At 38.3% G+C, this 144,179-nt stretch overlaps 3 protein-coding genes across 8 annotated transcripts; all 3 read left to right on the top strand.

Annotated features, from left to right (window-relative positions):
• Positions 1 to 50,660: 50,660 nt before the first annotated feature.
• On the top strand, positions 50,661 to 54,650 carry COMMD3 (COMM domain containing 3). Its single transcript, XM_004425305.3, has 8 exons — positions 50,661 to 50,871; positions 52,202 to 52,313; positions 52,419 to 52,482; positions 52,581 to 52,615; positions 52,979 to 53,039; positions 53,132 to 53,188; positions 53,282 to 53,341; positions 54,282 to 54,650. The coding sequence occupies exons 1-8, from the start codon at positions 50,733 to 50,735 to the stop codon at positions 54,339 to 54,341; spliced, it is 588 nt and encodes a 195-aa protein (XP_004425362.1). The 5' UTR covers positions 50,661 to 50,732; the 3' UTR covers positions 54,342 to 54,650.
• A 980-nt stretch (positions 54,651 to 55,630) lies between these two features.
• On the top strand, positions 55,631 to 65,590 carry BMI1 (BMI1 proto-oncogene, polycomb ring finger). Of its 6 annotated transcripts, none has more exons than XM_004425304.3 (10): positions 55,632 to 56,123; positions 60,908 to 61,038; positions 61,398 to 61,494; positions 62,089 to 62,144; positions 62,236 to 62,286; positions 62,455 to 62,563; positions 62,644 to 62,689; positions 63,124 to 63,222; positions 63,590 to 63,670; positions 63,762 to 65,590. In XM_004425304.3, the coding sequence occupies exons 2-10, from the start codon at positions 60,927 to 60,929 to the stop codon at positions 64,089 to 64,091; spliced, it is 981 nt and encodes a 326-aa protein (XP_004425361.1). In that variant the 5' UTR covers positions 55,632 to 56,123; positions 60,908 to 60,926; the 3' UTR covers positions 64,092 to 65,590. The 6 variants fall into 6 exon arrangements, with proteins under 6 accessions (XP_087276879.1, XP_004425361.1, XP_014639112.1 ...); XM_014783626.2 differs by lacking the exon at positions 55,632 to 56,123 and adding an exon at positions 56,520 to 56,585; XM_014783627.2 differs by lacking the exon at positions 55,632 to 56,123 and adding an exon at positions 60,139 to 60,183.
• A 14,635-nt stretch (positions 65,591 to 80,225) lies between these two features.
• On the top strand, positions 80,226 to 143,162 carry SPAG6 (sperm associated antigen 6). The gene is made up of 11 exons (XM_004425301.2): positions 80,226 to 80,285; positions 80,363 to 80,458; positions 97,009 to 97,175; positions 100,679 to 100,862; positions 117,551 to 117,756; positions 118,658 to 118,831; positions 120,029 to 120,181; positions 122,710 to 122,901; positions 132,247 to 132,363; positions 136,074 to 136,219; positions 141,310 to 143,162. The coding sequence occupies exons 1-11, from the start codon at positions 80,261 to 80,263 to the stop codon at positions 141,377 to 141,379; spliced, it is 1,530 nt and encodes a 509-aa protein (XP_004425358.2). The 5' UTR covers positions 80,226 to 80,260; the 3' UTR covers positions 141,380 to 143,162.
• Positions 143,163 to 144,179: the final 1,017 nt, after the last annotated feature.

Here is a 144,179-nt window from a genome sequence, read left to right as displayed (position 1 = left end):
CCGGGAGGCGGCATGGGACACTGGTCTTCGGGGGGCGCTTTCCGGGGATTTTAGGCGCGTCGGGGTCTCGAATGTCCTTTGGGGTTAAGTTCTGGGGCAACAGGAGGCGGTTCAGGAAAGAGAAAGTCAGGTCTTCTCATCCCCGACCCCCAGTTGCTGATTTCCGTCGAATTACATGTCAGTCCCTTGTAAGAGTGTCAAACGTGCCCAAGTACACTTTCCTCGGCTCCCTCCCCTGTTTTCTTCACTTGCACTGTCCTTCGCTCAAAGCTGCGTCCTCGCCGGCGCTAGAGAAGCCCCTGGCCCCCGGGCGTCCGCGCCCCCGCCGCCCCCGAGCCTCTGGGGACCAGCAGGGCGGGGAGACGCCGGGACGGGGAGGCAGTGGTCGGGCTGCGGCGGGTCTCAGCTGGCTCCTGGCGCGGACTCGTGCAGGGCGGCCGCGGCGAGGAGGCACCGGGGCCGGACCCTCGCGCCGTCGGGTTCCGCACGCGCTGCGCCGAGGGCCGGGACCGCCGCCGCCTCCTCTCCCCGGGCCTTCCCTTCCTCCCCCTGTAGAGGTGGGGCGGCTGGAGGCTGGAAGCGACGGAGTCTTCAGGCCGGTGGAGTGGAGCCCGTGAAGGTGGAGACCCGGGATCACCGCAATGGGAACCGAACCCCACAAGGTCCTGGGGCGTCTCGGTCAGCGCTTCGCTGGTTTTGCTCCTGGAAGGGCCTGTCTTCACTCCTGTGCTCCTCCGGCTCACTGCGTCCTGCTTTCGTGGCCACCTCTAATAGCACAGCACTGTATGTGTCACCGGCCCCCGGTGGACTCGGATAACCTCACACCCGCCATCCATCGGAAGCGCCACCCAAACTTGGCGCCCTCGAGGCTCCCCGGACGCAGGCGGCCGGGCCCTCGAACCCCATCCCTCCGCGAGCCGCGGACGGCGCATGCCCACCTGCGGCTCTGCTTTGGACAATTGTAAACGGCTATTTTATTACTACTACTGTATTAACCGGCCTTTAAATTTTGAAATAACGTTTAGGTTATTTCAACAGTTGATCCTTTATATATCCAGTTTTTCAGACTACAGATTTCCACAAGGAAAACATATCTTTCCCAAACGGCAAAATAACCAGATTTCTTTTTTTCTTCTATTAGAAAAGTTGCAAAAAAATGCAGGTTTCAAGTAACTTTAGGATCAAACTATTTTCCTTAAGAGAAAGCTCAATGACTAAGCTCAAACATGAGTCGTGACATCTTTAATGAAGGTGACCTTTTCCCTGTGTTTTTTGTGAAATGCTAAAATCAAAATTTCAAATTCAGATAGCTATGTGATGGTTATAGAATATTGCACAAAATTAAGAAGTACAAATAATGAGAAGCTACAAGGCCTAGTTCACAAATAACATTCCAGCTTCTGTTTCTGAGACAGATAAGAAGGGCTAGGAGATTTTTTTTAAATAAAGTATTCATAGTCTGAAATAGACTTATCATTTGACAATATATGAAATTTAAAACTGAGCAGTGTCCATAGTCTCATGTTTATGTTAGGTTTCTTGGATATACTCAACAGTCTTTTGTGCTTCTCTCTTTTAAGTGAAAGCTTACATTTAACTCACTAGGTTTCTTTTAATTTAATCGTGATTTTTATTCTTTTAAGTACAAACCCTAAAGCCATTTAGAAAAGGATATTTTGTGGCAGCCAAATACAAGGACAAATAAAGCTTAACATAACTTACTTTCTCATCTCTCAAGAATCGCTTCCTTTAGAAGTAAAAGTTGGAAGTTCTCCACTCTTAAATCTAGCCATTGAATGCAACTGATTAGGTATTAAGGCCTACTGTTTTTTTTTTAATCATTGCAAAGCATTTATTAAACGCTTAAGAGAAACTTGGGTTTCTTTTCGTAAGTCCATGTACTGATTAATTTTCAATGTAGAACAAAGATCACCACGTTGATGTACCCCACTTCCAGCATTTCACATGTTAAATAGTGTTAAGTAATGTGCAATTCAACAAGCAAAATCACCTCTATCTGATAGATTTACCATGTAAAAGAAGGCATACAATCACTGTCCTAGAATTGAAAGAGGCTGAATTTTAAGTAGAGCTTTTATGTTTTATTCAAAATCTATTTAGAAAGATAGGTAATATAAATTACCTTCGGGTCAAATTCTTGGCAAGATAGTTCTTAGAAATGCAAAAAACGAATTTAGAAATGTCCAAGATATGATGGTCAATTTATAACACATACAGTCTTTACAAAACTATATTGATTATTGTGGTTAGCATTACCTATTGATCTCTCTGTCTTTCAAAATCTTAATATTGGTAATTTCTTGAACACTTTTAAGGCACTTTTTTATATATAGAATTATCTGCTTTGTTACATCATAAGTCATAATTGCTTCAACCCACTGAAATATGTTATACTAAGTGTATTTTAAATGGTCCTTATTTGTATTATGAATACCTCAAATTTCAAATGTCTGAACTTTTTACATTTTGAAGTATATTTTTTTAGTGCCAGATATTGCTATATGTTAGCACATGGAATATATTCAGGTATTTCATTCTAATAGGATCCAAAGGTAAATGCCTAAAATATGTACAATGACAGGAAGCAGCAAAGAAAATAACTTAATTTTGCTATAATTCTATTGACATTTTAAGAACATTCAATTAAAAACATAAAGTAAGTTTCCAATTTGCTAAGACTTTATCTTTATACTAAAATAGTAAAAAGTAATACAATTTACATTCTCTAGCAATCCCTTCCCAATCCACTGCTTTATTAAATACTCTTCTGATTATGTCTACCAGATACCAAGCATGGTCAAACACTTAGATAATGAAATGAAATGAAATTTTTTAATTTCCCTTTTTAATGTTTGATGTTGTTTCTTAACTGTTTTATGAGAAATCGATACAGTTAAGAGATTTTAACAATTTTAAACCTAAAATTAAGATGAACTCCTGCCTTCATTTATCAAATATGTAGAATTTATTGAGGTCCAAGGTCACCTGAGCAATGAATGTGTTGAAAATAAATATTGAAATACAGGAAGTTCAAGGGTTATAACTCTTGGTATTACTGGGAATTTAGGAATAGTGTTCTTTTTTATTCTAATATTATCTTTTGCTTTAGGAGGGCTGTATATAGTACCAAATAGCCTAAGAAAAGTGTGTGTAGGGCTGTGGTGGTTGGAGGGGTGGTGGGGGAAGTTATTCAGATAATCTTATAGCTTTTTAATGTACGTGTTTGTTTGAAAACACTTTTTGTTTGTTTTCAGCTAAATATTTGGCAATATGTTCGATGCCTCAGACAATTTCTTAGATAATTGTAAAGACCTAAAAATACAGTGAAAGAATGTTGATCAGCTAAAACTTTATAGTTTTCATGTCACAAAAATTGTATATAAGCCATTCATCTTAAGTGGTATTAATGAAAATTTTGCAAAGTAGTATGGAAAAATTGCATAGTTGTATTACTAAATAAAAAATTATTACTACAATAAATGCAATATTTTATAAAAGTCAATAATCTTTTACAGTGGTTTTCACACATTTTAATATATTGTTTTAAATTCTTCACTTTATTATAGTACAAGTGCTCTGAATTGAATTGTTTTTAAACATATAGAATCCCTAACTGATTTTGTATATTAGGAATAATAAGAAGCTACTAGAATTCTTGGTTACAACAAGGGTCTTAACACAATGATAACAGAATTTCATAAATCAATTATATGCTCCATTTGAAGATTATAAAGCACAATTAACTTACGTGACACCAACACAAACAATGTTTTGTTTCTTCACAGAGCAGGCTATGAGCTGTTTTCAATTATTGCACTGAAATTCTGTCCTCTAAAATTAACAAATGAAGGAACATTTGCATACTGTACATTGTACTGAAGACAACCTACAGTGGCGCTCTCCAGTTGTTTTTCTGATTGTATTTTGCCTACTTACATAATTTATTTTCCACTGAGGAACTAGTGATTACCTAATTATTTTTTTAAGAAAGTTTGTGGAAAAAACTCCTAAAGTAATGCATTATCCTTATGAATGATGTGAAATAAAATTAATCATTTGAAATGACATCCAGAGATTGTGATTTTAATTCTTAATTTGAAATATTGAGCATACAATAGTTATGTTGTATCTTTTGCCATGCCCTTCCTTACAAGGCACAGGAAAAATAGAAACAAATATATCGATAATTAAAATAAACATTTTCTGGTTATGTAAAACAGAGGAGAGTTTTACGGGAAGGGGGAGTTGGTGCAGAATTCTTGTCTGCCTTCGTCACAGGTGGAGTAGGCAAATTGCTACTTGGTACAATTTCAAGGCAACTGTAAAGCATGCATCCTCCCCAATACTTCTCTTACCCATTTCTTGATGCCTTCAACATCTTTATAGTTTAAAAGTTAGAAGCTAGGTAAAATCCAAACACTACTGAGAAAACTCACATTCTCAGCTGTTGTCAATTGTTTATACCTTTGAGTGTCAGAGCTAATGTTGGTGGAAGGAAAAGAAAGTTTCAGGACACTGAGTAATTAATATGAATGGGGAGACAACTTGACGAGGTGGGAGGGGACAGAGGAAGGGCTAAGGATTGGAAATTGTTGAGGAACAGAGACAAACTTGTTCACAGTCTTTGCCTGGTCAAAAGTAATTGACTAAATAACGCCCCATTTAACATTAGCCTTTAATGATCTATAATCCACTTCATTTTATACCATTCCTTACATCTGGGCAATTAAGCTATCAGCGTAAGGTATAATGGAAAAAAGTGAATTAATTCAAGATTTCGGGTACAAACTTGAATGTAAAATGTCACGTCTATAAAATAGAAAGTGAAATGTTAGTAGTGTTATGTATTTGACAACGAGATAATTTATCTGTCCACATAAATTAACTAGATGATTGCTAAATTTCAGCTTTACTATGAGCTGTATTAATATAAATCATAACTAAAGACAGTCTCAAATCATTTTTGTAGTAGATTTTAGAGGGTTTTATAACATTGGTTATATTAATGATGATTTCCACATTGTGTGGAAATTAAAACATTTGTTAATTCAAAATCAATTGTAAGATAGCCAATCATGTAATGGTTCAGTTACTTGAAACATAAACGAAACATATTTTTTTCCTAACAAACTGGTTTCAACTCATTCAAGATTCTATCCTAAAAGCAATATTTAGCAGTTTTCAGGCAATTTCCAAAGAAATGAATACTAATAAATCATCAGTAATTAGATTTAGCTTCATATTTAAGGTAAAAAATGAATTTTTGGTCAAATGCTAATGACATAAAAGTAAAATTTATGTATGTCCCTTGTTGTTAAATATTGAACAAATATCAACTAATCACTGAATTAGCCAAAACCAAAAAATATTGAAATATAATTTCTAGTTAATTTATCATCCATAATTGATTATCCTGCTTTGCAATTCAATAACTTATCAGTGATCAAAGATGTTTCAACAAATTAACTCTTCTTTAAGTTTAAACAACTGGAAACCATTTCTGGATGGTGCAGCATTTCTTAATATTAATTCAAGAGACTTAGAGACATATTGCTCATTTTGGAAGCTGATTTGTGCTGATTTGTGAATCGTTTAACTTGTACCTTGGGCTCTGATGAAGGGAGACACACTTTCAGGCATATGTAGGCATTTAAGCACTCCAGACTATTTCCTAGCTGGTTATCTGCTTCCTGAATCCAATTTTAATAGCCTGTGAGTATCTCATCCCCGATCTGATTTGATTCTGGTTTCTTATTTTGTGATTGCCAGCTGAGTTTTTTTTCTCCTATATTCCTCTTTTTTTTTTTTTTTTTGGTGAGGAAGATTGGCCCTGGGCTAACATCTGTTGCCAATCTTCCTCTTTTTTGCTTGAGGAATATTGTTGCTAGGCTAACATCTGTGCCAGTCTTCCTCTATTTTGTGTGTGGGACACGGCCACAGCATGGCTTGATGAGGCTTGACGAGGCTTGACGAGCAGTGTGTAGGTCCGCACCCAGGATCCAAACCTTCGAACCCCAGGCCACCGAAGCAGAGCGTGCGAACTTAGCGACTATGCCACCAGGCTGGCCCCTCCTATATTCCTAACTTTGTCCTGAGAAGTAAACTGATCTGTGTTTTGAGCATACTTTCTTAGTGTTTGTATCTTTTCGAAAAGATCCTGATCTGTTTCTCTGATCACAGCCTACAGATGCCAGTAAATGGTGACATGGTGGCCCAGCAAGCAGTCAATGCTATTGTTCCTGGTAGCATGAGCACCCAGCCACCTGCCCTTCAGGAAGAATAGGGACCTGTCTTCCCTCTTGGCTGTGGCTGATGTCAGATCGTCTAAGAATGAGAAGCTGTGTGCTTCCATCAGAAAAGACCAGGAAAAATCTCACCTTTGCAATACTTCACAGTTGTGCTACGGTTTCCCTCAATTTCCTATACGAATGAAATTGGTGGGTAATATTTTTTCAGTTTGTTGATTGCCAAAGATCACCTTTCATCAGGTGTATCTGAGAACCTGGCCAATTAGTCCATCTTCAGTTAAAAGGAGTAGAGGAACTATCCCCAGTGCCCCCACTGTCTTGATGCTGGGTCAGCCCCAGCAATGCCTGGATACTTGTCTTCTTAGAACTAGACCTCCAGCTATGAAACATGAAGGATGTGAAGGCCTTGAGCAAGGCCAGAGTCCCTGGCCTTGTCTTGGCCTTCATGCTTAAAAACTGTGGAGAACACTATGATTCCGTCTTTACTGGTATCAGGTCCCCTAATCCTGGGCCTCTGCCTTTGGTCCTGTGACAACTTTTGCTAAATCCCAGTACATCTGAGAAGCATCCACACCAGTAATGCAACTGTAGGGAGCCAAAGCCAGTTGGTGTTCTGCATAGAAGGTGAAACAAATGTCAGTGTTTCAATTTATCATACTGTTTTCTGCAACACAGTTTTCTCAGTTTTTACTGATACCCAACCACTTCTCTAGGATTCTGACCTAAATAACAAACGGAAGGGCATAACCCTACTACTGAGTCTTCCACTTCCTCGAAGATTTGGTCTGGTCCCCTCATTCCCAGACGTACGCAGCTATAAATTAACTCAAGTATGGGTATGGCAAAGACTGACCTACAGTTTTTTTAAAATCTGCTTTTCTAACATGTAATGTTATTTCATTATTCCTCTTAACAAGTTTATGAGGAGGGTATTATCAAGCCTATTTTACAGAAATGCTAGCATTTGTTCTCAGCTAATATAACAACTCACATTTAGCCAAACATTGTACAAAGCGTGTGAAGTCCTTTACACATAAAGGCTCTGTGAAGTGGGTGCAACTACTATGACATTTTGCTGAGCAAAGAAGGCTTAGGATAGTTAATAAAGTGACTGAGATTCTCACCAGTGTTACTAATGTCCTTCCACGTTGTCAAGTCCAGTGGATCCTTTTCTATCCTTATCTTACTCAACCTCACAGCACCAGTCAACTCTCTTAGATTGATGCCACGATTGCTGTCTCTTTTTCCCTAACCTATTGGTATTCTTTGCTGCCTCTTCCTTCTTTACCTTAACTCTCAGTGATGCAGTTTCTTAAGACGGGGTCCTGTCCCTCTTCTTCACTCTCTCTACTCTCTGTCCCTAAGATGTTCCCAAACATTCTCATATCTTCTACAGTAATCTATATGTCTACAGGGACAACACTTACACCCCTATCAAAGACCTCTTCTCTGAGCACCAACTTACCTGATATCCAACAGTCTACCTGATATTACCATTTGGATGCTTCCTGGGTATCTAAAATCACATAATACATCCAAAGCTGAATCCTTGATCTTCTGCCTACAAACCTGCTCCTCCCCATTCTCAGCGAATGGCATCACCCTTTACCTAATTGCTCAAGTCAGAAACCTGCATGTCATTCTTTTCTTAAAATGCTCATATCCATTCCATCACCAAGTTCTATCAATTTCACTACAAAATGTCTGCTATCTTTATATTTCTCTCTGTCTTGATGTCCACCATATCAGCTCAAGCCACCATCGACTTCTCTCTGCACTACTACAATAACTTCCTAAGGGGTCCCCCCTTCTGCCTTGCCGCTGAAATCTGTTCTCCATCCAGACATTGTAATCCTTTACATATATATTTTTTTTTGGTAAAATGTTTACAGAAATGTTACTACAGAAAAATCTTACGGAGAAGTGCACAAATCATAAATGTACAGCTCAATGCATTTTCACAGCCTGCACACACCTGTATAACCAACACTCAGATCAAGAAATAAAATGCTATCACTGACTCCAGAAACCCCCCACAATCCCTCCCAGTCGTTAACCCCCAAAGGTAACCACCATCCTGACATCTATTGCCATAGATTAGTTTTGCCCAGTTCTGAACATTATATAACTGGTATCAACAGGTTTGAAATATAAAACAAATTATGACACTACCGCCTAAATTCCTCAAGTCTTCCTTTATACTTAGACTAAAATACACACATTTCCGTGGCCTACAGGTCCCAATACAATCTGGCCTCCACGTCCTTCTCCAAGCTCAGGTCTTGCCATTTCCCCTTATACTCAATATGCTCCAGCTCCCTTAGTCCTTTCTTAATTCCTTAAATATGTCAAGGTCTTTCTTGACTCAGGACTTTTGCATATGCTGTTCCTCTGCTGGAAAGCTAGTTCCAGCGTGGCTGGTTTCTCCTCACCCCTAAGTTCTCACTTAAGCATCACCTCCCCAGGGAAACTTCCCAGGGCCTCTGTATCTCATATTCTCCTCCCATCCTCCTGCCACAGGACGAGGCTTCTGAAGGCTGGGGTATGTCAAGAATGGCTCGGGGTCTCTTGTTCTTGGCAAACAAAAAAGGCATAAGAAGACTTCATCTTTGTTTTAGCAGCTGTGCACACGTACAATTTATAGAGGCATTTGAATTGGTTAAATTTTGGTTTAAAGGGAGGCAGAGGCATTAGAAAAGAAGTGTCAAACAGAGACGCCAGAATCTGAAAGACCTGCTCTGCTGTCTTCCAGAAAGCTAGATAAAGCAGCTCCCTTATCACCTGTTTTAGGTTATTTGGCGGGGAGAGGAAGGACTACAGCCTTTTCTTTTAAAATGCAAATATTAAGTCCATCAGTCCATGAATAGCTGGGTACCTGGCAGACAGAGAAGTGTGTGGGAGAGAAGCAAAGAATCCTTCTGCATATTTGGCCATTTTCCCCAGGACCCAGGCGGCAGATTCCTGGCGGAAACCATGTTCTGTATAAGTTGAAACACTCACCACCTTATATTAAGTGTGTATATCTCAATTTGTGTGACTTGAACGTGGATTTCTTGGAATTTCACTTTAGCATATTCCCCTCCAGTTTCCTCCTACTGTGATCAAATGGTTTCACTGTGAATGGCCACCTATGTGTTGGTGAAACAGACAATTGGGAGGAAGGAAAGTGGAGAGAAGAAGGGGGATGGGTGGTGGGCCCAAGGACACTGTCCAGTGAAGACCAACACCTATCTTTGAGGAAACAGATGCAAAGTTGTCCATGAGAGGCCACAACCCCATTCTGTCCTGAGTGCTGTTAGGCAAGTCCGCTTGCCCCAGTCTGCAGCCTCCCATCACACACAGCACCTTGCCCAGGCCTACCGAGTAAGGCTGCACAAATATTTTCCCTGGAACTCGTTCCTCAGTTTCACAGAATGCTCCAGTTTGAAAAGGATCTTTGAATGAAGTAGCTCATGTAGGGTTTGGGTTCACCTTGGAGAAAATGTCTGGGGTTATTCATATGAAAATATTTCGTGCTCCTGAAATCCTTGCTCTCTTGTAGCATAGGCTTGGAGAAAACACAAAAGTGTAATTATTTGTTTAAAACAATAATTATATTATTATAATTATTATTAATAACAATTATGAACAGTATAAAAGATAGACTTTTGTTACTGTTTTGGGTTTTAGTTGGGCTGTTTTCATTGCAAAAGACAGAGACTGTCTCAAGTTACCTCAACTCCTTGAAGTATGAGTCAGGTGGGACGGAGGCCATGAGGAAAACAACTCTGCCCCTGTGTCAACTGGATGGATTTGCTCTTCCTGGGTATCTCTGGCGTTGGCTATTGAGCCTTGTCTTGCCATTGCTGCAACTCAGGCTTTCTCCTCCTGCCTCCAAATGGTGGGCAGGCGAAGGAGAAGGGAGGAAGGAATGTTCCACCATCAGGGACTGTGGCGGGGCTCTCTGTGCTCAAGCCAGAAACTTGCTTCTTAATTTCCCTGTCAGGACCCGCTGGTTGTTCTCACAGCATCGCTCTACCTCATAATTTTTAAGTTTCACTTTCTGAGGCAGATTGCTTCATTCACTTAAAGTTTTTCATTTCAAATTCCTGACAGAGAGAGACAGAAAGGAGAGGGAGAGAGAGAGTGGGAGAGAATCTGAATGGCCCGTCCACCCTTTCAAGCCTAGTCATGCCGTGGGGCTCTGGCCAGCCTATGAATTTACAGTCCCTCCAGCTGGGGCTGGGACATGAGTGGAAGGGGTCATGTGATTCGTGTCCCTAAAGTCCATCCTTTCAGGAGGGGCAGGGGGTGATCCATCTTCTTTAGAAGCAACTGTCGTTGCAGCAGGCCGTGTATTTGGCATTCCCAGTATACTCTCATCAACAAAAGCCTGAGCAATGCAAGTAATAGATATAAAACATACAAAGTCATCTTTCTTTTTTAGTCGGTGTTAAAATATATGTATACGATGGTAGATATTTGGAAAGAATACATTCTTCAAAAAAAAAAAAGCTCTGGTTTGGAATTTTTATTTGACCCAGCTGTGGAGCATTATCCTACTGATTCAAGAAATTAATATATTCTTTAGAAGTATTAGTATTATAATAGTCTACTCCTGCAAGCAATAAAAACCAGAAACATAATGGTTGATGTAAGGGGTTAGTTTTGTACACCTGGACTTCGATGGAAACAGAAGGCTTTGACGATGAGAAGACTTTGGAGAGGTTGCTAATATGTTCCAACTACAGTATTCATAATAGATGTTAGGTATTTCCAACCCTTTTCTGCATTATTTAACATGAGTTTAACCCATTTTTTTCCTTAGGCTCAATGGAAAACAGGTGTCGAGGGAACAACATGAAGATGTTTTTATCTTCCTTAGCTATTTCTGCAGCTGTGGGAGAAAGAATTTTCCCACATTCTGAATAAAAACAAGATTATACATTTCTATCAGTCATATCTAGACAAAAACCTAAAAGTCATCCTTGATTTCTTCCACCTCTTACTCTCTGTTTCCAGCCAACCCTTCATCAAGTCCTGATGGTTCTATTTCCAAAATATATCCTGAGTCTGATCAGTTCTCTCCATCTTTGTACAGATCCAGAGCCCCCACTCCTGTCCCAGCCTGGACTGATGCAAAAGGCTCTGTGTTAGAAATGCATTCAGCAGCAAACAACAGAAAACTCAACTACGACAGCATTGACAAAGAGAGCTTTATTTGTCCCTCATAAAAATAGTCCAGGGGTAAGCACTCAAGGTTTGACACAACAGCTCAACAATGTCATCAGAGACCCAGGCTCTGTCTTTCTTTTCTATCATCCTTGATGTACTGACTTTCATTCTCAAGCTTGTTACCTCATGGTCTCCAGATGGCTGCTGCATTGCTAGGCATTGCATATGTGTTCCAGACAGGAAGAAGTGTAGAGGCAGAGAATGATTTCCTTCAGAAGTTTTGTCTTTTTATTCAGGAAGGAAAGCCCTTGGTGGAAGACTACCCCTCACATTTCATCAGCTAGAACTGGATTCCATACCTCTTCTTAGACCAATCAATATCCAAAGGACTAAAATTGCTGAGGTAGATATTGTAGACTTGTTTACACAGCATCTCTTCTAACCCTCTTCTACTGTGCCTTCCTATACAGCTGAGACTGGAAAGCTAAAAACTACATTTCCCAGACTCCCTTGCAGCTAGCAAAGGAAGTAGAGTGAGGAAAGGCGTTTTGCTGGTGTCCATTAGCAGAGGTAGGGCGGTTCTGGAGTGATTAAATAGGCACTTCCTTGATTGCTCCTTCTTTATAAAATGATTTAAATCATTATTAACTTCATCTGGTGTTGGGTTTGTCCCTTTTTGGTTTTGTCTCCAGCTGGTTCAATATGGAATATTGTAGAGTTAGGTAACCCACAGTAAAGCACTATATAGTATATTTGGTTTCCTCACAGTTGATGAGCTGTACTTAGAGCAAGATAAGCTTCTTTGGTCTCAGAACCACAAATTGCTGGGCTTCCCCAAAGGCACTAGGGGCTGCTGCTGATGGTGATTTTGATGGTGGTGTGATTCTTCTAAATCATCTGGACGCTGGGAATGGTGACTTTGGTGGTGTCTTTTTCCTCTTGACTACTAAAAAGCTTTAAGGCAAACGAGTGGCTTTCTTTCTGAAAGTATGGTCTTCATTCTATATATTTTGTGTGCTAACCTCACCTCTGATCCTATCTTTTCTACTCATTTTTCTTTTTTTCTTGATTCCCTTACTTATTTTCGTTATTTCATTCTGTTAAATCTTCTTCCCACATGGTAGAAACCCTTTTTGAAAATAGGATTTGGGGAATATGTCTGCTAAAGAAATAAAACTATTAAGTAAAGACATCTGATCTCTCAAACTAGAAAAATTATCAATATACTAGGTATCAAAAATAGAAATTGGGATTAAACATTTCATAGGTATAAAATGACTTTAGTAGAATATTTTAAATTGGTCCTAAACATGAATGTCTGCTTTGTTCCTTGGAAATATACTGACATTCCTCCACATGCTCGCCATAAACTTGTGAGTAGAATGGACGTTAAAGATGAATGCTCGTACTGGCCTTAAATCATCTCACTATAGTGATGAGGACAGCACACGTCGTAGAATTGAACTGGACGTGTGTGTCACCAACACTTTAGAGAAGATAGATAAATGCATATAAAAATGTTTTAAACACTAACAGGCAGTACAGTAAGAAACCCAAACACTAGTGGTACTGTCTGAGATGATTTAAAATGGGATCACAACCCAGATGGTGGAGTGAAATGCGGATGGTGGGGACAGTGTGCTCCACAGCCCTGCTCTGACTGCAGAGCCCTGCCCCAGACAAGAAGCTTCACAGGGCACCATTTTCAAGGCTGGGAGATAATATTCCTTCAGAGCATCTGGGTAATTCTGCTGCTGCCAAGTCAGTTAAAAACATGAGTGGCCATCCAATTAACAAATTCTAAAGTGTATAATTGTGTGTTTCATGAAATACAATGAGAAGCAAAGATTCAGCCTCATGACTTTATGATCAGAGCAAATTTTTGAGTCTAAATAATATTAACCTCCTTTGTCATCAACTTTGTTTACTGAACACAATTCCTCTAAACGGTTTCTGTTTCCCACCCTGCCCCACATCCCACCCCCAAATCAAATCCACTCTCAAAAGCATTATCAGCATTGAGCATATTCAAAAGAGTGACCTGAAGGCCATTTAAGAGGAGTTCTACAAAGTTTTGAGTAAAGGAGCACAACTGAACAAGTGTGTAGCCTGTGGGAGCACGCCCTCCTTCAAGTCATTCCTTGGCTCACCAATGCATTCACGGTAAAGTCCAAAATCCTTGGAATGGCATCATGACTCTTCATGATGGAACCCTGCTTCCCTCCCCAGTGTCATCTCTGGTCACTCCCCATCTTGTGACCTGACAAGATCCAGCCACATTGAATTACATGTTGCCTCCTAAATATGCCACATCCTCTTCTGCCTCTGGTCCCCCGCACAGTCTGGAACACAGACCCACCTTCCCTGTCCATTCTTCCTGCCTAATGACTCTGGTTAACATTTCAGGACCTGCCTCTATCTTCACCTCAGCCAGGGAACCTTCTTCCACACCCATTTTTTAATGGCATCCAGTGCTTACCCCACTGTACTCCTTAAACTGTCCTGAAGCTGCCTGTGTATTCTTCTGTGTCCAAGTGTCAAACTCCTTGAAGGCACAGACTGTTACCTTTATCCTTGCATCCCCAGCACCTGGAATGGTGCCTGGAACATACGAGGTGCTGGATACCCATTTGCTGAATGAATGAGTTATTATTCTGAAGGAAACAATTCATTTGGTTGGATAGCTTTACTGTGTTTGAAAAAAAAAAAATCACTCATTATCTTATGGACATAATTCATGCTGTATCAACGTTCACGTTTCCTAATAAGTACTCCAAAAAAGTGTTGTCATCCAATTCGATAATCCTGCTACTTGCCTTTTAATGTCATCTTAAACTTATGAAAACCGCATTATAGCTTAAACAAGAAATTTATGAATCAAAATATTCACTTCAAGAGTGGAAATACTCTCTAAACAGAGCTGGCAATTAAATTATAACATAGACCAAATATTAGCAATAGTTCCCTGTAGAATAGGAACCTAGTCATGATCTTAATTTTATGAAGAGTAAATGGCTTTTTTTCAAGCTGTGAAGAAAAATATCGAGAGTAGACGCTGACACTGACTTCTCTCTGACCTGGTGACGGTAACAGCAGTAATTGACATTGTTAAATGTGTACCAGGACCTTTAAATGAATTCTCTCAGTTCTCGTAATAGTACTATCATTGCCTTTATTTAAAAATGAAGAAATGAGTTTAAGGTAAGTTAAATGACTTGTCCGAATTTGCACACTAACAACCAACTGGTAGAGTCAAGATTGAAGCCCAGTCAGTCTGACACCAGAGTTTAGGCTCTCTCCTAACTTCTGGAAAATGAAATCTCACATTAAGGAATATAAGATGCTATATCTGAGTTTTGGTGAACTCCTCCTCTCTATATAATATACCATTACTAGTTACGGAGTAGAATATGGTCTAAAACTGGCCCTTCTGGGCCTCCATCCAATGGGTGTTAGTTATTAAAATGTCAGAAATTACATTCTGTATTACCTTTCTATTGCTGCATAACAAATTACCCCCAAACCCGGCAACCTAAAACAACAAACATTTATTATCTCACAGTTTCTGAGAGTCAGGAGTGTGGGGGCTGCTTAGCGGGGTGGTTTTGGCTCAGGGTCCTTCGTGAGGCTGCAGTCCAGGGCTGCTGCGGTGTCGAGGTTCCACTGGGACTGAAGGACCCACTTCCAAGTTACCTGGTGTGCGTGTTGGTAGGCTTCCATTCCTTGCAAGATGTTGGGCTGAGGGCCCCAGTTTCTCCGTAGCTGTTGACCAAAGGCCTCCCCCAGTTCTTCACCACACGGGTCCCGCGATAGGGCTGCTCACAACATGGAGGCTGGCTTTCCTCAGAGCAAGGAATCTGAGAGAGAGCAAGAAACAGATGACCAAAGAGGAAAGCAGCAGTCTCTTTTAACCTAATCTCAGAAGTGACACACCATCACTTCTGCTGTATTCTGTTCATTAGAAATGAGTCACGAAGTTCTGCCAAACTCAGGGGGTTACACAAGTGCATGATGACCAGAAGACAGGGGTCATTGGGAGCCACCCTGGGGGCTGTCTACCACATCTGCTTTAGTATGCTCCGAAGATATGGGTGTCTTGGTTTCATTCTTGAGTTACAGGTTTCCAGGTGGTAGTGTTGGCTTTTTCTCTTCATTCAAATGAAAAGAAATTATTAGACTCAAATGACACATCTCAGCTTACCAAAAAAACCGTTTCACTAGAAGACAAGATTGGAAAGATGAAGTAAAACTTAAAATGCCTTTAATTCACAATCACATCAAGTTGCTAATAAGTTTCTTAGCATATATCATATTCTCTCCTAATACAGTTCAAATGTTGGTCCAAGCTATAATGGGTCCCAAATAAAAGACCACACAAATAAGCAAAGAGCACTTAAAAATACTGTTGAGTACCAATTCCTGAAAACAATTGCATGTCTCCAGTGCCTCCTATTTATGGCTGACTAATTTCTGAAATCAGTGTGACAAGTATCATTCCAGAGACTCCTTGAGGACAAGCTGAGGAACACATATTTAAGATCAATTTGAGAAAAGGTGTGTTACTGCTTTAATACAATACAATTAATCATTTTTAGAGTCTTTTAAATCAGTTGTTTTAAAGATAGGAGAAATATACACTTCAGACCTAGTAGTTAAAATGAAATGGTGATATTTCCAAATTTTAAATCAATTTGGAATGGTACGTATTTTCATGCTTGGAAGCTTAGTAGGCCTCTACGTTGTTTTAAATTAATACCTTACAATGCCATTATCAGGGTGAGTAATCATTTGTTCTGCAAGTTAGTTCATGACCATGACCAAAAACCTTAAAATTCTGATCTGAAATGACATGAATCTTATTCATAAATGTGGCAGTATGGTGTTACGGAGGGCTATAAGATGTTTGCCCTTGACTTATTATAAAGTGGAAATTATACATGCTTCTGAATTTTTTCCACTTAATCAGGAACTTATCATCGCTAACGGATGTATAAGTTTGACCCATGAATGCTAACATCAAAGAATAATTCCTGGGCCGGCTCCGTGGCTTAGCGGTTAAGTGTGAGCGCTCTGATGCTGGCGGCCCGGGTTCGGATCCCGGGAGCGCCCCGAGACACCACTTCTCCGTCCAACGTGAGGCCGAGTCCCACGTACAGCAACTAGAAGGATGTGAACCTATGACATACAACTATCTACTGGGGCTTTGGGGGGAAAAACTGAATAAATAAAGTCTTTAAAAAAAAAAAAAAAAAGAATAATTCCTTTCTTCTTCCTATTGCTAAAAATTTGTGTCATATGTTAGTATAATTTTTTTCTAAAAGTAAAATTCTTAACAGCATTATAAATATTATATACACTTTTCAACTCCAGAACAGTAGCTAGAACCCAGTAAGCTATGTTGATTGCTTTTCAGACTTGATCTATGACCTCCAAGAGGTCAAACTTGAACTACGACTTTCCCAGGCTAATAGCAGAAATATTTTTTATAATGATAATACGAATTTAGACTTAGTCTACTCTATCAGGAAAAGAAAATATTCTCTGCTTTTTGCCACTTAATTAGATATTCATCTTGTACAGAAGCTATGAAGTTTTACAATCATATTTTGAGAAATGAAAGGAATTATTTGTTGAACACTTTGACTGTTTTTAATAGCCACTAGAGTGAAGCCTCATAATTTATATCTTGTGAATTCTGAGTTTGTTACTCTTACTGTGATTATAAATATATTTTCACCTTTGTATGCTCTATTAAAAGGGCTAATAAATATATCTGAAATGTAAATTAGACCCCACAAGAGAATGTTTTCATATATAAGATAATAAACTTTCTAGGACTTTAGAAGTATTTTATTCAAGAGCAGTTATTAATCAGTATTATTGCATCATTACAGCAGTCTCTAAAGAATGGCTATCCAACAATACTTAGCAGCATAGCACTGAGAGAAACTTATGTTAATGAATATGCATTTCTTCACATCATTGTAATTTGGTTTTCTCACTAATTCACATAGGCTTTCTCACAATCAATACCACTTATTTGGTTTTATTTTTTCAAAACTTTGAGGGTGCATTATTATTCAATATAATATACTGACAATAAAATCAAGAATTTGAAAAAGGTTCCATTTCAGACAAAAGTGGATTGCTAAGTTTTTCTAAATAGTATAAAAATAAAAATTTTTCAAATTGTCCCCAACTTCTACTCCAAGTTAATTTTGTATGTTAACTGAATTTTCAAGAGAACATTATCAATATGTGTTTTTATTTTCATTGCAGAGAAAGCATTCCCCCAGAACTCACTTTAAAATGTGATATAAGTAGATAAACATTCAGTTCATTTCATAGTGATACGAAAAATAAAATCAGATGGATAGCTGGATACATTATGTAAATACATTTTCAAAAAAAGAATAAAAAAGAAATTAGTTTATATTCAACTCAAAGTTATAGAATGTAATTCTGTATCCAGTCAACCCATCCGTCAATAAGTACTTATTGAATATCTGAAATGTACCCAGCCTTGGGCTGGGTTGCTATTTGGTGATTGTCTAATTATAACTAACCGTAATTAAATATAAATATATGTATCTCTGCATTCAAAGAGCTTATAATTTAACTGAGGATATAAGATTTAAACAGCAGAGATCATTTAAAATGGAATTAAATTAAAAGAAAAGTTGTACATGATAAATGTGATAGAAGTCGAGAAAAGAAGGAATTAATAGGTTCTGGTGTGTTCGAGTAAAATTAAAAGAGGAGGGTGAACTTTAAGCAGGCGGTTAAGAGATGAATAGGATTTCCGCAAGAGACAGAGCGAGTGGTCTTGGCTGGAGGAAGAAGATAAACAAAATCAAAATAACACAGGTGGAGTTCACAGGGTTTGTTTCACGGGCAGTAAGAGTTTAACCTGATAGGAATGAAGGTTCATTTGGGGAGTGGTGGAAATTGCATTTGGATAACCTATAGTGGTTATCCAAAGGAAGGAACCTACTGAAAAACGTCAGAGGAATTCAGATTTGATGCAGAATGGAATAGGGGCTCACTACATGTTCCTGAACAAGAGTAGCAATGAGAGGATTTTTTTAGGAAGCTTTTCACCAATGACTTAAATCAAAATATAATTATTTAAATAATTATGAGCAAAGATGATGTTAAAAGATGACTGAAAGAAAGCAGAACCTCTTAAGTTCCATTTGCTCAAGTTCAGTTATATTTTCTTTATTCCACCAGAAAGAACAAAGGTTAGAGGAAAACACATTAGGAGAGTGAGGTCCAAAGCAGGTGGGAAGAGAGTAAGAAAGGAGCTACTTCCATAACTTAATACCAAAAAATATATTGAGTGCCTCCCTGCAAAATACTTGATATGAAGCAATCAAGCATAAATAAAATCCAATTCGTGTGTCTAAGGAGTTTACAAGATAGTAGAAGTGTTAAGGAATGTACATCAGACATTTTTATAAATTCATTACAGAGGTGCAGATAAAATCCTATGAGCATTCACAGGAGGGTGAAGTCACCTTTCAACTACATGAATCAGAGTGGGTTTCATGGAAGAGGCTGCCTTTTTTGTAAATCTCAAAATGAGTATGTTGTCAGGAGTGGCCAGGGAGCGTCAGAAAAGTAATGTTTATTTTGAGGGGTCTTGTGTCTGCTAAAAATCAGGTGTTACAATAGAAAAAGAGGGAGAATGGATTGGGGGCTGAAAGCAGCATCTGGCACACCTGGTTTGTATAGAGATGGGAAGATTGGCTAATGTGCAGAATATATGTGTCCTGCTGCACAAACTGTTTTGGAATAGTTCCCTAGCAGGAATGTTCTGGCTAATGAAATAAAGGAGTTGCTCAAGTGGGACGGTATGATGAAAGAGTTATGAGGTTACCAAGATGGGGAGACAGAAGAGCAATTTATCTAGCAGAGGGTAAAACCTGAAGGGAAGACTATATCTTGTGAGCTTCCCCCGACCTTTCCCATTCTTGGCTTTGCCCTTTTCTCTACCAATTCTCTTTACATTCAGTCCTGAATGCCCAACTCCTCATTTCCTCATTCCCTTTGCTGTCTTTATATTTTGTTCCCTAGAAATTAAAATTCAAACTTCAGCATTGGCCATATTTTTGCTCCAAACCTTCTATTATCCACCTACAGTGTTGACATACTTAATCTCCTTTATGTGACAATTAATGAACTCAAGTAACTGGAAAACTTCAACCGGAAGAGAACAGACACTCTTATGATATAATTCACAGACAATTCCCTTGACTTAGATTATTCCTGCATAAAAGGACTTCCATGTCCCCAAATATTAGTTGGTTCCTCAGTAAAACTGACCATACAGCAATCTCGCCTTATGCATATTTACTTAACAAAACGTTAATAACTAATTAATTGGGCTGGGAATTTAATTTGCATACTCTCAAGCAACAATTTTTTGTTATTAAAAAGCACAATGCTTGACCTTCTAGAGTGGGCTACCAAGACTTCTCTAAAGGTCGATTAGTTCTGCAACTGATTTTCTAAATATTTAATAGCACTCAAGCTTGGTACTAATTGGGCTATTTGTTCGTGAAAAGAAAGAATGCCACTTTACACACTGCTGTCAAGTTTTTGATAAATAGTTATAATATGGTCTTGGGAAACTGATGAATCTAATTTAAAACAAAACAAGATCTTCTTGCAGGTATTCCAAACAATGGCGGTGATTTTCCACTGTTTTTCCTCCTCATGCTCTTCTCAGTCTCCTTTCTTGCTTCCTCCTTATCTCCTCCAACTCCAAATGTTGATGGACCCCAGGGCTCAGTCTTTGCATCTGTCTCTTTCCTGGGTTGACCTCAAGCAATTTCTGCGCTTAAGAACTACCTCTATGTTGACAATTCCCGATTTTATATCTCCAGCTCAGACTTCTCCTCTGAACTCCAGTCTTCCATATCTCCTTGCCTGTACAGCATCACATGGATGCCTAAGAGGCATCTCAAACTTAATGTGTCCCATACAGAGCTTCTGATTTTTCCCCCTAAATAAAAACTGTTAATCCCACTATCTTCCCCGTATCAATAAATGGCAACTCCAGCCTTCCAAATTGCGGAGGTGAAAACTGTGGTGTCATTCTTGACTCCTCTCTTTTCTCTTGCACCTCCACATCCAATCCATGAGGAAATCCCACTGGTTCCACCTTCATCATCTATCCAGACTCTGACCGCCCCTCACTGTCCCCACCACAGTGCACGCTGCCATCAGCCCTCCCCTACATTCTTGCAATTGTCTCCTGACTGGTTTCCCTGCTTCAGCCTTTTCCTCCAACCCTCATACTTAAGGTCTTTTTCAAGATCCTTTTAAACTCTCCTCCTCTGCTCAAAGCGCTCTGAGGTATTCCCATCTCAGAGTCAAAGTCAAAGTCCTTACAATGGCTTCAAATGCCCTTTGTCATCTGTTCCCTACCTCTTCTCCAGCACACTGGCTTCCTTGCTATTCCTCCAACACTCCAGGCATACTCTCTCCTTAAGATCTTTGCAATTGTTGGTCCTCTACCGAGAATGGTCTTTCTCCAGATATCCTCGTAGATGTCTTCTGGTCTTGGATTAAAAGTCATCTCAGTGAGTCTTTAGCTGACTAGCCTATTCAAAATTGCAACTCCCACCTTCCCCCCAACGCTCTCTCTCTCCTGTCTCATCTTTACTTTTCTCCATAGAACTTATTACCTTGTGATGTATATTTTGTTTGTTTGTTGTCTGCCTCCCCTCACTAGAAGGTAAGTTCCTTGAAGGCAGGGGATTTTGTGGTTTTGTTCACCTAGAACAATGCGGAGCACATATTAAGAGCTCAATAGATATATGCTAAATGAATAAATAAGGAAATAGTGAGTATTCATGACTAACTAGGCAAAAGCGTGATAAATAAGGATGCTTTCACGAAAGTAGACTCCTTAAGAGAAGCCACCGTGCCTTTTCCCTTTTTGTGACCCCAGCATCTAAAAGAGTGTCTGTCATATTGTAGACATTCAATAAATACTTGTTGAATATTTTTTGGAGAGCACAGACTGAAGCTAGATTACCTGTGTTCAAATTCCAGCTCCTCTCTTATCAGCTGTGTAACCTAAGGAAAAGTACTTAACATCTCTGTGCCTAGTATCATCATAAAATAGAAATAGCAATAATGGTAATTATACGTGTTGTTGTTGTAAGGATTAAATGAGTAAATACATCTAAAGCACAGAGCAATGCTTGGCACATGGCAACTGTTAGATGATGATGATGATAGTCCTATGAAACTCATAATGAAATAAGAATAGTCTGAATAAGCTAAACCACTCAAGTTCTTTAAATGTGACAGGTTACATAAATGTAATCAAACAAGCAAGTTACAGCATGCCACTCCCTGACTGAAAATCCGTGACTAACTACTGCTTCCTCCAGGACAAAATCTCAACGTCTAATCTAGCATTTGATGACTTCTACAATTTGTACCCAACATTTAACTTGAAAGTTAACAAGATTTTTTTTTGATAACAAGGTAAGGAATTTTCCAGAAATATAGGATGATGATTTTTGTAGGGATACATAGTGCCTCCTATTTTTAGAGCACTATGTGATTTCAAAGAGCTTTCACATAGTCAACTTGTTTACAACAGTGACCACATTATAAAGAAACCAGGACAGGCATTATTATCTTCATTTTACAGAGAAGGAAAGTAAGATTCAAAGAGAATAAGTAACTTGTTTGAGGTTTCATAGCAGTTAATTGGTGTATCCAGGACCAGAAAACTGATGCTTCTGATCCTGAATTCAGGGTTGCTTTTGCCACAACCTTCTATTGATAAATGCTGAATTTAATGAGTGGGTTAGCATATGCCAGGTATATAGTAGGTGCTTACTATATGTTTACTAATTGCTTAAGGTAAAAAATATCTATTTATTCTTTTGCTGTGACATACCAGACTTGTCACAGAAAAAAGATAATTCATATCATTTAGCGGAAAATAACCCGCAAATCTTACTAATTATTTCAATGCCTTTTTAAAATACAAAAGCTATTGTAATGGGCCCAAAATTTCTATCGATATTCATATTTACTATTTGTTTTTCTAATGAAAAGATATCTTTTTTTTTTGTGAGGAAGATTAGCTCTGAGCTAAGATCTGTTGCCAATCTTCCTCTTTTTGCTGAGGAAGATTGGCCCCGAGCTAACATCTGTGCCCATCTTCCTCTATTTTATATGTGGGATGCCACCACAACATGGCTTGATAAGCAGTGCGTAGGTCTGCCCCCAGGATCCAAACTCGAGAACCCCAGGCTGCTGAAGCGGAGCGTGTGAACTTAACTACTATACCACCCAGCTGGCCCCATGAAAAGATACTTTATTCATCTCCCAGGAATTCTGCAAAATTGATGGCTAGGTTTCATGACTTGAGTTATTTTCTTTTCAATCAAAGAATAAACCATCAGATCTTACAATATCTGTGTTGCCTTTTGTATGTGCAATTCCAGCTCCTCTTCTGTATTTGAAGGGTCAGAGAGATTTGAGTTTAAATTGTCATATACAGGAGTTTAAAATCTTATGCTTTAACATTGCATCACATACTCCTAACGTTTTCTAGGTGTAATAAATTTAGGAAATAGCATGATATTTATATGCAAGGACCTTATGTTTGAAAATAAACATGTTTGTAACTTAGCCGTGAACAGCAGCCTTGGAAGAATTTGGCAGATACTGCATAATAGGCTTACCTTTTCTATTTCAACCACACTAAGGAGTAGTTTCTCTCAAGCCTAGAAACACCCAGAAAACCTCTTGTTTTCCTAAGCCTGACATGAAGAGGCATCACAAACAAAAACTTTATGGAAAAAAAGAAAACAAAAGAAATTTAGCCTTTTGGCTCTTTGGGTAATTTAAAGGAGCGAGTACACTCTTCCGTGGGTCAGCTGTCTGCTGTGGTTGATTTCACCGAAGAGGTGGAGATGTTTCCTCCTGTAGGCTCCAGCCTTGCTGACAGTCCTACGATGATCCTTGTGGCTTGCCAAAGCAGCTGCCTCAGTGAAATTAACCTGCAGGTCTTAAAACATTGAAAACCAGGAAGCTCACATCCCTCAGCCTCTTCTCCCCAACTTCCACTATTGTTTTCTACATTTCATCTGTCAAGAACGTACAATGAAAAATGTGATCCAATAAAGGGGGCACACAGTGCCCAAGTTGAGTGGACACCATGTCTAGACATTGGGCAGAGAATACATTTACACTGTGGTACAGGCTGCTTATGTAAACTGTTATCCCCTGGCACCTACATGCTAGGGCGGGAGTCCAAACTTGTGAGTGGGCAGCAAGCCATGCCAACAGATGGGCACGGGGATGACAGCCAAGGGACTATGTATGTGCATCAAGTATAGGTGTTGAGAACAGGAATTCCAACTGAGAAGATCAAAATGACTGTGTGTCTCAGGCTTATGGTTAAGAGCTTGTCAATTCATGCCTTGTTTAATATAGATGGACTAGAGTTCAAGAGAATTGACAGATTTTGACAAAATCTTAAATTTCTTCTTATTTTTTGTAAAAATATAAAACTTAGACATTTCAGGAAATGGTTTGGTGGCATTTTTGTGAGCAGAAATGTTTTAACTTCTCTGGAAGTTTTTATGATTATTAAAGCTTTTCTTAGAGAAATATAGAATTGGACCATTTTATAGAATTAGCTCATTAGATTTTCATTTTCTATGAAAATTCTTGAGTGCATTCAATTCTATTAATTCAATGTCATGTATAATTCTAAAGGAAATTTATCCTAACAGATCAATGAAATCGAATTTCTTGATTTAATCATCTATTAAATCTCAAAAATGCCTAGGATCCACTCTACTTTGTTTTTAATATAGGAAAGATAATTCAGAGGGGGCACTTTACTGGTGTTTTAAGTTTTTCTTTCTGAAAATAATGTGAAACCTCAAGTCCTGAAATTATATGATTTGACTCATAAATGGGAGGAGGGAGATTCAGAATCCCTTAAGATTGCCAATATGAACAGAGAAGGGAACATGTGGCTTATATCATTGAACTTCTCTGTGCTTTGTTCCTAATTAATACAATTAAGGAATTGGTCTAGGCTATCTCTAAGGTCCTCTCCAGCTACAAAATTCTCTATTTCTAATGCAAACAAATGAAACGGTGCTGTCCTTTCAAAATGGGAATCAAAATTCTGAGTAGAAGTCTCCTCATAGCTATTATAACTCCAACAGAAGGCAGGTCACGACGATTTCCACTACACAGTCCAAGTTGCCCCAGATTTCTAAGCTTTTCAGAGGTAAGGAAGTCTTGATTCATGCCCAGTCTTTCAAAGACCCTTCAGAAACAGGTTTCACCTATCATCCAAAACTTCTCCATAAAACTATTTTCAAATTTTTTGTTGAGTAATAATATAGACACAAAAGGACTCATGTCATGAATATATAGTTCATGAACTTTCATATACTGGATATACCAGTGAAAACAGCAACAGATCAAGAACCAAAGCATCATCAGCACCCCAGAACACACTGCTGCCTTCCAGTCACTACCTCCTCAACAGCAACCACTAACAGGACTTCTACCAATGTAGATGAGCCATAACTGTCTTTTGAACTTTATATAAATGGAATCATACAGCATGTACTCTTTTGTATCTGGCTTCTTTCACTCCAAATTGTGTTCATGAGATTCATCCATATCGTTGCATGCAGTTTTAGAATATTCATTCTCATTGCTATATAGTAATCCATTTATCTATTCTACTATTGACAGGCATTTGGCTAGTTTCCACATCTGGGCTGTTACAAATAGTATTCCCATGAATTTTTGAGTACATGTCTTTTAATGAACATATATATGCATTTCTTCGGGGTATACACTGAAGAGTAGATTTGCTGGGTCATAGGGTATACGTATGGTTCAGCTCTAGTAGATATTCATTTTCTCAAGTAATTGTAGCCAATTTACACATCCACCACCAGTGTATGAGAGATCCTAGTGCTCCACATCCCTGCCAACACTTGGTATTGTATGTCTTTTTTCATTTTTGCTCTTCTGGTGGATATCCCAGTGTAGATTTTTTCCAAACGTTTTTAAACTGAGGTGAAATTCATACAACATAAAATCAACCATTTAAAAGTGAACAATTCAGTAGCATTTCGTACATTCACAATGTTGTGCAACTACAATCTCTCTCTAGTCCAAAACATTTCACCCCAGAAGGAAATTCTGTACCCATTAAGCATTCAATCCCTATTCTCTGACTCCTCCCCACCTGCCCATGGCAGCCGCCAATCTGCATTCTGTCTCCATGGATTTACCTATTCCGGATACTCTGTACAAATGGAATAATAAATATGTGACATTTTGCTTCTAGCTTCTTTCACTTACCATAGTGTTTTCAAGGTTCGTTCACATTGTATCAGTACTTCATTCCTTTTATAGCTGAATAATATTCCATTGTATGTATATACCATAATTTGCTTACCTGTGCATCCACTGATGGGCATTTGGGTCATTTCCACCTTTTGGCTATCGTGAACAGTGCTGCTATGAATATGCATGTATTTGGTTGAGCGCCTCTTTTCAATTCTTTTGAATAGGTATATATAATATCTAGGAACTGAATTCTTGGGTCATATGATAATTCTCTAAGTTATTAGGGAACTGCCAAGCTGTTTCCATAGCAGCTGAACCATTTTAGATTCCCACCAGTAATGTACCAGGAGTCCAATTCCTCCACATCCTTACTTTCTGGATTTTTAAAAGAAGTATTATTATAGTCATAGCCATCCTAGTGAGTATGAAGTGGTTTTGATATACATTTCCCTAATGACTGGTGATGTTGAGCGTCTTTTCACACGCCCCTTGGCCATTTGCGTATCTTCTTTGGAGAAATATCTATTCAAGCCCTTTGCCCATATTTTAATTGGACTGTTTGTCTTTTTGTTGTTGAGTTTTAAGAGTTCTTCATATATTCTGGATACTAGACCCTTATCAGATATATGATTTGTGAATATTTTCTCCCATTCTATAGGTTATCTTTTCACTTTCTTGATAATGTCCTTGGACATTAGCACAAAAGTTCTTAATTTTGATGAAGTCCAACTTATCTATTGTTTTCTTTTGTTGCTTGTGCATTTCATCTCATATCTAAGAATCCATTTGCTAAATCTAAGGTCATGAAGATTTACCACCAGATGTTTTCTTCTGAGAGTTTTATGATTTTAGCTCTTATATTTAGATTACTGATCTATTTTGAGTTTATTTTTGTATATGATGTGAGGCAAGGGTCCAACTTCATTCCTTTGCATGTGGATATCCAGTTACACCAGCACCATTTGTTGAAGAGAGTGCCCTTTTCCCCATTGAAAGGTCTTGGCATCCTTGTTGAAAATCAGTTGATCATAGATGTATGGGTTTATTTCTGGAATCTCAATCCAATTCTTACATTGGTCTATATGTCTATTTTGATGCCCGTACCACCCTGTTTTGGTTACTGTAGCTTTGCAGTAAGTTTTGAAATTGGGAAGTGTGAGTCCTCCAACTTTGTTCTTTTTCAATATTTTTTGGCTGTTAAGGGTCCCTTGCAATTCCATATGAATATGAGAACTGGCTTTTCCATTTCTGCAAAAATTGTCATTAGAATTTGACAAGGATTGCACTAAATCTATAGATTGCTTTGGATGGTCTTGCCATCTTAACAATATTAAGTCTTCCATTCAATGAACACAGGATGTCTTTATATTGACTTAGATCTTCTTTAAGCAATGTTTTGTAGTTTACGGTATACGAGTTTTTCACTTCCTTCATTAAATTTATTCCTAGGTATTTTATTCTTCTGGATGTTCTTGAAAATGGAATTGTTTTCTTAATTTCCTTGTCAGGTTGTTCATTGCTGGTGTATAGAAAAACAACTGTTCGTAAGCGTGTGTGTTGATGTTGCACTTTGCAACTTTGCTGAAATTTGCTTATTAGCTCTAGTAGTTTTTTTTCCTTTTTGGTGGAGTCTTTGATACTGTCTATATATAGGATCACATTGTCTGCAAATAGAGATAGTTTTACTTCTTCCTTCCCAATTTTGGTGCGTTTTATTTCTTTTTCTTGCCCAGCTGCTCTGATTAGAACTTCCACCACACTGCAGACTAGTAGTGGTTAAAACAGGCATCCTTGCCTTGTTACTGATCTTATGGGGAAAGTTTTCAGTCTTTCACCATTGAGTATGGTGTTAGCTGTGGGTTTTTCACAAATGTTCTTTATCATGTTGAGGAACTTCCTTTCTATTCCTAGTTTTCTGAGTGTTCTTATCATGAAAGGGTGTTAGATTTTGTCAAATGCCTTTTCTGTATCAATTAAGATGGCCAGGTAGTGTTCACCCTCATCCTATCAATGTGGTACATTACATTGATTGATTTTCTTTTTATTTATTTATTTATTTTTGTGAGGAAGATCAGCCCTGAACTAACATCTGTGCTAATCCTCTTTTTTTTTTGCTGAGGAAGACCGGCTCTGAGCTAACATCTATTGCCAATCCTCCTCCTTTTTTTTTCCCCCAAAGCCCCAGTAGATAGCTGTATGTCATAGTTGCACATCCTTCTAGTTGCTGTATGTGGGACACGGCCTCAGCATGGCCGGACAAGCGGTGTGTCGGTGCGCGCCCGGGATCCGAATCCCGGCCGCCAGCAGCGGAGCGCGCGCACTGAACCGCTAAGCCACGGGGCCGGCCCTGATTCTTATGTTGAGCCACCTTTGCATTCCTGGGATAAATCCTACATTGTCATAGTGTTTAATCCTTTTAATATGCTGTTGGATTTGATTTGCTAGTATTTTGTTGAGAATTTTTTGATCTATATTTATAGGGAATATTGGTCTGTAGTTTTCTTTTCTTTGTGGTTTCTTTGTCTGGATTTAGTATCAGAGTAATACTGGGCTCATAATATGAGTTAGTAAGTGTTTCCTCCTCTTCTATTTTTCAGAAGAGTTTGAAAAGAATTAGTATTAATTCTTCTTTAAATATTTGGTAAAACCAATGTGGTTTTAATTTTCATTTCCCCATTGTCTAAAGAACTTGAACATCTTTTCATGGGTTTATTGGCCATTTTTAAACCGTCTTTTGTGAAAGTCTGTTCAAGTCATTTGTCCATTTTCCTATTGGTATTCTGTCCTTTTCTTGATTTTGTAGCAGTTTGTATATTTTCTGGATGAGTCTTTTGTCAGGTATATGTATTTTTATATCTTCTCCCACTCTATAGTTTGCTCTTTTATTCTCTTATAAGGTTGTCTTTTGATGAATAGAGTTCTTAATTTTAATATAGCCCTATTTTTCACTTTTTCTTCTATGGTTAGCCCTATTTGTGTTGTGGTTAAGCCATCTTTGCCCAATCCAATGTTATAAATATTTTTCCTCTGCTTTCTTCTAAAAGCCCTATAATTTTATCTTTCACATGCAATCTACTTGGAACTTAGTTTTGTCTAAGGTGTGAGGTAAGGGTTAAGATATATATTTTTTCCATATAGATATCCAATTAGCCCAGTACCAATTCTTTCCCTACTGCCCTGCAGTGTCACCTTTGTCGTAAATCAGGTAACCATATATGTATGGGCCTTTTTCTGGATTCTTTATTCTGTTCTATATGGTGGTTTGTCTATATATGCATGAATACCACATTGTCTTAATTACTATAGCTTTATAATATAAGTCCTAATATCTGACAGTGAAAGCCCTTCAACTTGTTCTTCAAGATTGCGTTGGATATTCTTCACCCTTCGTATTTCCATATTGATTTTAAAATCAGATTCTCAATTTCTACAAAGGAAAAAGAAAAAGCCTACTGGGATTTTGATTGGCAGTGTGTTGTTGCATAGGGCTTTGGAAACTGAAAAAATAAAGGAAGACATCTAGAATTTGGGGACAAGATTAGAAGAAACATGGTTTATTCAATGCACATTTGTTCAGCGCCTAATTTTGGCCATGCCTTCTGTGAGGTGTGGTAGTGTGTAGGGATACAGTAGTAAACAAGACACAGTACCTGCACCCAAGGAGCAGTCTAACTAGTCTCTGAATTCCACACTGAGAATCTCCATAGAATTGATACAGTCTGTGTTGCTTTTTAGTCATGACAGTTTCATAATGGGTGAGATTAGACACCTGCTGAGGCATTTTATGATCATTTGTAAATGTCTTCCTGATGAAACTGGGTGCTTTCCAAATCCTCAGGAGGTTTCACTTAAGAACTAGAAGCTTAGAGTTTACTGAGTTCTTAATATGTGCCACCAAGCACTTCACGGATCATTTTATTTAATTCGCATGACAACCTCACCCAACCATGAAGTAAATATTATTATCCCCATTTTCACAGATGAGCAAACTGAGGCTTAAAGAGGTTGAGTAATTTGCCTAAGATCATACAATCAGTGTATTATGGATCTAGGGTTAGAACCCAGGTCTTCCTAATTCCAAAGCCAATGCTCTTAACCACTATAAATCAAAAACAGAAATGATATAAAATGACTTATCCCTATGGTTTAATTTCTTGCAACATGTCTGTGTGTGCAGTGTCATAACAGAAGGGCCATGATATGAATGGAGTCTTAAAGATAAACATAGACAAATTTGTTGGTATTTCTGCAATGCTCCATAGGGTTTGGGGGGGATACAAAATATTTAGAGTGATAGGGAAGCTGGAATTAGTTATCTGGCCTGACTGGGGCTGAAAGGAGTAAAAATCCAATTAGTATTAAAGGATGGGACCTTGGTATTACATGGCACAGTTATCTATCGTCACCTGGCATGAAGTGCTATTTCATACAAGGCATTGAGAGACCCAAAGCCTGTTCCCAAGAAACAGCATGAAAGGCATGAAGAATTCAAAGACTACAGAGCAGAGTAAGTCCTTCTAATGGTATTAGAGAGCTTAAAGAAAGAGAATGGCCAAACTCAAAGTTCTTAGTTCTTAGCTTATGTCAAGGACTAAAACTAGGGACTTCCTATGATAATTCTTAAAGAATCGCTTATCTGTTGTGCAGAATGGCTGATAGACCCCAAAATAAATGTTGAGGTTACTGAAAATCAAACATCAACTTAGATCTTGTGGGTTGTCTAATTGCAGTATCAGTTGAAGTACCAGCGTCATCAGATTCCTCATGTTCAAGTTAAGGCACTGAATGAGAAAGTATAGGACTCTGAGGATTGGAGTATAGATATACAGGAGCATCAGAATAACTCAGAATACACCGAACCCCCAACCCCTACTGAGTTTCTCGTGACAATTGAAGCTAAGACTCTTCTTTTTTTTTTTTTTTTAAAGATTTTATTTATTTATTTTTCCCCCCAAAGCCCAGTAGATAGCTGTATGTCATAGCTGCACATCCTTCTAGTTGCTGTATGTGGGACGCGGCCTCAGCATGGCCAGAGAAGCGGCGCATCAGTGCGCGACTGGGATCCGAACCCGGGCCGCCAGCAGCGGAGCGCGAGCACTTAACCGCTAAGCCACGGGGCCGGCCCAGCTAAGACTCTTCTTGACTTGCTTGAAGACTCTGTAAAGACCTGGCCTGATGTGAAATATTTTCTTCATTCCTTAACTCCTCCACCCCTCATTGTATCTGCCTGTCTGTCGACCTAGTTGTATATAGTTATATATATGTATACATATATACACAGACACACATACATACATATAACTATATATAGTTATAATACATGTATAACTACATACACACATATATACATATGTAACTATATATGTAGTATATGGAACACATATAGTATATAGTTAGTTATATTATATACATCCTAGCATGTCTTGGGGGAGATAGGCTATAATAACAAAATCCAACAAGAGAGATATGCATAAAAAGAATTGTAGGATTATGCTAATTTATACTGGTAAACTTTGGAAATGGATTCTGAGGGTGGTAGGCCATAGACAACGGGACAGAATTTTAGGTCTGGCTGAATTTATTGGGTGTACTCACTCAAGCAGCTGGTAATGGTTCTAATGGCTTGCCCAGTTGGTTGACTGAAACTTGGTTAAATAAAGTTGAGATACCAGAAGTTTCTTGATATAATGTCAAGAAAGAAATTCAAATAGAAGGAAGATAAAAATGTTGGAATGGATTGCTCACACAGAGGCTGCTCTCCCAACTCCTAACTGTGTCCCCTTACAGGGTCCAGAAGATACCCCTTGGTGAAGGGAGTGCCAACATTGAAAACAAATGAACAAACATTGTACTGGCTATTCTGTGTCACCTAGAGATGAGTTGGGTGAAATGGGCTCCTGATTCATTCCCCAATGAATTCATAATGGGAACATCAAGGTCCCTGGGTAGATCACCAGGGCAGGGGTATGTAGCAGCAGAATGGAAGTGGTAAATAGAATGTTAGCAGCTATTTGAGCATTCAGTTTATAGAACCAAAAATAGATGGTCAGTCTATTAAGGGCCTACTTGACCTAAAGAACCAAAAACTTCTAAATCTGGTGAACAGAGACTTGCTTTGAGCCTTAATGGTGGGGATTCAGAGCCACTTACCCAATTCCTGGCCCAGTGTGTCTGCCTTGAAGGGGAGGTTGGGAGCCTTGGAGGAAGAACCTGCAACAACATCACACGTATGTATGTGAACCTTCCTCCTGGACTTTCCCAAAAGCACCCGCAAGTCACTGATCAGAGTAACAGTAACTGTAAAGGCAAATACTTAGATGTTTGGAGATTATTGGAAACTGGCTCAGAACTAACTCTAATTCCTGAATAAAACTGTGGTTTACAAGACTGAATGAGATCACTCCCTTGCTTTCTCTAATCTTAGATCACATAAGGCCTTCTCTGACCACCTATTTAGAAGTGCAAACACCTCCCCATCTAGAACTCCCTATCCTCCTTCCTTGACTTAATTTTTGCTCTATAGAATTTGTTCCCTTCTCATGTACTATATTATTTAGTGAGTTAGCTTCTTGTCTGTTTCCTTCTTTTAGAACATAAGCTCCATGTGGGCAGGGATTTTTGTCTGTTTTGCTCTGTGCTGTATCCCAAGCAGCTAGAACAATGCCCTGAGTATGATTGACACTTAATAAGTATTTATTGAATACGTAAAAATGAGAAATAAAGTTTTGATCTGAGTTTGTCTCATGTCAGCCCAGTAGGACCCTAAACCCATACTGTATTTAGTTTCTCTGTTGCTAAGAGCATAAAGGAATAGATGAACTCAAAAACTGAAAGAATCTCCACACTGACTCCTTTTCATTGCCAGAGCAAGAGCTATTATGGCAGGAAGGGGCCTTGGAGCAGCCCATGTACCCCTCCATACCAACAAGTTACCAAAAAGCAATACCCTATCCCTGAAGGATCACAGAGATAATAAGGGTCATCATAACAAACCTAACAGACGCAGTAATACTGATTCTTTTCACATCACTATTTAACTCACCCATATAGTCACTGAAGCTGATAGATGTCTTGAAAAAGACAGCATGTTATCAAAAATGTACTTGCCTTTATAGGAGAAGAAGTAAGACAGTGAGCTGATACCATGGGATTCGCTTATCATGTATCCATCACTCAGAAGGAGCTGGCCTTATAGAATGATGGAACAATGATATATGGCCTTGATAGATGGGTGTGCTCTCTTATGGGATGCAGCAAATGTTCTTAACCAGCATCCAATTCCCCCACAGCTAGAATAGATGGATTTGGGACAAGAGGAGGAAGTAAGAGTGGAAGCTTTCACTTTTATCCCTCATGATCCACCTGAAAAATGTTTGCTTCCTATCGCAGTGACATGGGCTGTGGCATAGAGGTCTTAGTATCCAAAGGAAGAATGCTTCCATTAGAGATAAACCATTGATTTCCTCGAATTATAAGGTGTCTCATGGTCAATTCAGGCTTCTCATGCCAGTGGACAACAGTTCAAGTGTTACATTTTCTTATGGGGTGAATACTCCTGATTAAGGGAAAACAAGGTTGCCCCTAGATAAATGGTAAGGGAAGAGTATGCAGTGATTTACCTAATAGTATCTTGACAGTAGTGAAACTTATAGAAACTCTGTATATGCAGGACCATTAAGGGCTCAGATCTTTCAGGAGTGTTGGTTTGAGTTACCCCTTTGTGTTAAGAATCTCAACCAGCCAAAAGCAAAGGGAATATGGAACATGCAGTAGAGTAGGAAAATCATAACATCTGCCCTGGCCTGGTGATTCACGATGTAAATGAGGGCTATTTCTTCTTTCCTAAGTCAGGTATCTGACTTAGGATCTATATATTTTAACTATATATTTTATCTATATATTTTAACTAAGTTCCATTTTCTCCCCAGGTCTCTTTTATCCACTATTTTATATAGGCTCTAAATTAACCTAGTGATTAATTTCATAGGGTACAGAATATTGAGATGGGATGGTGACGAAACTGGAAGAGGAATGCACGTCACCCTGAGACCCTGACTTGTAACTGGATGCAGTTACTGATGAGGCTTTGGGTTGACCACCTTGGGTAAGGAGGTGAACACATTTTCCCTTGTCCTGGAGCTTACTCATCAAGTGAGTTAGAATTATTTCTTTCCTTCCAAGATTATTCTTCTCCCTCCTTCCTTTTCTTCTTTTCTTCCCTTTTTTCTTTCTTCCTTCCATTTTTGGAAGTTTAAGTATGGGGAGAAGATTGTATGCTGATGTTAGGCATCAAAGGGGTGAAAGATAGAACTGGGCAGGCACTGGTTAGTCTTTTTGTCGCTCTATATCTGAACTCCTTGTCTATATTTGTAGAACCCTTCACTTTATGAGGCGGAGTCTACCATCTCCTAAGTTGAAGGTGTGAAATACTTTTTTTTTCAGATTCCTTGCACCTAAGCAAGAGCTGTCAATCAGATGCATCTACAATTTAAAGTCTTGGGAGCTAGCAACACAAAAACACAAGGGTCATGGTGCTGTGGTGACAGATGCCAAGTGTGGCAATTTTCTGAACCAACAAGGGGCAGTAGTTCTATCAGTACCCTCCTGTCACCAGCTTGTGACAGGGTCTGTGCCCAGCTATCTTACGTGCTATCCGCTATTCCATGGGCAGTGCTATCTTCTGTGGAGCAGGACTGTGGTGATTTGGGGTGCTATTTCCTGGCTGGGTGGCCTCAAAGCAGTGGTGTACTAGAGCCAGCTGTACCAGCCTGTAAAAGGCAATTGCTAAATATCCATGAATTTTGTGAGCCAGTTGTTAAATTTAATACTAAATATTAAATCATATAAACTTACAATTAAATTAATTAGGTATAAAACAAAGATAATAAATAATCAAAACTTATCATTTCCTAATTATTTTACTGTTATCTATGGACTTAAGGTTATGTACATCTATTGTATCTGTATGGTACATCTCCTCCCAATTCCATATTCAGTAACGTCACACTGGGAGCTTGATATTGGCCATGGTGGGAATATTTACACCATGGAAATTGGCAAACACTACAAATCAGAGCTTGATTTATTATTTTGTTGATTGTATAGAGTTTAAGTGATGGAAAAATGTTAATACTATGGATTAAACTTAAAAGTATGTCATATCTATAACCATTACTTGTAAATAGCACAGAAATTAAGAAAACACACTTTTTCCCCCATAGAGCTGATTTTACTGCCTGAAAGCCTTGTTCTCTGATCTTCCCAGAGATTCTGAGAGCAGCTATTATCCTTTGTGAAAATCTTTTTCTGAATAAGTCAGAGTGTGTTTCTAAGGACTAAGAAAACTGACAGATGCACTATTCTATCTGTAATGGGACAGGTGTCTTTTCAGGAGCTGTAAAAAAATCTCTGCAATGAGCCTACAATGTTCAAGGGAGGGCAGGAATCTGCCTTTCATTCTGAAGCTTAGCCTCAGCTTGTCACAAGAACATTCCATCCCTTTGGACAGTAGTCTAATTCCTATTTAAAATTGTTCATCTTTCTATACATCCCAGTTGAACTGCAACATTTCTTCCACATACTGTAACATATACCTAGTGTCTCTAAATGTAAGTTTATATTCTGATGTGGGATTATTTTGCATATTTTTGAGGAACTAAGCTACTCATATTAAAAGTCACAAATATTTATTGAGTACTTACTATTTGCAAAATACAGTGGCAGAAGCTGTTGGAGAATAAATAGAAAGCTTTGTTTGGTCCTTGAAGAACTTTATCATTCAGTGCTAGAGACGACATATACACAATGACTGACTTTCAAAGTAGAATGTGTTAGGAAACATAAAAGAGGTTCAAATTGCTATGAAACCTACCAATTTCAGCAAGATAACAACTAAGCAATCATACTATTTATAACAATAAGCCAAGTATGATAATGAGCATCGTCCAAATAAAAATCTTAATTGATTTTTCTCAATATTAGAGGAAGACTGATATGAGCCTAGGAGCCAGATGGATGTGCTCTTGAGAATCTACTCAGCAATTTGCTTGCTATATGTGTCAGTCAATAGTTCAATCAGGGAAGCAGAATCACTAGGAGGGATATGGAATAAGAGATTCATCATAGGGATTAGACCTTACACAATTGTGGGAGAAGATGTGATGGTAAAGGTCTGTAAAGGAGGGGAAAGTTGGAGGATTAGATAAAGTCACTAAGCTGGGAACATGAAGGGGAGCCCATAAAGGGCTCTGTGGAAGGCTGATTCCTCTGACAATGGGCCTGAAGTCACTGCAGATCAGCAGGGCAGGCTGTTGGTGGGGAAAGCGGGACACGAAGTAGTGGAAGGCAGGCACAACTACTTGTGGTAACACAGCGTGTTGGCTTTATACTGTCTCACACTGCATCAAATCTGGCCCAGGACTGAGAGCACCTGAAGGAGATTGGCAGGCGCTGAGGGAGCTGCTGCCTCAAGCCAAGAAGAGGAGCCAGAGGATGAGCAACAGCATGTTTTGAGGGTAATGGCTGCCGCTTCACTTCTACATTCCAAATGTTGCACAGATTGCTCTTGTGGCCAACTTTATATGGGAACCATTCAAGTCAGGGAATCTGGGGAAACATAATTCCAGTTTAGTTAAATGACACGGTGTAAAGCCACCATAGGTTGTTACCTCGAGTAAGAGACTAAAACCGTTTCAGGCTCAGTTTCCTCATTTGTGAAAAGGGAATCATAGTACTTACCCAGGAGAGTTGTTGTGAGGATGTATATCTTAAGGCATAGTTCATAGTATGTAGTCTATAATATTATTTATTCATGAAACAAATAAAGCCGTTAATGCTAGCTTTATGGTATCTCTCTCTATTTTTCAAATTATCCTCTTTTGGTAAGATTATCATTATGATTTGCTATTTTTAAAAGAAATTACAGGGGCCGGCCCTGTGGCTTAGCAGTTAAGTGCGCGCACTCCGCTACTGGCGGCCAGGGTTCGGATCCAGGGCGCACACTGACGCACCGCTTCTCTGGCCATGCTGAGGCCGCGTCCCGCATACAGCAACTAGAGGGATGTGCAACTATGACATACAACTATCTACCGGGGCTTATGAGGAGAAAAGGGGGAAAAAAAAAAGAGGATGTTTGGCTATAGATGTTAGCTCAGGGCCGGTCTTCCTCAGCAAAAAGAGGAGGATTAGCCTGGATGTTAGCTCAGGGCTGATCTTCCTCAAAAAAAAAAAAAAAAGGAATAGGAGCAGACAGCAGTCATAATGCAGAGAGAGCAAAATAAAAAAGCAACTTTCTTAAAAAAGAAAAAAAGAAGTTACATTTAATTTTCTTGAAATGTATTTTAATATTGTGTTTAGTGTGTCATTTCCTCTGGTTATAAATGATTTTTAATATTATTGAGAGCAAAACTGATATGCAGTTAACATTTGTATTTATGGCTCCAAACTTGAAAATAAGCATATGATTTGGATAACATGAATTCTCTTTAGTCACCAACAGCCTGGTCCTCAGCCTATACTGACTGGAATTTTTAGATCCCTCCAAAAATTTTGTGATCCTCTCTTTTGACGCTCTTTCTTCTTTGAGGCCCTTGGGACCAATGTCCATGATAAATCAAAGTTCTCAGATCCTAGAGCTGCCAGATTTAGCAATAAAAACATAGGATGCCTAGTTAAATTTGAATTTAAGATAAACAATGAAGAATTTTTTTAATATAAGTATGTCCAATGCAATATTTGGGACAAACTTATATCAAAAAAATCATTCATTATACATCAGAAATTTTAATTTAACTGAGTATTCTATATTTTATACGGCAACCCTCTCTGATTCTGCATTCCTTCTGAGGCACCCTAACCTCTCTAACTCAGGAATCTCTTCTACTGTTATACCTTCTCATGCTATTTTTGCTGACTATTCCCATAGCAGCTCACTTCACACTCAATATATGCCAAAATGAAGCATGACCTCGACCTCTAAAATGGCTACCCTCTCTATCAAGTCATCTCTGTCTGCACTATTGGCATTCTTCTCATCTCTTCAGATAGAATCTTGGGTTCATTGTTGAGTGCCCCTCTCCATCTTTATCTACTTCCAGATATTACTAAGTTCTGTCAATTCCTTCTTTAAAGTGACTTCCAAGTGCTCTATTTCCTCTTCATTTTCACTACCACCACCTCTGCCCTGACTCCCACCTGCTAGATAGTCTCCTTAACTCCAGTCTCCTTCTTTGATCCTGCCTGAATCCTACTCATCTTCCTAAAACACTACTGTTTCATTGTTCTGCTGCTCAAGAACTTATAATTGCTTGTTATTGTCTATTGTATTAAGCACTATAACTAGTGTAAAATCTTTTGCTCTTTGAAGGACAATATTAAGAAAAGGAAAGGACAAGTGACAGTTCTCTCAAGAAAAATTAGATAACCTGAATGTATTATATCCACTTTAAAAATAAATTCATAGCTAAAGACCTTAAAACAAAAAAAACTGCTGGCCCAGATAGCTTCCCTGGTGAATTCTACTAAATATTTATGGAAAAACCAATACTAATTCTACACAAACTTTCCCAGAAAATACAAGGGGAGGGAAGTGAGCATTATCTTGATACCAAAAGGAGACAAAGACATTAGAAGAAGACTACAGACAAATATTCCTCATGAACATACACACAAAATCCTCAACAAAATATTAGCAAACCATATACAACAATACACAAAAAGGATAATGCATCAAGAGCAAGTGGGCTTTACCCCATGAATGCAAGTTTGTTTCAAAATTTAAAAATCAATCAATGTAATTCACAATATCAACAGACTAGAAAAGAAAGACTGTATGGTAATCTCAATAGATACAGAAAAAGGCTTTGAAAAAATTCAACATCTACTTATGATTAAAAAAAAAAACTCCCAGGAAACTAGGAATATAAGGGATATTCCTATGTTCTTCAACCTAAGAAAAGATATCTATGAAAAACCTGCAACTAACATCATAGCTAATGGTGAAAGACCAAACACTTTCCCTGAAGATGAGGAACAAAGTAAGGATGCCCACTTTCACCACTCCTATTCAACATCATACTGGAGGTCCTAGCTGGTGCAATAAGGCATGAAAATAAATTAAAGACATACAGATTGGGAAGGAAGAAAGAAAATTATCCCTTTTTACAGAAGACATGATTTTCTACACAGAAAAATCCCAAATGGAGTCTATAAAAAACCTCCTAGAACTAACAAGTGAGTTTAGCAAGGTAATAGGATATAAGGGCTCTACATAAAATCAATTGTATTTTTATATACTTGCAATGAACAATTAGAAAATGAAATTTTAAAAAGTATCATTTAATATATCACCAAAAAGCATAAAATATTTAGTTATAAATCTAACAAAATATGTGTAAAATCTGTGTACTCAGCTATAAAACATTGATGAGAGAAATCAAAGACAACATAAATAAAGTAGACATATACCATGCTCATGGATTGGGAAATCTTGTCATTTCTCCTCCAAATTTATCTGTAGATTCAATTTGATGTCAATCAAAATCCCAGTAGGCTTTTTTTGTAGAAATCAACAAGCAGATTCTAAAATTTATGTGAAATTTTGAAGCAAACAAAATAGAATTGCCAAAACAATTTTGAAAAAGAAGAGCAAAGTTGGAAAACTCACACTACAAACTACAGTAATCAAGACTGTGTTGATATTGGCAAAGGGATAACATATAGATCAATGTGCCATAGAAGATCCAGAAATAGACCCACATATATATAGTCAATTGAATTTTGACAAGAGTGCAAAGGCAATTCAATGGAGACAGGATAGTTTTTCAGTAAACAGGGCAAAATAATTGAATATTCATATGCAAAAAAACTGCAAACAATTCATATCTCACACAATATATAAAAAGTGACTCAAAATGGAGTACAAACCTAAATGTAAAATCTAAAACTGTAAAACTTCTAGAAGAAAACATTGGTGAAAACCTTTGTGATTTATTTAGGAATGATTTATTAGACACAATACCAAAAGCACAATCCAGAAAATAAAAAATTGGACTTAATCAAAATTTAAAACTTCTGCTCTTTGTTGTTGTTGTGTTTTTTGTTTTTTTTTTCTGGTGAGGATGATTAGCCCTGAGCTAACGTCTGTTGCCAATGCTCCTCTTTTTGATAGGGAAGATTTGCCCTGGGCTAACATCCGTGCCTATCTTCCTCCACCTTATATGTGGGACACCTGCCATAGCACAGCTTGATAAGTAGTGCATAGGTCCGTGCCTGGGATCTGAACCTGTGGACCCCACGGCCGCCAAAGCAGAGTGTGTGAACTTAACCCCTACACCACCAGGCTGGCCCCTAAAACTTCTGTTCTTTGAAAGATACTCCTAAGAAAATGAAAAGGCAATCCACAGAAATATTTGCAAAAACATATCTGATAAAGGACATGTATGAAGAATATATAAAGGACTTTCAAAACTCAATAATAAGAAAACAAATAACGCTATAAAAATGGGCAAAAGATTTGAATTCACACTTCACTAATAAAGATATATAGATGGCAAATAGGCACATGATAAAATGGTCAACATCATTAGTCATTAGGGAAATGCAAATTAAAACCACAATGACATACCACTAGACACCTGTTAAAATGTCCAAAATAACTGATAACACCACATATGAAGAGGATGCAGAGTATAAGGCTGGTGAGAGTGCAATATGATATAGCTACTATGGAAGACAGTTTGGCAGCTTCTTGCCAAGTTAAACATACACATATCATATCACCCAGCAATCCCACACCTCGATATTTATTCAAAGGAAATAAAAACATATGTCTACACAAAATCAGCATGCAAATATTTATAGAGGCTTTATCCATAATATCTAATAACTTGAAACAATCTAAATGTCCATCAACTGGTGAATGGATAAACAAACTGTGGTATATCCATACAATGGTATACCATTCGGCAAGAAGAAGGAGTGAACTACTGATACACACATCAGCATAGCTCAATCTCAAAAATATTATACTTGGTAAGAGAAGCCAGACAGAAAAACTGCAAACTGAATGATTCTATTTGTATGACATTCCAGAAAGGACAAAACTATAGTGAGACAAAGTAAATCAATGGTTGCCTGGGATCAGGGGTAGGTCAAGTATAATGACCGCAAAGGGGAAGAAGGGAAATAGTTGGGATTACGGCAATGCTCTATACGTTGAGTGTGGTGTGGTTACATGACTGCATACATTTGCCAAAACTCATTCAATTGTTTGATACTTTGGAGTTGTAGAGTTTAAACTCCACATTCCAAATTGTGTGTCCTCTGTGCCCTGGTAGGTAAGGGTACTTTGTTTCTTTTTGTTTTAAATTTGCTTCATATTCTCAATCCCTTATGAAACATGTGGCAAAGCAGAAGATTTTCCAAGCAGAGCTAAAAGGAACACAAGTCATGGATCACTCTAACTAGAGTATGAGACAGCAACTCCCTGAAACTAAACAAGACACGTTCCAGAGGAAAATGTGAAGGCATCTTGATTTTGCTCCCAGAGACTGTCTAAAGAGCTGCTAACCAAAGGAAATGATTCAAGAAAAACTAGAACAAGAACCAGTGGGAAGAGAGGGAATGGCCCACTAGGCCTTTTTAAGAGGGAGGTGTTTACAGGTAGGCTGACCATAATGGACACTGGCCTGGATTCTGAGGTTCCTGGGGGGTCAAGAGATGAGGGGTAAGATAATTATTGTCATCAAGGTCTTTGAGGGTATCTTATGACTGTTGCTATTAAAAGAGCTCTGTCAGATTCACTTTAGAGTCCCTGAAATTAAAGAAGTGCTAGGCAGCCCAGAAGGTTTTTATTAAATTTTCTAAGTAGGGGCTTATGTGCTTGGGGTCCTCAACTGGTTACATCATGTGCACAACAGCTGTAAATTTGAATGAAAAAAACCCATGCCAGTAAAAACAAAATTCACAATTACAGAATTACATTATTTGGTTATAACTGCATGCATGAAGCACATGCTAAGGCTGGGCTCTGAATGCTTTTCAAGAGCCATATGAAAGAGATGCCATTATTATTGCCATTTGAGGAAAATGAGACTTAGAGAAAATAAGTCCAAAGTCATAGAACTAGAAGCAGGTGGGATAGGGATGTGAGCCCAATTTCCTCTGACTCCATGCTCTATACTACCTTCACTCATTCAAGAAATATTCTTGACTATCTATCATGTACCAAGTACTTGTCTAATAAAAGGACTGTCTAATAAAAGGACTCTATATAACGACAACAAAGTAAAAAAGTAAAGAAATACCAACCATAAAGATTTAAATCCCATGAGCTTCAGTACTTTAAGAAAGCATTGTGACTTATTTATATAACTTTATAGTGATCCATAGAGTTAAAACAAACATAAACTTTTAAAGCAAAGTTATGAAAATCTCTCTATCAAAAAAATAGAATACATTTCTGTATAAATACCCCCCAAAAGATTTTTATATTCCTTTTCAATAAATCTTGTTATCCTAATCAAATATGTTATTCAGAAAATTGATATTGCACATGAAACTAGAGTTAAACTCTAATCCTCAAATTTGCCATTTAAACTCATATTTCCAAAATAATTATTCAGATAATTATTGAGATATCTTCAAGGAGAAAAAAGAGGGCCAGGGGGCCGGCCTGGTGGTCTACTGGCTTAAGTTTGTGCGCTCCGCTTCGGCAGGCTGGGGTTCACAGGTTTGGATCCCGGGCTTGGACCTACACACCACTTATCAAGCCATGCTGTGCCAGGCGTCCCACATATAAAAAGTAGAGGAAGATGGGCACAGATGTTAGCCCATGGCCAATCTTCCTTAGCAAAAAGAGGAGGATTGGCAACAGATGTTAGCTCAGGGCTAATCTTCCTCACAAAAAAAAAAAAAAAGAAAAAAAAAGAGAGCCAGCCCCAGTGGCCTAGTGGTTAAGTTTGGTATGCTCCCATTCGGCAGCCCAGTTTGGTTCCTGGGCATGGACCAACACCACTCATCTATCAGTGGCCATGCTGTGGCAGTGACCCACATACAAAAAGAGGAAGATTGGCAGCAGATGTTAGCTCAGGGCTAACATCTTCCTCAGCAAAAAAAAAAGTAACAACTATTTTCATTCAAACAATATTGCAACATTATTCCAATACACAAAGTAGCATTATCCACTCTTCTATCATTATATTTACCTAGAATAATCATTTAAATTTTTTTCATAATATAAAACTGCCTGAGATTCTGATGACATTTCAATGTAAAGGTTATCTTTTTTTTTTAACCATCTTAGGGATCATGTTGAATATGTTCAAATATAACCAAGTCTTCATCTTTACACTATTTTCTAAAACTTTAATAAAATAAAGGGAAGCTAAGAGAAAAAGCTTAAGACAAACACAATTAGATTGTCTTTATGCCATTTATGTCAGAGGACAGATACTTCAGGCTTAGCTAAAGATTTCAGTCTGTTACTTTATGACATATGCTCCCTAACCATCCCTCCCGCACCGCCCTCCCCCCCCCCCCCCGCCATTACTTGACAGGATGTTTGCTTGCAAAATGACTACTTTCCTATAGTCACTCTTGATTTTACTATAACAGACTATCATTATGACTCAACTTGAACACTAGTCATCATGGAATGTCATAGTCTCTACAACAGACAAATATTGATCATAGCAACTTTTAGAAACAGAATAAAAGCAAAATGAAAATAAAATTGATTTAAAAGTATTAGTTTGAAAATGCTTTTAGATTTCTAAAAGCACATTAATCATTGGTTAAAATATCTCACAAACATCTGTATTTTAGATTTTTATCTATGTCCACCTTGTTACAAATATAATTTAAGGTAACCTTCAAAACTGCAACATATATAGTAGAATATTATTTTCCTTCTATTACAATTAGCAAGTATAAAATCAATATTTCCAGTATACACTGTTGAAAGAAAGAGTTCTTTGTAAAGAAGAATGCATATTGTCTATAGAAATATATAAAACAAAATATGTATCTCTTTATTGATACCATCGGTCTTACAAAATGATTCTTCATTTCAATTCACAAATATTTTAATTAATTTACTATTTTAACAAAAACAGAAGTTTTCTTAAACCTCTATTGACTAGTCATCTATATACTGTAGTTGGGCCTCATTTAAAATTTTCTGTCACCTTCAAATTTTAAGAAAAGTATATGAAAATTCAGAGTTTTCCTAGGCCTCATTTGCCCTCATATTTTCATCTACATTGCTATTCTTTATCAAATTTCTTCTCATTTCTTGGTCTATAATTTATAGAGCACTGCAAGTCAGATAAAAGTTGCCAATTATCTGATTAATTTTGATTTAGAACGCTGTTGCTTCAAATGATCCAGGCCTATATCCTTTAGCACAAAATAAAAAGAGAGTTGAGTGATAACCCAGATACTGGTAACTCAGGTCCAAGTTTCTAATTACATGGACTAAACTGACTATATTAATACAATTCTCCCTTTAACCCTGTTGCTAGCCTTTATTTTCTTGGTATTTTATGACATTAAAATGATTTTATAAACCTTGCTCCCCAATCCCTTTCCATAAAATACAGATTAAAATGCTTACACCAAGAAATGTAATTTTGAAAATAAGACTTGAAAGAGTTAGAACAACTATATTTATGTTTAACCTTAATAAAACAATCAAACAAAAGCTTAGGGCGAAAAAAACTGAGTCTATGGGGGGGAAAAATGGAAAAGTTGCATCCATTTCATTGGTGCTTGTTTTAAAAAAATCTACAAAATTACTTTCTGAGCATTTACCATGGTGTGAAAATCAGTTATGTATAAACTACTTAAAGGATTTTCTGAATATTCTATCCATGTAAAAAATGTAAGTGAGAGAATTGAACACAATTATTCTACTTTTAAAGTATTTTTAGACTGAATTTTGCATAAAATTGTTTCAATTCTATGTTTTATTTTTGACAAGGGAGATAAAATATAAAATATGTATTCTCTTGAAAATAACACATTCAAAACAACCATAATTAAAATGCTAAATTCTTAACCAGTATTATTTAAAACGTCATACGTATTTCAAAATATTAAAACACTTTTCCCTAGGCCTTTCTTTGCCAGGTAATCTCTTTTTAAATATTAATTTTGGTGTAAATGTTTACTTTAAATGAGTTAAAAGTATATTTTGTATAGTTTTTTTAGTGTTTGTAGTGTATTTAATTCAGATCATGAATTCTTATACATAGAACTTCCATTCTGAAATGATTTATTTAATAAGTGATGCTCAGATCTTTCATTTTATAAGCGAGTACAGATTACTGTTACCTGAATTTTAGTCTATAATATATTCCCTTCATTTTTTTCTGTTTCCATTTCTCTTCTTAAAATTATATTCCTTTGAACAAAATAAATATGAATATTTGTACATTATTTAAATTTCAAAGTTTAATATGTAAAAAAGCATGCTCTCAAAATACAAGCTTGTAAAAATTATTGGTTTTAGACAATAATATTCTGTAGAGTAGGCTCATTGGTTCCATTTTTTTGCTGGAATTCATGAATCTGACCAAAACTCCAATTTCTGAGGTGTGAGAAAATACAGTGTTAGAATAGAGATTCCAAAACCAGAAGCCAAAAGGAAGGGAATCTGTTAGATATTCTCTGTTGTGGTAGTCTAAATATAGGATATCTTGAAACGAGTTACATTCTGGACATGACAGATGATCTTCCAGTTCATTTTGAGCATTACTGTGGGGCTTAGTTGAATTCAGTGAAGCTAAGAGAATCTTGCTGTAATGGACTGTGTCAGAGAAAATAAACAGTAAATAAGCTTTCTGTGATATTTCTCCTGATGAAGGGAAAAATTATCCTCTCTCCCTCCCTCCTTTCTTCCCTCCTTTCCTCCCTTCCTTCTTTCCTTCTTTCTCTTTTCTCTCTCTCTCTCCTTTCTTCCTTCTTTCTTTCAAAAAGTATTCAATCTCTCTCTTTAAAAATATACTAACAACTTAAGGACAGTCTGCATACATATGGAAGAATTAATTAGATATATTCATCAAAGTAACCTTGTTTCAACGTGTCCCTGATTCACTTTCACTGCCTTATAGCTAAACCATGGCTCATTCTGGCTGATACCAGGTCAATGACATAGCAAATCGAAGTGATAATCTTTATAATTTAAGTAGAGAAAAAAAATCAACCTGCTGTTGAGGGAGAAACGGTGCTTATTATCTGAACTGTCTATCTGACAGAATTTATTGGATAATTGGCAGCTCCTAATTTTCATATCACTTCACTCGAAAAGTAGATATAAATTATGTGATTTAAGGAGTAAACTTGCTTTTTATAATCCATACAAAAGATAACTAAATTGTAATCATTTAAATCACTTACTGAATTTAAGGGTAAATTATTTGTTTTTATTTGTCTCTGTGGAGAAATTCTAAGGCACATAAATCAACCTGTTCTTTTCTTATTAAATGTAATATGGAGTATGATTGCTTTCTTTGCTCCACATTACCTTTAAATTAAAATTTGCCTTCATCCCTTGGCAAACTGCATTTGTTTATTTCGTTTTCGTTTTAAAAATCAATTCCTCATTTCTTCCTGGCTGAAGACTTCATAATTTTAGTCTGTACGACTCAGATATTCCCATGTGACATTAGTTGCTTTTCTTCAAAATAAGGGATCAAACTTTCTAAAGGCAGCCCTAAAAATGAGACATGACTCCTAATATGCATAAAATCTTTTCAAAACTATAGACTGGTTAGATACAAAGATTTGATATTTAAAATTATCATTTGATTCTTATGTATATTCCTTTAATGTTACAGAGTTATCTTATTCTGACTCAAGTAGCTAACAAAATCATGGCATGACACTCTTGATGATAGCTCCCAAATTTCACTTCAGAAATTCAAGAGTAGTCTCCTTTTCCTATTTGCAAAGTTTAACAAAATTATAGTTTCCTAACTTTAGGAACTGCTTTGAGATTTATCTTTTTAAGAAGTTCAATTTCTTAGCAGTGTGATAATGTAACCTGTTAAAACTTAGATTGAAAATATTTAATTTTGCTTATTGTTATACCACATTTTGAAGCTTATATTTGATAGTTCCCTGATACAACTATTTGAAAATGAAATTTTTAAAATGGTACTAAATGATGAAATATTACTTAAATACAAATTGTACCATTTAGTCTAAATGTTTTGAATAAAAGTTTTGAAGAAAAATTTCAAAACACTCATGCAAAACCGTAAGCATAAATTTTCTAAGTGTTTTAGAGAATACTGTCTCATTGATTTTCATTCCTCTAGTTCCAGTTTCTTTAATGTAACTAGCATTTCACTTTCCCTCACGTATTAAGGCACTAACCCCAACTGAAATGAATTTGGGTTTTATCTACACGTCCACATATACAATGTAAGCTATATTACGTGAGGAGGGAAAAAAGGTTATATTTGCCTATATTAATTATTGTAGCAATGACCATTTATAAATTATTAGGGATTGGATTATATTTTTAATTTGAAAATAAAAGCTCTGTTGTCTCCTCTGAATATTCAAGTGGTCTGTTTGACAATGTATGTGACATAAGACTCAATTTCAAATCACTGAACTCTGTGATCATGAATGTGCAAAAACTTGACCATTCAAATTCCAAGTTGCAATCTATGCCTCACCAAGTTAATTAATAAAATAAAAATGTATACAGATTTTGTAAACCTCACTGAAATAATTTTGACCTATACTCTCAAATGTCATGTATAACTAAGTATTCCTCTCAACTGTCCATTTGTGGTTAAAATAGCTTTAAACTAATAAATTCTATTTTCATTAATATTTATCTCAAAGCTTTAAGATCACTAACCATCAAAGAATCAGTAGTAGGGGGCAGAGAGAAGATGGTTTCTTGTGTATAGGTAATTTTTAATTGGTTTTAACTTTCTTCTCTTTAGAAAATGAGCAGGTATTCCATGGGCAGTGGTAAAATAAAACTCTGCTAGAACACACAGAACGTATGCCAGTGAAAACTTCTGGATTCTCATGGGCACTTAGGCATATTGGCTTTTTTTCCCCCTTCCCATGGATCTTCAAGGAACTCTTTAATCTAAAAGAATACTTTCTTTCAGCTTTCTTTGCAAAATAGAAAAGTACTTAAGCAAAAGTACTTATACAATCTAAAAAAGAATACTAGAAAATATTTTACTTCATAAAACTAACAAATGTACCAAGGAGGCCTTTGGGAAAAGCTGACCACATAGATCCTGTAAATGCCCCAGCACGTTTTAATTGTACTCACAGTGCAGGGGTGAATATTAAATTGGTTTCAAAAAAAAAAATTAACCAGCTCAAAGGATACAATGTATTTTAAAACGCTCTAAAACATTGTTTAAAATGATACTTTCTAATTCTTTGAATAATTTCTAGATTCTCAAAAAGAAAAACAAATTATTAGCATTGTCTATCTTAACATTTTGCAGTTTAGAAGGAAAAACATATTATTAACATGAAGATGTTTGAATATCTATTTTATTTTCAGCTGCACATAATTGTTATTTAAAAAGACTCTTTGAGGCCAAATTTAGTCTATTGGCTTTGAGCCTGCAGAATTTTGTAAAGTCTAGTGAAAGCTCTAATGTTTTCAGTGATCAAAGCAAAAATTGTAAAGCTATTTTTCACACTTTCAGAAACTGTTCATACATAGTTTTTCTAATAATATAAAATACATTGATTTTATTGCTACAACTATGAAAGTCTACATCTGGGTAATCATGCCTTTTAATGATCATACTTCAATGTATTTCAATGGCTTACTTGTCAAAAACACACATGTTCTGTCTACATTTAAACAAATACTTAATCCTGTGCCTCCTTCAAAGGGAGTTGAAATCAATGTACCTACAGTAGAGAAATTCAGTTTTTCTAGTATCAGAAAACATTAAGGTTAAAATTTTTGTGTGAGCTGAAAATGGACCCATCACTTGGGCCTAATACATAAATATATTTAGGCACAAGAGGACAAATGCCCTGTAAGAGAAAGTACTTACATATGTACAAGAGAGTAACAGGACAGCTGTTATGGAAACAATCCTTGTGAATTTCCTAACTTTTATGTCCACAAGCTCACAACCATTTAATTGTATTTACTTGCCTCTTTTAAAATAACACCTTAAAATCTATGCTCAAGCATTAATGCTTTCTTTTTCGACACTAAACTGAGTATGATTACAATTATCAACTCAAATTCTGTTAGAGTATGAACAATCAATGTTAAGCAAGGTCGTAAAATATTTGTGTAATAAACATAGTGAGCTTGGGTGTTGTTAATATTGTTTAACATTTACACAACTCTGCCCTGTAAAATATCCCCTATGTAAATCAGATATCTGGAAATGTTTCAACTGACGTTTTACTACTGATGAGAAACAAGGAGTTTAGAAAGAAAATGAGAGATGGGAAGAAAAGATGAACATGATTAATAGGTGTTTGTTTCCTAAAGACTGTAGGGAGACTCAAATCCTTCACTGCTCCTATATGCTCACCCAAAGTGAAGAGCTAGTTCACATGCCTTTCAAAGTTTTCAAAGGAGACCTGAGTAGTTACTCAATCTGTTACTGATGCTAAATTAGTCCATTTGCGTCCTGTTGTGAAATCAGGTGCTCTCTATGTATGGGTGCAAGGTTGAATGTTGACTGTATTCATTACAAACAATAGGTTTTCAAATCAGCACCTAAATTATGCCCAGAAAAGTGTTTCATGTTGAATATTTCAAATAGTCGCTCCCGAAGACTAAAACATCCTTTTCTTTATCCCTCCCCTCCACCTAAAGAACTTGCATTTTGACTTTTTAAATTCTTTTGATCAAAAATGCATAATCTACTTTCCTTCCCGTTTTTTTTTTTTTTTTTTTTTTTTAAGAATCACGCTTGTTCTCCACCTTCGTAGAAATATAAAGGGGAAGTTAAACTTTATACAATGTTTGAATCTTTAAAGTTATGAGTATCCAAAACAATAATTCACTTCTAATAAAGCTCTTGCCATTCGTCTTTTACTAAGATAACTGTCTGATATAAATATATGAAGATTTTTTTTGAGTAATTAAAACTGGACCCATAGATGTAGTGAGTACAGCAGCACAAAATTTGTATCAGTTTGCTTTTGAAAGGTATTTATTTGCAGCGGCATATAAAAATTTTAATTCTCTCAGGTATGTTCGTGAATAATTTATTAATCCCTCAATTGTTGAAGTGCAGTACGTACACATGCGCACTGTATGGATGTGTATATGTGTGTATATACACACCCCTCCATGCAAGAAGGAATCAATTGCCGTATTCCAGAAATGACAATGAGAAAGGAAAAATAATTACATAATTAGATGTCTACAGTTTCACTCAGTGCTGAGGGGTTAAGCTGTTGAGTAAAAAAAAAAAACCCCAAACCCAAAAAGCAACCAGTTGCCTTAAATTGGAGCGTCCCGCAGGCTTTCGCGCTGAGCGAGGAGCGGGGCAGGCGCAGTTTTCGGGGGATGTGGGGGCGGGGATCGCGACACCTTCCAGCGCCTCCCGAGGGGGTCCTTCAGGGGACGCTCCCGCGGACCCCGCAGGCGCGGGTGACAGTCCGAGGTGAGCGCCGAGCGGCCGAGAAGCACCGAGCGCGTCCACAAAGCGCCCGGGGCCGCCCCTCTCGCGGAGGCGCGGCAGCTCTGGCGGCGGGCGCAGAAGGGAAGGCTGGACGGCAGCGGCGGCCGGCGGGCGGCGGGGGGCGGCGGGGGGCGCGGGCCGGGGCGCGGACGGAGAGGCCAGCAGGGAGGCCTCGGGCGGGGAGGCCCTCAGCCCGCGCCGCCGCCCGAGCCGCGTGCGCGCGCGGCCGCATCAGCTGAGCGCGCGGCGCGCGTCACGTGGTGCGCGTGTCGAAGGTCACGGCGCGCTCACAATGGAGCTCTCGGAGTATGTGCAGAAAGGCTTCCAGATGCTGGCCGATCCCGGCTCCTTCGACTCCAACGCCTTCACGCTTCTCCTCCGGGCGGCTTTCCAGAGCCTGCTGGACGCCCAGGCGGACGAGGCCGTGTTAGGTAAGCCGCTCGGCTCTGAGCTGGATCGGCCTGGGTGGCGGGGCGCTCGGAGAAGAGGAGCGAGCCCGAGCAGGAGGGGAAAGCCCCGGGAAGAGGAAGTCTCCGGGCTCTGCCCTTCGCTCCGGACGGAGTGTGGGGTTGTGGCTCTGCCTGCACCCGGAGCGGACCCTGAGCATTGTTCTGTCCCCACTTGGCACCTGCACACAGCCAGCTACACGTTCCCGGCCTGATTTCCCCTCCCAGTCTCTTTGTTCCTTTGTAAAGCCCGTGTTCAAGTCTTGTTTGTGGCCTAAAATTCTAAGATTTTCAGCCTTGTCTGAGGCAAAGGCTGTTTGACACTTGGACTTCATCAGGGGGGCTCCCTGCAAGGAAAGCTTTCAGTCGTGGGCTGGCAGAAGTTTTAGAGTCTGTTTCCAAAGTGTAATTACTAAGTTAAATAGTGTTGACATTTTCCAACTTAGAGAATACCCCAAGTTCCTGTGATCACTCCCACACTCTAGTTCAATATGTTTTGCATAGGTTCCATGCCTAGAACCTTAAAATATAGTACACAATGTTTTGTTCCGCACCAGTGACCAGGAGGCGAGTCTCCTTTAAGTGGTCCGGTCAGTGATTGCGGAGTGCGGTGTGAGTATGGATTGAAGGCATATTTTAAGACAGATCGCTTTTAGATAATTTTCTTAAATATAAATATCCCAACAATTCAAATTTTTGTTTTTTCTGTAGTTTCGTGAACTAAACACTTGTACAAAAAAAGTATGAAAGTGGAAGTTCTTTAAACGAAAATAGGAACCACCACCTGGGTTAATCTCAAAAAAAGGATGGCTGTCAAAACCTGAAAATATTTTGAAAATTGTATTTTATATTCTGAACTCGTGACCCCCCCCCATGTATTAATGTCCAAGGAGCCAGTTACCCTAAAATTAATCAATATTTGAGAGGGAAAGTTTATTCATTCTTAAATTTACACCATGTAAAGTATCTTCTTATTTTCCCCTGAATTTACTCCATCCATCGTTAGAATGACCACTGTATAGTTACTTTTTCTTTGGGACTATAATATTTTTTAAACAACAGTAAAAATGTTAAGGCAAAATAAGAGAAGGTAATTGAGACCAGGTAACAGCAGAATTATTGGTGTGTGCTCTTGATTGATTTGCCATTGACCTTGTTGCTTATCTCATTTACTTATAATTGCCAGTCCTTACAGTGGAATTCTTGTTGTTATCTTGTTAAAGGGAGTTTTTACCCAAATTAAAATATCCTTTTTAGAAATATGACTACAGAGAATTTATCATCACAGGCATCACTGGCAATTAATTTATTTTAGATCACCCAGACCTGAAACATATCGACCCAGTGGTTTTAAAACATTGTCATGCAGCAGCTGCAACTTACATACTGGAGGCAGGAAAGCAAAGAGCTGACAAATCAACTCTAAGGTACAGGATTTATTTAAATATCCATTTATTTTCAAATAGTTCCTTTATGATTCCAATTTCAGTTTTTAGAATGGAGACTAAACTTTGGCTTTTTTTTTCCTTTAGCACCTATCTAGAAGACTGTAAATTTGATAGAGAGCGAATAGAACTGTTTTGCACAGAATATCAGGTTACTTACTTAAAGTTTTTTTTTAATTAACAATTACTATTTTTCTTCTACTCTGTTTGCAAAGATGTATTTTCTTTCTTTCTTTTTTTCCCCCCCAGAATAATAAGAATTCCCTAGAAATCCTACTGGGAAGGTAGGTACTGTATAAGGTGTCAAGCTGAGCCACTTTTCAATTGCAGGTATGAATGGAAGTGCTAGTGTGAAACAAAACAGGGCAAAAAACAGGGATCTTGATGAAAAGAAAAGGGGCCAAAGGGCAAGTGAAACAATTGATGTTAAGTTAATGTTTTTAAAGGTAAAGTTTATTGAGATAATTTTTAAAATGCTCTTTTACTATTCAGAACTTGAAAATAAAGTTTAACAATGTTTTAAAATTCAGAATGGATTAAAATTGTGTATGGGAGGGAGGTGGAAGGTAGACACCATTCTTGGTAAAGATAAAAACTGAAAATTTTTCTGTAGATATTATGTACAACATTATCATTGTATCTTTCAGTATAGGCAGATCTCTCCCTCATATAACTGATGTTTCTTGGCATTTGGAATATCAGATAAAGGTAAAGTTTAACAAACTGCTCTCTAGGGGGATTTAGGGAACTTTTTAAAAAATAGAGTTAAAGACTGAAATGTATGTATTGTGTTATTTTAGACCAATCAACTTTATAAGATGTACAGACCTGCATATTTGGTGACCTTAAACGTAGAGGTATTTATATATAAGCCCTGTCTAAAAATTAAATATGTAATGAAATTTAAAATTTCCTTGATTTAAATAAACAGCATTTTTTTTCTTCCTTAGAACACTGATTCCCAATCCCACCCAGAGATTAGTTTTAGTTGCAGCATGGAACAATTACAGGTACAGTATTAGGATATGTGAATATGGCTATCTTTTTATAGAAGTTTAATTGAGAATTATGCTTATGGAAAGTTCAAAAGAAAAATAATCTAGCCATGTGTCAGTAGATAATGAAGGTTGATTAAGGATTTAATGGGAAGGGAGCTTCAAAAGCAATTTTAATGTAGGCTTCACTTTTGAAATTAAGATTTTACTAATAGAGAATTGATCTATATTTGCTGTTCCCTCCCATTAGAAACACTTCTCAAGTGTAGTGTTGATGTAAATTCCTTCTATTTGTGATGAGTTTGATCCAATAGGACAAAGCAAAATTAAGAGCATGTCTTTGAAAATGTCTTCTTTAGTTTCAGAAATTGAATTAAACTTTCAAAACAGGGTTTCCAAACAGTGGTTTTAAATGACTTTTTATAAAGGAGGGAGTATACATAAAATTCTGTAACTGTTTATATTGCCAATGTAAGACTGGGGACATTCCAAACTACATTGATTAATGGACATGACAACGAATTTATTTCTTACCACCTAAAAAAATGAAGATCATTACTTAAAATTTTGATGAAATTGGATTTTTCAAAAGGCATCTCCTGCAGAGTTGTTTTAATGTAACCATTAATCAAACTTTAAACTTTCAGAAAATGTGAACACAGCATAATCTTTGTTAGATAACTTGAGAAATTTAATTTGATACCCCTTGCCTGTTTAAGAGGGTTCGGTTAGAAATCATATTTCAAGTCTGAGGGCAAGTAGCCCATTTGAAGGTGAGATATTCTAGAGGAAAAGCTTCTTTTGACCAATAGTGGTTTGTCAAAGGTTAAAATCCTCGTGAATTTTAATCTTGTTTAGAAAGTGCCTCCCGACTTTTTTCTTGCATCTTTCTCAAACTGGGCTACTTCTTTCTTGTGTTTTATCCTAAAAACGTGGCATTATATACGTCTTTTAGGACTTAGTGGGGAAACTTAAAGATGCTTCGAAAAGCCTGGAAAGAGCAACTCAGTTGTAACTTGGGGAAGTTAACGCTCCGCCCGGGTCCAGAGGAAGACCAGGAACACCTTGCCATCGTCCGAACAATCGTTGATGCGAGCTGGATGTCCTCCTTTTCAGTAGACAACCTTTTTCCTTTTGGACTTACGCCACTCATCAGTTTTGACACTTTATTTTTTTGCACTTGTGAAAGGGTTGAGGGAAATTCTAAGTATTTGACTCATCTTTAGTATTAACTGCACATTGATCTCATTTTGATCTTTTTCAAGTCTAACAAAAGGAAGTAGACGGTATTACACTGTGAATAAATAAGTTGTTCCCACAAAAAGAGTGGTGAGAGTGTGTTTGGATTTGAGTTTGTGTGTTAATTATTACTTTGAAGACGTAGATACAATTAGCGTTAACTTTTAACAATCGCCTTTTCTCTGGATTAAAGTTAAACACGGGGAAAGGAGGCGATCTCGGGGTTTGTGGAAGACTCCGGCTTCGGGACTTGGGGAGGGAGCGCGGTGACCCCGCGGCGGGAGCCGGCCCGTCCCGTTACCTGCGCCCGAGGGCTCGCCCGCAGCCGGACCCTCGCCGCGGGGCCCCGAGGCCCGGGCCGCCAGCCCCCGCGCCGAGCCCCTGCCCGGAGCAGCCGCTGCCCGCGCGCGCCCCGCCTCGGCCGCCGGCGGGCGGGGAAGGGGGCCCGCGCGGCCGCGGGAAGGCAGGGGCGGGCGCTGTTGTTTCCGCGAGCCCAACTCGGGCGCAGGTTCCGCGCCGCGGCGCCGGAGCCTGGGCCGCAGCCCGCGGGGCCGACGGGGACGAGCTGGGGGCGGCGGCCCGGCGATCTCCTCGGCGGGAGCCCGTGGCCGTGTGGCCGCGGGCGGCGGCAAGAAAGAAATAACGGGGGGGCGGGCTGTTCTGCGTGCGGGGCCCGCGCGATGCCCGCGCCGAGAGCAGGGTGGCGCGTGTGGCGCTGTGGAGAAATGTCTCCGCGGCCGCCAGCGCCGCCGCGGCCGCTGCGCAGAGCGAGGGGGAGGGGGCCGGGCGCGCGGCTCGGAGAGGAGGGGGCGGCCGCGGCCCCGACTACACCGACACTAATTCCCAGGCCGCCCTTAAGGAATGAGGGGGAGCACGTGACCCGGTGGGGGGGCGGCGGGGGGAGGGGGCGGGCGGACTCTGAGCCATTTTGGAGCCGGTGTCAGTTTCCACTCTGCCTTCAGCGGTGCATTTTTTTTCCACCCTCCCCTCCCCCTCCTCATCCTTCCTCCCCTCCCCCCGCCTCTCCGCACGCACACACACGGCGCCCCCCAGCCGCCCGCCTCCCCCCCGGCAACTATGAAATAATAATCGTAGTATTAAAGGCAGAGAGCGGGGCGAGACAATGGGGCTGTTGGCGAGGGAGCCCCGATCCGGATTAGAAACACCTCCCAGCCCCGCAGAATAATACTGATCGCGCCCCCTCCGCGCGCTCCCTCCCCCGAGTGCGGAGCGGGAGGAGGCGGCGGCGGCCGAGGAGGAGGAGGAGGAGGCCCAGGAGGAGGAGGCGTTGGAGGCCGCGGAGGAGGAGGAGGAGGAGGCCGCGGAGGAGGAGGAGGCCGAGGCGGAGGAGGAGGAGGAGGCCGGGCTCGGGAGGCAGCATGAGCCGAGCGCGGCGGCCGCGGCTCCTCTCGGCTGCGCTCGTTGCCCATTGACAGCGGCGTCTGCAGCTCGCTTCAAGATGGCCGCTTGGCTCACATTCATTTTCTGCTGAACGACTTTTAACTTTCATTGTCTTTTCCGCCCGCTTCGATCGCCTCTCGCCGGCTGCTTTTTCCGGGTACGTAGGAGGCGAGGCGCCTCCGGGACGGGGCCGGGGGGCGGCGGGGCCCGCGCGGGGCTCGGGCCGGCCGCGGGGGCCCGGGGAGCGGCCCCCCCGCGCCTCGCCCGCGCCGGCCGGGAGGGCGCTGACAGCGTGGGCGCCGAGCCCCGCGCCGCCGCCGCCCGCCGGCCCCGCGCGCCGCCCGCCCGCCCGCCGCGAGCGCGCGCCCGCCGCCGCCCGCCGCCGCCCGCGGCGCCGGGACCGACCCGCAGCCCGCGCCGCGCCGCGCCGCCAGCCGGGCTCGGCGCCGCTCCAGCCGCCGCCCGCTCCAGCCCGGCCGCGCCGCGCGCCGCCCCACGTTTTAGTTCCTTTCTCCCCCGCGCGCCCCTCTACCCGCTCGCGACGCACATGGCCCCCGAGAAGAACACTCGTACTTGCAGCCTCGGCGGCTCTCCCGGCCGCGGCGCCCTTTGTTGAGAGGTAGATTTTGATGAAACGGGGCCGGGTTCCTCAAGTCGAGAGCTGCCTGGGTCAAGTGGCGTCCCTCCTCTCCCGAAGAAAGGGCTTTGGAGGGGTTTAAACGTTCAGAGAACGCCCCCATTTTATAGGGACGGGTTGCGTGGGGGGCAGCGATCCCGCCGAGGTGGGTGTTAGACTGGAGGGAGCCCGAACAAAAATGTTATTAACTTAAGTTGGAGGGACACTTGTGTGAAATTGGATGGCTTGTAAGATGGCGGTTCCCAGTTGTTTCTAAGGTCTCCTGCTTTTATGTTTAAAATGGTAAAGTTTTCGAGGTGCTGTTGGTTGCGAGTCTGGGATAAGTTCTCTAAACGTTGCTTGGGAGGTGTTCCCTGGGAAGTGGGCATTTCAAATTTGGAGCTTTTTTTGGAGAGATGATGGTGACTGGACGTTAGTCTAGCAGGAGGTTTCCTTTCTTTCTTTCTTGCCTTCTTTATCCCCTTTTTCTTTTTCTCCTTCTCGGAGACTCCAGTTTTCTCTCAACCTCTTCTATAGGATGCACTTAGAACCATGACTTAAGTGCACTGCGTTTTGTAGGTTTTGGTAAATGTCAGCATAGGTCATGTGGTAAAGAGATGCTGTGGAAAAGGAGCCCTAAGAAGTTGATTGCCTCTGTTTACGCAGTGTTTTGGGTTTGACAGCATGAGAGCATGATCTTTTCCCCTGAGATTTACAGTTAATAATTGGAAGTAAACAAGTGGAGAGACTTTGATCATTCCCAATTGCAATAAAAGGATTTAGTGGGCTTAGTGGTCACGGTTCAATATTTGGAAGAGAAGTATGTATTAACCCTTTCCCTTAAAGTAGGCAAAATTCTGGGCATATTTATCCAAATCCAAGTGTAGGTTGGTGGTACCTAGCATGTTATGAGTTGTTCAACCTATATTTTTATAGGAACCTTAACCTTCAAGTTCTGGAAGCACATAAGCTACACTAAAGACTTGAAACTTAAGGATGCAAATTTTTGACAGTATGTACTAATTTATGAGACTATATTAACATTTGAGTTTTAAGTTAAGTAGGCTGATCAGAATCCCTTGGAGATTGATTTTATGAGCAAATTTATAAATTTTTTAATACTTGAGTTCATTCCCATACATCTTCCCCAAAGTGCAAAGGTGTTTGAAATAAGCTACCTGTGCACATTATATGCCTAGTAACAGTATCTTTAAAGCCATATAAAAGTTACTGTGTATGAGTGTGTATACTCACACGGACACGTGCACACATTCTTTTGTGAGAAAATTGAGCATTTAACTGTAGTTGATAAATTCATTAATACTCTACCACCAAGTTCTTGGATGTGCATTAAGTGCCCAAATAGGCAAAATTCTCCCTAGGAGTCAAGTTAACCCCAACTTTACCCATGCTTCTATTGGGCTCTGAGCTCCAACTGGGGTTATGGAGTTCTTGTGCGTTTCTTAGATTGAAGTAGTTGAGCTGATTGTTAACATAAGAACTTGCTTCTGTTTTCCTTCATTTTGACATTACTGGTGTTAGGCCTCCAACTAAATTGACAGCCCCAACTGAGTATGTTATAATGGCAAGGTTTTACTCTTGAGTATTTTTACCATTGTATGTTTGGTACATTTTTGCTTGCTTAACTGGCAGTTTCTGTGTTGGAACCCAGAAGGTTTTCATTTCTAAGGTGCAGGAGATTCTTTCTTAAACCTTATCAAGCATGTCAAACGTTTTGGAAGTCTTCATTAGGTTGCCACTACTTTCAAATGGTATAAAAAGATAAAGAACTGATTTTTTACACAAGTAACAAAGTGGTGTTTATTAGCATTATAAAAGGTAATAGGGTTGTGGCCAAAATCTGCTGAACTGAGGTAGAGGAGTTGTGTGAATTAAGACTGAAGATGAATTTGAAAGGATTTTGGTCAAGTACATGTGACTTAAATGTTCAAAGCCTACCAGTGGGTAACCCTCCACTGAGGTTTGATTATTCTCTGTGTTAATATTTGTGTTTGTCTCGTGTTGGTTTTCTGTAATGTAGAGGAGAACTAAAGGCAGCTATTTTTATTGAAGCCCCTTCCTAGACGTCATGATCAGTGGCTTTATATGATGCACTTTCACAAGGAGACAGAAGTATCACCTTGTTAACTATCTTTCTAGGAAAGGTCTCTAGGTTTCACAAGGAGAGTTTTCTTTAAGAACCAAGAAGGCTTGTCTTTAATCACCAAGTACAATAGATTTAAATATTGCTCGTCTTTAGGGACACTGCTCCACCCACAACCCTTCTGCAGCCCCACTTAGATTTATATTAACAATATGTTGACAATATTCTTCTAAACAAGTAATCCAAAGATAACTGAGGAGTCACACATGAAGTTCTCTGGTTGAAGTCGCTGGTTGCCACTGTGGTCACTTTCATAAAAGAGGCTTTGTTTTGTTTTTACCGTTTTTTAATAACTCTGGAGCTTTTAGTTTCAGCCATTGAGGTATGTTGATTGGTATTTCCCTTTATGCATTAAAATTCCAAAGAATTAAAACCTCAGATGCATCTTCAAGTTTCACAAGTTCCTAGATTTCTATTCAAGGCAGCTTTGAGAATGTACTTCAGACAGGTCTAGAAGCTTAGTCTTATTTCAGATTCTGAAATGAATGAAGAGGGGGTCAGAAAGGCATTTTTCAAGAATACTACTCGAAGTAATTGACTTCCCTGATTGTCCGCTGGTGTATTGTTGCTGAGAGTTCCCCACCGTGACTTTTCTGTAATATATGGTATCTGTTGGGAATATCATGTCATCGTGTGGGGGTTTGTATGGAGGTTAAGCTGAGAAAATGACATTTGTTTTTCTCCCCTCTCGTTGCTCTGGTTTGACAAGGTGTTGATTTAGCGTTGGGAATGGGCTGGCCACATGGTTCTTTACATATTGTCACTATCGTACCGATTAAAGTAGTTTTTCTTGCCTCCAGCAAGTTCAAATAAAACACAAGGCTGTGCCCCCTCCTCTTCTTGTAAAACAGATTTCAGTTTTCAGCCTTTCCAAAACTTTGTATCGCTCATCTAATCTACAGGAGAACTTCATATTAGTGAAGAAAGCTTTAAAGAGGTTCAGTTCAATAAACATCAATGCAATTTGAGCCCTGACGGTTTCGGGCTAAGTGCACAGTTGGCAATTCTCAAGGATCCCTTCGTGAAATTTTTGACCTAGTGATTGCTAACAGGAGAGACCAAAAGAGTCAAGATCTGAAAGAAGCTCTTCGCACCAAGTCGACGTGGAAAGAGGCCCCCAAGAGCGTCCGAAATGGCCGGGAGTGCGGTTTGCATTTTCGTTTCCCACTCGCACGCTCCCGGGTCCCCCAGGCTGCCCGCCGGGTCGCCGCGGGCCGGGATCCTGCTCCCCAGCGCCGCGGGCCTCGTGGGGCCGCCCCACCCCCGCGCCGCGGCGCCCGCACCCACCCCGCCCCCGCGCCGGCCCCGCCCCCGCGCCGCGCCGGCCCCTCCCCTGGGCCCGCCGCCGCCGCCGCCGCCCGCCGCCCCGCACGCCCGCCGAGGCTCCGGGCTCGGCCCGGCTCCGCGCGGAGTTGCAGCGGTGGCCGCATGCCAAGTGTAAGTGTAAGTTGCTATGGAAACCCCGACCAGGGCGAGTTCCGAATCCGGAGCGAGACGGAGCCCCGGGCGCCGCTGGATCCGCCCCTCGCATCCCGGCCCCCCGGCGTCCGCGCGCTCAGGCCCCAGCCCGAGGCCGACTCGAGGTGCTTCTGCTGCGGCCCCGGCACCCAGCTCCGGAAATGCCAGGGATGCAGATAGAGCAGAATTTGTTTTCCCTTTGTATCGAGTAGAAACGTGCCAACTTCTGGTTGTTGGAACCGCCTAAAACAACAAGAGCCCCTGGGAAGCCAGGGCACGCTCCCGGGTTTTCATTGAAGATCCATAAGGAAGTTTTACAATAAATTGGGAGACCTGGAACAAGCCCTGGCGGTTGGTAAATATCTGCGGGGACTGGGAGGCGTCGGCAGCAGCCGTGGGGCTGCTAGGCTGGAGGACAAATGGAAGAAAAAGACTCGAATACTCTCAGCTCCCAGCCCCCACCCCAGACCTTTTCTTTTCCCTCCTGGAATGACTTGAGGGACCAGAAGTTACTTTAGTTGGATCCTTTTTCACCATTTCAGTAGAGTTGATTCAACTCTGATTAGTAAATGCTTTCTGTAGAAAACGTTGGGACAGTCCGGCTGTACAGTGTTGAAGGAGTTTTCTGAACTCCTCAGCGTTTCAGAGTGCAAATCTCGATTCCCTTCCTGTGAGTTATGGGCAATATTTCTGTGTCTTGCAGGATCTTTTATCAAGCAGAAATGCATCGAACAACCAGAATCAAGATCACTGAGCTAAATCCCCACCTAATGTGTGTGCTTTGTGGAGGGTACTTCATTGATGCCACGACCATAATAGAATGTCTACATTCCTGTAAGTACAAAGTGTTAAACCTTTTTGGTGTCATGTATATTTAACATTTTGTCCAGAAATTTGAACACTGCTAACGATTCTTGCAATCCTTGAGAATGTTGGTACAAAGTGATGGAATCTTTTTCTTCTCTTGCGTTTAATGACTTTTTATTAATACATATTTCATAAAATATTATTGTATAAGTACAACCATGCAATGTATAAGTGTTCTCAGGATATTAATCGAGTTAGTTTATTTAATTGGAAACACCTTTTGGCATTTACCATTTTGCTACTACTAGTTCTCCATTTCTGACACTAATTTTAATGCTTAGAATCTAATTTCTAAACTTAAAAACTTTATGTGTTTCTACTTGTAGTCTGTAAAACATGTATTGTGCGTTACCTGGAGACCAGCAAGTATTGTCCTATCTGTGATGTCCAAGTTCACAAAACCAGACCACTACTGAATATAAGGTAGGGAAATGTTTAAAATCCTTGTTTGTAATTGTTATTGGAATTGCATAATTTAGTGAATTCACCCTTGAATCCCACCTACTGAGTGTGATTTGTGGATGGTAGCCTTTAATTTCTTGCCATTTTAATGATGACTAACTTTAAACAAAGTTCAGTGTTATTCATGTGATGTTAAGATTTTGTTTAACCATCTTTTAAAAACTGAATTAATTCTCCAATAAAGTATTGCTTTATTAACTTCATAACAGGCAAAAGTGAATGTGTTTAAAGAGCTTCCATTCTCTCTTCTTTGTTCTCTTTCATATTAGCTAATTTAGTAACTTGAAAAGCACACTTCTCTTGACTCCCTGAAATGTGAAGAATTTATTAGTAAATATAAAATAAGGTATTTTTCTACTAATTTAAAAGAGTGCTACTACATAAAGAACTTTTATTCTCATAATTAATTATCTTATTGATGTAGTTATAGGTACTATCACAATCAAATAGAATACTATAGCACAAAGAAAACAAAGAATCTATAATAGCTTATGAACATGTTTAGTTTTTGCCATGTTAATTGATAGTTTACTTTTCTAATTTATTCTTTTTCAGGTCAGATAAAACTCTTCAAGATATTGTATACAAATTAGTTCCAGGGCTTTTCAAAAGTGAGTAACTTGCTTAAAAATGAATTTAAAAAATGTATTTATTGGTTTTACCTGCTATACCAAATGTTTAATTCTTTTTTTCCTCCTTTAGATGAAATGAAGAGAAGAAGGGATTTTTATGCAGCTCATCCTTCAGCTGATGGTAAACTCTTTGGAGGGGGGAAGACATTTTATTTGAAGGGAGAACTTATTATCCAGTAATTTATTTAAATTGAATTTAACCTAAAGTACCATTTTCATTCTCCTCTATCTATAATATTTTAATTAAATATTTATTTTTTTAAAATTGAATTTCAAAATGTCTTTATAGCTGCCAATGGCTCTAATGAAGATAGAGGAGAAGTTGCAGATGAAGATAAGAGAATTATAACTGATGATGAGATAATAAGCTTATCCATTGAATTCTTTGACCAGAACAGGTAAATTCTTTAGGAAATGTGTTTTATGCTAATATGTTTATTGGATACATTGTTCCACTAATAAATTATCTATTTCTTAGATTGGATCGGAAAGTAAACAAAGACAAGGAGAAATCTAAAGAGGAGGTATGTGCCATGTCACAAAAACATAGAAGGAACATTTTTGGATTCTAGGTTTTATGAAGGTGTATGTTGCCCTTTAGCATATTCTAGGGTCAGATGATGCTGTCAAAAAGAAGAAAATGGTCATGTTTGATGTTTAGGAGTGAGCTATATCCCATAGTTAATAGAATTTATTTTATGCATGATTACTGTTGTTACAAAATATTTTAAATAATTAATGTTTAATGCTTTGATATATTTAAAGTTTTCTTATTATATCAGGAATCTGTTCATTTAGCATTTATAATAATAGTAAACTCAAAGTATAGTGGAGAATTTAGTCACATCCCAGTTTTGATATTAGTACCTTTTATCATATTCAGGCAATCTAATTGAAACATTTTTCTTATCTGAAAGTTAGGAATTTAAAAAAATTACTTTTCTAAATGTCCTCTTAGGTGAATGATAAAAGATATTTACGATGCCCAGCAGCAATGACTGTGATGCATCTGAGAAAGTTTCTCAGAAGTAAAATGGACATACCTAATACTTTCCAGGTACCTGCTTTATAGTCTTCAGGCATTTTAATGTAGATCTCTTTTTTAATTCAATGACTCTTTTCTTTTTGGATTCTGAACCCAAAAAAGCAACAGATTTTTTTTTTTTTAATTTAGTACTTAATTCAGAAATATCTCTTAAAATGTTTGGTATGCATTCTGTTTTATGCTATGAAAACAAATCCCTTAGTAATTTCAAGAAATATTTTTCCTCATTTGGAGTTTGCAGAGAGATTCTTTCTTCGTTCAGATGTTTGGAGAAAGTGTTTTTTAAAGCATTCTTGGATAACATTTAGATGACCAAAACAATCTAGATTTACCTTTGTTCTTTGTGATACTTAATAATTGAAATATTATTTTTCAATAGATTGATGTCATGTATGAAGAGGAACCTTTAAAGGATTACTATACACTAATGGATATTGCCTACATTTATACCTGGAGAAGGGTAAGTAGCCTGTCTAATACTCGCAGGTTATTGTGGTAAACTTGTATTTAAAGAGTTAAGACTGATTTTTTTTTTCCTTTTACCTTTGTAGAATGGTCCACTTCCTTTGAAATACAGAGTTCGACCTACTTGTAAAAGAATGAAGATCAGTCACCAGAGAGATGGACTGACAAATGCTGGAGAACTGGAAAGTGACTCTGGGAGTGACAAGGCCAACAGCCCAGCAGGAGGTATCCCCTCCACCTCTTCTTGTTTGCCTAGCCCCGGTACTCCAGTCCAGTCTCCTCATCCTCAGTTTCCTCACATTTCCAGTACTATGAATGGAACCAGCAACAGCCCCAGCGGTAACCACCAATCTTCCTTTGCCAATAGACCTCGAAAATCGTCAGTAAATGGGTCGTCAGCAACTTCATCTGGTTGATACCTGAGACTGTTAAGGAAAAAAAGTTTTAAACCCCTGATTTATATAGATATCTTCATGCCATTACAGCTTTCTAGATGCTAATACATGTGACTATCGTCCGATTTGCTTTCTTTTGTAGTGACATTAAATTTGGCTATAAAAGATGGACTAGATGTGATACTCATATGGACGTTAATTGAAAAGAAAGATCGTTCCTATAAAGAATTGGTTTCTGAGAAGGCAGAGATTTTTTCTGTGTGTTAGGAAAGATGTGAAATGGTTTCTGTAACCATTGTTTGGATATAAAAATATTCTGCAGTGGATATAAACATTGGGCCATAGTTTGTTAATCTCAACTAACGCCTACATTACATTCTCCTTGATTGTTCTTGTTATTATGCTGTTTTGTGAACCTGTAGAAAACAAGTGCTTTTTATCTTGAAATTCAACAAACGGAGAATATGCATAGAATAATGCATTCTATGTAGCCATGTCACTGTGAATAACGACTTCTTGCATATTTAGCCATTTTGATTCCTGTTTGATTTTTACTTCTCTGTTGCTACGCAAAACCGATCAAAGGAAAGTGAACTTCAGTTTTACAATCTGTATGCCTAAAAGCGGGTACTACCGTTTATTTTACTGACTTGTTTAAATGATTCGCTTTTGTAAGAATCAAATGGCATTATGCTCGTTGTACAATGCCATATTGGTATATGACATAACAGGAAACAGTATTGTATGATATATTTATAAATACGATAAAGAAAATATTGTGTTTCATGCATTCAGAAATGGTTGTTAAAATTCTCCTGACTGGTTCGACCTTTGCAGCTACCCTATGTTTGAGCCTTATCAGCACAGAATATTTATAATGTGGCTAATTCTAAATTCTGTTCCATTGAAAGCAACTGGCAAATCATAATACTGACTTGCTCTAGTAATACGTTTACTTTTAAACTTAATTGTTGCAGTAAAGAAAAACTTTTAAGGAGTTTGGAAATAGTGTCTTCATTTCCCATTGCTTATGATGGAATCAATGTATTTTTAAAATGTATATTGATCACTATAATTCTAAAACAAATTTTTAAATAAACCAGCAAATTGCTAGAAAAAGGCATTTTATCTAAAATTATTTTAATATGTGGTATAGCAGTAATTTCAAATTTAAGAGTTGCTTTTACAGTTATAAACAATGGCATATGCCCTCTTTCTAATGTCTGGAAATAGAAGCAATTTATTATGGGCTTCTACAGGTATTCATTTTTAAACAGAGTATGTTGAATTTAAAATATGAATAACCCCAACAATATTCAGTTTGTGTTTTGCTTTGGTCGAACTTGGTGTATGTTCATCACCCATCAGTTATTTGTAAGGGTGTTTATTCTATATGAATATTGTTTCATGTTTGTATGGGAAAATTGTAGCTAAACATTTCATTGTCCCCAGTCTGCAGAAGAAGCACAATTCTATTGCTTTGTCTCGCTTAATAGTCATTAAATCATTACTTTTACATATATTGCTGTTACTTCTGCTTTCTTTAAAGATACAGTAAATGAAGTTTTATGGAACCACAAAATACATATATTTTTATTTTGACCTAAATTTGTACAGTCCCATTGTAAGTGTTGTTTCTAATTATAGATGTAAAATTAAATTTCATTTGTAATTGGAGGAAAATCCAATAAAAAGGATATTCATTTAGAAAATAGCTAAGACTTTAATAAAAATTTGATACGAAAAGCACAATGTGCAGAAGTTTTGGAAACCCTATTGTGGATTACAACAGGTAAAAACTAAAGAGAATCCATTGCTGTCTTAAATAGTGATGTTGCTAAGAAGTACATGCTTTGTTGTATAATTGCTTGAAAGCCCAATTGAAAGATGTGTCTGTTTATTTACTCTACAATCTTTGAAGTAAAAGTTACCCATGTTTGCCAGTTTTGGTGAATTTAACTCATTTTTCTAGGCTTACCTTCTCAAGTTTTTCATGATGTTATCTAAGACAAAAGTTAGTTAATGGAAATTTCAAGTGATATTTTTACTTTGGATGATCATGTATATAAAAAATATTTTTCGAAGGCTAAAAACTTCAAATGCTAGTGGACTGTTATTTGACTTACACAAAACCAAGTTGTAAAGATCAGCATGAAACTCAAAGATTTTCCATCTCAACTTTATAATGATGAACTTATTTTTGAAATAAGATATCAGATATTGCATTTATGGCTTATTGAACACTTTTACCATACTTGAAAACACATCCATTTATTTTATTTCAAGGAGGATGATGTTTCCCTACTCAATTTGAAAATTGCCTGAGCATTAAAGGCTATTTCAGCTAAAATGTATTTCTTTTGGTAAAACAGAAGAAAGATGATAATGCTTTGCATTTTCCCATAACCAGCCATCACAGTTCTGACAAGATTTAAAACTTTTGCTAAACTACCACTTTAAAAATATCAACCTTTACGAAAACCCATATCAAAGCTGCTAACTTAGTAAATTTTAGCAGTAAAAACAGGGTACATGAAAAGTCGGCTTTAAGTTTGGCTTTAGCTTCTGAAAAGTATTCTAGGATTCCATACCACAAAGTTAGTGCTAACAAAATATTCCACAGAAAATGCCTAAATTGATTTCACAGAGTTTAGCTTAAATGCAAAAAGAGGAGGCTGGTTGCTGTTGTGTAAATAGTGATCTATCTTTCTTCACACATGCATACCACTTTACAAGTGCTTTTTGCTTTTAAAATTGCCGGCCGTTAATTGCACTGAGTTGAAAAAAAAGTTGCCCTTCAGTTGCCTTAACCTACCAACCATATTGGTTCGTTGCCATGTATGTGTATGTGCAAATGCTAGGCTCTGGAGGTACAATGTAACAGGCAGAGTAAGCTGGTAGGGGCTTTCCTTCATCCTTTCCTCTTATTCTTTTCCCCCTATTTGGAGCTGCAGTTCATTTGTGAGGTTTTTTGGTACACTCATTGTATAGGCCTATCAAGATAAAGTTTTGTTATGAAATCTTAATGGGAACCCATGTGAAATACTACTTGCACCGGCCAACAAGAAGTGAAGATTTTTGGTTTTTTAAAAAATAGTTTATGGTAATCTTTTGAGGGGATGATTTTAATTTCAGAAACAATCTGCACAGGGAACCTAGTCTCTTTTAGAATCCTAGGGTTGAAGTGTAATTTTTTTTTCATTTCTCTTAATATTTTAAAAGTTTGATAAATATATCATTTTCCTCTCATTGCCCCTGGAATGACAGTTGGAAATTCTGATTTAGTTTAGTGCTACTATGAAATGGAGGCTCCATCGTATTGAGAAATACTATGGTTGTTTCCCCCATGCAGTCTTCCTTGAACTTTATCCAAAACAAAAGGTCTTGATGAAATTACATTTAAAATGACCCTTTTAAAAAACCATATACACTTTTAAGACATTTAATGGGGTGCAAAGAGCTCAGAACGCAGCCCCAGCATAAAGCTCTTGGGCTAGATAACGTCATTTCACTTGAGGATGTTTCTTCAAGTATAAAATGAACAGTACAACAGGTGATTATTGCTAAGGTCGCTTTAAAAAAATTCTGACTCCTCCAAAATAAAATCTTGAACTAAACTGGGACCACAGAAGTCAGATAGACGGGTCCTTTACAGGGAAGATAAAGTATCACCTATTAGAGCTTCCCAGTAAATCAGACTTGAGAAATAGCCCCGAGAGGACCTTGAGCCTGTCTGGATCTCCTCCCAAATCTCAAGATCGCCCAGTTTTGATTATGAAAGTCTCCGAAAATGTTTACACAGTCGAGTGTTTCCTGTTTCCGCAGTTAATTTTTTTAACGTTTTTTCTTCTTTTGGTTCTTGAAACGGATTTCCTTTATTTGCACCAGTTTCTTTTTCTTAGTGTGCAATTTCTAGAGGTCTCACATGAAGACTTCCCTATCAACTCTTGTCTTCATCAAGTCGACGACATCAAAAGTCATTTATCACTGGAAAGGCTACTCTAGGATCTTTGTGGGTTTTCTGAAGAAGTTCAAGAGCATGTGGAAAACTTATCCCGAAGTGTCATTTAACCCTTCAAATAAAAAGCAGACACTCCATAATAACTTCCAATGAATGAGTTAAAGTACTCCCATTCTTTCGACTGTCTTAAAACATCCCTTCCAGAGACTATCAGAAGGAACTTTCAAAAAAGAACAGGTGTTGTTTCTTCAGAGTCACCCATATTTCAGCACAAATATTACCTCTTGCTCTGATAGTTGGTTCATCATAAAATGCCAACTTCACAGTGAATGTGGTTTCAAGTTCGGTACCGATCCCGCGCTCTCCAACCCTCTGCCCTCCTAAGAACCCAAGTTGGAATAAGACTTGGAAGGCTGCGGACCAGGGTACCGGGGAAACGCGTTGAAAATGGGGATGGAAGGAATGCGAACGTTACAGAGATGGATAAAGAGGTGACTGGAGATGGAGAAGCCTGTCCAAGGGCTGCAGTCTTAGGTCTGGATGCCCCCAAGAGCGGAAGGGATTCAAACAAAGCCGGAGGCTGGAGAGCACTGCGCGGCTTGGAAGAGAAAGCCGGGGGCGAGGGTGATGAGGGCGGAAAGAGTAACGACTTGCCAAAAAAAACAACAAAAAAAGTCTTCTGTTCTGGTGCCCGGTGGAAAGGGCACAGGACGGCCGCCTAAAGCAAACGACCTCCCTTTCCCGGCAGCTCTGCCTTCCCGCTCAGGGAGCCTGTACCACAAGCCTACGTTAGGAGGACACGGCCCCTCTCCCCGTCCTTATTTTGTACCCGGCAGCTCTCCGAGGCGTGCCGAGAGCCACCGCGCAGCCCCTGGTGGCCGACCGCGCCGCGGGGGTCGGCCCGGCCCGGCGCGCGCCCGGGCCGCGGGGCACCGGGAGGCCATTTTGCGCGTGCGCCGCTCGCCGCGCGCCGCCCTCGGCTCGGCGGATTCGGATCCCGCCAAATTTGAAAGCAACATTCTCAGGCGCTACCGGGCTCGGGAGGCGGGGGAACGAAGTCCTTTCTCCGAAGTCGCACCCCGTGGCCAGCGGCGGCCAACAGCGGGGTTCGCGTGGCCTCGCGAGGTGGCCCCCCTTCCTGCCGAAGGCTTCCCCACCGGGGGAGACGCCGGGCCCCGCGCCGCGAGCTCCGCGCGGCGGGAAACCGACCCCCGTCCGGGGAGGCGGCGGCGTCGGTCGCGAGGCCCACCGAAGCGCGTTCCCGCGGGGCCGTGCAGATCGTCGCCTCGCTTTGCCCTCCTCCCTCCTCCCGTTTCAAATCCTATGCCCTTTCTCCTTCAATTACAAGGTGTCCTTGGAGTTTGGGTTTTTGTTGGGTAGACTGTAAACTAAATTATTAACAAAAGGTAAAACTGCTGTCCTGAAGGTTCCCGAAGGCTGCGCTCCGTGGGCAGTGACTGGAGAGGCCGATGCTCCGGAGAGGGTCCTCCCGCGGAGCTTGTTTAATGGGTAGGATGGGCTCTAATCCTCTGGGAAGGAAACATGGCTGGGTGACGGTGTCGAGGACAGGGTGGCTGCGCCGCAGGAATCTCAAGACCCGGGCCAAGCACCACACCTTGGGACCCCAAGGCGGCGCCTCCATGGGTCTCCAGTCGGGGTGAACCTGGGGGCCCGGCTCTCTGGCGCCGCCGGCGCCCTCGCCACCCCGGCCGGGCAGCGGAGCGGGCGGTCCGAGGGTGGGATGTCGCCTCCAAAAGCCGCCGGGACACAGCCGGCTTCCTGCGGAGCCCGTGCCGGCCTGATCCCCAGGGCATGAACGCTTCTCTGACCCGGGAGTCGCCTGTGCACCCAAAAGCCCGGAGAGGAAGGCGCCGCTTGGGGAGGAGGGTCGGGGTAACGGCGGAGAAGCGAAAGCGGCCTAAAATGGGCGACGCCGGGCGAGTCGTCTTTATCAGCGCGGCAGACTGCAGGAGCCGCCATTTGGTGGCGGATTTCGGTATTTCAGTAGCACGTTGTGCTGAACGTCACAACTGGCTTGTCTACGTGGCGTGGTCGTTTTTAGACCGCGGTTTTTAAAAATGCAAAATTTCCCCCGGCCTTCCCCCTCCGCCTCCCCCCGGGGCCCTGAGCCCCTCCCCCACTCCCGGTGGACCGCTCCGCGGCTCGCTCGGCCCTCGACCCCGGGCGGGGGATCTGCTCTCGGGGCGACACCGGCCTCCGCCCGGGCCCGAGGGCTAGTGTGGAGCGGCAGGGAGCCCAGCGCAGACCTGAAGGGGTGTCTTCCTCCGCGTCTTTCCCAGACTGGGCTATTCCGAGCCTGGAGCGGAGAATCTCATTTCCTCGGGGCCGTGATGGGCATTGTCTTCCCGCCCGCCCGTGTCCCGGCCCTGCCTCCCGCCTCACACCTCTCAGCTGTAGGGAAGGGACCCAGGAGCCGAGGCCTAGCGGGAAGGGGGTCCCCCCCGCCCCGACGAGAGGCGCCTCCTCTGGGAGTGTCGGGTTAGGATCCCGCACTCGCGCTTCCAGCCCTACCCGGAGCCCTCCGGGGACCAGGAAAGCTAGAAAATTCTGGGGATGCCAGGAGGTCCGGTGGCCCACCCAGGGTCGCCGAATCTTCGAGGGTTTCCATTAACAGCCCCGGACGCGCGAGGTGCCTCCTGAACGGAGAACAAAGGGCCGAGGGGTGAACGCGGGGCGAGTCCGCGCGCGCCGCTGCCCTTTGCGGGACCCGGCTCCGAGTCGCGGGCGCGAGCAGCGCTGACTTGGGCCCGGAAAGGGGCCGGCGGGCGCTCTGCGGCTCCGCGGCGCCCGCCTCCCTGGCGGACTAATGAACCCAGTCTTCGAGCCAGAGCTGCCATGTTGCATTCACGGAGGGCGTCAGTCTTTTGACGCTCGCGAGCCAGCGACGCCCCCAACCCGGGAGCCCTTTGGCACTTGGGGCCGCACAGCTGCGGTCAAAGCCCTAAGAGACCGCAGGGCGCGGGCGGGAGCGAGGGCCCTGTGGGCGGCGGGCGCGGCGCCGCAGCCGCTTCCTCTCGCCACCTTCCTTCCAGGGGCTGCGGGGCTCCGCGCGCGGCAGAGGCTCGGTTGCCAGTAGCAACCACACGACGGCGATTTGCAGCCAGGGCCGCCGCCGCTGGTACCGCTGCCTCCTCGCACACCTCGGACTCGAGCATCTGAAACTCCGGGGGTTGCCTTCGTTGACATCTCTCGCCCCCGCCCCGGGTTCTCCTCCTCCAGGACCCTCAGCTGCGCTCCAAAGCCAGCTCCCCGGGCTTGGCCCTGCCCCCACGGCAGACAATAGGGGCGGCTGGGAGCGCAGGCTGCAGCGCGCGGCGCGCTGACAGGCACCTGAGCCCCCCATAGAGGGGCGCTTTGCTGAGTCCCAGCCCCAGGTGTCCTCATCTCCAACTTGAGCCGAAATTCTTTGTCAATGGCCAGTCCATTAGAAAGCTTTTCTTGACTTCAGAAATAAGGATGGTGGTAAAGAAAGAAGTCAAGACAAGACGCCCACTCCCTTTCTAGTAACATTGACACAAAGAAGAGCTTATGGTTGTGTCTGTTTTGGTAAGGGTGGCTTTCCTCTGGGTTAGAGTCACAGGCAAACGCTACAATCGTCCCTCTTCTTTGTCTACCACGAATATTTTGCATGAAATCCATAATATAACCACTTGAGTTAGCTCAAACATTACATCCAGATACTTGTTCTTGTCATACATAAGTGGATGGAGCACTTTTTTCTCCCTCATTTCATTTGATGAACCACAACAGCTCTTGGCAGTGTGGACTGAGTGGTCTGATACATAAAGAAAATGATTGACATTAACTTTTAGGAATCTTTCTGCCTTTTCTAATTTCTGTGGTTCTAGGACACTGATTTAACTTAACAGAACTCTTGTTAGCGTTTTAAAAAGCTTTTTATTGAAGAAAAATCTTCAAAGCATCCAGCAAAGTCTTTTATTTAGCTAGTAGGAAAACCCGGGAAATAAGTGCATTGCCAAATTTCTTTGCTCTTAATAATTGTCCCGGCTTTAAATAGCCATTAAGTTAGCTAAAGGTTCTTCATGGATTGAAATTTCATGTAAATCACAGATGTGCTGAAATTTCTGTTTAAAGCTCCTTGAGGACAAGCACTTGTCTTATTTATCTTTGTATGCTCCAGAGTCCTTTTAACATAACTCAACAAATATTTGTTGAATTTCCAGAGGATTCGAGAAGTTCGACAACACTTATTAGAGAAAAAAACATAACTACTGTAAAGCTTAGATATCTTTAATGAATTCAATGAAAAGCTAAACATTTTCCAAGCAGTGGCATTAATCAGATATCCTCATTCATGCACATTTTTACCTAATTATATTTCCAATCTGGTAGATTGTACTAAGAAATATCTGACAGATGTTTCCAGAATTCTAAGAATGATAAATTGTATATAGGAAAACTTGTAACTTTGCTATTTTCCCACCAAAAGTGTCTGAAAATTGGTTAAATAGCCATAAGTAAGATAAAATTTTAAAGTGACTTTCATACATCACAGGCATGGCATTAACTGTCTTAGTTCAACAGGAATGCTTAAGGGGCTAATATTGCATATTGCAAATCTACTAAGACAATGTACCTTGAAATATCCTAATTAATTTAAATAATCTTTAAAATATACTGAAAGTAGTTAATATGTCTTGATTATATCTGATGGTAAACTCAAATCAACATGCCTCCTAAAACAACTCTTAGGTATGATGCTATAAAAGGCGTTCACCCTTAAGCTTCATAAAGTGTCAAGTTCATTAAATAAGACAGTTTACTTCAAAGAAGAAAGTTAGCACTACTTGGTTCCTGGAGGCAACATAATGACCTGTAGCTTGCCCAAAAACCCCACCACCACCTTAAAAATAGGAAAGCAAGGCTTTAGTGAAAAGTTCCCTTCTACAGTCTTTCAAGAAAGAAAAGCTCCAACAACTTGCTTTGGACCAAGTTAAAGAGATTATCTCCCTTTTTCATTACGACTGTGTCTTTCAATGAATTGAAGGATAAGATCAAAGTGCATTCATATTCATGTGAATTATCGCTATTGACTTGAATAATGATGGATTCCATTGTTTTATTTAAGCTGAAACCAGAAATGCTGCTGCTTTTGAGTCTACACCCCTAAGGCTGTAGAATTTCTTCTATAAGGACTCAAAAGCCAAGCAATTAGGTCTGACAACCACGTCATTTCTATAATGTACTTCCGTACAGAGGACTTTTTATTGGAATTGGTTACATTTTTATAGAATCTTACCACAAAATTTTGGACTTCTTTCCAACCTCCTGAACAAAACTCATAAGTTCAATAAACACACTTCCAAAATATTTAAATATAAATTGTACTGGGAAGATGGAGTGATGTTTAGAAAGCATCTAGCTGTTCACGAATCAGACAATTAATGTTATCAGTAATAAACTCAGGAGAGTATTTTTCCTTTGAACATGATTCATTACAGTTTGCTTTCTAGTGTAACTGAAGAACTGTCAGAGTAAGCTTGCGAAAATGTGTTTACCAGCTGTTTCTTTCTAAATACCCTCATGACAATTTTCTTAAAATATTTTCACTTGGGTTCTCTTCAAACCATCCAATAATTTTTTTAAGGAGAAAAAGGTTATGAGATCTGATAGACCTTATTCACTTTTACCAAGTGATCATTCTGCTCAAATTATTCACCAATTAAAATTCTTATCACTTTGGAGAACACGTCTAAGGAAATTCATTACAATAAAGTAAATTTATAACAGAATAATATAAGCAACCTTTAAAATAGACTTAAGAAAATGCATTTTCATGAACCTTAATATACACAATCCATATAGGCTCTCTAAACTTAAAGAGAGACTCTAGTGCCACACACATCTATTATATTATCATGGTCTGCAATGGGTTCAGAGACTATCCTTTCCCAGAAAGATAACAGATACAAGTTAGTTGGTATTACTCTTAAACGTTTGCCATACTTTTACAGCATTATGCATAAGCATCACATTTTTTAAAAAATCAATGTTTTTCTATTCAATTGTGCTACAAGAAGTCTCTATCTTCACTGTCCCCATTTGGTGTCCCTAGTATTGCAAGGCACTCTTTAAACCAAGTTTGTTAGTGAGTTTGTTTCTTTTTGGGATTTGACCATAAACATACTGACATTAGTTATATACTTCCAAGTTTATTTGTAAACTTCCAAGAATTTTACCCTTGATTTATAATTAAAATAAGCAATTACGTATTATTTCACCAAGAAAAAAAAGCACTCCTAGAATAAAAAGCATTTCTTTATAATTCATTTCCTGTCTTACTAATGGGAAAGATATTAGTATTTTCTTCATATAGTCAGTCATTAATTTTTTCTTATGTTGTCCACATGAGAACCTTTATTCTTCATTTTAAAAAATAAACATGGGGCAACGAAGGAGTAGGAGGCAAATTAAAGCAATCCAGCTTTGGCAATATTCAGATGTTTCTTCTGAAAAATAAAAAAATAAGACGACAGGAGTTGTGTTTTATAGCTTACTTGGCCTAACAAGGATGCAAATTGTAGCGCAAGTACCTGCTCTTAAAAAGTGAGATGCTGTGCCACCGCATCTTCCAGTCGAGTCTACGTTTTAGCGGAGCTCCCTCTCCGCTCTGATAATCTCTCTGGGGGAACCCGACATGCAGAGTGGATACAAGCCTATGCTATTTTTGCGAAAGCAGAAACCTTGAAAACCTTCTCTCCGTACTTGTGCAGTATTTTCTAGGAGTAGGAACATACAGTCAATTATTCTTCAGAGTAATCAATGAGCAAGAAGTTTTGGCTTGGGACTTGATCTAGCGAAATGACGTCAAAGATTTAAAAAAAATTGAGGCTCGCACATGCGCAGTGATATGCAGCTGCTTTTTTTTTTTTTTTTTTTTCTTCTTCTAATAAGCTTTTGGCTTCTCAACCCGCCTCCGGGATCCGGCCTGCGCCGCGGGGTCGGGGGAGCTGGCTGGTGTCAGGTGGGGCAGGGGTCCCATACCCCACTCCCCGCAAAGAGAGCCTGAAGCCCGTCTCGCTTCCCCCACGGATGCGGCTCTCTTGATAAGTCCCGGGAGGAGAAAGTCAGAGGGAAGCAGGGCCGCCCCGAGCGGCCGCGGCGAGCTTTTCTGGCTGCGCCAGCGTTCCGAGGCCTCGGCCCCCGGGGTTCCGGTCTCCCGCCGCCCCAGGCTCTCTCCTGAGAGTGGCCGCCCGGTTCCCGGGCCCACGGTCAGCGGCGCGGCGGGAAGGCTCGGGCCGGGACCTCTGCGCGGGAACCGCGCGGAGCTTGCAGGAGGCCGGGCCCCAGGAAGCAAAGCGAAAGGACAGAGGCCTTCTTTATCCTGCAACCCGCCCCAGCAGACGCCGGCCCGGCGGGACCGCGGCCCCTGCCCTCCCGATGCCCAGGCCGGCGGCCCGGGGGCTGCAGGGAGGCGGAGAGCGGGACTTCCCCCCCGCCCCGGGAGGCCCCGCGGGAGGAGGCCGCCGCCGAGCCTGCGCCGCGCTTCCGCTCTCGCGCCCTCGGGCCGCGCGCCCCGCCTTCCCCCCGCGGCCGCGGGTCCTCCCGCCGCGCCCCCAGCCCTGCCTCCCCGCGCCCCCTTCTCTGCCTGGCCCAGCGACTCCCGGCGGGGCCCTCGCGGGTTTCCAATCCGAACGACGGCCTGACCCCAGCCCCAACCGATGCCCGGCGCCCGCTGCGCCGCTGGAAACTGCGCGGGGACAGCAGAGGTGCTGGTTGGGGTTTGAGATGCTTCGGACTAAAGGAAAAGTCGAGGGCGTCGGGGAGTACACATTTCCCCGCGCTGCTCCCGCCCCATCACCCCTATCGACACTGCGCGCAGTTGTCTGCCGTGGCCCGCGCCGTCTAGCCACGAACCCCGCGTCCCGTCCGCGCGGGGCCCCGCCTGTGGCTAGCTGTGCCTGTGGCCAGCTCACGTCGGCTGAGGACCTTCCGCTCGGGGCAGGCGGGGCAGGCGGAGCCGCGGCACAGCCCTGGCAGGACCCGCACCTGAGGAATGCGTGGGCCACGGGCCCCCGGGTCTCGGCCCGGATGCCGGCTTGGTGTGCTCTAGGGGTCGTTTCCCATGTGGCACCTCCCATCTTTGTCTCTTGTGTCCTGTACTAATAAAAAGGTAAAAGGTGGGAAAGGACTGGTACCTACCTTCTTTGAGACAAGTCCAACAGCGCCGAGATTTTAAAGGGGTGGGGTCTGGGGGGGGGAGTGATGAGGGGGAGTGGCTGACAGACTGCTATGTCAGGGCGCTTAGAGGTTTCTATCTGATGATGCCGGGTTTGGGTACAATTCTTAAGGAAAACTCACGTAAGTCTTTAAAAAGAAGAATTTCACACCACACACACACCCCCCCCCAAACACAGACACACATACCAAGCAGCAATGATTTGGTTTTTACGCATGTCCCCATTGCCTTTGAAAATGTTATGCTGTATTTCAGACTTCCCCATTAGAAGCATCCATCAATTACTTGGTGCTATATGGTGCCTTTGGAAGTGAAATTATTCGTGTGTGGAATCTCCCTAATCATAGTTTACTTTGGGAGTGGAAAAGATGAGTTCTACCTCTGCATCCACTGGATTCCTGGAAAAGGAAGCCATGCACAGGTGTATCTTTAGAACTTTGGGGCCAGCTAAATCACCATCATCTTAATATTTATTGGCCTTAACACAAAAAGAAACGTAAAAACTTTAAAATGTAAAGAGCTGACTTTAAAGGGTTTGAAAACCAAATAGGAAATAAGATACAAACACAATACGAGTGTAGAATTGTTAGTCTCACTCTCTTGGATGGAATTATTGAGTCTCTTCTGCTCTCCGGACAAACTTGACGGCATAACTGGGTGGTCAGCTCAGACCTAAATGTAAAATTCTGACTTTTTTCCCAAAAGAGGGGCAAAGCTACATTTAAGATGTCATATGTTTGCTTTCATCATTATATATAATATTTTGAGTCCACTCACTTGGTTATGGGGTATGTAATGCCTTTATTTTTAGTTCAAATATGTAAATATGGAGTTATTTCAGTAATTTTAGATTTGGTGTTGGCAAAATGATTATTGTATTCACATATCTTGAATAATTACTAGCAATTGCCAAATGAATGCCTATTTAAATGCTAACACTATGTTTTAATTCTTTGGGGGAGGAGGGAAGGACATTTCAAATCTAGATAAAACTCAGCTAATTTTTTTTAAAAACAAGAAGCGTTTTATTATTTAAGTGATGTTTTAGATATTCTCATCTCTTCACCTAGGTTACCCTAAGTCCCTCGTCTTTGCTCCCAAAGCACTTACAGCGCTTAGAGCAATTACAACTCTTAAAACAGGGGCAGGCTGCAGTACATGCTTATTGAATGAATTAATACTTTGTTTACATGTCTATCTCCTACTAGATTTCATGTCCTAGAAGACAGGCAAAGTGTCTGGCACACATTGATATTTAACATGTGTTTGGCTTGATGGAGGACTATGTATATACACTTGATCCCCCTCAACAGCAGTTTTTAAAATGTGGATGTTAATATCTAATTAGCACATATAAAGCTTTAACTTTTAAAATTCAGCTAGGAGCTGAAGAAAAAATACATGTATGTTAAAATTAGCAAAATTTCTTTTAGGCATGTGTGGAATATATTCCCATGATAATGGGATTTTCTGAATTCCCAAAGCAGATTTTTAAAGAGAAACAGAACAGGATTTTTAAACTGGCTTTATACTGTCATCTTTTTGAGTCTCATTTTCATAAATAGAGGAATTAAATGCAAAAATGATTCTGAAGTTACATATGATTAGCTTTTTGCAAAAGGAGCCAAAGGCTTCCAAACAAACCTTTCATAGAAACACTTTTGCAAGTTGTTCAGATAATATGTTTCATTCTCAAACAAATGGATAGTTAAATGTGTCAAGTACCTTGTATATCTGTAAAGTTAGCTGGTACTGTAAGAACAGTAGTCTTAAATACCATTCTTTAAAAAAAACCCTAAACTATGCCTTTGAATAGGTTTCTTTCCCACTGCTTAACAGTTAGAAGTGTGTATGTGATCATGGGGCATTCAATTAAATTTGTAAAATAGAATGGTATTTTATTTTAATGTTAGTAAGTTGAAAAGTGGGTCAGAAAATACAGATTGGCTTTCATGTCAGTAAAAGTAATCTGTTGTCATATTTTATATTTGAATTACTAACAATTCATTTATATGTATATTATGATCATTCTATATTACACTTCTCCATTTAATTTTTTAAAAAGACTAAAAAAAGAAAGCTAGAATAAAGAGCAAAGATCTACCTTCTTGAATATGTCCAATTTCAGATGTCAACTAGGAATCCTATATTGTGTTTTATCAGGAAGAATACAATTTAACCCATAGACACTGTTAATGCCAGAATCTCAGAATCTTTAGTTAAAAATGATTTATATACCATTTGAACTTAAGTTTTCAAACTTTGTACCATTCCATAAGTAAACTGTTAGGTTTATAGGTTTAGATCTTTTTTCACCATTGAGCTCTTATCTCAACATTTTAAAAGTAGAAAATACATAGTAAAACAGTTAGCAAAAATGGCAGCTGTGGTAGTTTAGGAGTTTGAATTGTTTTAGGACTGAAACCAAATATGGAACCTTTTAGTTTTAAGGGGATTTTCTTTTTCACAAGGCAACAAGGAACTGAAAACAAAATTACAATGAAGGTTTATTTGCAATTTTAATTATTTGCTCAATCTGTTTCCCCCCACATCTCTAAGTGGGAACACACAAAAACTCTAATTTTAAAGGACCTGTTTCCTTAGGGAAATGTGGAGATCATTGTGAAACTTATGCCTTAGAGTTAAGCAAAGGGATGGGGGCTATCCCTGGCTTCAGAGCTGCCAAGCAAAAGAGAGGCACCTGCTGTGGGGGGTAGAAGGGACCCGACAGAAGGCACTTATTCCTTTCTCTGACTGCTGGTCCATTCCCCAACTATCTGGGGTTCTACAAATATCAGGACTTCATCAGAGAGCTCAATTCAGAGTGAGATCTCAAAGATTATTATATAGGACTCACCCCAAACATGAGAACCAGCTAAGTTTGCATGCTCCCTTCTATTGAAGAAGAGCTATCAAGAGGTTTCCTGTCTTGGCTCTACTCAGAGCAGCTGTGGCTATCTATTGACTTGACACCTGGTGAAATTGTAGTTTCTGATAGAGAAATATTTAAAGTTGACACCTGTCATTGAAACATTTAGTACAGTTTTCAGACAAGTTAGAAACCAGTGGTAGACTAAATACTTAGTTTTTGTTAAAACAAGCTGGGTAAAGAGTTAAAGTTATACAAGCTAGGGAAGTCTGGTCAAGATCATTTGAAACAAACTTTCCAGGTAAAAATTGTCTCTCCCTTTCTTTTGGAAATGTCATTCAGCAACAAAATGAAGCCTCAATTTAAAAGACAAAATGTTAAAAATCACATAAAAGCAAGGAAACAGCAAAGTTAGTAGTAATTAGGAGAAAGTTAGGGGAAGAAAGTCACAGGAAGACAGGACATTCATCATATTGTTTGTCTGCTTTTTTCATTGAATCTCTAGGAGTGCTAATTAAATGCTTTCAATACAGTATAATTAAGTGTATGAACATGGTTGTCTTGACCCTCCAAGGAATCCTGAAACCAGAAATGCCAGGTATAGGAAAGCTGGATTGCAGGGGAAAACGTTTGACTTGAAGGTGGCATGGACAATCGTGTATTTATCAGATGACAGTGTCACAAGGGGATTTCTCTGGACCGTCGACGCCGAGGCCACTCCACTGCACAGGTGACTTGTCCCGGCGCCCGGGGCTCCCCTGCCCGACCCGCGTCCGCGCCGCATCAGGAACCTGCGGGGCTGGGTTCGGTCCTTGGAGACGCCCCTGGCCCCGGCGGGGTGGGGACCCTCGACGGTGCCGGGCCGGCCGCGGCGCGGCGAGCGCGGCAGCCCCCGCGGGCGGACTTCCTCCGGGGCCGGCCGTCCTCGCGGGCCCGGGGCTCCGCGGCCGTGACGTCACGCGGGGACTGGCCGTTGCCGCGAGACGGCCGCGTTCCGGTTCCGGTCGGTTGCCCGGGAGACGCGGCTACACAGAGAGGAGCGGCGGCCGTCGGAGGCCGAGGCGTGGCGGCGGGTGCCCCTCGGTGGGCTCGCAGGCGGGGCGCGGACGGCCCGGGGCGCCGGGCGCGGGGCGGGCGCCATGAGTCAGAGGCAGGTGCTGCAAGGTAGGGCGCGCGCGGACGGCGGGGCCGCGGGGACGGCGGGGCGGCGGGCGGCCCGCTCCACCTGCCTCTCCCCGCAGTGTTCGAGCAGTACCAGAAAGCCCGGACCCAGTTCGTGCAGATGGTGGCGGAGCTGGCGACCAGACCCCAGAACATCGAGACGCTGCAGAACGCGGGTGAGCCTCACCCCGAACCCGCGGCGCCCGGCGCCCCCGGCCCTGCGCTGCCCCTCGAGTCCCTGGGCGCCCCGGGTCCTCGGCCCGGCCTCGCCCCGTGTCCCCGGCCGCCGCCTCCACCCTCGCCTGAACCCCGGCTCCCCGTCGCCCCGCTCCCCTGCCGGCTGAGCTTCTGGGGCAGGGCAGGATGGGGACAGGAGGGCGGCGTCCCTAAATGCCTCCATTCCACCGCGAAGGCTGGGGAAGCATTCAGTCTCTTTAGCGGGTCTTTCGGGGAGAGGCCAAAAGAGTGAAGCTTCCAGATTGGTGTGAGAGGGGCCTGATGTCCCTACTTCCGTCTTTATCACAACCAGGCAAGTGTCAGGTTGAAAGTCAAGGCGGTACGAATTGCCTGGAAGTCATTTTGCGTGAACGGGAATCTACCCTAATCAGACCCATTTTATCCGGGTGCCGTGGCTGTCACCCCTGCCTTTGATCATCTTCGACTTCCTCGCTCCAAAGGAATTCCAGAGCGGTTGACACATTGTTTCTCATCTTGTATTAGTGAAAGCGCAATGATATGCTTGAATATTTCCCAGGAGATTCAAAGTAGGTGAAGACCAAGCTTTGAGAAATCCTTATGGTGCTCTCATTCCACCCCCCAGTCCGAACTCAGGCAGACTCTAGAGGAGGAACAGTGTGTATGTGTGTGTGATTTACTTCTTATCTGTTAACATAAACTGACAGAGAAGATAATGGTGGTCCGTGTTCTGTTTTTTTTTTTTCCCCTCCTTTCTCTGATTAAGGGTGATTCCACTACAGTCTGAACTCAAACTCAGGTAGCATTTTATCACTAGTGTGTCATTAGAAATCTTCAATTTATAGGATGTGATCTTTAAAACTTATTTAAATTAACACAGAATTAAAAGGAAATTAAGAACATGTTGGCAGGGCAACAATGTTTAGACATCATGTTTACCCTGGGTTTCCTAGAGGGCAATTCCTCCTCCACCTAGATGTAATTTCTCTTGTCACTGAGAGGGGTTTTGGTGTTTGTTCCTTGTATGTTTTTATTTGGGCAGGGGGATGTATTTAGAATAGAGAAAATGTATTTTATAATCGTTTTAAAAAACTTTTTATTTTGAGATCATTGTAGATTCACATGCAGTTGTAAGAAATAATAGAGATCTCATGTACCTCAAAATTGTAGTATGATACCACAACCAGGATGTTGACATTGATAAAAATCCATCGATTTTATTCAGGTTTCCCAGTTTTACTCTTACTTATTTGTATGTTTAGTCTATACAATTTTATCCTGTGTGTCTGTCACCACTATAGTCAAGATGCAGAACACTTTCCCCATCACCACGAGGATCCCTTTTGTGTTGCCCTTTTGTAACCACACCCACTCCCTCTTGTCCCTAACCCTGGGCAACCATTGATCTGGTCTCCTTTTGAAAATTTTGTCATTTCAAAGTTGACAATCTTTTGTTCTGCAGTTGTTTCACGTGGATTTGGTTTCTTCTGACTGTGTGTGTGCTTGTGTGCATGCATGTATATTCCTCACAGTACCCAGAACAGGGCTGGACACACAGTGTTTCATGTATACTGACTAATTTACGTTTATTAGAGCATGTTATATTTTTTAGTTTTTTTCCTCTCAGTCCTACTCAGTGGCCTTTGTGAATGGACACATGCTATTTACAAATATTTAATTTCTGGATAAGATGTATGCAGCTAAACTAAAACATTATTTTTTAAAAGGGAAAATGATTGACATTAAAATATTTGACACTGAAAGGACAGATAACATTTAAGATACAGAGTGTCACATTTTAGTATACAGTGGCAGGTTGTCTCTTTCCATAGTGTACAATGTGGAATATATTATGGAATGTAATCCATCCAAACTGTTTGTCTACATGATCACTGAAGTATAAGTGACGTAGATATGACATTCTTAAATAGCCACCTATTTCTGCTTATGGTCTGGCTTATGAAGAAAAGAAATACAAAAGGAATATAACAATATTTTGGAGTTATCTGCACTTGACTAATATCTTGATGGAATACTAAGATTTTTCTTTTCCTGAGGACCTTACTTTAACATATTTCATGTTATCTAGATTCAATTTAAGTACTCCATTAGTAACTTTAAGTAGAGCTAGATAATGAATATTCCAATATATTTATTCTTTTAATTAAAAAATAACCTGTGAGCTTTGTCATGAAAACTTTTCTTTCTTAATAGTCAAGTAACTTAACCATTCAAATGGCTTATTCTTTAAAAAAAAAAACACTATGGAATTAAAAATGCTTTCGAACAAGCCCCTCTATGTATGTATTAATTAGATATTATGATCAAGCTTTTTTTTCAGTTCAAGTGACTTCATTTTGGTAGCATAAAATACCAATGCATTTTACACCTGGCTTTGACAACATGCAGTTGTAAGAAATAATGGAGATCTCATGTACCTCAAAACTACAGTATGATATCACAACCAGGAGGTTGACATACCTGCATACCTGGGAGGATTTTGTCTTGTCTTGTTTTTGCACTTTTCCCTCCAATAAACTGTTTAAATAAATATTACGGATGTATCATGGATCCAGAATAATGTGAAAAACATTTTCCATCTAGGCATCCTGATAAATAACTAGTTCACTTGTTAAGAATTTTTGAATTCATGCAACGTGAAAGGAACCTTCAAGGTGAAAATTATCAATGGAGTTTTATTTCATTTTAAATCTCTGATCTTTTTCATTGTGTTTTTGATGTGCTAATGAGAGAATTTGCCTTATTAAGTCTGTCCAAAGTAATTACCACAACAAACAAAATGTTGCAAGATATCTTCTTCAGAGTATTTGGGCAAAGAATAAGTTTGGTTTCTAAGCAAAATTGTTACTAGAAAGAACTGTGTACAATGTGTCTATAACCTAGAGTTTTTTTTTTCTCATTGAGATTTTATTCCTTCTAAATCAAAAGAACATAAATGAAAACATTGAAAAGTTTAATATTTGTTGTAAAACCTCTTTATGTACCCTCATACCCTGTGTGTTTGAACTATAACATCTTGCAGCTATTTAAAAATGAATTTTGATACTTTCCCTCTTTGAATAATCAGTAACACATGACTGTAATCGTAGAGACAATACATTGTTACTTCTAACAATTGTAGAATTTCAGCAATTGGAGGTGGTTGCCTAGTTATAAAATATAAGAAATCTGTTTTGTCACATATGGGAATACCAGGCCACTCTTAGGTTGTTTAGGAGGACTTCTGAAATAAGCTAATAAAAGCGCCAAGAAAATTATTTTTAAACTGCTTAGCTATGTAAATAAACTTCTGAATCAGCTATTTATATAATAAAAGTGAGAATAAAGTTTAAAATAATACTTTGTAACATTTTACATATAACCTATAGTAAAACAGTAAACATGGCAAATCAGTGATTATGCATATTTTCAGAAGAGTAGAAATAGACGAGTTTGCATAACACTTTAAATATGCATCTGTATGAAGCTAATTTGCAAATTGAGACAATTTAATGGGTTCAGAATTCAAGAAAATAAGTAATATATATTGACATAAAATGATTTTAAATTACATGTGTCTGGGGCAGGGTGAAAATCTTCAGATTGGTTAATTATCTTCATAGCACCTCAATTTGCTATGAGAAGGGAAAGCCTCAGTATAGTGTATTTAAAACATATCCTGTTAGGTACATGTACCATGATTCTCTTACAAAGACTACTGTTCCAGAAGATATTGAAACTGAAAAGATAATCAGTAGAGCAACTTCAAAAAACTAATCATGCTGTTTAAATTTGATGTGTTTTACTAGTATAAAAGGAGTCCCTTATAGTTGTGAATCTCAGATAATTAACTCAAAGCACTGACTTTAAAAAAAAAAAGATAGGGATAGAGGTTTGTTACATATGCTTAAGTGCAAAATATTTCAGGGAACTATAAAAATTCTGAACCTGTATGCACCTAACAACATGTCCTAAAAACGAGATTATTCAGAATTTGATTCTGTGTTCCAAACCATTGTCCCTACATGGAATTTATCTGTTTTGTTATCTAAGCATTGGTACAGAAGTAGAAAATAATTTATCCAGGGCTAGGGTCTCATTGTTTTCTTTGGAAAAACTGGACAACTAAAAAAAAAATCTAAGGCTATAAGAGTGGAGCTTAGAAATGGCAAATTTTGTGGGTTAAAATTTAATGTTACAGATTAAGTGTTTTGAAAAGTTAGGTATTTCTTAATTCCACTTTACACTTGCCTGTTGTTTCCTGGCCTTTTCCTGCACTTCTTTGCCTAATTAATTTCTACTCATTCTTTATGGCTCTGTTTAGATGTTGATTCCTCAGGGAAACCTTCCTTGAGCCCTCACAGTAACTTAAGTCTCTTGATTTATGCTTTCCTTGCTCCTAGTATAGTCTCTCTTTCACAGTACTTATCACAATTATAATGATTTAGTTTCTGTTTTCTCTGCTAACTGTAAATTCCATGCCTGGCATAATGCTTAGCAAAGAGCAGATGTTAACATGTTTAAATAGAATGAAGGAAGGAGTAATTATTTTTCTAAGTGTTTTCACATCTCTTAAAAAATTAGATTCTTATAACAGCTCACCTAGGTGGAGCAGGTATCTTCTTCAGTGTGGATGCTTAAGCCCCAAGCAGGTTGGATAACTGGCCTCATCACAAAGTGAGTTAGTGGCCAGACTGAGACTAGAGCCTGTTTCCTAATTGCTGCCTGGCCGTGTGCTCTTTCTGCGTTACCCTGTAGGTATCAGTACACCATTGTTAGAGGGCTCTAGGAGTTCCTAATAAACCTCAGTGTTAGCTGTTAAAACAAGTCATCTGTTTAGGCCTTTGGGTACCAATAGCTGTCCGGTAATGGTGAGTAATTGGCTTTTGAGGTCTCCTTGAGGACCATTATGGGAGTTTGAGTGTAGGCCAGATGCAGAGGACTAACTTTAGTTGATAAATACACGGAGTTTTGAGGTAGCAGAATTTGGATTTAGGACTTAAACTGGCCTCAGAGCTCCACAGGACCTTCCAGCTGCCTCTGGTTTCTAAGGAAACCGGAAGCTCTTTAAATGCACACGGGGAAAGTGTGTAATCCACCAGAAGTTGAGAACCAAGATAGAGAGTTGTTGGACTGAGACCCTGCTGGGATCGGGGGAGGGCCGAGGAGACCCCATCAGAGCCCATGTGGTCAGCTGCCCTGTGATTGACTGCCTGTTCTCCTGGGCTTTTTGAGAGCACGTGAGGCAGAGCACCACGAAGGAGGAGGCACTTGATGTGGGTTGGTTGGTTGATGGGAGTGTGTACTGAACACTTCCTTTTTTTTTTTTTTAATCATAGTTTGGATGGAGGACTTTTCTTCCATGTTCATTGGGGGCAGAGCTCTGGGATTTCCATTGAGTAGATGTACTGGCCCTGGGAGAAATCCAGGGCCACACCTTGAGAAAAGATTTGGCCTTGCCTTGTAGTGAGGAGTCTGAACACAAGTCAGACTTCCCTAATTTTCAAAGTGAAATGTTGGTTTTGCCATATACCCCAGGTTTTCTATCATAAGGGTAGCTCAATGTTGAATTTATTGTTTATTCAAGTTCTGTTAAGTGTCTAGGTGAAAACAAGTGATACTTGTGCTTGTGTGTATGTGTGCATGTGTCTCCAAAGGAAAGGATCTCCATTCACTTTTCTGTATATTCTAGTTCTATCTCTGTGTCAAGTTAGAATCACTATTAAATTATGTGCATAGACAACATTACATTAGTTTTCCATAGAAATGTCTTTGTGGAATTTGTCTAATAATATGCCCTCTTTTTTTTTAAATTGGGAGCTTATTTAAAAAACAGACAATTTTCCCGTAGCTTCTTTAAATCTGTCATTGAAGACGTCCATTTTGTTGTTAAATGTTTTTTATATAAAGATACATTCTTTTATTCAACCAATCTTTTTTAACTATTATCTGTGAAGCTAGGCCCAGATATGCAATTTCAGGAAAAAAAATTGTTTCTACTTCCTTTTATTTCACAAAGTGTTTCCCTTTTTACTTTTGCTGCCAGGAAACTCAGTGCTATGTTCAGAGTTCAATTTGCAACTATCCCTAGCCTGTGTTTCTGATAAAATTATCTTTACTACATGGCTCTTAATTATTATCTTTGTTTCCGTATCTTTTAAAGTAAACTGTCTCAAAAATTTTTAGAGTACATAGAATATGAATAAAATAAAAAATTTTATCTGAAGATACATTTTTTAACTGATTGCCTTCCAAAAATTTCCTCTTCAAATATTACCCTTGAAACTTTTTAGAGCAGACAATCCTTTTAGAACTGTCCTGTTTGTTCTCTATACTGACCCCATTCCTGGACATTCCAAACTTCTGCAGGCAGATGGCTGTAATAGGTATATACTGTAAAAGAGAAAACACACTGACAAAAAAAGACAGGACTAATTGAAAATTTGCAGCTCTCTATAAGACTTTCAAATTAGAATAGAATTTTATCTACGTGGAGTGATTTTAGGTGAGGGAACAGTTTAAATGGCCCATTTGAGTTCCTTAAAGCTTTATGAGTTTATGGTAATAGTGACATTTATGTACCTGACCTCATGTACCTAAAAAAAGAACTATGACATATATTATCCATTTTGTTTTTATTTTAACTAAAATTTACCTGAAAAGAGAAAATTGCATGTTAATTTTCAGTTTCTTCATCATTCAACAAACAGTTATTGAATGTCCAAGTGCCAGATGCCCGCTTAGATGCTGATCGTGCAGAAATAGAAGGCAAAGACGCTGCCCTTACGGAGTTGATTTGCTAATGGAGAGGTAGATAAATACATGAAATACTGTTTGATAAGTGTCTAATATATAGACATATGGAGCACATATGGAGAGTGCCTAGCTCAGGCTTTGGGAATGAGGGGTGCTGTTCATGGGAGGCTTCTAGGGGGAGGTGGTGTCTGTGCTGAATTTCCTAGGAGTTAGCCGGATGAAGAAGGGGAAGGAAGACTGCACTCAGGTAGAGGGAGCACGATGTGTAAAGCACAGACACAAGAGAAAAGGCGGTACTTGACGGAAGCGGCTGGAGCTTCTTGGGGTAACAGGGCAAGGGAGAAGAAGGTTAGGGGCTGGAGAGGAAAACGGGCCTAATTTTGAAGGACCTCATCTGAAGTTTAGATCTATCCTGAAATTGAGAGAAGGCCATTGATGAGTTTTAATTAGAGGAATGATGGGATCCATTTTGTGTTTTAGAGAGATAACTCTCACATTGGTGTGGAGTATAGATTGGAGGGGATTTAAACAGGATCAGGAAGGCCAGGTGTCCATTTCTGCTGTGCTGGATAAGAGATCTGCAGGACTTGTGACTTAGGAGAAGGGGGCAGGGGCAGGGAGGAGAGAGATGAGTTGAAGATGACTCTAGGCTTCCAGTTGCTTAGGCACGTTAGTGCCATTCATTAGTGGAGGAAGGGGATACAAAAAGCAGACGGCAATGGTGATTTCACTCTAACAGTGTGGAGGCTGAGGTGTGTCTGGGATATCTGTGTGCCAGTGACCATGGGAATCAGTCTGGATGTATGGGCCTAGAGCTCAGGAGAGCAATCTTAGCTGGAAATAAAGGTTTGGATATGTGGAACTTACGTGTTCAATTGAAAACTACAGTAAAAGCCCATTTTATATTTCTTTGTGTAATTATAAACATGTAAATTCCAATCATTTTATCTAAAGTACAATGTGAATTGAACTTGCCATAACTTTTATGCTTTACATACTCACTCAGTTCAGATCTCCCATGTAGAGGGGGGTAGCTGTGACCTAGTCGAGAATCAGACAGTTGCACCAGAAGAAGGAATGGAATTTCAGTTTAGTACAGTAATCACAGAAGACAGCTAGGGTAATGTTAATGGTAGAATAATGTGAATTCTACAGATTATACCCTTTGGTATGCATTCTCAACCTGGCACATAGGCCCATTTTCAGTGGTAAATGGGCTGTGATTGACATTGGGAAGGAGACACAGGAGAGCATAGACTCTAGGGCTATAAATAGTATCTACCTCATAGGATTGTAATGAGGATTAATGGGTTAATATTTGTAAATTTCTTAGGGGAATGCCTGGTACGTGGTAAATGCTATGTAAGTGTATGTTACATAAGTAAATAAATACCTACTGTGCTTCCTTGCCCTCTTATAAGAGTTGCTAACTTCTCAGTGACAGTCACCTTCCTCTCACCCCTCCCCACTCAACAATGACATATCAGGTGTGGTAGCCCTTTCCTCACAAACAAGTGAATTAATAGTCAATCACCACACAAAATTCAGAGGATACTACAGTTAATGTGAATAAATTTAAAAGGAGAAAATAGATTATTCTTGATCATAAGAGTTTCTTGAATTATCATTACAATTGAATTCTATATGAAAAGATTGTATATACGTTTTGTGATTCATCGTGACCCTTTAAATAAGTTATAATACTCTTTCTGTATTGTAAGGGATACAACATCTAAAATCATAGTTGACTTTATAGTTACCGTAGTGAGAAAATATTTCAGAGAAAACAAGACAGATATGTGATACCAAAATTTATGATTTCTTAATCAAATGCAGGAATAGAGGCTGGAAGAAACCAAATCAAGGCCTGAAAATTCTTAGAAAAGAAGTATAAAACATAATCTCTGCTCCAGAGATGTTTATTATTTTACTGAAGAGATGAGATATTTATTTACATAAAACAAACTCAAGAACCGCATAACATGCCATGTCCAAGATGGCTGCTGTGCTTTGCACAACTTCAGGAGTGCCGTTTATACATGATCCATGTGAGTGGCATCCCCTGGATTTGTGCAGTACACGTAGCCATACCGGGTAGACCTGGAAATTATTTAAAGTCTTCATTTTCATTTACTTACCTCCCTGACAGTGGTGCAAACAATAAAGCTTTTCATTTCACGTAGAATAACATCACAAAATATTAATTTGACCTATAGCCAAATTTGATCTGGCCCCAGCCAACCTCTCCAGCTTTATCTCTTGCTGTCACCCCTCCCACTTTGCGTTTCAGGCCGGTATGAATTTATCATGGCCTCTTCAACAGTCTGCAACAATCACCCATCACTTGTCCAAGCCAGAAGCTTGGAAGTATCCCTGATTCCTCCATCTTCTTCACAATAATCAGTTTGTCTCCTAAATATCTCCTTAGACCTTTCACTTTTCTCTTTCCCTCCTGCCGTTGCTGTTCTCCAGGCTATCTTCACATCTGGTGCAGGTTCCTACAACAGCTTCCTGTGGTCTTCCTGCCTCTCATCTTGTCTCTTTTCATCCTTTCTTCCCAGTGTAATCAGAGTGATCCTTCTTTACAAAGTGCAGATTTGATTCTGTCACTGTGCTGACATTACTGTTCAGATAAAATTCAGAATACTTAAAATAGTTTATTGGACCTTTCAAGACTTTTGTCTCATTAATCTCTTCGCTTTCTTTCTCCAACCTCCTCTCTCCCTCTTGTACTGTAGTCATACTGCTTTCTCAGTTTTATCAATATATCAAACTCTTTTTGGTTCTGAGCTTCATTTATACAGTTTCCTCTGGTTGGAATACTCTCCAGTCCTTCCTCTCTTCACTCCCTCCAATTTTTTAGCAGGTAGTCTGCCCAGAAGCCTGCAGATCTCAACTTAGATGGCACTTCCCCTGGGTTGCTATCCCTGTGTCCCTGAGAGCCTGGGTTAGATGCTCTACTGTGTGTTTCAGAGCACACTCTATTTCTCTTGGAGTTGCACACATCAGAATGTGTTGCATTTGTTTATCTCTCACAACTCATTTATGAGTTTCTTGAGGTGAAGGACAATTGTGTATTCAACACCTTGTATATTCTTAATAGATAGTTTTTAAATGAATGTTGAATGAATTATTTGTTCCATAGTAATTCTAAAACATATGGCAGGGCCGGCCCTGTGGCTTGGTGGTTAAGTGCGCGCGCTGCAATGCTGGTGGCCCGGGTTCGGATCCCGGGTGCGCATCAAGGCACCACTTCTCCCTCCATCCTGAGGCCGAGTCCCACATACAGCAACTAGAAGGATGTGCAGCTATGACATACAACTATCTACTGGGGCTTTGGGGGGAAAAAATAAAATAAATAAAATCTTTAAAAAAAAAAAAAATAAAAAATAAAAAAATAAAAAAATAAAACATATGGCAGAAAAGGCTCAATCTATGGGGTCATGGAACTTTAAGTATTTCTTCATCACAATGGAAGGTAGCGATTAATTAATGAGTCATATACACTACTACCAATAAAATGTTGATAAAAAATATGGTCAACATAGGGAATTGATTTCTTTAGCACTTTTATTTATCAAGTACTTACTGGTGTTTATTTTTTCCTAACTAATCTTTCTAGCACTTGAGAAATTTTAACTTATTTTAATTCTCACAACAACTTTATGAGGTAGTCCTAGAATTTGTCACCATTTTACATATGAGGAAACTGAGACACAGAGATGTTAAGTAACCTCTCTGAGGTCCCACAGCTAGAAAGTGGCAGAACCCAGATTTGAACCCAATCAGTCTCCCTCCAGATACATGCTTTTAACTATTTTAGTCTGTGGTCTCTCAACATAGGCAGTCACATAACAAGCAGGGCAAGAGATTCCTCCTATTTCTAAAGCATGAAGTTTCTTTTCTATTCTCATTGGACCCCAAACAGAATGCCTGAGTCAGATGGTAACATTGACAGTCAAAGGCGAATTCTTTGCTGCGTATTGCTTAATTGTTTGCAGAAGTCATTTCTGGTAAAACTTGAATGAACTGTAGTAGCAGTTTCATAGTAAATGGTCATGTAGAAAGTAGTTTTAGATCAAAATAAAACATATGGTTGGAATTTAAACTTTTTAAAGCTTTGCAAATTTTACAACAAATCTTTAAATTATTTTATAAGTTGATGATAATTTTGAATAAAATTGGAAAGTAAAAAATATATATGGTAGAAATCACTTTAAGTCTAAAAATACAAGGAAAGGCATCAAAGGACACTATCAAGAGAGTGAAAATACAGCTCACAGAATGGGAGAATATATTTGCAGAGCATATATCTGGTAAGAGATTAATATATTAATATTCAGAGTATATAAGGAACTCCTATAACTCAACAACAAAAAATCCAGAAAGTGGATTGAAGATGGTCAGAAGACTTAAATAGATTATATTTCTTCTAAGAAGATATAAAAATAGACAATAAGTACATGAAAAGATGCTCAATATCACTAGTCATTAGAGAAAGGCAAATCAAACCACAGTGAGATACCACTTCATGCCCATTACAATGGCTATTATAAAAAACAACAATAAAAAATAACAAGAGTCGGTGAGGATGTGGAGAAATTGGAACTCTTGTGCTTTGCTGGTGGGAATGTAAAATGGTGCAGCCACTGTGGAAAACAGGTGGTTCCTCATAAAGTTAAACAAAGAATTACCATTTGATCCTGGAATTCCACTCCTAGGTATATACTCAAAAAAATTTAAAGCAAGGACTCAAATGGATACTTGTACACCAATGTTCATAGTGGCATTATTCACAATAACTAAAAGGTAGAAACAACTCAAATGTCCATCAACAGATGAATGGAAAACAAAATGTGGTATATACATACAATGGAATATTATTCAGCCTTAAAAAGGAATGAAATTCTGATACATGCTACAGTGGATAGCTCTGATGGATGAACCTTGAAAACATTATGCTAAGTGAAATAAGCTGAAGAAAAGGACAAATATTGTATGAGTCCACTTATATGAGGTATCTAAAGTAGACAAATTCATAGAGGCAGAAAGTAGAATAGAGGTTAGCAGGGGCTGGGGGTAGGGGGAAATGGGGAATTATTGTTTAATGGGTATAGAGTATCTGTTAGAGATGGTGAAAAAGTTCTGGAAATGATAGTGGTGATGGTTGTACAACATTGTGACTGTACTTAATGCCACTGAATTGTACACTAAAAAATGATTAAAATGACAAATTTTATGTATATTTTACCACAATAAAAATAAATAAAATTTAAAAAATTAAAAAACAAAACAAAGAAGGTAAGAGGTAACCGGGGCATCCAGAAATCTTTAGCAAGACTTAAATGGACCCAAAGGCCCAGTTTGCAGACACTTGTTTTTAAAGGAACAAAGTTGCGTGTTAAATGTCTTTGTAAAACAGCAGATTGAGGTAATATGCATATAAATTATATACTCATTCTCATATATATAATTTTATTTATTTATTTTTTTCCCCCAAAGCCCCAGTAGATAGTTGTATGTCATAGCTGCACATCCTTCTAGTCGCTGTATGTGGGACGCGGCCTCAGCATGGCCGGAGAAGCGGTGCATCGGTGCGCGCCGGGATCCGAACCCAGGCAGCCAGCAGCGGAGCGCGCGCACCTAACCGCTAAGCCACCGGGCCGGCCCTCATTCTCATATATAAATATGAGAATGAATGGGTTATTTTTTTGTCTTTGGAAATGTTTGACATTTCCTTCCTGACTTACATATGGAATTGGCATGCAAAATCAAAGTAATTATGCCTACCTTTTATTAAAAGGAATTAAAGAGTTGTGATTATTTTGAGGCTATTTTATAATCTGCTCCACTAGATTATTAGTTTCTTGAGAGCAGGAGCTGCCTTAACTCATATGTGTAGTCCTGCTGCTTGCCACTGGGTAAACCCTGCTGTATTTTTTGAAAGAATGACTGTGGGCAGGATCACAGGTTGTTTTTGTTTTTTTGCATAACTGGTTTGCAGTGTAGGTATTAGCAGCAATATCTCCAGTATAGCCCTGGAACAAGAAAATAGAAATGGAACTCAAAGCTATAAAGTTAGGGGAGGAGGAGAATTGTAAAGATTTATTCTATAAGTTAAATTTCAGAAATAGTTGCACACCATTTTATCAGTTTTTATACAGTAGACAGAATTTTTTTATAGATATTAAAGTACAATATAGAAATTATTATTTTTAATATTAGATAGCAAATGTTAGCTCCTTCAGTGAAGACCCAGTGAGGTCATTAGCTGCTCATTAGAGATCTTGTTTATCAGATATGCTAGCAACTATTCAGATTGCTGTAATTTATGGACTCTAAATTTTCATACATTCGCTCCCCAAGGATCAATCACCATGGATTCCTAGTAGACAGGCAGGTAAGGAAAACTTTCTATGTTATATATGCTTCTTTTTTCCTTCCTTCTCTCTCTCCCTTCCTTCTCTCCCTCCCTCCCTCCCTTCCTCCCATCCTTCCTCAGTTCCTCTTGCATCAATATCCGTATTTTTAGGACAAATCTGTAATTAGAATGACAAAGTCTCCATGTTTAATCCGTGTAAGAGATAAAAACATGTCCCTGGGGACTGATGATTATGAAGCATTAAAGAGGCAATTCAAGGACTAGAAATTTGGGGTAATATTTTCTCTAATAAGAATGACCTTATTCAAACAAATATATTTTAAACTGAAACTTTAGCTTTTACTTTTATAGGTTCAGAGATTTAAAATTTTTCAAAATTCTCATTGTGCTACTGTTTGAACTAAGGAATATAGGAAAATTATGGTAGAGCAGAAGCATCTGCATAGAAGCCTAACTTTGATATTGAATACAGGAATAGAAGGAAAGGAATTATGTCATTTTATTGACCTTATTTTTCCTGGGCCAGATGCAGTAGAAATTGAGGAGAAAATATATAGAGCAGAAAATTCCTTTGAGTATATGGCCAAGTGAAACACCTTTTGGGGATAAAATATTTTACACTAAAATTGCAAATTGAAATTTTCCAAAATTGAGAGACTTGTGATACCTTACCTAAATACTGTAATTAGTAATAAACACTTATAATGAAATTAAATATCATAGACCTAGATAGATGAATTCATTCTTCAAATTCTTAAAAGTTCAAAGTTCTTGAGATTTAATTCAGAATATCTAGGTTGAATAACCTAGTATGAAGTGATTTTCTAATTATGTTTCAAAAGACAATAAGCCACTGCCTTCCCATAAATATATCAAGTGAGAATAAAAGGAAATATCAGAATCATCAGGAAAAAATAATATGAAACATAATTGTGATTCTTTTAAAACTACTCTAAGCATACTTGTACTTTATATCTTTTGGCTTCGTTGATGTATTTATTATGAAACTTTAAATATATGTTAACAAATTTAGCTTTTATTTTTTAGAGTATTGACTTATTTTACTTAGAATGGCACATATTCATTATCAGAAATATCAGGTTGTATTCAACAACAACAACAGCAACCCAATTACAAAATGGGCAAAGGTCTTGAATAGTCATTTCAATAAAGAAGATGTGCAAATGGCCAATAAGCACATGGAAAGACATTCACCATCATTAGTGCTAGGGAAACGAAAATCAAAACCATAATGAGATACCACTTCACACCCATTAGGATGGCTATTATTAAAAAAAAAAAAAAAAAAAAGAAAATAAGTGTTGGTGAGGATGTGGAAAAATTTGAACACTTGTACTCTACTGGTGGGAACATAAAATGGTGCAGCCTCTGTGGGAAAGTTTAATGGTTCCTCGATAGTGGTGATGATTACACACCATTGTAAATGTACTTAATGCCACTGAATTGTACACGAAAAATGGTTAAAATGGTAATTTTTGTTACGTATATTTTACCACAATTAAAAAACTAAAAAAAAAAAATCAAGTAATAAATACAGCAAACTACAAAGAAGACATCAATAAATTGTTTTAAATCCAACTTTCTAGAAAGAACCCATGATAACATTTAGTTTTTGTAATATTAATGTCTAATATTAGTTATTAGACCTTAGTCATTCTAATACCTTATTCTAGGCTTTAAACTTTTTGTTGTGAGATATTTCAGAAATTATCTCTATAAAAAAGTGTATAAGCAACACTTGTGAACATGGACACGTTGATTTGTTTAACGTGAGCTCTGACCTCGGCATGGATAGGAGTCCTGTGTGGCTGCAAAGTTAACCAGCCTGAGTGGGATTCAAACTCACAACTGTGGCCTTATATAAGATGATCTAACCAAACCAACTGAGACATAAAAATGATCACTAAATGAAATTGGCAACTATGAAAAGCCACAGGTCACGTCACTAAATGTATGTATGATAAGCATCATTATTCTCTGCTTATGTTATTTGGTAGTACTGTTTATCTTATTTTGGTCTAATTCTAAATGTGATTGTAAATGTTTTCCTTTTATTCTATTTCAAATGTTTCTGGATATAACATCATAAAAGAATATTGGTAGTATTTGCTTTTATAGATCACTAGGGTAGGAGTTTTTAAAGAAAAGATGTAATAACATCAAGTTGAACAGCCTGCTGTAAATTAAGTTGAGAAAGTCAAGGGGCCCTTTGTTCCAGTTTGAACTCTGTCATTACCTTTCTTGTAACCTTAGACTAAAACACCATCATTAAAGCATAAATAGCAGTTGACTCTTTTGCATATTTTATAGCAAGGTAAAGTTAGTATAAAGAGTTGGAATATGCAGTAAAACGACCAAAATGCAATTATTATTTGTCTCCCTTTCCCCACCTCTTCAATTTTCAATATATATTATTTATTTAGCAATTATCAATAAAGAATCTCTGAATTTCTAACCTTGCTCCACCATTTATTAGTTGTGTGACAATTTTCTTAACCTTTCTCAGCCTTCATTTCCTTAACTATGAAATAGACATAATATTAGGGCCTACTTCATAGGTTTGTTATGAGAGTTCAGTGAATTAATATGGAAAACAAGTCCTTAAAACAATGTGTGTGTATAATAAGTGCTCGATAAATATGAGCTGCTTTTATTACTGTTGTTGTGATAATGATATGCATACTATGTATTCAACCCTAGAATGAATATTATGAGGGCAATACAATATACTTCCTTATCTCAAAGAATTTATTTATTTGGAGATAATGTCAGAAATCTGAATTTGCAGCCCTTCAGGAGTGTGAGACCCTAGCCAAATGGTCCTCCTAGCTCCCCTGGCTCTGGAGATAGATCCTGATAAAATATCTGTCATAAACTCTAAGTTCAGTTGGAATCAGCGAAAAAACAAATGGAAGACTTCATTGAGAGGAAAGGACCTGACCTGAGCCCTCAAACATAGGATTTGCAAAGGCTGGGGGAACCTGTTCCCCAGTGCCCGCTCCCTACCCCCTACCATGTGCTAGGTAGGCGTTATCTTACATGCTTCACGGCTTCTCTCCGCGTCCCTCGTGACAGACAGCCCTATCAGGCTGCAGAGCTAGTACTTGCCGAGTCAGGGACTTAAACTCTTCTCTAACTCCAGAGCTTTCCTTCTTTTCACGCTGTGCTGCTGCTTGGATAATTACAGCTTGTCTTATTCTGTGTCTTGGCCAGTTGTAGTCTTCTAAATATCCTATTAGTTTTTAGTGGATAATTTTTTTGTTTTTACTGATCTTTTCCCCCTTAATTTTCTTATCTGCATATATGCTTAATTGTATGTTTACTTTTTAATTTAAATTTTGCTGACTTCTCTTCTTTCATAACTTAACTCAGGTGTAATGTCTTTGCTGAGGCCTCTTCTCTTGGATGTGGTCCCGACAATTCAACAGACGGCCGCTCTGGCGCTTGGGAGACTGGCTAATTATAATGATGAGCTGGCAGAAGCAGTTGTGAAGGGTGACATTCTTCCACAGCTTGTCTATTCATTGGCAGAACAGAATGTAAGAGTTTTTAAAAAATAAGTTATATGTTTTTTGTTTTGGATTTAAAAAATTTGATAGTTTGGGTACACCTGCAAGCTTGTAGGCATTAGAATTATTAAGATGTTAATACAACCCTCAGTTCTTGGAACTGTGCATGATAATATCTTGAGGGTATTTTACTTTGGGATTGATATGCAGCTTTTCTCCATTACTGTTAATATAAGGAGAAAACATTAAAAAATTTTAACAGAATTATATATAATGAGGCAGTATTTCTGTGTTTGGGAGTATTAAAGTTACAGGTTTAGTCTTAGAAAGGTGATGGAGCTCTAGGCAAATAAAAAGTTGTTTTTAGCAATCCTTATATATATACAGGTGAAATCTGGGTAATGGAAATGGTAAGAAACAGCTTTGAAGCAAGGGGGAGAGAAGCATCCAAAAGGAAGAAGAATGTGTTTTACAGAAGGTTTGATAAAGCATTTTTTATCAAGTATGCAAGCATGTCAGCCCTTTTAACGATCATCTATGAGTGCCCCCATTTTTTTCCCTGCCTGTCTGGTTCCACTCTAAATTTCCATACAGTGTCACCTAACAATAGTTAAGGACCTTCCTATAGGTAGGGTCTTTGACTGTTCATTGCATTCTGCTAGTTTATCATAACCTAGGTATATATCTTTCTTGACATATGTTTAAGATTAAATTCCTATTTGTGTAACCTAAGGACAAATAATCCAATTAAAAAATGGGCAAAAGACTTGAATAGACTTTTATCCAAAGAAGATGTACACGTGGCCAACAAACATGAAAAGATGCTCAACAGCATTAGTCATTAGGAAATGCAAATCAAAACCACAATGAGATATCACTTTACCTACTAGGATGGCAATAAAAAAAAAAAGAAAAAAAGGGAAAATAACAAGTGTTAGTGAAGATGTGGAGAAATTGGAACCCTCATACATTGCTGGTAGTAGTGTAAGATGGTACAGCTGCTACGGAAAACAGTTTGGCAGTTCCTCAGGAAGTTAAACATAATTACCATATGACCCAGCAATTCTACTTCTAGTTATATTTCCAAAAGAATTGAAAACAGGTGTTCAAACAAAACTTGTACACAAATGTTCATAGCAGCATTATTCACAATAGCCAAAAGAATGACTGGATAAACAAAATGTTATATATCCATACAATGGAATATTATCAGTCATAAAAAGGGATGAAGTACTGTTATATGCTACAACATGGATGAACCTTTAAAATGTTATGGTAAGAGAAAGAAACCAGACACAAAAGGCTACATATTGTATGATTCCATTTATATGAAATATCCAGAATATGCAAATCCATAGGGACAGAAGCAGATTAGTGGTTGCTGGGGGCCGGGGGGAGAGGGGATTGAGGAGTGGCTGCTTAACACGTACAGGGTTTCTTGTTGAGGTGAGGAAAATATTCTGGAACTAGATAGGTGATGGTTGCACAAAACTGTGAATGCACTAAATGCCACTGAATTATACACTTTGGAATCGTTAAAATAGTAAATTTTATGCATATTTTACCAGAATTTTAAAAAATGTACACAAATCCTAATTATTTAAAAATTTGCCTTATTTTTATAGATTGGAGAGTCATTTACTAATGACCGTTTTATCTCTACAAGGAGTGTCAGAAATTTTATTTTTCTTGTAGGTTTCCTTCTATGATCAAATTCTGTTAGACTTTCTCCTTCCTGGACTCTCAGCTTGTTCCTTTGAGGGCCAGGTCTGTGTTTTGGTATTCCACATAGAGGGTTCTTAATAGAAGTTTTCTAAGTGTGAATGAATGTCCATTAGTTGTAAAGAGAAAAAAAGTGCTAGAGCTGAAAGGTGAGGAGAAGGTGAGAATGTGAAGCATTATTCACATGCTCCTGTCTCCTTCACTGGCCAGTCCTTTAACTGGTTTCCCACTGGAGATTTAATCTCTTCTTTATGAGGTACAAAGTCCTCTGGTTTTGCTTTTGGTTTTTTTTTTTTTTTTTTTTAATGCCAAGGAATGGGAGAGAAGAGAGGAATTTGGGGAAGCAGAAATTAGGAGAAAGGGAGAATGAGATGAGAAAGTGTGAATTATAGGCACTGTAGTTAGTAGTGACTACTAATGCCTAATGAATTGTCTGAGAATTTGAAAATTCTGCAATATAAAAAGTCAAATTAGCTTAAGGTAATGACAAGAAGTGTATCACCATTATTACTCTGCAATTATAAGAAAATAATCTATGGAAAGCTACTTTAAAACTCTATTCTAATTTTTATAATAAATTAGTAGATTTTTGGTTACTGACATATAACATTAGACTTTATAACAAATGTTTTAATATCTATATATGTTAACATTTAAGAAACTAAAGAAATATATCAAATCAAAATATCACTACTAACATAGCATATTTCTTATATCAACATATACCAAGTTTTGAGATATAGTATGTTAAACATATACTTTGTGTTTTCTCTCTCCTGTAATTTTATTGTATCTTAATATTTTAGCCTAAGTAAATGGAACACTTTCAAAACACTTGCTGAAGTCACCCAGTTGCTTTTTAGTAGTCACTGTAAAGAAACAGAAACTCAGAATCTGATGTAGGGAATTAATTGGGTTCTATTAATAAAAGGAAGAGTGAGGAGACCATTACTGTGTCATTATACTAACCATAAAACAACAGTGAGTGTTATAGCCAAATATTTCCTATATATTTAATTTTTTTAGTTATATGAAGAAAAACATGTTAGTCTTGTGTTTCAGTTTTATTTCGTTTCTTAATCAGATAAAATTTATATATAGAAAATATTGTAAATATGAAGCATTCCTTAAAATCCACACAATGGTAAGTCATTTGTATTTATCTTTTTTATAAAGTATTTCTAAGGGGGTAAATAACATACCCCATTGTTTGGCTGGTTTATTTGCCAGGAAATGTTAAAATGTATCATGAATGCTTTGCCTTTATGTTTATCTGATGATTGGTAAGTACATCTTGGAACATGGTTGTCATTTCGGGATAACTGGGGACGCAGAAGGATTAGTTGAGGTCATGAAAGGCCTACCGTGCTTAGAGACTGAAGGCAAGAAAGGAAGCGAACCGGTCAGTTGACAGAGAGTTTAGTTGCACATGCTGACAATCTAAGAGTTCCCCTGGCTCAAACAAATACCTTTCAGTGTAATGCAGATACAGAAAATCTCATTATTTTATGAATTTGTAGGAAATATAATATCTATATTTTATTTTATGCAATTTCCAAATGCATGTTTCAGAGTAAAACATTTGAAGTGTAATTTAAGACTTACATTGTTTTAGTGTAGTTACTGAACAAAAGGAATGAGGGAACATCAAAAAGTCAAAAGATTTTGCAGGACTTTTTCATCTTTTGTATTTAAAAGCTGTTGAGCTTTATTTATATTAAAGTCATTTTTATGCTGGTTTTGGTCTGTTTTAACTTCTGGTTATGTAAGTGCTCAATTCACTTTGGGTTTTGTCTATTTTATCCTCGCAGCGTTTTTACAAGAAAGCAGCTGCCTTTGTGCTACGAGCAGTTGGTAAACACTCTCCTCAACTAGCTCAAGCAATAATAGATTGTGGAGCGCTGGATACGCTGGTGATATGCTTGGAAGATTTTGACCCTGGAGTCAAGGAGGCTGCAGCCTGGGCACTTGGATATATTGCAAGACATAATGCAGGTAGTGGAGCATATTTTAAAATAGGATTATTAATGTTTAAATTTATTAGGTAAATCCGATTTTGCTTAGTAAACCATAGATGGGGTTTTAATGACGTCTCTAGTGTACATTATGGAAGATAAGTTTTGAATGATGGCCAAGTTATTTGGATCACGTATTCACAAAAAATCTATATATTTCAGTCTTTATCTTAGTTAGCAGAAGAGAAATTTGTAGATGGAAAGAGAAAGAGAGAGAGGGGGATGGGGAGAATGAGATATCGATTGATTCTCAAAGACCTTGGTAAATTGGTTCAGTTAAAAAAATTATTCTAGTTTGTCACCCTCAGGGGACATTGGGTCTTCACTCTCACTCAAGATAGGGCATTCCAAACCAGCCAAGAACCATATCATATGAGTGAGTAATGTTGAAAAGATGTGGACATGATAACTTTCTAGAACATATTTGTATTCATACTGGGCAGGAAGGAGGAGGAAGAGAAGGAGCACCTCTTCTTACAAACTAACAGCTCAATGAAGTCATCAAGAAGGGGCCTGGGCCTCTTGTGTGAATTGTACTGACACACCCAATTAGTAAAAAATACACAGGGAACAAAACTGCCCCCACTTTACAGAAGTTGCTAAATAATATGAACAAATAACACAACAAGAAAATACAGTTTTTAAACAAACATGTAAAAATGATCAACTTTGCTAGTGATCAAAGAACTACACATTAAAACTTCAATGAGGGGCCGGCCCCGTGGCTTAGTGGTTAAGTGTGCGCGCTCTGCTACTGGCGGCCCAGGTTCAGATCCCGGGCGCGCACCGATGCACTGCTTCTCCGGCCATGCTGAGGCCCCGTCCCACATACAGCAACTAGAAGGGTGTGCAACTATAACATACAACTATCTACTGGGGCTTTGGGGAAAAAAAAGGAGGAGGATTGGCAATGGATGTTAGCTCAGGGCTGGTCTTCCTCAGCAAAAAGAGGAGGATTAGCATGCATGTTAGCTCAGGGCTGATCTTCCTCACCAAAAAAAAAACAAACTTCAATGAAAATATCTTTTCCCATCTATTATTATTTGGAGGAGGGAAGAGTAAAGCAGAAAGATAGCCAGGTGGTTAAGAACACTGTGGCATTAGATAGGCTCTGAGGCTGAGTTCAAGTTCTACCACTTAGTTGCTGTGTGACCCTGGACATGGCTTTTAAACTTTCCGAACCTTAACTTCCTCATCTGCAAGGGAGTAATTAAAAGTAGCTATTTCAGAGATTTGTTGTGAGGACGATGAAATAATATACGTGAAGCTCTCAGACCAGTGTTTGGCACACGGTAAATATTCAATAAATGTAAGATATTAGTATCAATACTGAAGGTTGGAGAGGACATGATGCTTATGCCCAGTGGTGGGGAAATTACAAATTGTATAAACTTGTGGAAAGCAGTTTGACAAAACTAATCTAAGTCACGAAAGAATTCATGGTTACTCTACAAAGCCTGCTTTGGGAATTCATCCTAAGGAAAAGAATTCCACAGAACAAAAAAGCTATGTTCATGAAAATATTATTGTAGCATTATTTGTATTATCAAAAAAACTCAAATATTTGGCAGGAATTTAGTGGTTAAATTATGGTAGTTTACTTAATGGAATCTCATTCAACAAATTAAAAAGGTCATTATGAATTCTACATGGTAATGTGGAAAAGTGATTATAATGTTAAAAAAGACAAAATTGTATATTACAATTATAATAATATAAAAATAAGTTTTTATGTGGACAGAAATTATAAAGAAATACATGTTTATGTTACTAAGGTGATAGAATTAAGGATATTTTTTTCTTCATTTTTCCAGATTTTTCAATGTGTGTGTATGTATAGAATAATAGGTACCATTTATTGAGTAATTCCTATGTGCCTGGCTCTGTGCAGTATGCTTCATGCCTTAGGGTAGGTATGACTCTCCCCGTTAAACAGAGGAAGAAAGTGCAGTTTAGAATACCTGAAGTTACGTTAATGGTAGAACTGTAATTTGAGTCTAAATCTGACTTCAAAGCCCACGTTAACCACTGTACCACACAGCTTCATTAAAGACTTCTTGAAAGAGTATTGAAGAAATTCCAAACAGAAACATGAAGAGGCTCTCCCATGGTTATGCTTAATTCCATTCGTAAAATGGTGACACTATCAGACACAAAAAAGGAATAAAATGATATCCAAGTAAATTAAGAAAGAAAACTATTCTCATGCTTAGAATGATTCAGAATTAAAATATTAAAATTATTTCCTTAATATCTGGATTTTGGTTTTCCAAATAGGTTCACTTTAGGACCATTGTTTAATACATGTTGATTGAGAAAACGAAGGCAGTGTTTTAAATCAGAAGCTGGTTATCATGGGGAAACTACATGAGTGTATTTAGTTAGTTTTTCTTTTATGTCAGAGGACTTTATGGCAAACAGCCTGTAACAAGAGTATTTCAAAGGGTGGTGCAAAAGAGCTTTGAGGGACAACTGTACAGATACATTCTCAGGCAGGTGCCCGTAGATGACCTTTCCATACCTCCCTTTTGTTGAGTCTGAGGCGAAATGATTATAGTTCATAAATAGGATCTGTCTTAGGGATTCTATTCCAATTTCTTGCTATAATCTGGCTCCCACATGGAATTCCCACTGTAATTTCAGTATTTCACAGTAGTTAGGGGCCTGGGACTCAGAAGCTCCCAGAAGAGATTACCACATAGATTTCTCAGAAGGAAAGGGTATTGTTATCTAGTGAGCAATAAAAGAAGTCATCATTCGCGTGCTGAATATCAGTGAAAATAGAGGATTTACCTCCAAATCACCTGATTTCTTTCTCAATGATTTCCTAAAACTGGAATATATTGTGATTAATGGGAGGACATTCATTCAGTGTTTTCTTCTTAGTATTAGTAGCAAAATGTTTGATTAGACAGTTTAAGAAATATAAACCTTAAATGGAGATGTAAAAGAAATAAAGTGTACCTTTAAGGGCAATAGAAGGACAAAGTTTTGTGTATAGGAGACAAAAATAAAATAAGCATACAATTAGTATCAGAGAAACCAATAGGCATCATTTGACTTTTCCTTATTTGCAAAATAGTTTCTAAAAGTTACCTCTTGTATAGATTTTGAAGCATTTTACAAATAACCAAAGAGAATTGGGGGCTAACAACCAGAAATGTTGGTGTTGTGGTTTTTTTTTTTTTAACTCTGTACCATTGTGTCATTAAATTTCTATGATTGAATCACCAGTTATTGAATAAATTTGATAATATGTACCTCTTACTTTGAAGATAAATAAGCTATTTCTTTATATTTTTTTCTTGCTCCTTAATAAAGGCTGAAGTAGAATTCTTCTCAGATTTTCTCTCTTCTTCCTTCTTGCTACCCTCTCCCATGCCGCAGAATTATTCTATTAACATATTGACCCAACCAATGTCAAATGTCTCCCTGTTTCCAAGGACTAGTCTTGCTTTTGGAGGGTGTGGTGAGGAGTTTGTGCCAGCTGGCAGTGTGAGGCGGGAGGCAGAAGGAACCATGGGGCTCTGTAGCCACAGTGTTTCCTCGGCTGCTGGAGCAGCCACCGGGAGGGCCCAGGCAGGCGCTTCACGTGCCCCAGGCCCTCCTTCCCTGCTCCCGCCTGGCCGCCTCTCTTGACTGGTGGAGGAGCGCTGCCAGGGGACTAGTGGCGAGCGTGGCAGCGATTAGGGTACTTGCGACTGGGGTGAACAATAGTCTGGCTGGAAGTGTGAGGAAGGAGGAGCCAGATAAGTGTTTTGTATGCATGATCTTCCACATTTGGGCTCAAACATTAGTTTTAGGTGTTTATTTTGGGAGCTTTAGCTAAAAATACTGTCTCTTGTGAACTTTGTCTCATAAACTTTTGCTGTCTCAAAGTAAACTTTGGCTGTTCTTCAGCCCGACAAAGAGAAATTTGATTAGGTGCTCTACAATGTTTTAATTATTGAGATAGTTCTCATATTATGGATGAGGAACCTGAAGTAGAGAGGGTAAAGGATTTATTCTAGTCAGGCAGCAATCGATGAGGGAACTGCTTGGCAATCACTCAGAGCCTGTCAGAGATTCTTCCTTTTGTAGGGTGAGGAAGGAAAGTGTGTGAGAGCTCATCATTCTTGTTTTAAGCTCCTTGTAGTAGCTGAAAGTCTTGCTAGATACCTCTGTTGTTAATCCCTGCTGGCTGGTTTCCACATGTGCGACTGTTTTTTCTCCTGTAGACCTGATTTAGGTCCTCATGACCTAAAGCAAATGAGAAATTTCCATTCTGGCTCAGGAGCAGTCAGGGGATGAGAGTGCTGCAGCCAGAGATGAGCAGTGCTCACAGCAATTGGCTGACTGGGACACTACAGAAACATTCAGTAGATTATACTTGATTTACTAAAGAGATAATGTAAGGAAGGAATCCAGACAGAGCTGGCCAGCCTGCTCCTTTCTGTCTCCTACAGAATGATGAAATGATGAAAGGAGAAAAGAATTTTAAAATTCAGAATTTTTGCAAATATTCTTCTCATGCCACCCATGTGTAAATACCAACAGCCTAAATCATGCAGAACAGGCCTCAGAAGCAGTAATTAAGCTTTGAAAAGCCACATATTAGTGACAAATACCTGAGATAACTAGGGACTTTGTACTGTATGTCTTAGAGTGAGGATGGACTGGGAGAAGGGGACTAGAGCCTGGTAATTAAAAATTATTTTAAAAGCCCTACAGACAACTGTCTTTACTGATGCCTGTAGATAATAATGTTGATTTCTGTAGCATCTTTTTCTTTTTATAACTTATTTTATCCTGTAGGGGTTGAGGAACACATAAGCAGAGAGGCAAATGATGTATATGGGATTATATATATTATATAGCACACCTATTTTGATCCTAACATTTATTTCCGCAAATACTTTTCTATTTATTTAGGTGGTGGGGAGAAAAGATAAAATGAAAATAAATGTCTTTTCTACATTCTTTGGACCTAGAGGCCAAATGTGTTAAACAAAGTAACATTTTAATTATAACTTTACTCAGTAGTTACCTAATTTGTTAGTCATTTTTAGGGTTACTTTGTTTGCTGGTAAAAAGATATGTTGTGAATTCTTCTGTTTTTTATTTATTGTAATTTTTAGAGTTAGGAACTCTTGGTTAATAAAATCTTCTGAGTTTTTTAGTATTCAGAATATGGAACAATAAAATATAATTCTGTAATCTCAGATCCCTAAGTCACTGAGACCTATAACTTTATATGTGAGGCTAGCAAGCAATTTCTTTATCACCACTGTCATCATTGTAATCATCAAAAAGTATTGGAGGCACTTATGTGTGTGTTACCATGTCTGTTTTTACTGTACAAGGTAAACTAGGTTGGCTAATATCTCACCTCTAGCACTTCACAATCTCAGAAAAATTGATACAGATGAGCATAAAGGTCATCCAGACAGCTGGGCAAACATGGGTCAGAAAGGCACTGTCTTGAGAGCATGTATTCATTGGGTATTCTACATTGCACCAAGTGAAAGATGAATCATGAGTTATGTTTTTGTACCATGGCAGAAAAGGGAATCTTTATTTTCTTCTTAGGAACTTTGTTACATTCAGATAAGCACTGAGCAGACTTTGGGCATAGAAACAAAATGAAGAAATGATGTTGATAGTACGGTTGTAGGGGGAAGGAAAGCTTTCCACCCCACAAAATTCTTCCTCCACCTGGTAGTACCTAACATTCTTTTCATCTGAGGCTTTGTTTCTGTTTAGTGCAAATACCTGTGCGAGAAATGTCACTAAATGTGAGTGTGCTGAGTGAAGAGGGGTATTTGTATCTTAGTGGTTTGGAAATAAACCAGGTTTGAACAGTGCATCTCACATATTTTTTGAGTTTAAACAAAATTGTTTCTCAAACTTGGCTTATTTTCCAGTCACTAGTGTATAAATCCTCCTAACACCTTTTAGATATTGAGGGGGAAAACACTTTTGTTTACATCTGAATTTCTAGAAGTACATTAGGCATAGTGTACTTGACTGAAATTTGAACGTACTCCAATTAAGCATTTCACAAACATCTACAAAGAGTTTAGCTATTAAAAACTTAGGACTTTGTTAGCATAAGAATTGTGCTTTGGAATAAGTCATGTTCATCGTCTTATCTTACCATAAAGTTTTAAATCCACTGTTTACAGGAAAAGAGTTGCTGTTTAATTACTATGTTGTCTGACTGATTTTGCAGTTAATTTTGGGGGCCTACTTTGCTCTTATCTGCAATTTTATATAAATGAATCAACTTGTTATAAAAATGTACTATAAGTTCATTGCATCAAAGCATTTTGCTCAAGGTAAGGCCTCTGGCCTTGAAAAGGTATTAAGTTACTTAACCATTTGTGTCATAATTCTGTTACTAGCCGTAGAATGTTTTTCTGTATCTCCTTTGATTTCACACTACAGTTTTACCAATATGGTGGTCACTGGTCACATGTCATATCGCACTTGAATTGTGGCTAATATATCTGAGGAACTGAATTTTAAATTTTCTTTTAATTTAGTTTTTAAAATCGATAATTCAATTATTGGAAAGTTTTTATGCATGGTTACATATATGAATCTACTTTTTCAACTGTAAACTTTGTGAAATCTAAATACAGATTATTTCCAATGAAAATTTAGCAGCTGACTTGAGATATGCTGTAAGTGCAGAATACACGCTGGATTTCTAAGACTTGGTACTAAAAAAAGAATGTGAAATATCTCATTAAAATTTTAAAATATTGATTATGTGTTGAAACTATAATATTTTAGATATATTGCATTAAATTATGTATATTATTAAAATTTTACCTATTTCTTTTGACTTTTTAAATGTGGCTACTAGAAAATTTAAAATTACATATGTGGCTCACATTCCTGTTGGACAGCACTGACTTAGAATTCCTATGCCCATGCTTTGTGGTTATTTGTTAAAAGGCAATATGGTGGTAAAGCCATCTTAAACAGTCGTACCTAATATTCATGTTTATTAATCGTTGTAACTAAACCATAGTATGCAATAGGTTAAGGAATACGGAACTAAAAATACCATTTGGGGAGAAGTGAATGATGATTCAACTTTGAGCAATCACTTCCATGATGTAAGGGCTAAGGTGTACTTTATAAGTGACCAAACTGCCAGTCTCACACATTGCCGATGGCGGCAGATACTGATACGTCCACTTTGGAAAACACTATTGCAGTGCATATTAGGTTGACCTATATGAAATTACCTATACTTGATGGGTTTTGACTCAACAAAAACAGCAATTTCATGTGGTTTAATCTAAAAATATGAGAACCTCAAAACATGTCAGCACCCTTCCCCTCAGTAATTTCACCTCTGGGCCTCTATCTTAAGTAAATACACACATGCACACACATGGATGTATATGTATGGATGTATGTATGACCTGTGGTAGCCAGCCTCCCAGATGCCCCTCAAAGATACTGTGTCCTGGTATTCACACCCTTGTATAATCCCCTCCCGAATCATACCAGGATTGATCTGTGTGACCACTAGAATATGGCAGAAGTGATAGTATGTCTCTCCTTGAGAATAGGTGAGCAGCTATAAAAGATTGAAACTTCTGTTGTGGGGTCGTCTCTCTGTCTCATTACTTGCTCTGGGGAAGCCAGCAGCTGTGATGTGAGGACACTCAGCAGCCTATGGAAAGGCTTATGTGGTGAGGAACTGAGGTCCCCAGCTACCAGCAGCAAACTGGAGCTTCCCGACAACTACAGGAGGGAGCTTAGAGGCGCATCCTCCCCCAGTTCTGCCTTCAGATGACTGCAGCCTCAGCTGGCTGTGTGACAGCAACTTCTGGAGAAACTGAGCCACACCCACCCAGCTAAGCTGCTCCTGGATCTCCGATCCACAGAAAGTGTGAGATAAACGGTGTTGTTTTAATAATCTTAATGCACCAAGACGTTCACTATACTGTACTTTATAATGGCGAAACCCAAAAGCAAACAATTAAGTGTCCTAAGGTGGGGGAATGGTTGAGTAGATGATGGCATGTTTACGCAGTGGGATATGACGCAGTTATTAAACACGTTGGGCTGGCTCCGTCCTCAGGAATGAAGGTGGACAATGAAGCCCACGAATAGCTTCAAGGGGCCCCTCAGAGGGAATGGCACCAGGAACAGCTGACCAGGGACCACTTTTCTAAAAGCACCATGTGAACTTTCTCACTATCCAATGTTTCTTTTCTTTTTTTTTTTGTGAGGAAGATCAGCCCTGAGCTAACATCTGTGCTAATCCTCCTCTTTTTGCTGAGGAAGACTGGCTCTGAGCTAACATCTATTGCCAATCGTCATCCTCCCCCCCCCCCCCCCGCCAAAGCCCCAGTAGACAGTTGTATGTCATAGTTGCACATCCTTCTAGTTGCTGTGTGTGGGACGCGGCCTCAGCATGGCCGGAGAGGCAGTGCGTCGGTGCACGCCGGGGATCCGAACCCGGGCCTCCAGCAGCGGAGCGCGTGTACTGAACCGCTGCATCATGGGGTCGGCTCCCAGTTTTTTTTTCTGTTGCCTCTCCCTTTGTGTGTTCTTGTCGAGAATTCCACCAGGGCACCTCTAGCCATTTACTATTTAGCATCCTCCATAAGCCTGAGCTCCTTGAAGGCAGGAACTTTGCAGCTGGGCTGGAGCAGAGACTGAATGCCAAGGAAGTGTGAATAATAAAATATGCATTTTCCATTGAAGTTTTTTTTAAAACAGCATGTAAAATTGTAGGTGGAATGAAACTACAGCTATGCTTGCCATATTATGTAAAGCAAGTGGAAAACAAATGAAAAAGCTTCTAGATCCAAAAAGTATATCTTGTAAAGATCTGATTCCAAGTAATTTATTGTTATTTTCTTCATTACAAGGGCACTGCAAACCTACTCTGTAGTTCTGTCTTATTCCATTTAGCTTAGTCTCAGCTGTTAAGTAGTTATAAGTCAAAAACTAAAAATTGCTAAAATTGGGGTTTTAAAAATTGCTTTAAATCTTATGCTATCTATTATCTTCCAAGGCCGTACTCAAGTCTTGATCTTTGTCCCCTTCTCTTTCTCTCATCTCCACTTCTTGACTTTTCCTGACCATATTCTGAAGCTGCTTTGTATACTTGAGCCCTGCGAGAGTGCGCCGTCCATCCCAGCTGACTGTAATTTCTCACTAAGGCCCCCATTAACTCCAGATCAATGGCCTATTTGACTCACTTGACTTTTTAAAGGAGCCAGAATTATTTAGCCTTCAAAGCATATGTATGTATGTTAACCCTTAATCTCTCAAACACTCAACCCATGTGTGAGGATTAGACCAATGGCTCTGAAGATTGGGTGGAGAGAAGTGGGATAGAAATGTGAGTAGGAAAAATGACATTTGCCAATGGGGGAGATAAAAATCATGTATTACTTTTTTGTAATAATATGCAAATTCCCTCTTCACTTTTTTCTCACTCCCACTTGCAACTGGAGAGTCAACTTCTCAGCTCAGAATTACAGCTATAGTGAGTCATCGTTGCCTATGGAAGGATGTTGCCTCTCTCAGATGTGTTGGTGAAGAATAAAGCTTTCTGTGGTAGCCAGCATCCATGATGGCCCCCTAATGACGCCTGCCTGCTATTACTCACATCCTTGCATAGTCTCCTCCCACACTGTACCAGTGAAATAGAGCAGAAGTGATGGGATGTCACTTCTGAGGTTAGATTATAGAAGACTGCAGCTTTTGTCTTGGGTTCTCTCTTTTGGGTCAGTCACTTTGGGGGAAGCCTCACCATGAGTAGCCTACAGAAAGGCCCCAGAAATGGCAAGGAACTGAAGCCTTCCAGCATTCCCAGGAGTGTGCTTAGAAGCAGATCCTCTAGACCCAGTCAAGTCCCAGACGGTGCAGCCCCAGCTGACTTCTTGATTGCAGCCTAGTGAGAGGTCGCCCCTGAACAACCCAGCTAAGCTGCTCCCAGATTCCTCACCTACAGAAACTGTGAGATAATAAATATTTCCTGTTTTACGATGCTAACTTTGGTGCGATTTGTTACACAGCAGTAGATAACTGCTTATAGATAGCAGTAGATAACTGCCCAGTTGTAAACAGCTGGGTTAGACCAAAAACTAGAAAAATTTCTTCTATGTTGGAAGTAACATTACTAAAACCTTACTGAAGTGTAGCCTGTAAATAGCTTTGGCAACTGCAACAACATATTTGTTTTTACTGCAATTCACTCAATCATGAAAAATTTGGTTAAATAGGATGACTGATTATTATTAACATAAGATTAATGTCATATGTGGTAGCCAATTTTTAAATGTATTTTTTAATGTATTTTTTAGCCTGCTTTATTTTAAAAGGGTTTTGAAGTGATATAGCTATGTATTTTACAGCCAGATATAAAAACCAGCCTATCTTCAATATATAGGGCCACCTAAGTGCAAAGAAATGATGATTCATGACTTTCTTTTACTTCTTCATGAAACAAATATCACTTTTTGTAGGGCTTAGAAACAATGAGTTAAAAGCAGTGTTTGAAAAAATATAAAGCAATAAAGTTAAAAGAAATTAGAGTTCCTCAGATATTTGATCTGTGTTATTATTTTTGAATTAGTGTGCTAAATATTTTTTTTCCTTCCGTTTGTCCTTTTGGAGAGCCTCTTAATTTTGAGTCCTTTTTATGAGTCCTCAGGATGGATCAATTAAATTTTGCTCAAATTCTTCTCTCCTATATCTCTGTTATGAGCAGAAAAATTAGTTGAGTATAATAATATATGTTTAGATTAATCTTTTTTTGCAGGCCAATTTTTAGATTTTCATCAATTTCTTGGAATTCTCCTCCGAATCTTCTTATATAACCACTATAGTGGTTCCTCCTTTATGACTCCACAACATGACTTCAGGAATCAAAGGTAGAAAGAACATCACCCTTCCGCATCCAGAAAGCCCCCACAGGTTGTTTAGGAAGTGTAAGGTTTAAGCCTAGCATTGTAAAATGGTGGACGCAGGCTGTCGCTGGCCCACAGATGAACGAGTTTTATTTGGCCTACACTATGTTGCTCACACATTCAAAAAAAGTTGCCAACACTTAAAAACTAGGCAATTCCACATTAAAAATCAGATTTCTAACTTCTCTTGAAAAAATCAAAAGATCTGACAACAGTAGGCCTATATTCCTCCATGGCAACACTGGGCTGAATTAAGTAATTGCTGCTCCTAGGAGTAGCTGGTGCATGTACTTTTCCATTTCATGACTGCTCTCCTGCTCCGTATTGTTGGTACATCCTCTGGCTTCATTTATTTTAGGTACTTGCCTGAGCCCTGTATGCATTTGAGTTTCCCACTCCTGATCTAAACAAACAACTAGCTGTAACAAGAGGAGGGGTTGAGGCCATTGTGAGTACTATTAAAGTAAAATCACTTCTGCCTGATTTACCTGGTTTTACCTCTAACAGCCATGCCTATTCTGTGCATTCCTCTCTCCCTCTTCCTTTCTAGTTAACATAAAGTCATTTCTAATAGTCCATTCATCCAGCTTTAGATAGTACTAATTTTACAAATGTTGTTGATATTAAAAGTCCTCCCTTTTGTCCGCGTCTCTTTTTGTTTTAAAATTAAGCCTAAAGTTGTACTGACCTTTTTTGATTATTCTAAATTGAAGATTTTGATCCATTTAAATTGTAACACTTCACACCTATTAGTGAGGGAGTCTACAAGATCAGCCTTTCTTTTGTTAGGAAAAAATCAAGACCAAAAACCAAGGGTCCCAAGAATAAAATCCTTAAGAAAAGGCAACAGTGTGAGAAGCAAAGAGTTGTCACCCAAAATTGTCACGTTATTCATATACAAAGAATTATATATGCACATAAGCCTCATAGACATTATTAGAAAGACTCATGGAAAAACAGAAAGAGGCAGAGAGAAGGGTGGTGAGATGGCCTGTCACAGTCCCTCAGGGGAGGCTGTTCCTTCATTCAACAATGAGCTTTCATGAGGCCAAACAGAACTAGTTATTCCCATACTGACAACAGCTGACCTCAAATTTGGGGACTGTATATTCAGTGTCTACATGTATGCAATAAATGGCTTTGGTTTCTATTTATGAATTAGGAAGGTGCTATTGGATAGTTTTATTCTGATAATTTGCAGTCTAAAAAAATGTTAAAAACGCATAACGCTTAATACTTAAAAAATGTATCTTAACATGAATGTAATAAGGCTATGAATTAAGAGGGAAAGTGTGAAAAAGTAAATGGATAATATTTCTAGTATATATTAGTAATTCTTCAAAGAATAATTATACACTCTTTCCTAATATTTTATTTAAAGGAGACATACATTCTCACCATTTTTTTAAAAAAGAAACTTTCTGCTACATTGAGAAATAAGCTAAAATGTTTATTTTTCCTTTATAATAGTAATGTTAGTATAATTAGCCCCAGCAGTAGCTATGTATGGACAAAAGACATGCTCATATTTCTTTTATTTTTAGAAAATATATAATCAGATTGAAGAAAATTGGCAAATGAAGAAAAACATGGCCTGGCCCAGTGGCACAAGCAGTTAAGTGCACGTGCTCTGCTGTGGCGGCCAGGGGTTTGCCGGTTTGGATCCTGGGTGCGCACCGACACGCTGCTTGGCAAGCCATGCTGTGGCGGCGTCCCATATAAAGTGGAGGAAGATGGGCATGGATGTTAGCCCAGGGCCAGTCTTCCTCAGCAAAAAAAAAAAAAAAAAAAGAAGAAGAAAAACATATCACCAATAGTACCATCAACCCAGTATAAATCCTGTTAGTATGTTCGTATAACATATAGCTTTTTTCTCTGCCTTTTTATTTGCACAACTACTTTAATCTTGTCTAACAGTATATGATAGTCACATTATTGCACAATAGAAGATGTATTTTTAAAAAAAATTTTTTGAAGATTCACTTAAAATTTAAAATGAGGCTAAGATTTTTCACATACTGAAGGTAAATTCTTGGCTCTCTGGTTTTTTTGGTCAGACCTTTTATGAGCATCTGAGTCTGTACATATCAGTCTTTGATTTCATAAGCATGACAATTAATTGAACCAAAACTCATTTCCAAATTGGAGTGTAAAAATGAGCTCCGTGAGATTTCTCCTGTGGGAAGTTTTTTTAAATATGTCAGAATTTTGTACGTGTTTTGGTTACTTCTGCTTTTTTTCAGAATAGAAAAGTATAGGAAAAAAGAAACAGGGAGAAGGAAGGAAGGTGGAAGCACTGTCTGAAACAGCCCTGTGTACATTCTCCCCAGATGCTCCACAGACCTGAGCCTAGCTCTGCTCTGTTCATATGTTCACCCTGAGCAGGGTCTTCTAGAACAGAACAAGGTTTCACTCTATTCTGCTTCCCCAATGTCTGGCCAAGTTTCTAGCACATAGTAAGCACTTAATGAACGCTCAATGACTGAAGGAAGAGAGGAAAATATGTATACACTGAGCATGAGAGAGGACGGAAGTATGTCAGGATGTTTTTGGCTCTGAGTTACAGAATATCAGCTGCAAAGGGCTTAAACAATAAGAACTTTTTCTTTCTTTTCTTTTTTTTTTTTGTGAGGAAGATTAGCCCTGAGCTAACATCCGTTGCCAATCTTCCTCTTTTTGCTGAGGAAGATTGGCCCTAGGCTAACATCTGTGCCCATCTTCAATAAGGACATTTTTAATTTCACATGACAAAGTTCAGAGTCGGGGCAGTTCCAAGCTTGGTTATACAGCTGAACAGTGTCATGGAGGACCCAGATGTTTTTCATTTTTGTACTCAGCCATTCTCAGCATATTAGTGATTTCTTCCGTTCTAGTTGCAAGATGGATGTAGGAGTTCCAGATGTCATTTGCAGACATGACCGTGTCCAGCAAAGAAGAGGCAGTGTTTCCTCCTGTGTATCTCGGTTTATGACAGAGGAAAACTTCTCACAGATGGCTTCTACTCAGGCCCCATTGGCCAGGATTGGTTCACAAGCCCATGCCCTGGCTGGCAAAGACTTTTGGGTGGACACCAACAGTGACTGGCACAGAAATGCCAGGGGGAGCAAAAGTAGGGAAGAGAGAAAGATATGCCGTAGAAAAAAGAGCAGTGATGGAGACAGGATGAATAGCCTGTAGTAGGTGCAACATAGTATAGTGTGCATTATTTAGGCCTACTGTATTTTTACTTGTATATACACTGTTTTATACCTAATATATGTGTGAAAGTAGAACAACATTATTTATAAATAAAAATGTGTGCCACCCAAGAGCAGATCTTGGTTTCATATTACCACATAAGTTTGGAGATGTAAAGTATATGAAATTGCAAGTAGAAAATTGCTAGGCTCAGCCCAGGTCCTTGGAAGCTTCATTACCTTCACAGCAAATCTTTCTCCACTTTTTCCCCAGCCTTCCCTGCATTTAACACCATTACTCTAGAGAGAATAGAAGACAGCTGAGGATGGGATTGGGCGACAAGTCAGGAGAATAGAGTTTGCTTTATTATTAATGTTATAGAGTTCAGGGAAAGGAGGATATGGCACTAATAGTTATTCAAGGAAAGGATAAAATGTATTGGAATTACAAAGATAATAGATGTTTTTAAAAAAGAACCTTAAATTTTTATTAATAGTACTTTAAACAGTTGTAGTTTAATGTATATTCTTTACTCTTAGAAACTATGTATAAAAGTGAGACTATATAAATAGATGAACTAATCCTTATACTCTCAAAACAAAATGTTCAGCCCATCATATATATTCCAGGTGCTCTTAAATATGTACGTATAAAGTTGATATTACTATACAACACTTGTATAATCTGAATTGAATTAAGCATGTTAATAATTAACATAAAACATGAGAATTATGTCTAGAAATTACATATATCATCACACTTTATGTTTTCTTCCCATTTCCCTTGGGTGGGGGTGGCAGGAGAGAAACAGTGATCACCTGTTTCACTTGTTGGTCTTTAGGCAATTGCAGTAGAATCCCAGAGATGTTTCTGAGGAATCTGCTGTATTGCTAGGTTGATATTCCAGTCTGTTGCTGCTGTTGTCTTTTTTTTTTTTTTTAACCAGTTTCCTCTTATCTGCCTCTGGTTCTTTAGATTACATGTTAATTTCCCATTGTATTTCATAATTTACACTAGATTTTGTGTGTGTGTTTGTATGTGTGTAAGATTAGCCCTGAGCTAACACCTGTTGCCAATCCTCCTCTTTTCTGCTGAGGAAGCCTGGCCCACGGCTAACATCTGTGCCCATCTTCCTCTACCTTATGTGGGATGCCTGCCACAGTGTAGCTTGATGAGTGGTACGTAGGTCCATGCCCAGGATCCGAACCTGCAAACCCCGAGCCGCCAGAAGCAGAGTGCGGGAACTTAACCACTATGCCACTGGGCCGGCCCTACACTAGATTTTTAAAATTGAAACATATTTGCTAACCAATGTAGTGTTAATTTGTAGAAGTGTGTCATCTGCACCAGAGTTGAATGAGTCCGGCGCATAATAACCTTCCATTAATACTTGTTTAATGAAAGAATGAATGAATTGTTTATACAATATTGGGACTTCTAAGATAATTATCATAATTTAAGGAAAACAAATGTTGGACATTAACCTGTATTTTCTAACATTATTTCCATTTAGAAAATGTGATATTACCAATCTTTTGAAAAATTAAACACCATATTTTCTTTAAAGACTTTAAGTGATGTGCTGAATAGATATCTTAGTTTGGCTATTAAGACATAAATTATCAAGGCACTACAAATCTGGGAGAAGGAGAACATAATTTGAAAGGAAGAGATTATAGAAATGGTTATATGTGGTTCAGTACGAGAGTCTATGAATACAATGAGAATAGAATCTGTAACTGTGCCCGGTATTTTATGCTTCTCAAAAGACATTTTTTACATATATATTATATGGGTCTGCCTGCCTGTCTCCCATTCTCTATAATTTAAAATGTGTTATATTTATAGCTGTTATTCTTGGACACACAAGTAAATCTACTTGTATACTTGAAAGATATTTATTTCTGACATGTAAAATGGTTAAGATAAATTTATTCCTTTATCTAAACATTAACATTTATATATATTAGTTTATTGTTCAGTTGTAGATCTCATTTTTGAAAGTGTTTTTATATGTACAATGAAAATGCACCTTTTTATTTTGTATAAAGTATTTAAAAATCTTTTTAAAGTACTATAAGATGAAAGGAATTCAAAAATCAACATTATTGGCACAAGATTCATGTTAATGTTTACTCAAGTAAATAGCACAAAATACTACCTAATTAGTGTGGTTGGTAAATTTTTGGTACTTTAATTTTCTCTGTTATTGTAAACCATGCATAAAATGCTTGCCTATTGAGAAGTACAGAATTGTCAGAGCTTAAACAGCTGACATCTGCTTACTCTCTTAAAAAAAAAAAAAAAGAATAACAAGCATTTCAGCCTAATCTACCTCAAATGTGTTCATGTAAATGGAGGTCCATCTATTGACCTGTATTCTTTTCAGCTCAGGATTGGTCCACACGGTTTATGAAACCAGGAAGGCTGATTTGAAATGCAGATGTGGAGACGGTGAAGTACACCCTCCCCTTTTTTCTTTGCTGTATCTGTCAGGGTGAAAAATGGCTTGCACAAGGGTCAGTCACCCATACTCACTTAATTACTTTTCTTGGACCCACAGAACTGTCACAAGCTGTGGTGGATGCAGGAGCGGTTCCCCTTTTAGTACTCTGTATCCAGGAGCCAGAAATTGCTTTGAGAAGGATTGCTGCTTCGGCCCTCAGTGATATTTCAAAGCATTCTCCAGAGTTAGCGCAGACGGTGGTGGATGCAGGAGCTACTGCTCACTTAGCCCAGATGATCCTGAACCCTGATGCTAAATTGAAGGTATTTAAAAATAAAGTTAAAAAACAAACAACCAGGCTTCTGATAATCTAAGAAAATAGAAATGTGTATAGATTAATATGATACATTTTAAAATAATTAGTAAATTATCATTGAAAACAGATATGAATATATTATGTATTTGGTCTTTTAATATGTGAAAATTATGCTGTAAAGATTAGACAGTAAAGACATGACTGGGAAAAATATGTGCAATCTGAAAACTAGAAGTAGCATTAGTATTAACATTAATCATTAAAATAAGGAATCACATGATTGAATCTGAGGGGTTGGAAGGGACCTAAAGGTTTTCTAGCCCACCACTATTATATTTAGGTTTCTTATGAAAATTGCCATACTTATATTAGTCTTTTTTATAGCTTTCTAAAATCTGATTTTCAATTAATAGTCACCAATTATACTTTTTTATTCTAATAGTTATATTCTATAAGGTTTTTAAATTGTTATTGTTAACCAAGCAATGGAAAGTTCTTTGAAATGTTATCAGCATCATGCCAAAAATAAGATCTTAGTTCTGCTTGATTATTTTTGTACTATATATGTATTATACATTAACAATTTAAATATTACATAATTAAGAAATAGTATTCATTCAGAGGTCATATTTTTTTTATCGTGTGCAATAGACAGAGATTTAAATAGTCCATAGAGAACTAAGACATTTATTTTGGAAATTAGGGAATTCAAGAAATTGAGAATTTAGGTATAAGACTAGGATGTGAATGTCTTGAGATTCAGAATCTTAGGTTATGTTAGATATGTAATTGTTTTTTCCTTTTTATAAAGGAATTTGAATATGTATAAAGCTGTTTAAATTACATCTGAACTCTACAGTGGACTCCAGGTAGTAATGTTTTGTTTTATTTTGGTTTTTGCTTAACAGCGTCAGATCCTTTCAGCTCTCAGTCAGATTGCAAAACATTCTATAGATCTGGCAGAAATGGTGGTTGAAGCAGAGATTTTTCCAGTTGTACTCACCTGTCTGAAGGACAAAGATGAATATGTGAAGAAAAATGCTTCTACTTTAATTAGAGAGATTGCAAAACACACACCTGAGGTAAAAAAAAAAAGAAACACTTCAAAATGCAATAATATGTAGTTAGTTTTGTTTTTAAGTAAAACATCAGTTTGTTTACAGGGCCCAAGTGCTGTGCCACATGATCTCGCTAGGGTGAAGTTGTCATCTTCAGCACTATGGGCGGTTTGGACTAGATAATTCTGTGTTGTGGGGTGCTGTCCTGCACACTGCGTGCTGGATGGATGTTTCTCAGCATCCCCTGGCCTCTGCCCACTAGATGCCAGTAGTACCTCTTCCCCCATCGTGACAATCAAAAATGTCTCCATATATTGCCACATGTTTCCCAGGGGACAAAAGTGCCCCCAGCTGAGAACCACTAGGTTACATCAATGGAGTTTGAGTCTGAAATCTCAGTTTTTAACCATTTTCTGCATTCCATTTCTGGATCATGGGGATCGTGGGCCTTTGTCATCCTTGTCATTTTAGGTCAGCTGGGAATGGTGAGATAGTACACCTCCAGGTTGGAGAGACCACCAGGCCCCCTGGCCTGGTGTGACCATCTAATAGCTGCTCTTACATGGTGGTTCCCACTCTGAGTTCTTAGAGGCCAAACGAATAGAGAGGAAGCAAGCCTGGGTGGATTCAGAAGATGTATCTTTTTCTGTGTATATGTTGACTAGTCAATTTCATTTCACTAGACTTTAAAGTCCTCATTCTTTATTTCACCTAACATCTTTATTTGGTTGAGATTTTTCAAGATTGAAGTGCAGTCAGCTAGCAATCATTGCTAGCAAAGAGGGGATAATTAGGCTAGACTATTTCAAGAAAAGTCTGACATTGTCTTTCAGCATTCAGTGATTAATCTGCTTCATACTCATACACTGTAATTGGGGCTTTCAGGAGTTAGCTAGTTATGAACTAGCCCTAGGCTTAATGTCTCGGTGAGCAATTTTGACATGCATTATAACAGGGAGAAAAGTTGTGCCATCAATGCATGAAAAGTTGAACCACAGCATAGAGCTCCTCACAGTGAGTATATTTGTACATTTGAAATAGCAGGATTACTATACATGTACATTTCTTTAATGAATATAATAATTTCACTAAATGATATTTCAGATTTTACCCGATTTTTTTAGGTCCTAAATAAAAATATTTGGCAATACTAAAGTAATATTTAAAGATCATCTTATGCTTTCTGGTCACGAGTAGCTAGCTCTCCTTCTTTTCTCTTAGCTGTCGCAGTTGATAGTTAACGCGGGAGGAGTTGCTGCCGTGATTGACTGTATTGGGTCCTGCAAGGGAAATATAAGGCTGCCTGGCATCATGATGCTTGGTTATGTAGCAGCTCATTCTGCAAACCTGGCGATGGCGGTGATCATTTCCAAGGTTTGTGATCATTTCCAAGGTTTGTTCTTGCTTTATTTTCTTCTAGTTATTGCAGTGAGATATTCTAAGACAGAGCCACAGATTAATACTCTCCCACAGAGTATAAAATATAATTGACAAGGGTGAAAGAAATACCTGAAGAATTTTTCAGCTTTTTTTCAAGGCTTATTAGTAAATTTCCCAAACCATGCTTAAAGTAAGGCTTATTTTGTGCGAAGTTTAAGGTATTACTCAGTGTTTAACATCAACAAAATATCAACTACTTTGAGTATTACTATTATCTGTATTTAAATATTAAGCATATTTGTATCTTGAAGGATTGGCTGTGCATATTTACAAACATGTAAAGCATACTTTGATTAAAAACACCTATGATAAACGACATGCCCGATAGTTTGTTTTCATTATTCTCCGAGGTCTACACATTCTCCCCTTTCCTGTCATTTGGGTAGGAGAGGACAATGGTTAGGACATTCCTTTTTATCTACTTCCTTTCCTTCAGCTTTCAAGAACTAATTTCTCTCCTTAGATATTGGCAATTCAGAGCACACATCTCTGATAGATAGCAATCTTTCTGTTTCCTTGCTCTAGGGATTTTGCCTTATCTCAATTTATAGCTTGGTATTAACCCACCATATAGTGTAGCCTGGCACATAGTAGGTGCTCAAAAAATATTTGTTGAATGAATACATATTGATCTTTTGAAGAATGCTTCAAAGACTGTGTGCCTGCAATATCCCTGGAGACCCTCTGGGGTCTGGGTTTCTTATCAGCATGGAAAACCTGCTGCTGTGTGTTAAACAGAAGTGTGGATTTTTTTTTATCCCTTGCTAATCCTCAGAATAAAAAGGAGCCTCAGATCTTTATTTTCTACCTGTTCCCTGATAGTTCTTTGCTTCTCTCTCTTTTTATCCTGTGCTCTTCCTTTTGTTGTTCTATTACCAAAGACTGTGACAGCCACTCGAGCAGTAGTGCTGCTTTCTGAAGAAAGCAGACTTCAGAAGAAAGTAGACATGGTACCGGGATTTTTGATTCTCGGTTCTTTTGTGGATAGAAGGAAAGCTTACACAGAGGAGGAATGATGAAAGAAGCAGCAATTGCTTTTGCTTCCTGTATTTCTTCTCCGGACTAACCAGGAGGCGCTCCCCTCCTTTGGTCTAGGGTTGTTGCTGGCCTCTCCCACCTACTTTGTCTTTCAGTTGGTTGAAGATCAAGGGGCAGCAGCAGTTTGAGGCAAACCACACAGTGCTGTATCATTCTTTCCTTTTCCTACTGTATTAGTACTATAAGGACTAATAACAACACCTCACATTTAAATAACACTTTATAATCTTCAAAGCACATTCGTATTCCCTTTCTCATTTGCTATTCCTAACAACTGAGGCCAATAAGTCAGAGTTTGGGGGATGGGGTGGAGGGGGCTGTCTTCTTTTCTTCCTGCTGCTTCCATCTTGATATGTCCCAGAAATATGGGCTTTCCGGAAAGTGGCTTCATTCTGAAGACAGGTTTGACCTTTTATATTGGCAGACTCACATTTTTAGTTGTAAGAAAGAAGCCAATGAAGAAATATGGCAGGTCTCTTCAGGAAATTGGTCTTAATAACCAAATTTAAAGGTGGAGGAAGAAAGTATATACGATTATTTGGCCTTTGCTTTGGTGGCATGACCATGTGATAATGGCTTTTGTGGTACTAAATTTAAGGGGATAATTATTATAGTCTGAAATTACTTAGAAAATTGTGCCTATACAGAATCTGGAATTATAATTTGATTTGGTTATTTGGTTCTTCTTTGGGTATATAAACTGTGATGTATTTGAGGCCCTTTAGTTAATTCTGTTTTGATTATTTAGATAAAATTGAAGCCTAAAGTGCAAAATGTAAGCCCGTGCTATCTGTGTAGCAAAAGTAATCATTTCTACTTTGACATTTCATCATATTAAAATGGGCAAAACTGTCATTTAAAAGTTGACCAAAATTAATGGAAATTTATTTACTATTTCAGGAAAGGTTTTTGTGAATATATTTCATCTAAAAGCTACTTAAATAGGATTCTTGCTCATATTATTCATTTGATTTTAGATCTGTAGCAGTTATTTTGTTCTCAGGTCTATTATACTTGGTGAAAAGGCAATTTTTTTTAAGGATTCTAAATTAACATTTTTAACAAAGAAAAATAAAAGGTTTTAAAATCCTAAGCATTGTTAATTTGTCACAGTGGAATCTGGTTTTGCATATATACTAGTCTGTGGCATCTGTTGTTTGGTTAAATGCCTTTCTGTTTGGGGAGTAAACGCTAGCAGAGATATTCTTAGTTTAGTTGGATTGTTACAGATAATTAAGGTAAATTAGTTCTAGTCATTTTATTGACTTGAAAAATGACAGCCCCTGTGATGTGCTCATTTATTGAACTGTTTAGGGAAAAAAGGATCAAGGCCAAAATGATTCCTTCTAATGTTTGAGAGACATGGAAGACTCTTTAATCCTGCTCTAGATTCATAACACTTGCTCTTTTGATCCACCCTGCAGGGTGTGCCCCAGTTGTCAGTCTGCCTGTCGGAAGAACCAGAAGATCACATTAAGGCCGCTGGGGCTTGGGCCTTGGGACAGATTGGGAAACACACTCCGGAGCATGCACGGGCTGTCGCGGTCACAAATACTTTGCCGGTGCTGCTTTCTCTGTACATGTCAACAGAAAGTTCTGAGGATCTGCAAGTAAAAGTGAGTGCTTAATTCCTAACTGTTCTTTGAAGATGTTAGATTTGATTCATTCTTAAAGTTACGTAATTTAAAGTGTTTTAATTTTCATTATGGACAATATTGCTTTTATGAATTAAGAAATACAGATTTATCAGAAGAATGAGGCAAGTCTTCCTTGAAAATAGGTTACCCTTGTCTCTAAAAATGAGTGATATATTTTAAAGAAAGTTTTCTACAGGTGCAAAGTTGTTTGTAAAATGAATGAATACTTGTTGCATTCTACATTTCTGTTGACTTTTCTTAGGGAATAAGAATTGAAGGATTTTGGAGGATTTAGGATTCAGGATTTTGGAGTTGGAATTGGTTGGAGAGAACTTTAGTCAACTTTACATTATAAAATTGAGTCCAAAAGAATTTAAGGTACTTTCCACAGGTAATATAACCGGTCAGAGAGTATTCCTAAAGTCATAATTGATCTTTTAATTATATGTCTTATATTTGTTCCTTAAAAATGTCCATAAGATTCACTAAATTAAACATTTTAAAATCGTGTATTTTTTTAAAAAAAAGCAAGCTTTCTGAAAAAAATATTACTAGCTACTAAAATGATTCACAAAACATGATTGTGAATCAACATAGGATGGGTTGTTTAACAATTTTAGGATTTCAAAGAAAGAAAAAAATGTTTCCCAGCATACTTCCTATTAGGAAAACCCAGAACTTTTTGAAAGCAGCTTTCAGAATTGACTTGGATTGAGGGAAGTGCACAGAAAAGACAATAATTCAAAATAAAATTAGCAACAGTAAGTTAAATTACATTTAAATTTTAATTAAAAGAATCAACTAACAAATAGGAAAACACATTTGCTGAAACTACTTTTAGATGGTATGAGGCAGGAAGTTTACTTGAACTGTATAGTTGAGGGACTCTGGAAGTTATATAGTATAGTGAATCATTTATTTGATTTATAAATTTTATAAAAGTGAATTTATAAACTTGTTTATTTGGTTAGGTTTACATGTTATTTCTCTACAAATTCATTGAGGGAAGTTGATTTTTAAGATGAACATTTTTTCAATTTTTATAAGACTTTCTAGATCAAAGCAATGATTTAATAGATTTAGGGCTTCCCTTATAGTTCTCTGATGCTGAATGCATTCCTTGGCAATACTTGGTAGAGAGAGTAAGATTGACAGTCTGCTAAGGTCTTTTCCCGTTTAACAGTTCTGTGATTCTTTGACTTTCTGGTGAGAAACCACAACTCTGTTTCCAGTTTTGAGTTGTTCACGTACAGCTGATTTACATATATGTATATAATTTTAACCTATAGATATGTAGTTCTCGTTTAGCCTCATATTTCTTTATCCCATTATCATTTTTTCTTCCTCCCTCTTCCCTTCCCTGCCCCCCCACCCCACTTCTTCTTTCCTCCTCACTCCTTATCTTCCCCAGCCTCACCTCTAGTGATCCAATGACTGTGGCCTCCTCTGCAGGGGCTCTGCAGGTATAAGCTGGGCCAAGGCTATAATAGTAATTATGTTCAACTTCTAGATTATCAACAGATAAATTATTAATATTTTTAAAGTAGTCTCTATCACTTTCAGATTCCTGCATTTGACAACTTTTATTTTCCTTTAAGTTTTGGAAATAAAGAAATATATGAGCTAAAGCATGAATAATTAATATTGGAGTCAATAATAATTATAGCTGAGAAACCCTTGCATATAGTCTCTTAGGTAGTACTACATACTTTTTATATGCTACCAAGTTTATATAACTTGGTTTTTAATGAATTATCATGATGTTTATTGTATAAATATCATGAGCAAAATAAGTTTGAAAACTTCACTTTTTGAAGTAAGATAATTTTTATTGTGTTTTAGTTTAACAAAAGTGGTTTTATTAAAACATTTAGGTTTGCTGATAGAAGTTAAGGTTCCTTCTGCCTATATTTGATACAACATTTACTTTCAGGAAATATACTGTGTATTAAATTAAAAAGTGGGATCTTTATCAATCATTATCCTGTCAGCAATCTTTCCAAGGCTCTAAGTCCATCCAAATATTTTCTTATTGTAGGGACTGGATCATTATTTTTTTTTTCCCCTAAGGTCTCTTGGATTCTATCAGTTGTTGTTTTAAAGGCTTTAGAATGAAAGTCCAAGTCTGTTTGATTTGACACTATCTCAGTAGAGAAAAATGTATCCAAGAGCTTCAGGAATTGTCTACTGGTATTTCTCATTTGTTACTCTGTGGTAGCTTTCAAATTATAAGGCCATGTTGAAGTTCGTTTTGTCCCAAAGGCATGTCCGCTCCTGTAAGCATTCTCTAATTGGTTCTGATCCAGGAGAACCAATGAGCCGCCCCTTGGAATTTTCTCACATGTTTTCACAGAGACTTACTGTCTGCCTGCACCTATGTTATTTCAAATAAATACCTTATTAAAAACTGAAAAAATATATCTTTTCTCTAATAAGCTTACCTACATATATTTTGAAAATGTTCAGGCAATTAATTGCATTTTCATTTGTTTTGATTTAGAGGCATCATATTGAAATGTTCCGTCTTAGTTTTGGCATTTGAATAAGTTCATTCTAGTACCTTAGTTATAAAACTATTTCTCAGATAATTATTTGATTTAATTATTGTGTTCTTGTTGTCATGGTTGTTCCCCTTCATTTTTTAGCAGCTTTATTGAAATATAATTCATATACCATATAATTTACCCATTTAAAGTGTATCATTCAGCGGTTTTTAGTATATTCACAGAATTGTGCAACCATCACCACAATCTAACTTGAGAATGTTTTTATTTCCCCATTAGCAGTCACTCCATATCCTCCCTGTCTAGCCCCAGGCAACCACTAATTTCCTTTCTGTCTTTGTGGATTTGCCTCTTCTGGACATTTCATTTAAATGGGATCATACAATACATGTGCCTTTTTGGGCCTGCCTTCTTTCACTTAGCATAAGTTTCAAGGCTCATCCATGTTATAGCATGTATCAATATTTTGTTCCTTTTTATTGCCAAATAAAATTCCATGTGTTGATATACCATGTTTTGTTTATCCATTCACCAGTTGATGGACATTTGGGTTGTTTCTACTCTTTGACTCTTAGGAATAATACTGCTATGAACATTATCGTACAAGTTTTTGTGTGGATATATGTTTTCATTTCTCTAGTGTATATACCTAGGCGAGGAATTGCTAGGTCATGTGATAACTCTGTTTAACACTTTGAGGAACTGCTAAACTGTTTTCCAGTGTGAGCACCATTTTATATTCTCACCAGCAATGTATGAGGGTTCCAGTTTTTCCACATCCTTGCCAACACTTGTTATTATCTTTGTTTTTTATTATAGACATCCTAGTGGGTGTGAATTGATATCTCATTGTGGTTTTGGTTTGTATTTCTCTGATGGCTAATGATGTTGAAAATCCTTTAATGTGCTTATTGGCCATTCAGATATCTTCTTTGGAGAAATATCTAATCAGACTCTTTGCCCATTTTAAAATTAGGATATTTATCTTTTTATTATTGAGTTGTAAGGGTTCTTTATATATTCTGGATACAAGTACTTATCAGACATATGATTTACAAGTATTTTCTCTCAATCCATGGGTTGTCTTATTACTTTCTTGATGGTACTGTTTGCAGCAAAAAATTCTTAAATTTTAATGAAGTTGAATTTATATATTTTTTCTTTTGCTTGTGCTTTTGGAGCCATATCTAAGAAGAATGCCTAACCCAAAGTCATGAAGGTTTATTCCCATGTTCCCCCTTCATTTTAATAACTACAGTCATGTACTGCATAATGATGTTTCTGTCAATGATGGACTGCGTATACAATGGCAGTCCCATAAGATTATAATGGAGCTGAAAAATTCCTATCGCCTAGTAATGTCATAGCCGTCATAATGTCATAGTACAAAGCATTACTGACGTGTTTGTGGTGATGCTGGTGCAAACAAACCTACTGTGGTGCCAGTTGTATAAAAGTATAGCACATACAATTATGTATAGTACATACTAGAGAGGAATGGTGCATTATGTACTTACAAGAAAATCTATGATGAAAAAAAGAAACAAACCAGGCAAACCACCATGGACATATTTCTGAAAAGAGTTATATCTCTTCAAGAAGAGCCTCACACAGGTCCTTCAAGAGAGATTCCAGAAGAAGGTGTCGTTATCATAGGAGATGACAACTCCATGCATGTTATTGCCCCTGAAGACCTTCCAGTGGGACAAGATGCAGAGGTGGAAGACAGTGATACTGATGATCCTGACCTGTGTGGGCCGAGGCTACTGTGTGGGCTTGCATCTTAGTTCTTAAGAAAAAAATTTAAAAAGTAAAAAAATAAAAAATAGAAAATTTTAAAAATAGTAAAAAGCTTATAGAATAAGGATATAAAGAAAAAGTATTTTTGTAGAGCTGTACAATGTGTTTGTGTTTTAAGTTGTGTTATTACAAAAGAGTCAAAAAATTTTTAAAAATTTAAAAGTTTATGAAGTAAAAAAATTATAGTAAGCTAAGGTTAATTTATTATTGAAGAAAGATAAAGATAAAGATACACTATAAATTTAGTGTAGCCTAAGTGTACAGTGTTTATAGTCTACAGTAGTGTACAGTGATGCCCCCGGCCTTCACATTCACTCACCACCCACACACTCACTCACCCAGAGCAACTTCCAGTCCTGCAAGCTCCATTCATGGTAAGTGCCCTATATAAGTGTACCATTTTTTATCTTTTATACTGTATTTTTACTGTACCTTTTCTATTTAGATACATAAATACTTACCATTGTGTTACAACTGCCTATAGAATTCAGTAGAGTAACATGCTGTACAGGTTTGTAACCTAGGAGCAATAGGCTATACTATATCACCTAGGTGTGTAGTAGGCTATACCATCTAGGTTTGTATAAGTATACTCTATGATGTTTGCACGATGATGAAATCAGAATGTATCCCGTCGATAAGCCACGCATGACTGTATAACTCTTTGGGCCAGAATGCTTTCAGAACAAAATTAACTTTTGAGTAACAAACACTTTTCATTTTAACCAGTTTTCATTAAAGGTCATCCATTAAGGAAAGCAACAATGAATAATTTTTGTTATTTCTTTCATTTTCTGTGAAAAACAACTGGAGCGGTTTCAACTGTTTGTATAGTATTGACAATTTTATTTTGTTAATTATAGTATTATTCTTATGTGTGTTGTTAGGAGGTAGAAAATAGTGTTGCTAGTCACTTACTGTGGTTTTTACAGCAACAGTTTTGATCAGTGTGGACAGAGTTAGTTTTTAGAAATGATAGAAAAATGAATGAATGTAAAACTATAGATGCTATGCTAATTCACAGGAAAATTAGGCTCAAACTCAAGTTGCCCTAAATAAATAACAATAGTGTATGACCCTTTCTCTGACATCATCGTATATCTTGTATGTCTAAGGATAAACACTAGCTACTAAATGCAGTGACAATTAGCAAAATTAATAATCTGTTATTCATTAGTTCAAAGTAAGATATTACTTGATTTACTGAATTAAGTAAATAAAAGTTTGTTGACCCCATATAATTTCTGTACAATTCACAGTATGAAGTTGTAAGAACTATTTTATTTTGGTCACAGCCGTAAATAAACAAATATAAGGCACATTTTCTAAAGGCTAACAAATCTTAAACCCAACATATAACATGATCTTGTATGTAGAAAATCCTAAGGAATACACATGTACACAAATACTAGAACTGGTAAGAGTTCAACAAAGTCACAGGATGTAACATCAATATATAAAAATTAGTTGTATTCCATATGCTAGTAATGAACAATTCAAATGTGAAATTAAGAAAATAGTGTCATTCACAATAGCATCAAAAAGAATAAAATACTTAGGAATAAATTTAACAAAAGAAGTATAAGACTTGTACACTAAAAACTACAAAATATTGCTGAAAAAAATTAAAGAAAATCTGAATAAATGGAGAGACATTCCATGTTCATGGATTGGAAGATTCAATATTGTCAAGATGCCAATACTCTCTAAATTTATCTATAGATTCAACACAATCTCTATCAAGATCCTAGCTGGCTTCCCCCACCCACCCCCCCACCCCCGCCAAATCAAGAAGCTGATCCTAAAATTCACATGGCTATGCCAAGGACCCAGACTAGCCAAAACAATCTTGAAAAAGAAGGACTTACAATGCCTAATTTCTATAAAGCAAGAGTAATCAAGATAGTGTGGTATTGGCTTAACAGAAAGACATGCAATATATATCAATGTAATTGAGCATCTGAAATAGACCCTTTTATGGTCAACTGATTTTTCACAAAGGTGCCAAGGCAATTTAATGTGAAAAGGATAGTCTTTTCAGCAAATGGTACTGGGACAATTATTATATCCTCATACAAAAATATTAATTTGGATGCTTATCTCATACCATACACAAGAAATAACTCAAAATGGCTCATAGATCTAAATATAAGAGTTAAGACTATAAAACTCTTAGAGAAAACCTAGGAGTAAATGTTTGTAACCTTGGATTAGGCATCAATTTCATAGATATGACACCTAAAGCACAAGTGATAAAAGAAAACATTGATAAATTGGGTTTTATCAAAATTAAAAACTTTTATGCTTCAAAAAACACCATTAAAAAAATGGAAAGACAAGCCATAGACTTGGAAAAAATATTTGCAAATCACACATTTGGGAAAGGACTTGTATTCAAAAGATATAAAGAGCTGTTACAATTCAAAAATAAGACAAAGAACCCAATTCAACATTGGGCTAAAGATTTGAACAGATATTTCACCAAAGAAGATATACAAATGGCCAATCAGCACATGAAAAGATGTTCAACATTATTAGTCACTAGGGAAATGCAAATTAAAGCCATAATGAGATATTACTTCACACCTACCAGAATGGCTATAATTACTAAGATGGACAATAACAAATGCTGACCATCATGTCGAGAATCTTGAACCTTTTTACATTATTATTGGGAATGTAAAATGTTGCAGTTATGTTGAAACACAGTTTGGCAGTTTCTCAAAATGTTAAACATAACTTTACCATGATCACCCAACGATTCCATTCCTAAATATCTTCCTAAGAGAGATGAAAACACTTGTCTTCGCAAAGACTTATATATGAATCTTCAGAGCAGCATTATTCATAATAGCCAAAAGTGGAAACAACCCAAATGTTCATTGACTGGTGAATGGATAAACAAAATGTGGCAAATCTGTGTAATGGAATACTATTTGATAATAAAAGGAACAAAGTACTGATACATGCTATAACATGGATGAACCTCAAATACATTATACTTAGTGAGAGAGGCCAGACTCAAAAGTTCACATATTGTATGATTCTATTTATATGAAATCTCCAGAAAAGTCAAGTTTATAGAGAAAGAAAGTAGATTAGTAGTTGCCTGGGGCTGGTGGGGGTGAGTGGGGAGAGGGAATAGGGAGTGACTACAAATGGGGATGAAGTTTCTTTTGGGGATGATGAAAATGTTCTAAAATTAGTTTGTGGTGATGGGTGCACAACTCTGTAAATCGACTAAAAATCCATTGAATTGTGCACTTAAAATGAGTGAATTTATGGTATGTAAATTGTATCTCAATAAAGTTGTTAAAAAATCTTAAGTCCAGAAATTGACAAGTAAACAAAATCTTTATTAACTAATATTCTAATATTTTTTTCATGCTGGATAATACGGCTGATTATCAATCATGACATACATTCCTATCTAGAAGTATACAGTAGCTGTAAACAGAGTATATTTTTTGACGAAGGATAGTCAAGTTCAGTGAATTTCTAGTGTCATTAGACTCCTTTCTAGAGTTCCTGATTAATAACTTGACAGTACATTGCCAACTTGGAACTTTTAGAATCAGAGTAAGGCTGTCTGCTTGGTACAGTGAATGTGATCTCTGCTATACTGTTAGGAGACCCTGTCACCAACAGCAGTTAAGTTAAATTTGTTGGCCTGCTAAGGTCACCATGAGCCTAAGATGGGTCACAAAGGTATAACTAGGTATATTGGGAATCGAGAGTTTAATTCCAACTTGTTATACTACTTGTGGGAAAAAAGTTGAGCTGCATTTCTTACATTCCTGGTTTTATTTTATCTAGTTTATAAAACTGTTTGAAGACAAATGTGTCAAGAGATAAGAGGTTATACAAAACTGCTTAGCCTGGGTCTCTGGGAAACCATAAATTCAAGAGATCCTTTACAGATAGCACAAATGTGATGCAAGTTTTTGCAGAATCCATTTACCAATTGTAAAATTCATGATGTGAAAAATCAGAATGCTCCTTGTAATTTGAAAGGCATTGCTAAACGTTCAGTAGCAAGATCCCAGAAGACCAGGTCGGCTCAGGCCTCAGAGAGAGAATAGGTGATCAGAGGAAAGGCCATAGGATGCACTGAAGCACAAAACCACGTACAAGCAGGTATGGATTTCTAGTGGAAAACAGCTGTAGAGAAACCCAACTTTGAAGGCTTCCAAAGTAAAGGGGGCAGGCTTTAATACAGAGAAACAGAATCACAACCAGCCATGGCCTTAGGGCTGGCTGCAGTGACGTGCTACAGTCACCTCCGCGCCCTTCTTCAGCCACTTGTGGCAGGGGCAGCACCAGGCGGTGCCACTGAAATACAGAGTGCTGGGGAGAGTGGGAAAGGTCCACGCAGGTACTTATTCTTTTGCTTGTGGGTGACACACTCCCTGTTGTTGAGGGGAGCTTTTCCCTCGAGTAGATCCTCTCTGCTTTGCTTCCATCTGAGAATGGGGCAATTTCTCTCCATGAGCTAGCAGCAATCTGCAAATGCCCACTGACTGATGCACACAGGAGAATATTTCTGGCCACATACCTACAGGCCATGAAACCTTTTGGAGAACACAGAATGCCTTATAATGACTTTATACAATAAACTAGGTATTTTCTCATATATGTTGATTGGAAGGAATAGGACATATTAGTTATCTCACAGTTCCATATGTAAAAATTTTTACACTAATAAAATATAATACATATTAATTTACAGCCTATAGTTTTATGCTTTATAATTTTAATTTCCTCATAGGTATGTTAAGAGCTCAATAATACACTGTACATTTTAAAATTTAACATAAAGACAATAGGCAGGGTTTTCTACAATAAAAACCAATGAAAGATAGAAGGAGTTTTCTGACAACTAATTTAAAATTTGAAAGAACTCCAGGTTAGACCAGGAAATTGACTTCATTTTCAAATTCCAGGAACATATGACATGAATTTTTGTCAAGCTTTCATTGATGACTTATTTTGGTATGCATTTTGTTTTCTATTTCAATAGAGTAAAAAAGCCATAAAAAGTATCCTACAAAAATGCACCTATTTACCAGCCCTTGAGCCATTTCTGTATGATGCTCCTCCCAATATTTTGAAGCATGTGATTGGACAGTTCAGTAAGGTAAGAAATGCTCTCAGCCTGGAAGTGGGGGAAGAAAATTAAAATGAGTTGTTAACTTCTTTTCTCTGTTGGGCCAATGTTTTCTTCTGTAAGATGAGGGCAGGGTTTTACTACTTAACTCTCACTGATTGTATTGACAGGGAAGGTAACATAGGTTAATAAAATTAACATAGGTTAATAAAATTCACATAGAAATAATTCACACTTCTTTCTTCCTCCCATTTTCCTCACAGCCTCTGTACAGCCCTTTTTAGTGTTCTTGGGGAGTAAATAGTATGTCAACACATAAAAACCTCATAATACAGATAATTTATATTAATAAGTAATTTTTAGTAATTTTCCCAGTGTCTGTTAGTCTCACTCATCTGGGAACACTGCAAAGATCTTATAAAGAAAAGGAAAAAGGTCTCTGAGCCACTGAAATATTTTTACAAACTTCATGCACTTTACTGGAGATGCTTTCAGACAGTCATTTGGAGTTTATTGACTTATGAACAGTTCTAACAAATGTAGCTGTCATATTTCTTAGATTGTTGCAGATTAAAAGTAGGAAAGTGGAAGGTCCAGCTGCTAGAAGTGGGCATCTAGGCAGCAGGACTGACTACTGATAGCAAAGGCTGAGAGAGAACGGCTGCACGCCCAGAGCCACTGGTGGCTGCGGTGACCCGAACAATCAAGAACCGGTTATACTGTGCTCAGGAGATTTGATTTAAGAAGATAGAGTCTCTGGAAGCAGTATCCCATAGTGGCTCTGAGCTCAGGCTCTAGATTAGGGTGCCTGGATGTACATTTACCAGCTGTAATATCTTTAGCAAAGTCTTGACCTCTCTAATCCTTAGTATGATTACCCATAAAATGGGGATAATAGGAGTAGTACCTATTCATAGGGTCATTGTAAAGATTAAATGAGATGTTCTATGTAAAGAGCTTAGTTCAATCTTGGGCACATATTAAGCACTCAAAAACAAAATAAAAACTACACACACAGACACAAAACCAAAAAGTTGTTTTTAAGAGAGAAACCATGAGGCTAAGGTTGATTTGAAAAAATTAAGAATGAATAGGAGGCCAAATTCATTTGAATAGTCAGTTATAATGCTATTTAAAGGAGGTACTACTGTTTGTATACTATATTTCTACAAATAATGAAAACTATATATTGCTATAACTTTTAAACTAGGCCCTACAGTTGAATAGGTCTAGTTTTAGGTACTCATCTGAAAGATACTAACAGACTTCAGTTCTCTGAACTCTTTCCATGATCTCCAACAGCTTGGCTGACCCTCAAGCACCATAGCCCCTGGACAGTAGAAGGTTTTGCATTGCTGAAGCCACCTCAGGATACAATTCTGTGTATCAGGCACCTATGATCTGTCTTTCTCCTTCTAAGAAAATAATTAAACTTTTTTTTTTTCTCGGTGTTAGGTAAGAAACTGACCAGCTACTTTGATCAGCTAAGAGGGAGGGGGAGTAAGGAGCTGAGTGGATAATCTATAGACAGAGTCATCAGCTCTTGAAAATGAGTAGTTGACATTATTTCTGAAAGTTTCATTTTGTAGTTTAATCTTTTAGACTACTGAGTGAGATATTCTAGTTTTATTGAACTTGCTATGAAAATGAACACTAAACCTGAATTCAGAGTTCAAAATAAGTCACAAAAGTAAATAAAAATAAATCAGTGGGATTTGTGGAAGTTAGATAGCCAAGAAAAAATAAAGACAGTACCTCGTATCATATACTTGTAGATGTTCCTTCAGGAATATTTGCTTCAGGCGGAATTTTGTGTTTTCTTAATCTAAGGATACCAGAGCATGAGAAAGAGAGGGGAAAGCAAGATGGAGGGTAAAAAGATATTTCTTTAATGTAGCTGGGGACAGAGATAGGAGATCATGAAAACTCCCCAGGTCAAACAAAATATTTAAAACCAATATATCATTCCATTTTTTAGAAACACATACTAGTGTCATCTTTTATTGTCCAGTTGATGTGTATTAACACTCTATTAGCCAGATCCTTTTGTAGTTTTAAGTATTTGTTAAATGCCTACCTGTACTCTGTTAAGCATTGGGGGATGGACAAAAAAAGAATAAGACAAACTTCTTTTTTTTTTTTTTTTTCTGTGAGGAGATCAGCCCTGTGCTAACATCTGCCAATCCTCCTCTTTTTTTGCTGAGGAAGACTGGCCCCGGGCCAGTCTCTGTGCCCATCCTCCTCTTTACATGGGACACCGCCACAGCATGGCCTGCCAAGCAGTGCGTTGGTGCGCGCCCGGGATCCAAACCAGCGAACCCCGGGCCGCCGCAGCGGAGCACGCGCACCCAACTGCTTGCACCACTGGGCCGGCCCCAAGACAAAATTCTTCTTCAAGGAACTTTATAATCTAGCTGGGGAAACCAGACAAAACAATTAGAAAACACTTCAATGTGCTAGACTTCATAATAAACTTTTTTTTTTTAAGAAGGAGTAAGTGAATGCAGTCTGAGGTATTCAGAGATTGCTTCAATGGAGGAAGTACCAAGTGAAACTAGCTGGTTCTCTGAAGACAGACTAAGAATGGAGGGGGAAAGAAAGGGTGTTTCTGTCAGAGGGAATAGTAGCAATGGCCAAGGAAGAGAGAGCAGGAAGTCCCACACGAGAACCCGCCCCTCTCCAGGAGCTTCCTTGCCTGGTCAGTTGTCATGGTCTTGCATAATTAATTTCTCCATCTCCACTGGCTCTTTCCTCTCAACACACAAACATCCACTGTCAAATCCAGGGCCTTTTTTCAGTTCTCATTTGTTGCTTCTTAAAATCTTCTCTTGGATTTGTTGATTCCTTACTTTCCTGATTTTTCTTCTGTCTCTTTAACATCTCCTCAATTTCCTTTCTCTGCCTACTCCTTAGTATGTTCGTTCATTTGTTAAACATTTATTGAGCATCTATTTTGGCACCAGGCACTAGAAAAATGAATGAATAAATGAATGGTTAGTTTCTGCCTTCAATGACATTTATGTGTGATGGACATATAAACTGATAATTAAAATATTATGTGGCAAGTGCACCAATAGGAGCTTAATGAATGGTATGAGAGAAGAAAAGTACCTAACTCATCCTGGAATAAGAGAGTAGGGTGTCCCAGAGAAAGTTTCTTAAAGGAGGTGACACCTGAGTTCAATCTTAAAAGATGAGCAAGAGTTAGCCAAGCAAATGGGGGAAGATGTGTGGGGGGTGGAAGGGCATTCTAGGAAGAAGACACAGCATGGGCAAAGGCAAGAAATGGCCCAGCATGTACTCTTTGAGGTTACTGAACAAAATTTGGGATAGAGATTGGTGGGAAAAGAAGCTGGAGAGATATTTAGGAGCTGGGTCACAGAAGGCCTTCCATGCCTTGTTAAGGATTTCCCTTTAGTTTTGTAGGCAGTGGAGAGACTTTGAGTGGGTGTAAGCAAAGGAGAAACAGCACATGACCACTGTTTTATATATGCGTGGACCTCCACTGCCTTTGCTCCTGTTCATTGCCTTTGTTCCATCTCAACAACATAAAAAGTTAATACGTTTCTAAAAAGACTGCATTTTACTTCCAATCATCAGCAAATTTAGGCTCATTATATTACAGGTATATTGGACATAAATTCTCTTTTACATTTCCTCAGATATATTATTGCTTTTCGGTAGTAATAATCCAACTTGGAAAAGAAAAGCTGACATTTTTATGTGCTTCCCTTTTCAAGGTGCTGCCACATGACAGCAAAGCTCGACGACTTTTTGTAACAAGTGGTGGACTTAAAAAGCTTCAAGAGATAAAAGCAGAACCTGGATCTCTCCTTCAAGAATACATCAACATTATTAACAACTGTTACCCAGAGGAAATAGTAAGGTGGGAAAAATGGACTTTGAGAAGTTCAAAATGATAATGTAGTTTTTCTATTTTCAAGTCTAGATTTTTATATACACTGTGTCAAAATGTGGACTTATACTAGATAAGATAAGTGTATACCTTTACTTCTCTCTTGATCTCTTTTTTCCTCAAATCAAATAATGTTCTGATTGACACACACATTTCCAAATCAAACTGGAATGTCATTTGAGACATTTCTGTGCTAATTTTAACACATGCTTTACTAAAGAGTATACAAACATAGAGTTCAAATTAAATTAACAATCTTTAATGTGAGCCTGAATTATAAAGGGCCTATAGATCTGATTTTCATAGTTCCCTGCATGTTATTTTTCTGCCTTAAGCTCACATTTATATTAATGGGAGTATTACAAATAGAAAAGAGATATTGAGTGGCAAAAAAGAAACTTACTATTTATATTCAAAAAAAGTTAAAGCTGTTTATGACATGCAGGTGCCTCATAGTAATATAGCAGGTAATATAAACAGTAATATAGCACCTCTATTTTCAAGGTTAAATTTTTTAATGAGGTTGATTTGCAGAGTATTAAACCTAAGCGTCAGTCCTTGTAAGCCTAAAGGAGAACTACACCACTAAACCCAAAATAAATAAAAGCAAAGTTACCAAGAAAAGATACAATGATCTAAACAACTGAATCTTGAAAAATGCCCACTAAACATGCAGAATTAAAGGCCATATTTATCTATATTTTTCTAATCCTACACTCATTTCTTATTTTCTATAATTAATATTAGAGAATATGGATTTCAATGTTTAAAACTTACGTTATAACTTATATAAACTATTCTTCCTATTTAATATCAGTGGTTTTTAATACATATGCTAACACTGACTTTAAAAGCACAAAAATAATTTTCTGTAAGATTAAAATTTTTTCTATTCACGTATATTCTGCCACTAAATTCTTTCCAGAGGTACGAGTTTATGCACTTTTGGGATATTTATGAAAACTTCTTGACCAAAAGAGTTCCAATAAGTTAGCTTTGAAAATATTAATATATATAAAATATATCAAAGGAGTAGTATATCATAATATGTATATCTACTATACATACTATACAAATATAATAATATACCAGAGTTTATATAACATATAAAATATATGTGAAACCACTAAATGAAGGAAATATGAAAATCTTTTATCAAGAAGAGAAAATAAAATTAATTTTTATACATGAACTATATGTCCCTTCAGGAAGAATGCAATTTTATGTAAGTTTAAAATAACTTTCAATGCAATTTTCTATGATAAACAAAATTATAGAAAAATGAAGAAGGGCAAACTAAAGTGCCCCAAGATGGAATGACCTCTTAGAATTAACCAATGATAAAGCACTTTCTGGAATAGAAGTCTTCTTTCTACTCCTTTCTAGGATTATTTTACAGAGTACCAGGGGAAATCAAAACCTCTGTCATGTTAGAATTTAATCTGGTATTTTGTCAAAATACCATTGTAAATTTTTAACTTCTCACATCCTGTGATCTGGGATTTCATTTAAAAAATTGGCTAATTATCATGAAGAATTTTGGTTAGTTGTCTTTTTCAAGTTTCTGATATTTTTCTAAAGCATTAGGTTCTATAAGATGCATTTTCTAGAAATCTTTGAAATATTCTTTCCATGAAAGTAGACAATCTCAAAATGGTTTTACTTTTGCAGTCATATAATTCTCAAGAATCACTTAGTGACTGTTTTAGAACTAATTATTCTTTTTTTTAAAATAATTTTATTTATTTATTTATTTTCACCCCAAAGCCCCAGTAGATAGTTGTACGTACGTCATAGTCGCACATCCTTCTAGTTGCTGTATGTGGGATGCAGCCTCAGCATGGCCGGAGAAGCGGTGTGTCAGTGCGCGCCCGGGATCTGAACCCGGACCGCCAGCAGCGGAGCGAGCGCACTTAACCACTAAGCCATGGGGCCGGCCCTAGAACTAATTATTCTTTATAAGACAGATTATCAAAGGATACATTCTCTCAGCTGTTATTAGCCTAGACATTTATTTCATATTGCCTTCCAATTTTAGTAATCTTTAAACATTTCTAAGAAAGGTAGTTGGTATGATGAGAGGGAAGGGGCCCAGAACTAGATGTTAGAAGACCTAAGTACTAGTCCTGGCCCACTCCACGTCTAGAAGGTATTTTTGGAACTCTGGTCTTCTGGATCTCTGCCCAAACTGAGGAGGGGAAGTTGCTTTTAGGAAACATCTGATTTGAGGAGGGAGGTATGCATAGTCTTCCATCTGGCGTGTTTCTAGTATGGTAACAATATAGTAACCCAAATTCTACATGAGTCTAGGATAAGGTTAATTCACTAACATTTTTAAAGTCCATACAGAGGGTTAGCAGAGGGTAAGTTGGGAGAGCAGTGGTTAATAGCCAGAGGAAGGGAATTTCTGGTTCTTTGGAGCTTCATTTTGGTTCTTTCATGAGAAGTATGGCTAAAAGCTTGGGCTTAGGTATCAAACAGACCTAAGTTCTTATCTCAGTCCCAACTACTTACTGTGTGACTTTGGAGATAGTACTTAACCTTCTTAGCCACAGTTTCCTCATCTGTAAAATGTGGACAAAGATAATCACCTACTTCATAGAGTTGCTATCAGGATTAAATGAGATAATACTTAGCCAGAGGGCTTACACATGGGAAGAATTCAATTCAGTAAACACCTGGTATTGTCCTCTTTAAGCACCCCTTCTCATTCTTCTTTCTGTCCAGCTTAAATAACATCATCAGGTGGATCAGATTTAACATTATAATAATACTGGAGAAACTAGGTAGCAGCACTTACCCTTTTTCACTGTTTGTTTTGATGATAAATGCATATCAAGTAAATATTTGTTTCATTTTTTGCAAATGAAAAAGACATAAAGATTTTTTTGGTTAGATTTTAATTGCTTTTAGTTGCTCATGTAGAGGTTCCAAACTTTTTCCTGATGGGAAGCTACTTTTGAATTCCTCAGTATCACACAGACTCGAGCTGGAATGGGGTTTCTGACAGTTGACAGACAACTTGATGTATTTATTTGTGGGTCTATACTGAGATACATACGTGGTCTGTATGCATTTATGAGAAGTTAGGCAGTGCTAAATGTACGCTCTGCTGTTGGGGGTGAGGGGTATAAGTACTGAGCACATTTCCTTCTCCGTGGGGAATCCTGTGACATCTCTGAGGTCCCTGGGGAGAGAAGTATGGCAATGGCAATTACCTTGGCAATTAGGTAAAGCCTCAAGAATTATTGGTAGATCCTAACTGATTTATTGGGGACCTTTATTTTAAAGCAATACTATCCAATAGAAATATAATGTGAGCCACATATGTCATTTAAAATTTTCTAGTAGCCACATTTAAAAAAGTAAAATTAAACAGGGTAAATAAATTTTAATAATATATTTTTGTTAGCCCAATATATCCATGTATTGTAATTTCAACTTAAAAATTATTCATGAGCTATTTTACATTTTTCATATTAAGTTTTTGAAATCTGGTGGGTATTTTATCACTTCCAGCACATCTCAATTCAGATGCTAAATTTCATCAGAAATACTCGATCTGCATTTAGATTATATAAAGTTTACAGTTGAAAATGTAGATTCACAAGTTGGTCCAAACACACTTAAAATTTTTCCAATAACTGAATTGAGTATCAGTTTTAAAGTTTTTATTAAAATTAAACACAAAAAATTCAGTCCCTCAGTCATACTAGCCATACTTCTAGTGCTCAATAGCCCATGTCACTAGTGGCTACCATATTAAACAGCATAATTTTTAAAGTTTTGGTTTTTCTAAATCTACTTCTTACCATTTATACGAAAAGTACCTATCTTGTGTCTGACACATTTATAAGTCCTAGGAAGGTGAGGCCTGCTTTAAAATTTGTGACTAACTCAGACAGAGAAAGAAACAGTTGTGAACTCCTCAGTGTAGGAGTACTCTGAAGAGATCCACTGTTGAAGAACAATTTTTTCAAGGGTAGGAGGCCTTTAGAGGAGCAGCATTCTTTAAGGTAGCTTTTTATGTGTGTATGTCGGTATCTCTTTAACTATGACTGCCTGTAGGCACATTACTGAGAAACTACAGCTCTGTTTCGTCCACCTTAACTTGACAAATTGTGGAAGAAATTAGTGTAATATAAATTATGAGTTTTTAAATCAAGCACCTGAGGACAGATAAAGATAACTAACAAAGGACAAAGCAAGTCTCGAACATTAGGTTTTATCTGGAGAACACACCTTAGGAGGCTTAATTATTTTCAGTGTTTTGGAAAATTTTAAATTACATTTACTTAGATTTTTTTCTCCATTAATTATATTCTAGAATGTCTGCCAAATTTTATTTGACATACTCTTATATGCATGTAAATTCTTTCCATGGTATATGAAGCATCTACAATGCATTAATCAATATATTTAATACTTTTATATTACATCTCTTATAAAATGTTCAATTTATAAATACATAGTACTATAAATGCCCAAGAACCAATGAAAATGATTAATTTCCTAGGTTTGTATGATGGAATATTTGTAAACCATTTATTAAATAGTTCTTTAATGTGAATTATACTCCCAGAAATTTTTGTTTTTATGGGTGACCAGATCTGGTTAAAACCTACGTTGAGAATAATTCCTAAGGCAATCAGAATGCAGAATTGATTAGTAGTGATAGACTGTGTTTTCTAACTTATGAAAAAAAACTATTAGCTATGATCATCAAAGCAACATCAGTCACTTGACATAATAAAAACAAAGTCTCTGTAATAAAATACAATCAATGGATTCAAGTATCTTGCTTTGAAAATACCCCTTCTCTGCCATTGCATTGATATCCCTTAAATGTTTGCTATTTATCTAGCACAGTCTTGTGAGCTGGTGTTCTCTTTCTCGATAGTCTAACCTTATGCACAAAGCATTACTGGAGCATCATTATTCACGGTATATTTGAGGTTTCACTCATAGAGTTATTTCAGATAAATATCTTATGTTGAATCTTTTGTGCCTACTGTGCTGAATCTTTTCACAAGTATCTAATAGAAAATTTTCTTTTTCAGGTATTATTCCCCTGGATATTCAGAGACACTTCTGCAGAGGGTGGACAGTTATCAACCACTTACTAACTAAGCAAAGTTATACTCGAATTCACAGCAGAGTATTTTTGAATAAAAGTTGTTAAAGCTCTTTTTAAATATTTGAACTAAGTACATTCTAGTGTGAAATACCTTTGGATAATATTTTCTAAATTAATGTAATCCTTTAAAAATTAGTGGCTTGAATATATGAGGAATTATTCATGGTCATTTGCATAGGATTTGCTCTAAAGGTAGATTTAAAAAAGACGTTAAAAGGTTTAAGGCATTTGTTATTGTTCTATTAAAAACCATACACACACCCCCCTCCAACTAGATATAGATGAAAGATGGTTCAATAACTCTTAGTTATTTTGGCCAATTCCTCATAAGCATAGGCAAGGAAAACTGGCCTTGCAAATTCCACAGTAGGATATAGAAGGAAACAGTTGAAAGAGGAAACTGATGACAGAAATACAGGACACTTGAAAGAGACTCTGATGCTGGTCACATAATTCATTAACCTACACTTGGAATCTGTGGGTAACCTGTCAGGTTTTCCTAAAAACTTAGGAAGCTCTCCTCTTCATCCCAAGTTTTCTAAGCTCTTTTCTCACCTTACCTAACCAATTCTTACCTTTCATGGGGCTGGCTAGGGTAGAGGTCAATATTAAGCATTATACTGCTGCAGATGTGCTTTCCATTTTCATTGCACGTTTTCTTAGTCTAGCTCTGCTCATGAATAAACAAGGAAGCAGGCGTGTAAAATGGGTCCTCAGTATTCCCTTGTCCTAGCTTCACTTTCCCAAGTTTCAAAAGTCACATTTTCAGAGATTTAAGGAATAATTTGAAAATAATACCATGAGGCGCACACCTTATATGCATTTTCACTTAGAGAGGTGAAAGTGGGTGAGTGGGAGTTTCAGTAAAACTTTACATAAAAGCTGCATTAGAATTGTCCTTTTCATTTTTCCTTTCTAGTGTGTTTCTGACCTTGGGAATATGTGATTAGACTTAGGAGTCTTGGTTAGTTGGCATGTGTGTCTTTTGATCTAAAGTTATATTACTTAGAGTGATCTCCCTGGGGGCCTGGAGAGGACATGAATGATAACCAGGGAGACCCTAGGCCACAGTGTTTCCAATCTGGCCGGCTTTCAGGTTTCTTTCTCAGACTCTTGTTTCTTTTTTCTCAAAAGGAACCTACCCATTTATTTTTGGTATTTTCTGGATTCATCTCTGTCATCATTTCCTAATACTGCATACTTTGTTGCATCTTTTTAAACTTCTTCATACCCAAGATTGTCCCATTTCTTTTTGACTTATATCAGTCTAGGATTGCTTGCAATTTGACTTTTTAATACTTTCTCTGGCCTATTTTGTTTCCTTGCAGTAATTTCTTTGATTCATTGCATAAGAAAATGTCATTTCTAGTCTCAGTTTTGTAGCTTTTCTTTCTCTCCTTCCTGCCTGCCCAGCTTCTCTTATGAACCCTTTAACAATTTGAGAAAATACAGATAGTTTCATCTTTCTTCATGAAACCATTTTTCTTTCATGACCATGTTGGTAATGACAGAAACTAGTCTGTCTGGGATAAAACCTCCCTGGATATTATGGGAATGGTCAATTTCCTATTATGTATTTCTTGCCATTGTATGTTGAAGTTTTTCACTTTACACGTCATTTCATGCTCATCAAATAGTATTAAACTAAGAAAGGAATAAAATATTAGTATTTGGATGGGTGTTATAATTTGATCATATGCAATTTGGAAAATTTATGCTATGAAATGTTTCTTGACATAAAACACTTAAAATAAAGCTTGCTTTATTTTTTGAGAAGCCTGAGATGTTTTTTAAAAATAAAAAAATCTTTTCTATTTGTGCTAGAGTAAAAATAGTGTCTCTCATTGATGGTACTTTTTGATATTTTCACCCCTGGTTCGAATTTTATCAATTCCAAGTCTCTGGACAGACCAACCCCTGTCCCACTATTCTCCCTTCCCTCTGCAGTTTATTTAAAATTCAGCTATCATTAGGATATCTCATTTAGCTTATATGAACTATTTATTTTTAGGACTTCAATTCAGGAATAAAACCGGTTGAACTTATTTTTGGTTGAATCTTAGTTTTATTCATTTAGTCCACCTGTTGTGGAAATAGATGCATATCAGTGGTGCCTGAAAAGAGATGTTGAAAATCTGGGTTCTAGTCATATCTGTTAAATAGTAAGGGTGATAATACTTGCTCAGCTTACTCATAAAATAACTTATGAATAGCTTATGAAAATAACCTGCAATGTTGCATGTAACAATTTTGTAAACTGCTCCATTCTGTGCAAACCAACACGTGATTTATGGGAAATCTGACAGTCAATGATAGGTTACACATCTTGGGTAGCAACTGGGCACACCAGGTCCCATTCTCTTAGATAAGTGGAGTTTATACCAGATGATTTATGATAAAGAAAAGCTACATTTCCTGCCCTCATGGAGTTTTCTAATATAAACACATTTGCCCAGACACCGGGAGTAAAATAGGCACAAGACACTTGAACACAAAACAGGCATACTTCATTTAGGATGTAAAAACAAGTGACAACCTCATAGTTCTAGGAGGTTGACCTGTTTTTCTAACCTTTTCCTCTCAAACTACCCCCTTAAAGACAGGATTAAAGATTTGCTTGTTTCTACACTTGATTTGAAGTCCTGCTTAACATAAACCCTGACCTTAAATTCCTGGGTGCTATCTCCAATCCAAGATGTCAAGTTTAGAAACCAACCTTGAAAGAATGAAAGATTTGTCTGTTGTGTTTTCAAAGCGCCAACCCTTTCCTTAAATTCATAAACTCTGACCTTA

Source organism: Ceratotherium simum, chromosome 32, assembly GCF_057802395.1.
Source record: "Ceratotherium simum simum isolate JZ-2026a chromosome 32, ASM5780239v1, whole genome shotgun sequence".
Lineage (NCBI taxonomy): Eukaryota > Metazoa > Chordata > Mammalia > Perissodactyla > Rhinocerotidae > Ceratotherium > Ceratotherium simum.
Note: the sequence above shows the minus strand (reverse complement) of the source record. Positions and strands in the feature narration are given on the sequence as shown.

What these genes read in the sequence shown, in the direction of transcription:
- COMMD3 (XM_004425305.3), top strand. Translation starts at nt 50,733, where the DNA reads ATGGAGCTCTCGGAGTATGTGCAGAAAGGCTTCCAGATGCTGGCCGAT. An exon ending in GCTGACAAATCAACTCTAAG is followed by an intron (nt 52,314 to 52,418) that starts GTACAGGATTTA and finishes TTTTTCCTTTAG; the next exon opens with CACCTATCTAGAAGACTGTA. An exon ending in TGGTGACCTTAAACGTAGAG is followed by an intron (nt 53,189 to 53,281) that starts GTATTTATATAT and finishes TTTCTTCCTTAG; the next exon opens with AACACTGATTCCCAATCCCA.
- BMI1 (XM_004425304.3), top strand. Translation starts at nt 60,927, where the DNA reads ATGCATCGAACAACCAGAATCAAGATCACTGAGCTAAATCCCCACCTA. An exon ending in AGTTCCAGGGCTTTTCAAAA is followed by an intron (nt 62,145 to 62,235) that starts GTGAGTAACTTG and finishes TTCCTCCTTTAG; the next exon opens with ATGAAATGAAGAGAAGAAGG. An exon ending in ACATACCTAATACTTTCCAG is followed by an intron (nt 63,223 to 63,589) that starts GTACCTGCTTTA and finishes ATTTTTCAATAG; the next exon opens with ATTGATGTCATGTATGAAGA.
- SPAG6 (XM_004425301.2), top strand. Translation starts at nt 80,261, where the DNA reads ATGAGTCAGAGGCAGGTGCTGCAAG. An exon ending in CGAGACGCTGCAGAACGCGG is followed by an intron (nt 80,459 to 97,008) that starts GTGAGCCTCACC and finishes AACTTAACTCAG; the next exon opens with GTGTAATGTCTTTGCTGAGG. An exon ending in ACCCTGATGCTAAATTGAAG is followed by an intron (nt 117,757 to 118,657) that starts GTATTTAAAAAT and finishes TTTGCTTAACAG; the next exon opens with CGTCAGATCCTTTCAGCTCT.